Source organism: Monodelphis domestica, chromosome 2 (genome assembly GCF_027887165.1).
Source record: "Monodelphis domestica isolate mMonDom1 chromosome 2, mMonDom1.pri, whole genome shotgun sequence".
NCBI lineage: Eukaryota > Metazoa > Chordata > Mammalia > Didelphimorphia > Didelphidae > Monodelphis > Monodelphis domestica.
The window spans coordinates 324,746,987-324,891,165 of record NC_077228.1 but is presented as its reverse complement, the minus strand read 5'-3'; the positions used below and the strand labels follow the sequence as shown (position 1 = coordinate 324,891,165).

The 144,179-nt window shown below is 37.4% G+C and overlaps 1 protein-coding gene across 1 annotated transcript; it reads left to right on the top strand.

The window, feature by feature from the left end:
* Positions 1-43,067: 43,067 nt before the first annotated feature.
* Positions 43,068-96,846, top strand: SLC17A5 (solute carrier family 17 member 5). Its single transcript, XM_007484201.3, has 11 exons — positions 43,068-43,415; positions 47,614-47,810; positions 56,965-57,198; positions 59,148-59,235; positions 63,577-63,663; positions 67,224-67,342; positions 71,529-71,687; positions 77,082-77,214; positions 78,551-78,698; positions 89,913-90,003; positions 95,202-96,846. The coding sequence occupies exons 1-11, from the start codon at positions 43,322-43,324 to the stop codon at positions 95,337-95,339; spliced, it is 1,488 nt and encodes a 495-aa protein (XP_007484263.1). The 5' UTR covers positions 43,068-43,321; the 3' UTR covers positions 95,340-96,846.
* The last annotated feature ends 47,333 nt before the right edge of the window (positions 96,847-144,179 follow it).

The following is a 144,179-nucleotide window of genomic DNA, read 5'->3' as shown; positions in this document are numbered from 1 at the left end:
AATGACTTTAGACGCTGAGAAATCGCGCTACTTTTTTTTTTTTAAACCCTTACCTTCCGTCTTGGAGTCATTACTGTGTATTGGCAGAAGAGTGGTAAGGGCTAGGCAATGGGGGTCAAGTGACTTGCCCAGGGTCACACAGCCAGATTTTAACCTAGAACCTCCCGTCTCTAGGGCTGGCTCTCAATCCACTGAGCTACCCAGCTGCTCCCTGAAATCGCACTACTTTATAGCAAGATCTCGGAAAGAACGGGGACCCTGCTGCCTGCACATTGTACTAATATTAGTTACCTATCAGCAGCCCTTCGCCTATGAGGGGTGATGGATTTACCCCATTGCCTGGAGACCGGACGCAAACAGAGACCCAGAGAGAGCACCCAGGCACTGGCTCCAGAGAGGTTAAGAACGAGTCCTGGAGCGGATAACTCCTGGAGCAGATAAGGGAGTAAGTAACCCCAGCAAAGTAAAGCCTCAGCTCAAGCTGGAGGGAGACGACAGGAAGAAGAAGTAAATGTCTGCGAACCCCCTCCCCAGGTAGGACTTACCTCCCACCCCAGCGCTCAGGCTGCCTCCTGATGGATTAATATTTCTCAACATATAATTAAATATTGTTTTTGTGATTAATCACTATGTTTAAATTATGTTTAATTTGTAGCAATGAGAATACAGAATGCATATCAGGTATTTACATTCCAAATCATAACTGTAGCAAAATTACAGTTTTGAAGTAGCCACCAAAATAATTTTTTGGTTGGGGGTCACTGCAACATGAGGAACTGTTTTGTGGGGTCACGGCATTAGAAAGGTTGAGAACCACTGCCCTAGAATCATTCTCCAACTCAGAGTGGTAGATGACCATGGAATCACAGCTATCTTTTCTCTGAATGATTTTAAATCTGCTCTCTTAAATACAAGTTCTCTCATACTATACTGTATCAATTCTCAAATCTTTTGGTCTCAGGATTTTTTTTCCACTCTTAAAAATTGTTAATAGTTTTTCCCCACCAAAAAAGCTTTAGTTTATGTGTATTTAATCTACCAAAATTTATTATATTAGAAATTAAAATATCCTAGTATTATTATGACAACAGTTCTGACTCCACTAACCCACTGAAAGGACTCCAGGGACTTCTAAGGTTACTCAGACCACACTTCCAGAACTGCTACTTTGGTAGCTCTGTATGCCATCCCCACAAGTACTCCCTCTAGGCATGCAGATAGAAGCCTACTCATACCTTTGTGAATCTTAAAATTTCTCAGACTTGTGAATGTTAAAAAATTCTCCGACTCTACCTTAGAACATTTGGTTAAGACCATTCCCCATTTTAAACAATGAAGGTACTTGATCAGGAATGTGAGAACTCTAACATTACTCCACCCATACTTAAGCATACTTTAGGGGAAGATAAAGTTGTAAACACCTTACTGAACAATGGAAAGGGACCCAGCCCATACTTAAAGTAAAACTAAAACCCTTAAGCTAGTCTATTTTTAGATCTAATACAAAAGGGTGCTAAGTACCTATAAAGGTCAAATTAATCACTAAAAGGTCAGGCAACTTGCAAACTTGCAGGGGACAAGCTTAACAAAAGAGGTGTGAAGTTTTAGTCTACTCAGGTGTGAATTAAGAATGGTCAGTCCTGTGAAAACGTCTACTGTGATTGGTAGATGTGAAACTTAGGGGAGGTGACATAGGAGAAAATTCTCTTTAAAAGGAGGTCAGAAGGCCTCTGAAAAAGGTAGTTCAGCTTGCCAAAGCTGAATTGGAGGGCTCGGTGGCTGAACTTAGTTGAGCTGAGGAGCTGAACTGGTGGGTCTCTCTGAACACGAGATCTTGCTTGGGACAAAATCTTGTGGTGAGTGGATTAAAGACTGACTGGTCTCTCTTAAAGCTCAGGCCTAGGGCAATGGCCTAGGCCCCTTTTCTCATTATTTCCTCTTACTCTCTCTCTCCCTTTCATTAATTCCTTAATTTGTATTAATTAAAATCTCCATAAAACCCAGCTGACTTGGGTATTTCATATTTGGGAATTTTTCCCATGGCGACCACTTTATTTTTTATTTAACTCAAGACACTTGTCTGGAATCCATATTTTCGCAGTCATAGTTTGTGGCAACCACTCTTTTGTCTGTAACACCTTCCCATCCTGGGTAAAGCTTATCTTTATCTTCTTATAAATCATCCACAGGGCCTTCACCAAGATATCTTAATATTGGCATGGATACCAACAGGGCACCTGGCTGTCCATTGATTTTTGTTTTATCTCACCACATAACTGGCCCTCCTTCTTTTCCAGTCGTACATTAATTAATTAATTCTACAGCTTACTCATTCCCACCACACATTTCTTCATTGTCTTTTGAGTGACCTGTAACTTTAATTCTTTTTTTTAAAACCCTTACCTTCTGCCTTAGAACTATGTATTGGTGCTAGAACAAAACTATGTATTGGTTCTAAGGCAGAAGAGTGGTAAGGGCTAGGCAATGGGGGTTAAGTGGCTTGCCCAGGGTCACACAGCTAGGAAGTGTCTGAGGTCAGATTTGAACCCAGGACCACCCATCTGTAGGCCTGGTTCTCAATCCACTGAGCCACCCAGCTTCTCCCTGTAACTTTAATTCTTTAGAAAATATGATACTTTGTTCTTCACAGGCATATTAAGTCAGTGAACCTTCAAATTCACATTTAAGTCAGTGAACCTTCAAATACCACAATAAAATAAAAAGGAGGCTTATCTGTTGTGCCAGCCTTTTCATGTTGCCTTTCTTTCAATCCTCCTCACTGTAGCATAGTTCCTATTCTCTGCCTTTTTGGTAGCTTCCAGATGACGCAGATTTCCCCATGACTACACCATAAAAGCCAAATATCATTCACTTAAAAAAAGACACATTCATTCCTTACACCTTTGACTTTTTAATTGTTAAAGAAAAGGTATTTTACGAATAAATTTTTAGTGTGGAAGGGAAAAAAAATTATAAAACAGAAAAGGATAAATGTCCTAGTATTCTCAGAGTTCCTTGTCTTAGCTACTATGATGATATAGTAACTTTCTCAAGGTTACTTTAATTCTTCCTTATTGATAAATTACTTTAGTTCTTCCTTATTAGTAAGAGGTCCAAAGCATCTGTTCATCTCGTTATTTGTTCAACATTCTGAGAGATTAAACTGCCAACACTAAAACTCCCAAGGACATGTCAGATGCTCGAATTTTAGCAAAATGAGATTTCCAGCCAATGTCCAGGTTAGTTGCAGACTCCTACTACAAATGTAATTTATTGTACCAATTGAAGCCCCTGTACTCATCTTATAGAGGAGCCACATTCAGTCCTGTAACAACTTGCATTACTTTTAAACAAACAGGGTTCAGTCCTAGGATTTCTCACCAATCATAATCTCATTGGTTTATTGCTCCCATGCAGAAGAAGCTTCCACTGGAAACATAAGAATCTGGTTCATCTTTCTAAATAGCCTCCAGCCCTTTTTAAGACTCAAGATTCCAAAACAATGAAAGTAAAGTTTGTTAACATCGTAAAAAGAAGACTCGTATACAATTTGCAACCATTCCTATAACTGCCATCAAGTTCTTTCTGTCCCAGAGGTTCAGTCACAACACCCACAAATTCACAAGGCTAGCCCATGAAAACTCAGCAATTGTGAATGGAGTCAAGAGCTTTGATGAAAGGTAGCTTGTGGGTCTCTTGGATGATCTGCTTCCTTCCTTGCTCCAATATCTGTTTGTCTTGCCTCGCTCCCATGCCAAGTTCTCTTTGACTATCTTTAAGACAACCGTGATAGATAGGAGTAGGCCTTTGAAGTAGGTTACTAATCCAATCTCTATAGCCCAGCCAGGCATGTTCAATTTCATTCTTTTCCCCTGAGTTCTCCAGTGCACTTAAGGAGAACTGGGAAGTATCCAGGTTCTCTGGCATTGACTCTAGCCCCTATTAATGGGGCTCCTTCAATTGTAGAGGGTGATACCCTGTACCCCAGAAGCAGTTAGCCATTAACAGTAAGATTTGTTTGGTTTTTTTTATCCTTACCTTCTCTCTTAGAATCAATACTAAGTATCAGTTCCAAGGCAAAGAATAAGAAGTAGGCATTGGGGATTAAGTGACTTGCCCAGGGTGACACAGCTAAGAAGTGTCTGAGGACACATTTGAACCCAGGACATCCTATCTCTAGGTCTATCCATTGAGCCATCTATTTACCTGCCCCCAGATTTTATTTTACAAAAAGATATTTACTTCAGAGATATACTTCAGAGGTATAATTCTTTTTTTTTAAACCCTTACCTTCTGTCTTGGAGTCAATACTGTGTATTGGCTCCAAGGCAGAAGAGTGGTGAGGGCTAGGCAATGGGGGTTAAGTGACTTGCCCAGGGTCACACAGCTGGGAAGCCAAAAGAGAGGAAGGAAGGAAGGAAGGAAGGAAGGAAGGAAGGAAGGAAGGAAGGAAGGAAGGAAGGAAGGAAGGAAGGAAGGAAGGAAGGAAGGAAGGCAAAATCTCTGTTGGGTTTTTGTTTTGTTTTGTTTATTGAGCAAAAAGTAACCAGGTCAGTCTCACCGGGTCTAAAGACACCACTTGTTTAGCACCCTAGTAGTAGGGAACTCAGAAGCCTCCACGTCAGGTGATCTGGAAAAGACCAGGTTACATTAAAATGATAGGCTACACTTAATGCCTCCAGTTCCCCTCAGCTCCTTCTTCCATCACACTACTGAAATTGCTCTCTCAAAGAACATCAAGGTCTTCCTAATCAGACATTGGTCAGTCTGCATAGGGGTTGCACAGGGTTACACCTTGACTTTTCTGCAGCATTTGGCAAGCCTTCTTAATTTGACACTCCTTAATACCATTGGTTTCCACAATATTCCACTTCTATTCCCTTACTAACCTTTTCTTATCCATCTCCTTTGATGGTTCTTTTACCCATTTCCTTAAAAAGTAGTTATCCTCTAAGAATTCATAATCAATCCTCTTTTCTCTATATACTAGGGGTTATTAACCTGGGGTCCATGAACTTTTTTAAAATATTCTGATAACCATATTTCAATAGAATCAATTTCATTTTAATACTATGCATTTCATCTAATATATTTTTATTCTAAGAAAGGTCTAATCACTTCAACAGACTGAGAAAGATCCATGATGCAAAACATGTTAAAAATCTTGCTTTATACTCTTTCCCTATGTAATTTCATCTACTCCCACTTCTTCAACTGTCATTTTTATACACAGCACTCTCAAATCTATATTTCTGGCTCTTTTCTCTCCCCTAAGCCAAATAGCCACATTTCCATATGAACTCTCTACCAGTTCCTTAAACTCAATATGTATGGTACTTAATTACAATCTGCAATCGGGTCCAAAGAGTACTTCAAGCCTGCTGACCCTGGGAGACCTTTTCTCTTTCTATGGAACCTCCATCATGTTTACTTCAAGGCAAGCTATGGATCAGTTTCTTCCCTTGCTCAGCTGGACTATCTCCTGGTAGGGTGTAGAATCTCAGCTAATGGTGCCCTCCACTGCTAGTTTGTCAAGCAGGTCTCTCAGTTGCTGTACTGACTCCCCACTTGACCAGCTGCTGCTGTGACTGACTTTGCTTCCCTGTTGGACCTATAAAGACATTAATGGCTCTCCTGGCCTTATCTGGAAACTCTCCAGACAGGAGGGAATTGGAGCATGCTGTCCTTCTACTACCTGGAAGAACTTAGCAGTTCTTGATCTAATTGCATCCTGAAAAGGAATGCTCACTTGGGCCAGTGGAGGGATGTATGAGATCCTTTTGTATGTGAACTCAGTTCCACAACATTGTATCCAGAGCCATTGGATGTTCACCTCTTTGGTCAAACAAAAAACTCCTTGTCACCTTAGAGCACACCATCCCCAAGTGTTGGATTGCAACTAAAAGGAGAATATTACATATACTTTATTTAAAGTGCACAAGGAAAGTCAAATTAATTGGAGTCAAAAGAAGCATGCTCAGATATTCTCTAAAGACTGGGGCTTCTTTGGCCAGTCCTTCCTTCTCAGCCCCATCCCAATTATACTGTAATAGCCCCTTAACTTATTTCTTTGATTCTTATTCACTTTACCCACTGTTGCCAAATTAATCTTCCTAAACCATAATGTTGATTCTGCCTCTTATAATCAAGCCCCTTCACAGGCTTCCTATTGCCTAAAGAACAAAGTCCAAATTCCTTAAATTGGATTTCAAGTTCATTCACAATCTGGGCTTAACCTCCTTTCCAGCTTTAACTCACACTATTGCTTTTGATGTACACTATGCTAAGGCCAAATTTGATTTCTTGCTACTTTCCAGACATGTCTCACCTTTCTGCAACATTTCAGCTCCCTATTGAAATTCTCCTTTTTGGTCGAGGTCCAGGTTTCCATGAAGACTTGCCTGCTTTTCTCAGCAAGAAATAATCTATTTTATCTTATAATCATCATGTTACCTTATCTGAATCCCTCGTAGGTCACTTATCAGACATAGTCTTGTCAAATGACTAGTAGATTATAAGTCCCCAAATCAAGAACTGCACTTCCTTTATCCTTGGATCTACTTCAAAGCCTTATACATAATACAAGAAAATAAAATATCAGAGCTTGATAGGACCTTATAGGATAACTAGTCCAGTTAATCACATTTTACAGGGAAAAAAGCTGAAGCCCAAAGAAAGAAAGCAACTTGCCTACAGACTGTTTGTGATAGATCTGAAATTAGAATTCAGGTGTTCTGGCTTCCAGAATAACAAAAATTTTTGTGTCTCTCTAGAATATCCTTTATTTTTCTAAGTGTTTTGTATCTATGAATTCAAATATCGTGTGTTAAATTTATTTTTTATTTTTAATTTTTAAATATTTTTGATATTTTTTGTTTTTATATCATCAGGATTTGCAAATAGATCCTTATAACAAACCTGTGAAGTAGGTGTTATTTTTATCTTTACTGTGTGAATGTAGAATTGAGGCAAACAGGGTTAAGTGGCTTACTTGTGACTATATAGCTAATAAGTGTCTGAGACCAGAGTCAAAATCACACCTTCCTGACTCCAAGGCTAGTGTTCTAACACTATGCCACCTAGCTGTCTCAAAAGAAGAAGAAAAGTGTAGCATACCAGGCATGTTAGCATCTTGGAAGTATGATTGATGTATTGATATTGTATTCTGTATATTCATTTACCAGACACAAGATCAGATCAGTTAATGTTCATTGTATGGAAAGGGACAATCCAAGGGACTAGCACAAAGGACTAGCAAATTCCTGGACTGGGCGTGGGCAGCCAGTGTCCTGGCTCGGACTACATTCATTTACAAAGTGCGGATTGTATTAATCTCCTCCTCTTTGATTCCATCATTGTCAATTCTACCAATGTAAAAACCTATATCATGTCACATATTCATTAATCACCTCCCACTTGACATTCCTAAGGTCCCCAATAAAGGCTGGGAACATGTACGAGCCTGCTCTTGTCTTACACCTCTTGCTCTCACAGCCCTTGCTCTTGCTCTTTCTCCTTGCCCCTCTTAATCTTGCTATGGCCTATAATGGCCTCCTCATGTCTGATTTACACAGCACAGATGCCCCACACATCTCCCATTAATCTCTTGACCACCTGGTCCATGGAGGATGTCCCAGAGTTCTCAGCCCCACGCAGGTGCTCTTGTTTCTCATACTTATAATTTCTCCACTTATCTTCTTCCAGAGAGGTATCAACAAAGGAGCTCACAACTTCCCAGGTGTTTTAACTTGTGGTCTCTGAGTCTTTATTCCTGTGTCTCTAACTCTGTCTTATCTATCTTAAATCCGTATTCCTCTAGCCTTCAATTTCCTTCTGGGGTCACCCACATACACACACAGATAAATTATATAGGAACTGCAGGGTGGATCCTATAAAAAGTGAAAAAAAAATCTGGGATTGTTGTTGTTGTTAAGTTGTGTCTGACTCTTGGTGGCCCCATTTGGGGCTTTCTTGACATAGACACTGTAGTGGTTTGACATTTCCTTCTCCAGCTTGTTTTATAGATGAGGAAACTGAGGCAACTGAGGTTAAATGACTTGCCCAGAGTCATACACCTAGTAAGTGTCTAAGGTCAGATTTGAATTCAAGTTTTCCTGACTCTAGACTCAGCTCTCTATCCATTGAACCATCTAGCTGCCCCTAAAAATCTGGGATGTACTCTCCCCAAATGATAAAGAGTTAGGTTAGGAGGTAGATATAGGGCCCAAAGTTCAAATCGTAGTGACACACACATATAGGGAACATACAGCCAAGACAACTTATAACCAGGGAATTTGAATGACTCAAAGTTCTTCCCCCTCTAGAGAGGCCTCATAAAGTTCACTGTAAGGCAAAGAATTAGTGTTCGTGTTAGATCAATTTTTCCACTGCTCAATGGAAATGCAACTCTATTGGGTGGGCTGACCAAATGGTGAGCTGGGCTAACTAGGTTGCTTGGCTATTGGGCTGACTTCTTACAGTGCATAGTATCTCTGATGGATGGGTTAGTCTCTATATTGGTGATTCTCAAATCCATTTTTTCAGCCCTAAATTCTTTGTTGACCTCCAGTATCAAATTTCTAGTAGTCTGTTAGACATTTTAAACTGGATATCCCATATGCAAAAGTTAAATTTAATGGTTGGAGAATAATTTTAGGAAATTATGTGGTCACCAATATTTATTATATCTTGAGTCAGAAATTTATTTACAAATATATACAAATAGAGAAGAAATCATAAAAAAGAGAAATGTGAGGGGGTTAGAGGGGTTATCTGTCCTATATTAATCCAGGCAGAGATTAATTAGCTCTCAACCAAGAAGACTAGTAGTGAGTAACCACAAGGCCTCCTCCAAGATGAAAGCTAGTCTCTCCAGAAACTAGGAAAGGAGTCAGCCTTTCCCTCACAAAGCAGTCCAGGAGTCAGAGTCCACATTTAAGCCGAGCTCCAAGCCCATGATCCAAACCTCAATCTCCAGTGAAGCTCCTAAATAACCTAATCTTAAAGAATGAGTGGGTCAAAGAACAACTCATGGAAATAATAAATAACTTAATTAAAAAGAATAATAATAAAATAACATAATAAAGCTTGTTAGATGCAGCAAAAGCAATAATTAGGGGAAAATTTATATCCTTAAATGCTTACATAAATAAAATAGAAAAAGAGAAGATCAATGAATTTGGTATGCAATTAAAAGAAAACTATCAAAAGAATGAAGTAAAAAAACCCAATGAAACACCAAATTGGAAATCCTGAAAATTAAAAGTGAAGTTAATAAAATAAAATCTAAGAAAACCATTGAATTAAAAAATAGAATTGAATTGGCTTTATGAAAAAAAGATAAAGCATTTATTAATATGATTTTAAAAAAGAGGAGAAAACCAAATCACTAGTATCAAAACTGAAAAGAGGGAGTACATTATTAATGAAGATGAAATTAAAGCAACTATTAGGAGTTATTTTTCCCAATTATGCCCAATTATATGCCAATAAATTGAACACTTTAAGTGAAATGGAAGAATTCACAAAAATTTTGGATGCTCTAGTATTTGGTACATATATATTTAGGATTGATATTTAGGATTTTCCTCATTTAATTAAATCTATTCTAGCTTTAACTGTGCCTGAGATCATAATTTCTCCCCCTGCTTTTCTTACATCAGCTGCAGTTCAATAAACTCTATTCAAGCCCTTTATTTTTATTCTATATGTGTCTTATTTTTAAATATATTTCTTTTTTTTTAACCCTATGTAAACTATGTATTAAAGGCAGAAGAGTGGTAAAAGCAAAGCAATGGAGTTAAGTGACTTGCCCAGGGTCACACAACTAGGAAGTATCTGAGGTCAAATTTGAATCTAGGACCTCCCATCTCTAGGTCTGGCTCTTAATCCACTGAGCTACTCAGCTGCCCCCAAAAATATGTTTCTTATAAACAATATATTTTTAGGTTGTGGGTTTTGGTTCATTCCGCTACCCATTTCCATTTTATTGTGAGGTCATCCCATTCACATTCAAAGTTACTAATTGTTTATTTCCCTTCATACTATTTTCCTTCACTGTTTATCCTTCTCTCTCTCTTTTTATCCTATCTTACTTCAGAGGTCTAATTTCTTTCTGACCACTTCCTCCATAATCCAAACACCTTTCTAAGAGTCCCTCCCTTATTCTGTCCCCTTGCCCTCCTGTTTCCCTATGTTAAGAAGACATTTCTACCCAGGTGTTACTCTCTCAGAAACCTAGCTCCAATGACAATAAGGTTCCCCCAGTGATTGCTCTCTACCCTTTTCTCCCCTCTCCTGTAAAAGTTCTTCCATTCATGTCTTTTTAGTATGAGATAAATTTACTCCATTTCACCTCTAGCTACCCAATTTTATTTTTTAGGATCATGCCATCATAATCAAACTCAATCCCAAACCATCTATCTATGTATGCTTTAACTATCCTAATAATAATAACATTCTTAAAAGTTGCAAATATTTTTCCATATAAGAAGTAAACAGTTTAATTTTATTAAATCCTTTATGATTAGCCTTTCATGTTTACCTTCTTACTTCTCCTAATCCTTGTATTTATAAGTCAGATTTTCCTGTTCAGTTCTGGCTTCTTCCTCAAGAATGCCTGAAAGTCTTTTAATTTATTAAATATACATTTTACCTGGTAGAATTATACTCACCTTCACTAGGTAGGTTATTCTTGGTGGCAAACCCAGTTCCTTTCCTCTTTGGAATATCATATTTCACACCCTTTGGTCTTTTAAAGTAGAAGTTGCTAAATTTTGTATTATCCTGACTGTGGCTCCATGATATTTAAATTGTTTCTTTCTAGTCACTTATAACCATTTCTCAGTGACCTAGGAGCTCTGAAACTCAGTTATCATCTTCCAGAAGGCCCTCATCACCTTAAACCCTGTTGTCCTATTAGAATAGTCTGCTAGTCAGTCTGCCTGACACACAATTCTCTACTCAATCCAGTTCATCTTCAACTCAACTGTCAAAGTGATCTTCCTACAGATCTGACCATGTCATCCGCAACCCTCTTTCTCAGTTCATCTTTAGTGGCTCCATATCCCATCCAGGATCAAATATCTGTTTGGTATTTAAAGCCTTTCATAATCTATCTCTTCGCTCACCTCTCTAGTCTTCTTACTTTATACTCTACCCTGTACTCTGCAATCAAGTGACACTGGTCATCCTGAAATTATTCAGACCAAACCCTACTGCCACAGTTCCAGGCATTTTCACCAGCTGTCCCCCATGCATGAAAGGTTCTCCCTCCTCATCACCACCTAATAACTTTCCTGACTTCCTTCAAGAAACAGCTAGAGATTTATCATGTGTTTATTTGGGCTTAATGTTTGGGGTTTTGGTCTTATGATATTATTTGTTTACAAAACTGAATAATATAGAAATATGTTTTGCATGATAATACATGTATAACCCAGATTGAATTGCTTGTCAGCTCTTGGAGGGGGGAGGAAAAAAGAGAGGGAGATAATATGGATCATACAACTTTGTAAAACTTATGTGGATGTGATACCCAGTGGAATCACGCGTCGGCTATGGAGGGTGGGGGGGAAGGAAAAGAAAATGATCTTTGTCTTTAATGAATAATGCTTGGAAATGATCACATAAAATATTATAAAATTTTTAAAAAGCAAAAAAAACTTATGTGGAAATTTGTCATTAAAATAAAAACTTTTTTTTAAAAAAGGACTAGCTAGAATCCTATCTTCCACAGAAAGTCATTATGAATCCCTCTTAATTCTAATGACTTCTCTCTGTTGATTATTTCCAATTTATCTGTATTTAGCTTCTTTGAACATAACCTGTAAGATATTTTTAAAAATGGAAAGAATGAGAGTAAAGAATAAGCAAATGGAATGTTCTACTTCTCTTCGGCTGTTTAAAAAGAAACCTACAGTGGGAATTTCCAGGAATAAAAGTTTTAGAGTTTGAAAAGTTTTTTTTGAAAGAATAAAAGTCTTAGAGTTTGAAGCCCGGCATTAGCTTCTGATATAGTTAGAATGTATTGAGTCAGGCAATGCTTTGAGATTATGGAGCTATTTTAAGCCTGTGGTGTTTCTAGAAGCATAAATGAGGTCCAGAATGCTGAGTACTGCATTTTCTAATTTAGCAGAGTTAGATAAGAATTATACACCTACAACATAATAGGAGAGTAAGAGCTTTGACACTATGAATGGTTTTCTAAAAAGAAGGTTCATTCAAGGCCATCTTGACTTGGCAAGTTCTTTTTTAAATTTCAACCTCACACATTTATTTACAACCTATTTCCAGGAAAAAAAATTCCAATTATTTTTTCATACTTTAGCTGTAATATTTTAATCATGTATCTACAAGGCAGTTATGAAACTTTGAAAAGTTCTGTACCTAACTCACAAGGTATTGTGAAGAAAGTGTTTTGTAAGCTTTAAAGTGCTACATAACTTAATTATTATTGTTCTTGTTTTTCTATTTATTATTATTACATGAAAGCTCTCATGTTTTCTTTTCTTTTTTTTTTAAGCCCTTATCTTCCATCTTGGAATCTATACCGGGTATTGATTCCAAGACAAAAGAGTGGTAAGGGCTAGGCAATGGGGATTAAGTGACTTGTCCAGGGTCACACAGCTGGGAAGTATCTGAGGTCAGATTTTCTTCTCATGTTTTCAATGAAGTAAAAATAGAAGTGGTCCAGTGATCATTTATTACAATCCTTAATTATTATAATTGGTATGGAGTGGAAGTTCTTCTCATCAATATTTGATATGGTTCAGATAGAAATGGTCTGGGGCAGATTGCGATCCTATTACAATAGTATATTCTTTTATTTCTAATGCTTTGCAGACTGTTGTATAGATGTATAGAATGATGGCTTTTGGTAACTTAAGTTTGGGGATATAAGCTTATCTTCTGTAGACTCAATGCAAACATCAATGCAATAACTCCAGTAACAGCCAGTACAACAGAGATGATATGTGCCTCATCCTCTTCCCACATTTCATATGTTTGATTTCTCTTATTTTGAAAGTTTTGCATTATACCTAAAGTAGAGATGATGAATATTTCATTTGGTAACATCTATTATCACACTTTTAAATATTTATGGATCAATGTCATGTCTACATGATCATGGTTATCAGTTTTGTCTTTTAATGCTGTAGTTCCAATAGAAGGAAGAGGAGGAGAAGGAAGAGGAAGAGGATTCAGCATCAACATTGTCATTATCATCATCTCATCTTTTTCACTTGGATTCAGTTAGAAACAGTACTGAGACAAGTCTCTTTTCTACTATTATTGTAATTTTCCTCAACATAATGATATAGTCAACCAATAATCTTCCACATCCTTATCTTTTATGTCTCAATTTTTTACTTCCCGAGGTTCTATAGTAAAGTTCTTGATTGATACTGAGTTGTTCATTTTTTTCCTTGAATTACATTTTTTATTCCTTATATTACATTAACTTTCCAACTCTTACTTTCAGGTACTTATTAAGGTATTATTAAAGAATTAGAAACAAAGTAGATATTCAACAATTGAGGAATGACCAAATAAATTGTGGCACATGAATGTAATGGAATTTGCTATAACTTAAATAAATAATAATTATGAAGATTTTTGGAAGACATGTGAACTGATGCAAGAGAAAGTAAGGAAAACCAGGAAAAACATGGTTGGTAAAAAGAACAACAACAAAAAACTCTGAAGATATATATAGTGCAATTTCTGAAGAAGAGAAGAAAAATATATTTCCCTCCCTGTAGAAGTAGGGGATAATATTTGTGCAACATTGCATATACTTTCATACTTGGTTGATGTGTTGGCTGATAGTTTTCCTAAACTATTTTTTTTCATCTTTCCTCCTTTGTTATATGAGATATTTGTAGTAAAGAATGGATCGCTGGGGAGGGAAGGGGAAAAATGCTGAAAAATGTTAAAGGGAATTTTCTAACTCTGAGTCAGAAGTTTGAGACAGAAACATTGATCGTGATAGCAGGAAGAAATTAATTCAAAGTAGCCTAAAGGTTCTGATTAAGTTGGCTAAAGGGGATGTAGATTCTAAATGACCATCCTAGTGCAAACATCAACAACATGGAAATAGGTTCTGATCAAGGACACATGTAATACCCAGTGGAATTGTGTTGGCTACAGGAAGGGGTGGGGGGAGGGAAGGGAGGGAAAGAATATGATTCTTATAACCAAGGAATAATGTTCTAAATTGACTAAATAAAATTTTCAACAAAAAAAATTCAAAATTAAAGGAATACATTTCCTAAAAAAAAAGAAAAAAAGAACTTGGCCCCTGATGATAGATCTCTCCCTTTATGAAGAGAAAGTTTCCTTTCTGAATCCAATGCCAGATGTTTGAGGCTCTGCTTTCCTAAGAACTATAGTTTAGGCTCTGAAGATAAACTAAAAGTTTAGATAGTATATCCCAGTCCTCCTATAGGGAAGATGGTAGCACTTCTACTGGAGGCTACAGCTGAAACTCAGGAAAGAGGTAGGGAATAGCAATACCATAATTCGATGACAAGGTACAACCCTAGCAGAGAATAATATCACTATAGATCCTGGTAGTCTTGCAGATTCAGAGGTGTGTTTCTTCTCATATAGATGACCTGACCACTTCTGATACCTATGTACATAACTCTCCAAACATGTACTCCAATGCATGATCCTTATACATCTCCATTCTTAACTATTTGTGGTGTATTTACCCATGAATAAATTCTCCTCAAGTTTATTGGGGAAACATGTTACAACTACTTTTCTTAATAATGTTGTTTTATGGCAATTTGGAACTATGCCCAAAGAGCACTGAAAGACTGTCTGCCCTTTGATCCAGCCATAGCACTGCTGGGTTTGTACCCCAAAGAGATAATAAGGAAAAAGACTTGTACAAGAATATTCATAGCTGCACTCTTTGTGGTAGCCAAAAATTGGAAAATGAGGGGATGCCCTTCAATTGGAGAATGGCTGAACAAATTGTGGTATATGTTGGTGATGGAATACTATTGTGCTAAAAGGAATAACAAAGTGGAGGAATTCCATGGAGACTGGAACAACCTCCAGGAAATGATGCAGAGCGAAAGGAGCAGAACCAGGAGAACATTGTACACAGAGACTGATACACTGTGGTACAATCCAAGGTAATGGACTTCTCCATCAGTGGTAATGCAGTGATCCGGAACAACCTGGAGGGATCTATGAGAAAGAACACTATCCACATTCAGAGGAAGAATTGTGGGAATAGAAACACAGAAGAAAAACAACTCGTTGATCACCTGGGTTGATGGGGATATGACTGGGAATATAGACTCTAAAAGAACATGCTAGTGCAAATATCAATAATATGGAATTAGTTTTGATCAGTGACACATGTAAAACCCAGTGGAATTGTGCATCAGCTAAGGGAGGGAGGTGAGGGTAGGGGAAGAAAGAACAAGAATCTTGTAACCATGGAAAAATATTCTAAATTAATTAATTAAAATTTTCTAAAACATAAAAAATGTAAAATTAAATAAATAAATGAAAATAAATAAACATGCCTTTCCTGATCTTAAAATATGTAAATGAATGAATGAATGAATGAATATACACATCCACAACTTAATTCTCATTACCCACTTGACTCTTATGACTTTTAATTTTATATACTAAATCCCTGGTTTAGCTATGAACTTCCTCTTACAATCTGGTTTAATTGCAACCCAGGGACATCCTGTATAAAGTTAAATAGTCATGGAAATGAGTCATCGTCTTAAGATTAGAGCTAGAATAAGTCCTAGTTAAGACCCAATCCCAGTTCTCATTCTTCCTCTTATAATATTCTTTCCTCCTTCTGTTAAAAACTCTACTTTTGAAGGCAGCTGAGTAGCTCAGTGGATTAAGAGCCAAGCCTAGAGATGGGAGGTCCTAAGTTCAAATTTGGTCTCAGACAGTCTCAGACACTTCTCAGCTCTGTGACCCTGGGCAAGTCACTTGACCCCCATTGCCTAGCTCTTACCACTCTTCTGCCTTGGAACCAATGCACAGTATTGATTCCAAGATGGAAGGTAAGGGTTTAAAAAAAAAAAAGCTCTACTTTTATTTGCAAATTTAATGGTTAAAATATTTATTTTTTAAATGAACTTTGAATTGTTGAAACACTATTTTGCCTAATAGTAAAGTCCATTGAAGAATGTCATTATAATAACCTTAGCTGACCAGATGATAGAATCTGTGAAAATGTTTTCCTTTTTATAAATTGACAGTGGGAAGTTCTGTCATATCTTCAGAAGAATCCAGGGTACTACTCCCAGACTATAATACCTTTAGTTTACACACATCCCTGGGATGACATTTGTCTAGGACTTCAAAATTTTATTACTCTCACAATTTACTTTAGACTTAATTCTGATTTCTGAAATGAATTACATACCACTTTTTTAAAAGTTTCTTGTCTTTTACATATATGTATGTATGTATGTATATGCATATATCTACTTTTAGGCATATGGCCAATGGAGAATTTCTGTGGAGGAGTTACTTTCTGGTGTTTCTTGAGTAGTTTGGGGTTTTTTTCTTTTTTTTCTTTCGCAAGTCTGGACAAAAATAGAACTCATGTATTTATAAATCCATATCCAGTATGAATCATTGGATAGTCAGTCTTTTGGGCTTAGAGTTAGAAAGACTGGAGTTCAGTCTCCCTTCTGTGTGACCCTCAGACTTCTCTATTAAATAGTCAGAGACATTGCAATTCTGGTAACAGTGAAGAAATTACAGGTCTTTATTTTTTTTATCATGAGGATAAGCTTTTTGTGAATATTTCTGTGAATACATATGGAAAACAATAGACTACAAATTTTATCGGTGACAAACTGATATTTTTATGTTTTTTAAAAAGATCTTGGGGTGGGGAGAGAAAGGAGAAATAAGAGAATTAAGTCACTTCACCTCCCCAGGCCTAGTTTTCTTGTCTGAAAAAAATAGTTTGGATTAGATGGTCTCTAGAGTCCCTTCCATCTCCAAATCTACAATGTTATGGTGAGTGGTCTGCAGGTCTAATTTATAATCCTGAGATCAGTGATCCTGAATATGTCTGCTTTTCAATTGCACTAGTTGGAAAATAAACAAAAAGTAAAACTAGAACTCTAAGCAGCCAAAGAAACTAAGCACTGTTGTTCCATCAGCCAAGTTGCTATTTTTGAACATTAAGTAAATGTAAAAGATCTTGAACATGATGGCAGCAATCTAATTTTAATTTCCTATGGCCTCTCTTTGTAAAATGACTGCTCAAAACATAGAAAATTATCGTCAAGTTAATGGATTTACTTATAATAAAACTATTTCTTCTCCAGCCTCCTAAAGGAAAATTGGTTTCAAATACTCTATAATTGGGGAAAATGAGGAATTGTTAGCACCATCTTGTGGGCAACATGAAGAACTGTCAATGAGCAACCTCCATTTCCAAATAAAGACCTAATGAGAGAATCATGAATCCAGCTTCCAGCCACATGGTATGTAGTTGGCAATTTTTACACTAAAGTGAAATAACTCTGTGTTTCCAGAGGTAAATTAATTAGTACTTCTGAAAAATTAATTTATTGAGGTCAGATTCTAACCAATTAAAAAACTAGTTAAGAATTCAGGAAAAGAGATAATGAAAAAGAAATCTTCAGGGAAATAGTAAAGGCAGAATGTTATACACAATCAAATCTGATCAAGGAATCAAATTTCTTTTTACTTAACTATTTTTTCTTTGATATAAAGTAGAACTCAATTGGGAGAGGGTGGGTATATTTGTGTGTGGCAAGGAGTGGGTTAAATTAATTTATCCAAAAATGAAAGTGATATAAAAACTTAGTTTTGTAATTATGTTAATTATAATGTCTTTTTTAAAAACCCTTACCTTCTGTCTTGGAATCAATACTGTGTTTTGGTACCAAGGAAGAAGAGCAGTAAGGGCTATGCAATTGGGGTCAAGTGACTTGCCCAGGGTCACACATCTAGGAAGTATCTGAGACTAGATTTGAACCCAGGACCTCCCTCCATCTCTAGGCCTGGTTCTCAATCCACTGAGTTACCCAGCTGCCCCCATATAATAAGTCTTAAATAATTTATCATTAACCAATCTAGAACCAAGGAGAAAATGCACATTCTTCCTTTTACTAAAGAAATGAGGCAGAAAAGGGCTGAGTACAAGCCAGGACCTAGCTGAACTATCTCAACATTCCCCTCCAAACAACTTTAAAATAATACCTCAAGTCAAATTTTGGAGCCAACAAAAGGTCATACCTAAGACAAATTAGGAGGTCCACAGGACAAGTCCACAACAGCAAGCTAGCACAAGCCCAGAACTCATCAGGAGCACCAGTGGTAAACCTTGGAGGCAGCCTTAGCATCAGCAGGAGAGGCAGGAGGAGGAGGAGCTCTCAACTTAGAGACAGTTAGGTGGGGTTAGAGAGTTTCTTAGAAAGATATTACAGGGAGGGGGCAGCTGGGTAGCTCAGTGGATTGAGAGCCAGGCCTAGAGACGGGAGGTCCTAGGTTCAAATCTGGCCTCAGCCACTTCCTAGCTGTGTGACCCTGGGCAAGTCACTTGACCCCCATTGCCTAGCCCTTACCACTCTTCTGTTGACTCCAAGATGGAAGGTAAGGGTGAAAGAAAGAAAGAAAGAAAGAAAGAAAGAAAGAAAGAAAGAAAGAAAGAAAGAAAGAAAGAAAGAAAGAAAGAAAGAAAGAAAGAAAGAAAGAAAGAAAGAAAGAAAGAAAGAAAGAAAGAAAGAAAGAAAGAAAGAAAGAAAGAAAGAAAGAAAGAAAGAAAGAAAGAAAGAAAGAAAGATATTACAGGGATCTGCTGACACAGTAGACAGTGCCAGGCCTGGAGTCAAGAGGACTTGGGTTCGAATCAAAACCACTCTTCTGTCTGTGAAGACTGGATTTAGCTCTCCCCTGATTATAAAAATGAAGATACTTAGCTCTTCCTTTATTGTGAAGATAAAATTGTAATCTCCTGATTGTAACAATGAAGGTACTTAGCTCTTCCTTTATAATAAAGATAAAATTATAATCCCCAATATATTTTTAGAGTTTAATCTACAAAAAGGTGATAATTCAGTATTTTAAGTAGGTCTACCCATTTTAACTACAAAAAAGTGTTAAGTAACTACAAAAGGTGGACTAACCAAAAAAGGTGTTAAGTAACTACATAAGTAACCTAACCAAAGAAGGTGTGAACTAAAGAGTGGGCAGTTCTGGAAAAAAGTGTCTGCTGTGATTGGTAGACATAAAAATATAGGGGAGCTGACACAAGAGAAAAAGATCTTTAAGAGGACCAAAGGCCAGAAGAAGAGGCATTCAATATTTGATTCTAGTTTTGAGTTAGATGGATGCTCTGATTCAGAGGAGAGACTGGAAGACAGACACTCAGACTTCTTTCCATTTAGACTGTCACCGTTGGTGAGTAAAAGGCAGACTTAGTGACCCTGCTTTTCTCAGAGGTGTAAACCAAATTGGCTTGGAAATTCTAACTGATATCAGAAGTCAGAGTTTTCTCTATCTCCCTCATTCCTTAATATCTTCCTTCTATTGTAAATATTGTAAATAAACTACCATAAATTCCATTTACTTTAGTAATTCATTTTGGGATTTAGAAATTAAATCCCTGGTGACCACCATATATTCAGAGTTCAAGCACAATTAAAATTAACATGTCTTAAAATCAATATTCTAAGACAGAAGGTAAGGGTTTACAAAAAAAAACAAAAAAAAAAAAAGGAAAAGAGGTTACAGGGGACACTTTTCTGGCCATTGATGCAGCTAATGCTAATTGGCAATTCAATTACCCATATGCAATTTGGGGTCACAAATCTAGGGCAGACAGGAGAGCTATCACTTGCTGCTGCAGGAAAGTAGAACTGATCACAGTTCCAGGGCCAAGAGGAGCATTAGTACTTTTAACTGTCAGGGAGCAGGAACCCTTCCTGAATAAAAGCCAGAGTCCCAACCAGAAGAGCAGTGACCACATCTCTCCCAGGACACTCCACTTTGGAAGCACCGAAAACTGCAGAACCCAGAACTATCTCTGAAAACAACATCATGAAAAAGTCAGATGCTTGGGGCATACTTATATACCCTATGGTGAACAAAGCTTAACTTTAACATAAAATTCAAAGTGAAATAAAAGGCTGAAAAAAATGAACAAACAAAACAAAACAATGACGACGACAAAATTGACCATAAAAGGCTACTACAATGGCAGGAAACACCAAGACATCTTCTAAGAAGACAATGTTAAATAACTGCATGCAAAGCCTCCAAGAGAAATGATCATTGCACCCAAGGCCAGCAAGTATTCCTATAAGAGTGAAATAAAGAAATGAGATAGAAGAAAAAATAGGAAAAGAAATGAGTGATATAAAAAAATTATGAAAAGAGAATTAATCCTTCGAAAATGAGGCACAGAAAATTTCTAAAGAAACAAATTCCTTGGGGGCATCGAGGCAGCTCAGTGAATTAAGAGTTAGGCCTAGAGATGGAAAGTCCTAGGTTCAAATCTGACCTCAGATACTTCCTAACTGTGTGACCCTGGGCAAGTCACTTAATCCCCATTGCCTAGCCCTTACCAATGTTCTGTCTTAGAACCAAAACACAGTATTGATTCTAAGATGGAATGTAAGGGTTTAAAAAAACAAACTCCTTTAAAAGCAAAATAGACCAGATGGAAAAGGAGATGCAAAAATTCACTGAAAAAACAGAATTCCTCCCAAAGCAGAATAGGACAAATGAAAAAATTGTTTATACTCTCATATGGGAAGATGATATATGTACCTCATAAGAACTTTATCATTATTAGGGTAGTTAGAGTCTACAATTATGTTGAGATGATCTCCCCCCAAAAAAATGTAAAGATGAGAAAGAGGACTATATTAGGAGAAAGGGGAAGGGAGAGAGAGAATGAGGAAAATTTTGTCACAGAAAAAAGGCAAATAAAAAGAACAGTTAGAAATCAAATCCAACCACATGTTGTATAGGAGACACTTGAAGTAGAAAGATACAGTTAAAATAAGGGGCTGGAGCAGAATCCATCATGCTTCAGCCAAAGTAAAAAAAGATGAGTAGCAACCATGATCTCAAGCAAAGCAAAAGCAAAAATAGACCTAATTATGTGACAGAGGCTGGCACATAAGAAAAGTGCCAGGCTGAATAGTGTGGGGATCTGTTGACCTCAACAGGGGAGGGGTCCCAGGAAATCTGAAATGTTGAGAAGCCAAAAGATTCTGGCTGGGATTTCAGTTGGTCTCTCATTTTGGAGAAGCTGAAGAGAGAGGGCTGATTAAGACTTTCTCCTGAGGGTTACCCACCTTTTTCCTGCTATTGACTGGAATCCTTCCCCCAACATTTCCCAATTGAAAAGTCTACTGAAGAGGAACCTGAGCAATACATTTTGAATCTCCCGTCAGACTTTACCTAAGATCCTGTTGGCTTGGGTCTGAATTGTGGCCAAGGGGCTAAACCCAGGGTCAGTCAACCTGACTATCTCTCAGGGGGCTTAGGTTGCCAAAGCCTGAGTTTCCCCCAAACTCAAGGAAGGAGGGGGAAAGGGATTAGAGAAGGGACCCCTTTCCCCATTTTCCTTTCCCATTCTTTTCCCTGCCAGCCATTCCTTTGTATTACCCTTATTGAATTAATTGAGATTAAAGTGGTTATCCTTTCTCAAATTTGAATCAAGTGTGAGGGGAACAGCTTAAAGAGTGAGGGAAACATTTAGGCTTTAGTAGTGGGGGAGGACAAAGGGAAAGAAAGACAAGAGCAAATCTGGGAGAGCAGCCATAGCTGAGGAGGGAAGGCTGAAGGGGGAAAATCTCCAAACCCCTTTTCCTCTCTTTGAGCCAATCTTAAACATCAGCTGTCTCTCCTAGATCCTGTTTCTTTTACCACTTACAAAAATAGACCTAATTAAAAGAGATAATCAAGGAAACTACATTTTATTAAAAGGTACCATAGACAATGAAGTAATATCAAAAAATTTTATAGCAAGTTTCTATGATAAAGGCTTCATTCTCAAATATTTAGGGGACTGAATCAAATTTGTAAAAAATAAGAAACATTCCTCAATTAATAAATGATCAAAATATATGAATTGACAGTTTTCAGGAGAAAAAATCAAAGCCATATATAGTTATAAGAGAAAATGTTCTAAATCACTATTGATTAGAGAAAGACAAATTAAAAGCAACTGTGACTACCACCCCACACCTATCAGAAAAGGCAAATTCTGGAGGGGATGAGGGAAAATAGATATACTAATGAACTGTTGATAAAGTAGTGAACTGATCCCATCATTCTGGAGAACAATCCAGAACTATGTCCATTAATATTAAGGGAAAAGGACCTATGTGTACAAAAATATTTATTGCAGTTCTTTTCATAGTGGCAAAGAATTGGACATTAAAGAGATGCCCATCACTTGGAGAATAGTTGAACAATTTGTAGCATGACTGTGCTGTAAGAAATGTGGGTGGTTGGATAGTTTCAGAAGAGCTCCAGTGCAGGGGAGAGAAGGAAGGAGGGAAACAATTTGGATCATATAACTCTGGAAAATTTGTGGAGAAATTTGTTATTATATGTAATTGATTTTTTTTAATTAAATTTAAATAAATGTTTTAAAGGAAAGAAAAGCATGGCAAGATCTGTATGAATTAATCCAAAGTGAAGTGAGAACTGGGAGATCAATGCACAGGAAAAGCAATGTTGTAATGACCATGACCTATGAAAGACTTGATGACTATATAATTGATACAATGATTCAAGACAATTCTAAAGGACTTGATTTTAAAAAAATACACTCCACCTCCAGAGAACTGATGTGCTCTGAGTACAAACTGAAGTATAATTTTCTCGCTTTATTTTTTATGCTTGTTTTGCAATATATGTAATATGGATTTTTTTGCATGATTTCATATGTATAATTAATATCACATTGTTTGACTTCTCAGTGGATGGGGTGACTTAGAAAGGAGAGAGAAAATCTGGAATTGAAAAAATTAAAAAAGAAAAATGTATAAAACTAAATATTTTTAAATGTTTTAAATAAAGAAATAGGGGCTGTAGTCAAAGAATGTATCATATACTATCAGAAATCATTTACAATGGTGATGGAAAATTATTGTACTGAAAGTAATGATGAAATGGAGGAATTTCATGTGAACTGGAAAGACCTCCAGGAATTGATGCAGAACAAAAGGAGCAGAACCAAAAGAACATTGTACACAGAAAATGAAACATTGTGGCACTTTTCTACTAACAACAATGCAGTGATCTAGGACAATCCAGATGAATTTATGAGAAAGAATGCTATCCACATCCAGAGAAAGAACTGTGGGAGCAGAAACGCAAAAGAAAAACACATGATTGATCTCATGGTTTGAGGGGGATATGATTGAGGTTTTGACTTTAAAAAATCACTCTACTACAAATATGAATAACATGTAAATAGGTTTTGAACAATGAACCCAGTGAAACTGCTTGTCAACTCTGGGAGGTGTTAAATTTAAAATTAGTTTCGCTGCTAAAAGTATTATATTTTTAGAGATTTATTAAAGATTAAGAAATAAAGAAAATATAAAATAAGAAAGCATGTGGCTAGGAGGGCCAAAAGGCCCATTCAATTTTACTCACTACATCTTGGGAGATGCGTGTGCTTGGAAGCGGGAGCAGAAAGAGAAAGACTTCAGTAGGCTTTACAGCCAGTTTAAATAGAAATTTTGATCTCTCCCAGGTGGAGATCTCAGTGAGATTAGAGGGCATCTTGGGAACTAGAGCAAGGACTTCTGGGGATTGAAGTCCAGAGTTCAAATCTCCATTTTTACAGAGGCGGGGAAGGAAAGAGGAGGGGATGTAACCATGGAAAAATATTCTAAATTTAAAAAGAAAGAAATCATTCACAACCAGTCATTTACTAATTGATTTAATTTAACTGTTTTTCATTGTTAAAAGGGAAGGGGTAAAGCTGGGTGGCTCAGTGGATTGAGAGCCAGGCCTAGAGACAGGAGGTCCCAGGTTCAAATCTGGCCTCAGCCACTGCTTAGCTGTGTGACCCTGGGCAAGTCACTTGAGCCCCATTGCTTAGCCCTTACCACTCCTCTGCCTGGGGACCAATACACAGTATTGATTCAAAGATGGAAGGTAAGGGTTTAAAAAAAAAGTTGGGGGGGGAAACAAAGGGGTAAAAAAAAGAATCAGGAAATCTCATGATAGAAACATCAATAATTTTTTTTTCCATATTAGCCATTTCTAATCAATAAGTAAGCCTCTGCCTGTCCTTGTTAAAGCTATGCTCAATGGATAGAGCACTAGGACTGGAGTCAGAAAGATATAAATTCAAATATAGCTTCAGACCCTTATTATGTGACCCTGGCCAAGTAACTTAATTTTTGTCCATTTCAGTTTCCTTAACAGTAAAATGGAGATAATAATAGGAACTACCTCTCAGGGTTGTTAAGAAAATCATGAGAATCTTGCAAAGTGCGTATATATATGCTTATTCCTTTTCCCCTTACTAAGCAAAGGGTCAATATGTGCAAAAGACAAAATATGTTCTATATAATTAGAGAAACATTTGTCAAAATTTATGATTATATCATTTGCAAAATCAGGGTTTTCTGATAAAAATAATAGCACTTTACCTAACTTTGCTCCTTCGTACATAAGGTATGGCTATAATAACAGGAGCATCTCTGTTTATGGTGATAGCCCTTTTCAAATAAGTACTGTACTTCAAAGAAGCTACTTTTGAAGGCTATGGGGGCAGCTAGGCAGCACAGTGGATAGAGCACCAGGTCTGGAGTCAGGAAGACCTGGGTTCAAATGTAACCTCAGATACTTCCTAGTTGTGGGATCCTGAGCAAGACACTTAAGTCCCTTTGCCTAGTCCTTGCCTTTCTGTCCTAGAGTTGTTACTAAGATAGAAAGTAAGGGTTAAAAAAAAGAAGAAGAAGAAGAAGAAGCCTATGCCCATATTTCCACAATGCTGCCATTACTCAGAGCACCTTCAGAACTTCCTGGGAGTTCCTTTTGAATTACTAGTGCTAGAATAAAATTGGCATCATCACTTTAAATGTCAAATCTGAACCATTACTAATGTGGTTTTTAAATTATTTCTTCAGAAACCATTATCATTTTCTTTTCTTTTCCTTTTAGACATTATTTTATTTGGTCATTGTCAAACATTATTCATTGGAAAAAAAGGATCATTTTCTTTTCTTCCTCCCCCTTTTTCCCCTCCCCCCCACCAATATCATTTTCTATTCCTGGGAAATAGCATTTCTTGTTGTTGTTATTGTTGTTGTTGTTGCTCTAACTAAGAGTTAACTAGTCATTTTGGAAATTAAGCTAGAATTAACCTGTGGCCATGTTTTCATTATGCAAGTCTAACATTGACCAATCTAGTCCCCACTGCTTAAAAACCAAGTATTTACATTTCACCTCATCCTCAGAGTTCTCCAGAACCCTTAAGAGGATTTGGGGAAGTGGTTGCTATCTAGTCTCTCTGCAAAAGGCTCCAGCCCCCACTGACAGTGTTCAAGCCAGGGGTGGGTGTATCCTGTATCCCATCCTAAGAAGTTATGGGGCATTTTGCTTTCACAAAAGACAAGCAGTCTAGGTCTGCTTAAATGCAAAAGAACAATATGAACATTTCTATTAAGTAGTAGCAATCCATGAATTACTTGTCAACTCTGGGAAAGGGGAGGAAAGGAGGGAAGGGGATAACATGAATCATAAAACTTCGGAAAACTTATGTGTAAATTTGTTATTAAAGATAAAATAAAGATAAAACTTTTAAAAAATCAGATCAGAACTAATCTTATGACTCCTGTTGAAAAAATTAAATAGTAGCAATCTAGTGAGTCCAGATTTCCCATATTAAAACATAATACCAATAAGGGTACTTAGTGATATAGAATTAAGTATCTGTACTTATTCAGTACAATACTAAAAAAAGTATGAGTTGTAGATGGAGATAGAAAGTGAATTGGGAAGAAACATTTCCCCAGAAAAAAGTAAACTTAGAGGTCAAAGAAACAAAGCTATCTAGTTGTATAAATAGAGTCTCTCCAGCTGGCAAAGATAGGATGAGCCTTGCTGATTTCTATCTTGAAAGGCTTTTCTTTTTTTTTTAAGAGTTCCTGTCAGGATATCTAAGATTAACTACAGAGAAAACACATTTTCCACCTGAAATCCTGTTTCTATTACTTCTTTATTATTAATTTTTCTTTATTGTTATTATAATTTATTATAAAATTCTTTATTGTGGCTAAGTAGATTCCTGTAATGCCACTCTAAGAAAATATAAAAAACCCTATATGTGTATGTATGTCTTCCTTTGTTCATGGTGTTGTTATCTACCTGGCAACTTAACTTGGTACCAATTAAAAATTTTTAATCTTCTAGCTTTGACTCTTATTGTCTCCCAACTAAAAGGACCAAGGTAGGAGTAAGATCTTAGGACCTCTGATTTGAGGAATTCCCCATGGTATTTAATGATGGACAGATGGGGTTTTAGGTCTGTATCCCAAAGAGATCAAAGAAAATGGAAAAGACCCTATTTATACAAAAATATTTACAGCACCTCTTTTTGTGGTAGCAAAGAATTGGAAATTGAGGGGTTGCCTATCAACTGGGAAATGGCTGAACAAGTCTTTGTAGTTGATTATGCTGTAATACTATTTTGCTCTTAGAAATGATAAACAGGATGGTTTCAGAAAAACCTGGGAAGTCATATATGAACTGATGCAAAGTGAAGTAAATGAAACCAGGAAACCATTGTACACAAGAACAGTAGTAATATAGTAAGGATGACCAACTATGAAAGACTTAGCTATCCTAATACAATGCAATTCCAAAGGACCCATGATGAAAAATGCTGTCCACCTTCAGAGAGAGAACCAATGAACTCTGAGAGAAGATTGAAGTGTACTTTTTTTTCTTGGGGTTTTTTGTGTGTATGTGTTTTCTTTTGCAACATGGCTACTAGGAAAGTATTATTTGAATGGATTCATGATCAATTATATATAATCATATTATAATTATATATTATATGAAATACAACATAATCACTTTGAATGATTATAGGAATAGGAAAGAGGCAGTAGGGAAAGAGAATATTTAGACTTTAAATTTTTTAATGAAATTTTTAAACGTTTGATATATTTGGAAAATGCTTAAAGCAATTAATTAAAATTTCATTTTTTTAAATAGGGGACAGATGGGAACTCAGTGGATTGAGAGCTGGGCCTAGAGGTCCTGGGTTCAAATCTAATCTCAAATGCATCCTAGCTGTGTGACCCTGGGCAAGTCACTTAACCCCCATTGCCTAGCTCTTACTGTTCTTCAACCTTAAAACCAATAAGATGGAAAGCAAAGATCTAAAGAAAAATTAAAAAGTTTTTAATTATATCAATGGAACTTAGGTGATCTTTCCTTCTGTATTCCACAAACATCTTTTTAAAACTGCAATTTGATGAATTGGAGGAACACACCAGAATAAAAATTGACTCTGCACTTACAACCTAAAATAAAATTGCCAAGTTGATCAAGGATCTCAGTCTAGAGTATCTAAAATCTGAAAAATCCAAGGCAGAGAATCTCTCCAGGCCTATTTTATCCCATGCCAACAAGCCTGGTCCCTCCTTCCTGAAGGCCGGGTGGGTTGCATGTCACCTATCCCCCAGGATTCTCCAGGCTCCTCAGGAAAGCCTGGGGATGGGAAGGAGATTGAAGTTCTCTGCCCTTGACTCCAAACCCACTGATGGGGTTCCCTTCGTTGGGGGAAGGGGCTGTCCTTTGTGCCTCAGAATCATTTAACCAATAACAGTCCAATGGGCTTTTACAAAGAAATATTTACTTCAAAGGTATAATCCCAAAATAGACCCAGAGAGACCCAATGCTGTTCCCCACAGCCCACACCCCCCACTCTCTGGGCCAGGAAGGAGATGGGTTTAGAGTTCAGTTCGGTTTTTCCCAGGCTTCTCCAGGCCTCTCTGCCAGGCCTACCAGCCGCCAAAGGATGCCTGGAACCCAGGCTCAAGGTCACCGTGGCCCAAACTTTCCGGTCTGGTGAGTGCCTGAGGGGAGAACCACAAACAGGAGAGACCTGAGAGCCAATGTCAAAGCTTAAGGAGCCAAGGGAGGGAGAGGCTGGGAGTTCCCCCTCTGGTTCCGCCTGATGCCCCCCCTCTGCTGTGACACAGCAGGGACACGGCCACAATCAAGGCTCTTCCCGTTAATGTTAAGGGCCCAGAGAGCTCCACTACATAGCGGCTCCCAGGAGGTGATGGGGAAAAGCAGGATGCAGGGGGACTTCACGTTAGGAGATCTGGACATGCCCAGGGCAAATCTCTTAAAGAAATAATTCTAGGAACCGACCATGATTTTATCTAATGAAAATAAAAAGCCTGAGTTAGAATTCCAGGTGCCTGAAGCCAGGCTCAGTTAACCTTCTGAGGGATAAATGTAGCCCATGATAGTGTTTTTTATTACTTAAGGCACTGGGCCAGTCAGGAAGACCTGAGTTCAGATTTGATCTAAGACACTTCCTTGCCGTGTGATCCTGGACAAATCACTTCACCCTGTTTGCCTCAGGTTCCTCATCTGTAAAATGATCTTGAGAAGGAAACAGCAAACTACTCTGGTACCTTTGCCAAGAAAATCTCAAATGGGGTTGCCAAGAGTTGGACATGAATAAACAATATGATTCATCAAATTGCAGTTTTAAAAGATGTTTGTGGAATACAGAAGGAAAGATCGCCTAAGCAGAACTGTATTAGGGGCAGAAGCATTCTTTGAAAGAAAAAGTCCAAGAGAATCTTTTTTAATGAATCTCCCTCCTAGTAGTGAGAATATAACTGCAGTAAGAGTGTAGGAATGTTTATCCACTTAGCATAAGACTCCATTTCGGTTTTGTTTTGTTTTTTTTACTTTTTTTTAACTCATCTTCTGAGAATCAATACTGTGTATTGGTTTCAAGGCAGAAGAGCAGTAAGAGCAAGGCAATGGGGGTGACTAGGAAGTGTTTGAGTCCTTCCTTCTCTAGGCCACAAAGCTGCCCCCTTCCGTTCTGGATTAAACCTCCATTCTCTGGTTGTTGTTTTGATTTTCATTAAATAAGATAAGCACTTATGTTATAGGATAGAATAACAAAATGTGCATATGTGTTTGTAGACAAGCCTATGGGGAGATCAGGCAGCTTTAGAGAAATATTCAACTTGTGAGAATTGAACACTAGCCAGCACCCCTTGCCTTTTTCCTGGGCCCTAAAATCGACTTAAAAGTTTAAAAGGGGGCTGTTTTCTATTGAGTTTGAAAATATTGCCTTCTCTGATGGAATTAGACTGCAATACAACCTCCCCCTCCCACCCACAGCGCCCTAGGGAAGGGGGCCCTCCAGGCCTCAGAATGGTGGCTTGTCCCAGAGGGGCCCAGGTTTATATTTTTTACACGAATTGATGAACAAAGTTTGATTGTGGGTCCTGAGAAGTATTGTCTATCAGCGCTTAGGACCACTTAGCAAGTGGCACGCACAGTACATGGGCTCTTGGTGTGCACTACAGTTTACATTCCCTCAATGGCAGAGGGAGAGGACTATCCAGTCTGGGGTTTTAGGATCATAAAATTAGAACTGGAATGGATCTTGGAAACTATCCAGGCTAATCCCTTTATTGGACCCACCTGGAAACTGAAGCTGGGGAGGTTAAGTGACTTAGTAAATATCAGAATGGGGTGTATGGGGTGCTCAGGGAGGGATAATATCTCTGGTATGGAGAGCTTGTCGTGCCCTCCTAGGGCAGCTCTCCAGCCTCTGACCCCCACCTGACACCCAGCTCTCACTTGTGGCTCCCAGTAGCTGCTAGCATGTGACAGCAGCCACACCCCGGGCAATGGCTTCAACAAGCCAGCTAAACCTTGTGAGGGTAGCCATCGGGTCATTGTGGACCCCTGGTGAACCAGGGCTGTGCTCACCCAGCATGTGAAGACTACTTTGGCAGAACAGGCGGAAGAAACCAACAAGAAGGTTCAACGGCTGAGATGGCGACGCAGCAAGGCACTGTGGAGTGCTTAGGGCGTGATAGAGCACAAAAGACAACATGGCCATCCCATGCAGCTGAGGAAGTCTCCAGGTGTAACGACTTTTCGTGCCACTGGACCCAGGCTTCCAACACCGAGAGAGTGGGACTGTCTCTGTGCATCGGCTTTTCCACTTAAATCTTCAAGCACAGGTGTCTTTGTGCACTAAAACGCACAAAGACAATCGTCTTCCTCAGTTCGAGAGACAACCAACATAACATCAGAATGGGAGATTTGAATTCAGGCTCCCTGACTCTATAGCCTGATCTTTTCTATCACATTAAATATTATATATATATATATACGTATATATATATATATATGTATGTATATTTATTTATTTATTTATATATATATATATATATAATTGTTAACATATGTTAATAAGTGGGTTGTTGTTTTTGATAAATTACTTTTTCCTCCTCCTTTATAAATTTTTTGTTGCAAAGGAAGGCTCACTGGGTAGGGAAGAAAAGAGGAATATATTTGGAAACGAAGTAATTTTTTAAAAAACATTAATTTTTTAAGGAAGATAAATATATATTCAAATGTTAAAGGAAAGGGGAAAAGGCCAAAAAGGCCAGTACAAGTGTGCACTGATTTAAAAAAAGCTGATGTCCACACACAGAAGTTAGAATCCACAAACCTCTCTATACATGAGTTTTCTTCAAAACATAAAATATTCTATAATGATTCAATTCTCTGGAAATTGTATCTTAATTTTATAATTATTATTTATTAAATACCAAAAACCATATGAGAGAGAGAGAGAGAGAGAGAGAGGCAGTTCCTCAGCCTGGGTGGGAGCACAAGGCCTCAGGAGTCCACAGTTCCTGGAAAAAGCCCTGACTTCCTGCCCCCTCCATCACTTTATGCTCTTCACAATGGCTCTTTCCAGGGCCTCAGACCTCAATTAGGACTAGTGGGTCTTCTGGACAACAATATGCCAGTCCTTTCCTAGTCTAGGGGCTAGAGCCAGCTGATCTCATTATCTAAAAAAATTTAAAGGAGGTCTCCACCCTGCCTGTCTTTAGCAAAGACAAAAGATATTAGACACAGGAGGGAGGGACCCCACCCAGTTCTCAGTTTTAGCTTTAAAATCAAACTGAATGAAGTAGGGCAAAGGGGGCGAAATGACTTTTCTATAATACCCAAATTCAAACATTAATTTTCCACAATTCTTATGCAAATTTTGTCAAACAGATAGCTATCCTTTTGGCTTCCAACTTTCCTGGAATCTTTTAAGAATGATTCAACTAGGGGGCATCTGCGTAGCTCAGTGGATAGAGAGCCAGGCCTAGAGATGGGAAGTCCTAGGTTCAAATCTGACCTCAGACACTTCCCAGCTGTGTGACCTTGGACAAGTCACTTAACCCCCATTGCCTAGCCCTTACCACTGTTCTGCCTTGGAGCCAATACACAGCATTAGAAGGTAAGGATTAAAAAAAAAAAAGAATGATTCAACTAGGGGCAGCTAATGGCTCACTGGATAGAGAGCCAGACCTGGAGGTCCTGGGTTCAAATGTAGCCTCAGACACTTCCTACCTGTGTGATCCTGAGCAAGTTACTTAACCCCCACTGCCTAGCCTTTACTGCTCTTGTGCCTTGAAAACAATACACAGTACTCATTCCAAGACAGAAGGTAAGGGGTTTTCTTTAATTGTTCAAGTTATATATAATAGAAAATTGGAATGAGCAATCTTTAAGAATATCTTCAGCTCAAAAAATCTACGATTATGAACACAATTATTGCCAAATTTTCAATTAAAATATGAATTTCCAAGTACTTCAACCCCTTAGTACTCAATGATACCAGAATTCTAGTAATGTTTCATACTCTGCTTTAATTATTTAAAAAAGTACTTGAATCTGATGTATTTTTCATAAACCTGTAAAATATAATACTTCCAGAAGGACAACATTATCCATAAAGAATTTACCAACAGGGTCTGACTCAGAATCATCATGTCTTTACAAATTACCCAGAAGAACAGATATAGAGTTTAATCTTATAATCTGCCTGAGTCATCCAATTTTTTGTGGCATTGCATTTGCTTTTGCTCATTTCTAAAGGTCAGGATGTTTGTGTGCTTCTCAAGTGATTCATCCCTACTGAAATTTCACAGTACTTACAAATTTTGATTTCTTTAAAACCATCTGTAAATACAAAGGAAAAAAAATTGCTAAAAAGTTTCTTAAAGATGGCATTAATCTCACATTTATCTTTGCTGCTACATATAGAGTTTATATAACATGTAACAAAAAAAACTATTTGGGTCAATTAATAAATAAATAATGAAAATGATCTGGTTTAACTCATTGTACATAGAGCTTTCCAGGGATACTCAAAAGTTTTAAGAAACATTTCAAAGTATCAGAAACATCTATGATCTAAGAATCATATTGGTTCTGATGACCCTGGGGAGAAACAAGACATTTTATGAAAAGCTTTTAGTTCAGCACTTAAAAGAAAAAAACAACACTATCCTTGGGTATGTGGCAAGAATTCTCTCCTCATTAGCTTGTACAGCTCTAAAAATGCAAAGCAATATATACAAAGGAAATGTTAAAATTATTCTCAAATTAATATTTGAAAGAAAACTGCATTAATATTCCATGTAATTTATTGCTTGATTAAATTCGATTTTATTTATTGATGTGTTCTAGAATATTCAAAAGGAATGCTGACTTTAAAAAAGATATTAAAAAAATATTCAAATCATCAGTTCTGATCTTTCACTGAAACAATGCCAATTATCCTCTTTGATACAGAGAATGACAAATACCCTGCTTGACCAAAAGTATACATTAAAAATAACTTAGGTTAATGTTAAGAACAGCTTTTAGATCTTTTCTTTAGGCCATGCTTAGAAATTATTTCCTTCAAGATACATGTCTACTTGTAAATCAGTCACTCACTGAAGCAGAGGCTTCTTTTTTTGCCTACAAAGGCCTTTTCAAATGATGATGTGGTAAAGCAGAATCAACACTAGGGAATGATAAAAGGAGGAAGTTCATTCACAAATGTATATGCCCAAATTATTATTCAAGAAACAGAATTATTCAAGAAAAAAATTTTTTAGCCAGCTAGAAATAGGAATCTCATGCCAAGGGCTCCCAAATTTGCCATCAGATTGGGATGATACTGTGGCAACTCCAAAGCTGGCTTCTCAGCAATCCCTTTTTTGTATGGGCAAAAATCTCATGTATGTCAGAAAGTTTCCCTCCTTTTTAGGGGTTCCAGAACAGTGGTAAGGTATTATCTATTTTCTTTTATTTTAAATCTATGCTTTGGAGGTTTTGAGTTTAGTAATTAGTTGAAAGGAATAAGAATATAGAATTGGAATGTTTTCAGGTTTATTGAAGGTTGGCCAACAAGGGGAATGTGGAGAATCTTATCCATGATCACAGGTGCCCCATAAAGCTGTGAGGACCCAGGTATAAACTTGAAGTCATAACTGGAAAAAAGTGGAGAGATCTTTTCAGGGGTGAATGCACAGGAAATCAAGAATTTATAGAAGACCAGGCAATTAATATGGGCATAAGTATTCCAAGAGAAGACTTGGTTGTTTTACCAAATGTAAATAAAAGACTCTTTGATAGAGGTCCTTATAGCCTTTTCCATTGGGATTCCCAGAGGCAGTGATGGTGAATGTATGGCACAGGTGCCAAAGATGGCATGCAGAGGTCCCCCATCCCCCAGTTCATTACTACAAAGGTAGAGGGTCTCAGGCAGAGCTGCTGCCCCACCCTTCTCCACTGTACCTGAGGACATTTTTCACATCCCCACCCCTCTGCCCAGCAGTCCAATGGGAGCACACAACAGGTAAGATGGGTGACTCACAGGTGTCAGAGCTAGAGAGGAGCAGAGTGCTAGGGACACTCCCCTTCCCCTCTCTACACTCACAGAGTACATTCCTCACATCACCCATCCCTCTGCCCAGTGGCCCAATGGGAATGCTTTCTCCTTCCCCTGTATGGGGTAAGTGGGGTAGAGGGAATGAGGCATGCCCAGCACTTGATGGGGCTGTCTTTGGGATGGGGCACAGCACTCAGTCTCTAAAAGGTTCACCATCACTGTGGCCTAGGAATTCCTTGATAGGGAGAGGGGGAACTTTCAAGGCTAAGACTAAAACTTTTCCTTTCATCTCCTACATCACCTCTCTGCCTCAAACCAGTTTCTTTTAAGGATATTTAGCAGAATGCCATGCTTGCTCCAACCTTTCAAAGATATCAACCTGTGGTACCCCAAAGAGATAATTTAAAAGGGTTATACAAAAATATTTATAGCCCCATTTTTTGGGTTGTCAAAAAATTAAAAAATGAGGGAATGTCCCTCAATTGGGGAATGACTGAACAAATAATGGTATCTGATGGTGATGGAATACTATTGTACTAAAAGGAATGAAGAACTGGAGGAATTCCATGTGAACTGGAAAGACCTCCAAGAATTGATGCAGAGTGAAAGGAGCAGAACCAGGAGAACATTGTACACAGAGACTGATAAATTGTGACACAATTGAATGTAATAGGCTTTTCTACTAGCAGCAATGCAATGATCCAGGACAATCCAAAAGAACTTATGAGAAAGAACACTATGCACATCCAGAGAAGAACTATGGGGGTAGAAATGTAAAAGAAAAACAGATGATTTATCATGTTTATATGGGTACATGATTTGGGGTTTTGGTTTCAAACAATTGCTCTATTGCAAAAAATGAATAATATGGAAATAGGTATCAACTGATAACATTTGTATAACCCAGTGTAATTGTTTGTCAGCTCCAGGAAGGGGGGGGGGGGGGCAATAAAGGAAAGGGAAAGAAAATGTATCATGCAAACACAGAAAAATATTTTAAAATAAATAAATAATAAACTACCCATGGGGTAATCCAAACATGGATCTCATACAACATTTTTCCATTCAAAAGACTTATTGCACTTAGTCTAAGACCTGTAAATAAAATTGATAGAGTGAAATCTTGTCACTTAATAGGGGATGAACTGAGTAAATCAATTACCTCCCCTATGCTAACAAGGGAGAAAAGACCTTAATTATTAATTTAGCTATTAATTAATATGAATATGTGTATATATTTTCTGACAAGCAATATCCATTCACTTATATTTCCCAGAGGAAGGATGACATTTGCAGTTGTAAAATTCTAAGAAAATATATCCTTATACACACATATAAAAAGTCCTAAATTCCACAAACCAGATAGTATGAAACAGATCACAGCAGTTATAGTTTAATTGTAAACATTTTGAGGCCTGGGACCATATTATTTTTATTTTTGCATCATATCCCAACTCCATACAGTGGCTAATACACTTTCTTGCATGTAGTAAGTATTGAACAAATATTTCTTTAATTAATTTAGTTGATAATACTAGGAATTAACATCTAGAACAGTAATACATTTAGAAAAGCATATGCTTTAAATACTGTTTCTAAAAAATATCTTTTTCTCCTTTGGTTCCCCCTTTAATGGACTAATGTTTTTTTTTTTTTTTTAATTCCATAATAAATATGCATAGTCCAGGAAAATATATTCCCAAACTGGCCATGTCCAAAAAATGTGTCCCATTCTATATGTTAAGTTCTTCATCTTTCTAACAGGAATTAGGTGATATAATTCATTTCAGTGCTCTGCAGTCCTGATTATTGCAAGTTAAAATTCTAAAGTCTTTTTAAGTTCCTCTTTTTTATAATTTTGTCCTTGTATAAAATATTCTCCTAATTCTACTTGATTCACTCTTATCAGTTCATATAGGCCTGTGATGGTGAACCTTTGGCACACATGTCAAAGATAGCACGCAGAGACCACTCTGTGGGCATATGCAGGCCGCTGACTTGGCCAGCTGGGGGAGCTTGGCCCTGCCCCTGAATGCTTTGAGAATGGGGCATGGGACACAATGTGGGGGGAGGGGGAGTTGTGCATGGGCACAAAGTGAAGTGGGGTCATGGCAAGGGATCCCTAAAAAGTTCCAAAAGGTTTGTTATCATTGATATAGGCCTTACTACTTACCTCCAAAAATTGTGTCATTCTTTATGACACAATAATATTGCATCATACTCATAATGGAATTTGTTTAAACATTGCCCAATGAAGGGGTACTGCCTTTGTTTCCATTTTATAGATACCATGAAAAGATAGACTATAAATATTATTGTATATATTGGTCCTTTTCCTCTTCAGTTTGAGGGCAAAGGCCTAATAACATACACAAATAATAAGTATACAAAATTTAATAACTTTTGGGACATGGTTCAGAATGCCTGGATCAATTCATAAATCCATCAATAGTAACTCATATCCCCTTCAACATTTGACATTTTCCTGTTTTGTCTTCTTTGCTAATCTGATAACAGGTGTGAAGTAAAACCTCAGAGTTGCCTTAATTTTCACTTCTTTAACTTTTAGAGATTTGGAGCATTTTTTTAATATGTCTTGTCTAAGAGTAAGAATTTAAAGTTTAGGTTTTATGCCAAATATGGAAATTCTAAAGTAATATTGTGGTCACCAATTTAAAAAATTAACTCTTAAATCACAAGTCTGTCAGCCTCTCTTAACAATTTAGTTTAATATATAGTAAAAGAGAGAAAAGTAGGAAAGAAGTAGAGTCTTGCCTAGCTAGATACCCTATAATTTCTGTCCAAAGAAGTCCAGCTAACAATCTGGCAAGGGCTCTCAAGTCCCAATCTCCATGTGGAGTCATGGTAGTCTCTTAAGCCAGGAGTTCTGGTGGCATCTTCAGCAAGGATTCCACCAATGCAGCCTCCTCCAGGAAAGGAAGACCTCTCCAGAACCAATCGCTCAAGAAGCCAGGAAAGGAAGGCCAGTTACTCACCCAGCAAGCCCAGGCCGATGCAGGATCCAGGGAAAGAGTCTTCTTCAGTCCAGCTCACCAACACAGAGTATCCAAAGACTAACTCCAAAGGAGAAATTCAAAGACTTCCTATCTCTTCGACAGGAAGTTCAGGACTTTTTATAGTCTTTTTTCCATGTCACATCCTGTCCCTTCCCCACTTTACAGAAAGCAATCACACTCTTTCAATTTGCCTAGCACTGCCCAGAGGCAGGGCAGTGGACTCTGGAGTTGTGACCCACTTTAGCAAGTGACTTACAAACTCTCTTAGTGTCAAGTAAGAGTACTTTAAGTTTTTATTTGATTAGCTAAAAATAGACAAGGGGAGAGTTAATCCTATCTTCATATAAGAAAATATTAATGCTATAATCATCTTAGTTATGATTCTATAAGAAACAATTTTATTTAATTTAACATTAATCTAATGTCAATTTCCTTCAATTTGGTAGATTTCTGAAGATCATAAGTGATCACATCCTGCCTTGACAACCAGATAAGTTCTCATGTAGAAGCCAGGAAAGCCATTTCCAGAGAAGTTTAAGTGCTGCTGAATCCTTGTCCCATATCCTTACTATGTCAGGCAAAGTAAACTACCTTGTCTCATTTGTTCAATAATATTCAAGTTCCTCATTTTGTCCCAAAACAGAAACAGAACAAGGTACTGATGTTAAGCCAGAGAGTTCAAGGATTTTTTTTTTTAATACAACACATAGTCAAGATCCATAAAATGTCATTTGAATTTAACAATTGTCACCCAGGGCCCAAGACTGGCATTTATATAAGACTTTCTCGCTGGTGGAATTCTCTGAGCCTGCAGAGCAACAGAATTGGTGAGAACTTGGGAGAGTAGGGGTCCTTAGTCTTTTGGCTTCTAGCTTCAAGAGTGGATACATAGGGTCTCAGGATCTCTTCAGGGAGAGGTCACTGGATGTAGAGAAAAATTCTGGGAAGAAATTGTTATGTAAGGGAGCTGGCACCTTTGGGATGAGAAAGGGTCCCTCCTCCTCTTGGTTGTCACCCTCCATGGGAGAGCTCCTTCACCCTTTGTATTGGCTGGTGTCTTATAACCTCTACAGTGTCTCTGAATTTTCTTGGCTAGTGGATTGGATTTATTTGCTATTCGTTCTGTGTAATGTCTATGCATAATTGGCATTTGGAAGGAAAGGAGTCAAGCCTTCTGATAAAGCATAGAGTACTCCCTTCTCAAAAAGGGAAGATTCCAGGAATGCAGCTTGAGCCTAAAAATTACTTCCCTAGACTACATTTGGAGCTGGAAAGAGAACATTCTAGCCCAATATAGGCTCTCCGAGGAGAGCCTCAAGCTCCTGCTTCTATCCTGGCAGGAATCAGTTTCTCTTGAAGAAGGATGGGAGGATTTCCTCCTTGAAAACCACTTGTAGAAAAACCCAGGTGGACACACATACCCTACAAGGGCGATTTATATGCTCCACATAATTAACCATTAAAAGTATATCATTCAAGAATTTTTTAAAAACCCTTATCTTCAGTTTTAGTATCGGTTCTAAGACAGAATAGCAACAAAAGCTAGGCAATGGGGCTTAGGTGACTTGCCCAGGGTCATACAGCTAGGAAGTGTCTGAGGTCAAATCTGAACCCAGAACAGTCCAACTCCAGGCCTGACACTCTATCCACTGAGGCAACCAGGCTTCAGTTCCTCACTTGTAAAATGAGGGTGTGAGAATACATTATGGGACTCTAAATTCCCTCCTGGCTTGTTGGATGACTCTGTGATACATTGTGCTGAGGAAAAACCCAAGGGTCAGAAAAGTTAAAGGACCCGTCCACAGTCTAGGTTCTTCAGCAGAAGTTACAAGCAAGAGATAGTAAAAGTATTCAAAGAATGTCCTTTCTGAAAGCTGCTGGCAGCAGCTATTTCTTCATATAAGAAGAAAGTCAATGATTCCCATGACATGGAGAATTAGAGGAAATCGGGGTTTTGGTGATGCTTTTAAGAAATTAATATGCTGGGGCAGCTAGGCAGCAGAGGGGATAGAGTGTCAGGTTTGAGTTGGAAGGACCTGGGTTCCAATCTGATCCTAGCTGTGTGATCCTGGGCAGGTCACTTCACTGATTGCCTCGCCTTCACCATTCTTCTGCCCCAGAACTGATACTTATTGATTCTAAGACAGAAAGTAGGGGTTTAAAGAAATAAATTTAATTAAAAAAAAGACACACCCTTCTAATCTAGAATTCTTGGTAGCCTTAACCAAAAGATAGTGTCCCCTTCCAATCCTGCTTAGAAGAGGGTGGAGGTTCAGAAATGGCCTTAGATACTTCTTAGCTGTGTGACCCTGGGCAAGTCACTTAACCCCATTGCCTAGCCCTTTCTGCTCTTATGACTTGGAACTAATACAGGGTATTGATTCTAAGATAAAATAAAAATAAAAAATAAAAAAGGAAGATAGTCGGGTCAATAAGCAATAAGCTCAATATGAAAAGGAAATCTGAACATTAAAGATGAAACCACACCTATATATGCATACACACAAAAAGAGAATATGATCATGTAGAGGTACTTAAGACACTCACATGATCAGGTAACTTTCATGGCAATACTAGAAGGCTAGAAGGGAAAGATGCCTTCACCAAACAAGGGATAGAAGTGATCACAAAAGATAAAATGGATCATTTTGATTACATGGAATTCAAAGCTTTCCCATTATCACAATCAATACAACTAGGATAAGAGAAGAAGCTCTCAACTGAAGAAAAAGAAATTTACATCAAATATCTCCAAGGATCCAATATTCAAGATAAATAGGTAAGTAACAGAAATATTATATAAAAACAAGTCAGATAGATAAGGGGTTAAAGGATTAAAACAAATAGTTATCAAAAGAAGAATTGCAAAGTTTTCATAAACACATGAAAGACTACTACAAATCATTATATTGAAAAGGCAAAATGATCTTATAGGTTTAATTTCAAGCCCAGAAAATTTTCAGAGATAAAAAAAAATGGAAACAATCAACTTTAGAAGAGCTTCAAGAAGATAGGCATATGGGGGACAGCTGGATGGCAGCTCAGTGGCTCAGTGGATTGAGAGCCAGGCCTGGAGGTCCTATGTTCAAATCTGACCTCAGATATTTCCTAGCTGTGTGACCCTGGGCAAGTCACTTAACCCTAATTGCCTAGACTGCTCTTCTGCTTTGGAACCAATATACAGTATTGATTCTAAAACAGAATGTAAGAGTTTTTTTTTTTTTTTAAAGTTACCCAAAAGCCCATATTCTTGATCCAGAGAATCTACTCTAAAGTATATATTCTAATTCCATGTAAACTGGAATGACCGCCAAGAATTGATGCAGAGTGAAGGGAGCAGAACCAGGAGAATCTTATACACAGAGACTAATACACTGTGGTACAATCTAATAAAATGGACTTTTCTACTAGCAGCAATGCAATGATCCAGGACAATTCTGAGGGACTTATGAGAAAGAACACTATCCACATCCAGAGGAAGAACTGGGAGTAGAAACACAGAAGAAAAACAACTGCTTGATCGCATGGGTATATGATTGGGGATGTAGGCTCTAAACGATCACCCTAGTGCAAATATCAATAATATAGAAATAGGTCTTGATCAGTGACATATGTAGAACCCAGTGGAATTTCCAGTAGGCTATAGGAAGGGGGTGTGGAGAGGAGAGGGAAAGAACATGAATCTTGTAACCATGCTAAAATATTCTAATTAGATGTAATTTTCCATATTAAAACAATAATAAAGTATATATCCTAGAGAGGTTAAAGACAGAAGTAAAGACCCCATATATACCTAAATGTTCCTAACAGCACTACTTTTCCCTGTATGAAAGATTTGAAAAAAAGTAGATTGCCATTAATTGTAGAGTGGATAGATAAATCATGGTACACGAATGTAATAGAATGTTATTGAACAGTAAGAATCAATGAATGTGAAGAATTCAGAGATAGATGGAAAGATGTATATGAATTTCAGTTCTAAATCTGTTATCCCCAAATTTGAAACACTCCTGACTTGTCTGTACTTCTTAGCTTCAGATTTTCAAGTGTCAGTTAACATTCTACCTTCTGCAAAAAGTTTTTCCCAGTCTTTATTTTTTTAAACCCTTGACCTTCTTTGAATTTATGTTTAGGATTAACCCTAAGGCAGGAGATTGGTAAAGGCTAGGCAATTAGTGTTAAATGACTTGCCTGGGTCACACAACTAGGAATACACACACACACACACTTTTCTTAATCTTAGTGTATTTCCTCTGAGATTACTCCCAATTCATCCTGGATATAGCTTGTTTAAATACTGACTCTCTCATCAGATTATGAGCTCCTTGAGAGAAGGGGCTATTTTTTCCCCATTGTTTGCATTCCCAACCTTCATATAGTAACTATTTTAAAAATGCTAGTTGACCAAAGGGCACAAAAAGGTTAAGAACGCTTGTGTTAGCAACACTCCCACTAAGCCAAGCAGCCTATCTATAAAATGGAGATAATACTTACTAGTATTTCCCCTGTAGGATTATTGTGAAGAGAAAAAACTTTAGTTTTACTGTAAAGATTAAAGGTAGGATTATTAAGGGAAGAAACTTTGTAAAGCCTTTGGGAAACTTTAAAATATAAGTAAATGTCAGCTATTATCCTTCTATTTATGAGGTCTTTTGATTTCCTGTCCAAAACAACTAGAGTGGTTATAGATATACAAGAATATCTCACAAAATTAAGTTTGGAATACACTTTCAAGATCACAGAGCACTTTCCTCACAGCTCTCTCTACTTTTCCTCAAAATTTAGCTCAAGTGCCATTTCTCATGGAGGCTTTTCCTGGACTTCCCCAACCCTCCTCCAAATATCTGTTTTGAATCCACCTATTAAGGACCATGTTATCTCCTCAGGACAGACTGTAAAATGCATATCTTTGTATATCTACCATTTAGTTCAGGCCTGACACAGATTAGACACTTGCTAAAGAGTTGACTAACTTGTTGGAAGTTCCAACAAATGTTCCCTTTTCAAAGAGCAGAATGTAGTCCTGAGGTTAACTGGTGCTGGGAATTCAAAGGAAAGAAAGACAGTCCCTGCCCTCAGATCACTGACTTTCTTAATCAGTCAATAAACATTTATTTAGCATCTCCTACACAGCTCTGGTGTTAAGTTCCTGCTGAGCCCTTTTCAGGTCTGTGTCTCCCTTTCACCCAACTATCACCTGCTGCTCCCAGAAGCTGTAGCACACACAGCCATCACACCCCAGCAAAACCATCTGGGTAGATGGGCTAAAGGAGGTAGAAGGTTAACGACTGGCCTCAAACCCATGGGCAGAGAACAATTCATTCCAGTGGCCCTGAAGGCAGCAAACACAGGGGATGTGGAATGCCTAGAGCTTGGGCAGCCATGGAAGATTCCAAAATAATCCAATGCCACCCAGGCTATCTCCAGCTGTTCTGGCGTTTGTCTTGCCCCTGGACTTGGGATGACTCTGGAGGAGAGAATAAGGCTGACAACTTTGTGCAGCTCTGCCTCATTTAAAGCCACTTCATGTTCGAAATCACTGGGCTTCTTCCAGTCAAAGGAGGAAAAATAATAATAAATTAAGCACCACAGCTGGGTGCATCAGTGGATAGAGTACCTGGCCTGAAACTCAGGAAGTCTCATCTTCCCGAGTTCATATCTGGCCTCAGACACTAACTACTTGTGTGACTCTGGGCAAGTCACTTAACCCTGTTTGCCTCAGTTCCCTCATCTGTAAAATGAGGCAGAGAAGGAAACCACTCCTGTATCTTTGCAAAGAAAATCCCATACAGGATCACAAAAAGTTGGACCCAATTGAACTGAATGTGCAAGGCATTGTTAAGATTTTTTGATTGACAGAGAGGGATAAGATAAGGTCGCACCAGGAAAAGTCGGTAAGAAGTGTGTGAGCAGATGCCTCCAAAGAGCAAAAATCAGAGATAAATGAACCTGCTAGGAAGAAGCTTTTGCCCACACCTAAGATGGAAGCATGGTAGGGCGGAGTCCGCCTTCAGCCCTCCCTGAAGCCTTGCCCATACTTAAGATGGCGGACAAGGCGGGCCTCCACCTAGGTACTTTTCAAAGGATGTGCCCATTCCCAAGATGGCGGCCGAGGACAACGGAGGCTATTTGACCGCCGGGCTTTAGCCTGGGACTAGGCATCCCAGTAGGATTGGGAGGAGGAGCCGGCCTGGGAGGAGAGAGGCGGGGCGAGGTGGGACAAGAGCCGGGAGGCTGATGTGTCTGTTGGCTTCGAGGCACCGGCTCGCCCCATCTTCTTTCCGTCTAGTCTCCAACCCCAGGAGTGGTAGGAGCCCATCCCTTTCCTTCGGGAGCCGTCATGAGGTCCTCGGCAGGCTCTCTCACAGACAGTGAGTCCGAGGACGCGTTGCACAGCACCCCCTTACTGCAGAAGCCCCCTCCGGGCGGCCCAGGTGAGCGGGGCTGAGAGGTCAGGGGAGAGATCCCCCTGGAGCCCCCTCTTCTCCACCGGGATGTGACGGAGAAGGAAGGGCCGGGAAAAGGAAGGGACAAAGCGCGGTCGGGGGGACTGCCAAGTCCCTTGCCTCTAAAGGAGTCACACCCCCCTCCTTTCCCGAGGGCGCCTGCGGGGACTAGAGGGAGTGGGTCTGGAGCCGCCAGACTTGAACTTGGCTGCCCCCCTTCGTCCCCTACCCTCCTCCAGGTGCTGGGACAGGTGCTGTGCCCCGGAAAGCTGCGTGCTAGTGACCCAAGGTGGAAGCCCGGTCCCCTGGCTCTTAGGGAAGCCTCGTGACTCCGTACAGAGTCTGTTGTTGCTCTTCCTTTTCCTAACTGCAAAAGGATGACTGTGGTCAGCCAGCTGGGGTTTGTTGTTATTGTTTGCAGGGTAGAACATAGTAGTGCTACATTTGAGCACTTTTCAATTTGGAGGAGACATGTCTAAATGTACTACATACACATACATTTGGGCGTTTTTAGTTCTTTAAAATTTTTGGTAAATGTATTTTGAATGTTGCTGCATTGTGAATTTAAGTGTGAGCCACTCAATGATTTTCTGAAGATTTCATTCCTGTCCCTTAATAGCTGTGTGACCTTGGCCAAATCCCTTAATCTCAGCCTGCCTCAGTGTACCCAACTGTGTAGCACCTACCTCCCAGGTTTGTTGGGAGTATCAAAAGAAATAATAGTTGTAAAGGCTCTTCCCAGTGCCTGGTGCACATAAGATGTCATATAAGGCAGCTAGGTGGTGGGGTGGGTAGAGGCTCACTAACTGTGTGACCCTGGACAAGCCACTTAGCCTTGTGTGCCTCAGTTTCCTCATCTGTAAAATGAGATGGAGAAGGAAATGGCAAATTAGTTGGGTGACTTTGCCAAGAAAACTACCAATGGGGTCACCAAGAGTCAGATACCACTGAATAGCAATATTATCAGATACATCTATTGTTAAAGTAATCTCTAATTCAGTTAACTGCACAATACCTGTCACCTTAAGTCACTGTGACCTTAATCAAGTCACTGTGACCTCCCAAAGTAAAAGCCCAAAATAAAAGAGAAAAAGAATAGAAGAAAACCAAAGCCAAGAAGTAGAAAGCTGGAAAGGAAAGAGATACATGGTGACAAATAATAGTTGTTAGCTGTTTCTCTGGCAAAGATGCTAGAGTAGTTTGCCATTTTGTTCTGCATCTCATTTTATAGATGAGGAAACTCAGGCAAACCCGGGTAAATGACTTGCCCAGAGTCACACAGCTAGGAAATGACTGAGGTCAAATTTTAATTCAGGTCCTCCTGATTCCTGGGCCAGTCTTCTATCCTGTGCTCCACCTAGCTGCCCCAAGCAGAGTCTAGAGAACCACTATTACAGTGGCATTTGGTGGTACTTATGCCTTAAATTGCTTATCCCTTTGTTATCCAAACTAATATATATGAAGCTCTCTTGCCAGTGATACAGGACATCATGGTCACCAGAAGGTTTCATGTAATTCTTAAAAAAAATTTTAAACTCTTACCTTCAGTCTTGGAATCAATGCTATGTAATGCTTCTAAGGCAGAAGAGTGGTAAGGGCTTGGCAGTGAGGATTAAGTAACTTGCCAGGGTCACACAGCTAGGAAGTATCTGAGGCCAGGACCTGTGACTTCCCACCCTTAGGCCTGGCCCTCAGTGCACTGAGCCACCTGGCTGTCCCCAACATTCTTAACTTTTTATAGTAATATTCCTTCTCTCTAGAATTCTGCCATCTGCCCACCTGAATAATATGTAACACAAGGATCTAGAAAGTCAGCCAAAAGAAGGCCTTATGAGAAATCAAAATAAATACTGTTGTGTACTTGGAGAGGCCTTCACTCAGAATCTATTTACTTTTCAGATCAGAATTGGCATATGTCATTTGTGAATGCCAAACAAGATTTTGAAAATGATGTATCCCTGGAGGTGACTGGGAGGGAGACTTCCCTGAGCCTTCCCTGTTACTCATGATTTATTTGTTCAGCAAGCAAAGTGCCATTCCCTGTTCAGAGTGCTAGACTTATGGGAGGGAGAAAAACCAAGTTTATATTCTTCCAAGGGCTGAGAGTCTAGAAAGAAGAAAGACACCAGCACAAGTAACTGTGATTTTTAAAAAAAAAACTTTGTGATAAGCACAAAGAGTTGCAAAACAAAATATAGCATGAGGTCCTTAGATAGCAATCATCGAGGGATGGATGATACAAGAATGGCTCAGTGGAGGAGGTACCATTTGAATTGGTAGAAAATTAAGCACATGACAAAGCAGGCATCAATTTCAGAGAGAAAGAAGATAAGAGCAAAGGCACCAAGGCACGTGGGCCATTTGGAAATTAGAAAGCAGACCAGTTTGGCTGTGATGTAGAAGATAGCAAGATAAAATGAAAAAGATAGATTATGAGTGCCTGAAGAAAAATTTTGCCTTTACTTGATAGGCAGCAGGAAGTTAGGAAAGATTGTTGGGTGGGCACATCAAATTTATGGATAGGAAAGATTGTTCTGGCATCTATGTGGATAGATTGAGTTGGAGCAGATAAACAATAGGGAGTAACAATTTTTTTTTCACTGAATTTAGAACGTCTCATTTTCACTATTAAACTTGGTGAAACAAGTTGTCAATAAAAACTAACATGTTAGAATAAGAGAATGCTTCTTTAGTGTTGTCATGTGGATGTTGTCATGTCATGCTGTCATGTGAGCATGTCATGTGGAATGTGCAAGAAAGCAAAGAGGCACAAGTCAGGGAATTAATTGTAGTGAAGAATAGCGGTACCCCATTTCTCTAACTATAGAGGAGAAGAATGAGTTATGATACTGAGAAGTTTTGAGGAACAATACATTTTTTATGGATAAAAAATATTTAGCTCCATTAGAGACTTTCAGAATGAAACAGTAGCTCTTTAATTTTTAAAAAAGCAAGTAACCTTGCTGAATAGCCTTAAAGCAGAATAGCCATTGTCAGCCAAGTAATGGTGGGGAATATGAAAGTTCATGTATTAAAGCATAATTCAATTAAAAAAATTTATAATGTCTTTTAGTTGTCAAGAAAGTTAATTAAAAATTTTACCCATAATATTTTGCTTTTTATTAGAATTATCCATTTTCTTGTCTTTCCTCCCCTACTAATAACTTCTTTTTTGCCCCCAAAATCCTTACCTTCTGCCTTAGTATCATTTCTAAGACAGAAGAGCAGCAAAAGTTAGGAAATTGGGGCTAAGTGACTTGTCCACAATCATACTATGGGGGGGTGTCTGAATTCAGATTTGAACTCAGGTCCTCCCAACTCCAAGCCTGGCTATCCACCTAGCCATGTGTGTGTGCATGTGTATGTGAGACAAAATTACAATTTGTGTCATAAACAGGACTTTATTTTCCTACCTTGATGGCCACTTATACAGTTTTTTGCCACCCACAAAGAGAGCTACTGTAAATATTTTGGAACATATAGGTTCTTTTCCTTTTTTCCCTGATCTCCTTGGGAAACAGACCCAACAATGATATATTGCAAGGTCCAAGGGTATATATATAGTTTTATACCTCTCTAGACATAATTCCAAATTGCTCTCCAAAATGGTTGGATCAGTTCTAAGTTTCACCAATAGTAGATGCTTTCTAAAACATCTTCCAGCTCTAAATCATTGAATCTATCGAATCAGTTAAATAGAGAACCATATTGTATGTCTTGTCTTTGACATGTCCTGGCTGTATGAAATGTGTATAAAGGGTTATTGAACCTATCAGTGCCCCAACCAGCTCTCTGAAAACTAACATGTGCAGAACAATAGCCTGTCTGCATTGGTAGGAATTTCTTCTCTAGGAACTCCCAACACAGATGAAATCACAGGCCTAAAATATTTTTTTAATCACACTGCCATACAGTAGAAGTATATAAATATATTTCCTATAATAAAACAGAATTAAATATTAGATGTAAGAATATAATAAATATGGCTTATTTAAATATTACTATTATATATTATTTATAAATTTCTAAATGTCATGATAAATTGTCATGAAACTACAAGATGACTTGTCTTTTGTTGTTTGTATAAGAGAATTACACTTTATTTTAGAATTATTCCAGATGCATTAACTTTTGGTATTTTTAGGTGTTTTCTGCTTAATTGTATTTTTGCTCATGTTCGTTTCAGTTCCTGTATGCTGTTCCACACGTTACAACTTAGCAGTAATATCCTTTTTTGGCTTCTTCATCCTCTACGCCTTACGTGTGAATTTAAGTGTAGCATTAGTGGATATGGTAGATTCAAATAAAAGTATGGAAAGAAACACAACTTCTGAAGAGTGCCCAGAACATTCTGCTCCCATAGGAAACTTTCATAATGGAACGGTAGGTATTTTATCTCTTTAATTTTTTTAAATGCAAGTTAAGGGGGCAGCTAGGTGGCTCAGTGAATAGAGAGCCAAACCTCAAGATTAGAATTCTTGTCTTCAAATCTGGCCTCAGATACTTCCCAGCTGTGTGATCCTGGGCAAGTCACTTGACCCCCATTGCCTAGCTCTTACCACTCTTCTGCCTTGGAGCCAATACATAGTATTGACTCCAAGCTGGAAGGTAAGGGTTTAAAAAAAAACAAATGCAAGTAGCCTTGCTAAATAGCCTAAAGTAGAATAGTCATTGATAGTTGAGTAAGTGCAAATTTTAAGCAAAAGAACCAAATGGTTTGATTCCTTTTTTTAACCCAGAAGTCCCATTGTACCTTCAGAAACATCCTTCTGACTGGGCAGAATGGGTAGCAAGTCCAACTGTGCCAGTTTTGTTTTGATAGTATTTTGGACATGGACTAAAAATAACTTTTGGTTTTTGTTGTTGGTTTTTTGTTTTGTTTTGTTTTTATTATACACTGATCTGTTTGAGAAGCATTTCTATAGTTCCACTTTAGATATGTCCAAGGAGATAAATGTTGGCACATTACTAAAGGCATGTTATTTAATACTTGCTTTTTATTGTTGTCATGTTACTAATACATCTATTCTAGGAGATCTGGTATATTATCATATCAGCTTTCTGTTCTCTGTAATTGGTTTATGTACTATGACTTGTTTATGCCAGTGTTTTATTGGATTTTTTTGTCTTATTGCAAGGGTCAGGTCATTGCTTCAAGTAGAAAGAATTGATGCTCTTATTTTTATAATATTTGTTTACTTTTATCTATCTTTTGATTCTTGCAGGTGAGAGGGGGTTTTTAAGTGGAGGGTGACATGGTCAGACTTTCTGTAGGAAGGGAACTTGGACTGTTGTGTCGAGGGTGGCCTGAGGAGAGCTGAGTCCCAGAGGCCAACAGCAACTGTCACCACAGTGTAGGGGTAAGGAAGCGAGGGCTGCACCAGGTGCTGGCAGTGTTAGGTGAGAGAAGGGAGCTGTTCAAAAGACATGACAAGAGGAGTCCACAGGCCTCAGCCACAGACTGCGTGGGGAGATTGAGGGAGTGATCAGTCACAAACAACACTTATCTCATATGTTTTGAGTTTTGAGCCACAGAGGCACAAGGAGTGAGTTTGAGGGGGGAATAACGGTCCAGCTTGAGGCACGTTAAGTTTAAGATGTCTAAGGACACCCTTTGCAAGGAGTCTAATAAATATTTGAAGACAGGAGACTGAAAGTCAGCCAAGCAAGGCCCACCTTCAATGAGGAGGGGAGAAGCTTCTTTGCAAATGGCTTCCATTTTTTTCAGGGAACCATTGAGATAAAGTGATCATCTGAGAGGGAGTGCTGCATGGGAGCCTGAGGAAAGAGGAAAGATAGTTTTGCTCCCGGCCCAGCTGAGTTGTGTAACATAGACCTGTAGTGCACAGCAAGCTCAGGTGAAGTCCCCGGTTCTGGCACTAATCCAGGCCTGAGCCTTTGTAGAACAGGATCAGCCACAAAAGAGTGGGGCCAGTGATGTAAGGGAAGAAGACAGAACAGAACTGAATTGTTTAACAAGGAATCAATGGAGAAGGGAAAAAGGTAGAGACAGTGCAGATGTGATGAAGGGACTGGAGGTCATAGTGAGGGTGATGAATAGAGTTTGGAGTTGGAAAGCAGAAGAGGTGGAATGACAGAAGGTTGTGATCAGAGAAGAGAATATTGATCAGTAATTGTTGTGGATTAATTTGCACTTAAAAGGAAGAGAGGTCCCTGAACAGCCTTAGTAGAAGCAAAAGTCTGGAAGTAGCAATAAGAGGCAAGGAGTCCTCTAGGCAGGAGCTTTGAGGGAAAATGAGTCCAGGCTTGTGAAAGGAAAAGATTCAGGGGAAGGCTGTCCAATAGAATAGAATAGAATAGAATAGAATAGAATAGAATAGAATAGAATAGAATAGAATAGAATAGAATAGAATAGAGGAAAAAAAGGTTTCCCACAGTCGAATAGGTAGTATTAATCTAGTGAGATCACAAAACAATGGAATCAGTTCAGCAAACATCACATCTATTGTTTGCTGTGTACTTTTGGAAAAAAAGACAAAGCCAGCTCCATAATGGAAGACTACTCTTAGAGTAAGATAAGAAATATGTACAATAAAGAAATAAAATATATATTTATATATCAGTAAGAAATAGTTTTATAATAAACTATACTAGTATATTGTATATTTTATAATATATTTGCATATCATATAATTTATTGTGTTATATAATAGATTAATAACCTATTATAATTTCTAAAATAAAATATATATTACACTAAATAAATAAAATATATTTATACACATAAGAAATAATATGTAACTAAAATACCCAATGATATATAACAGCATCAGATAGGTGCAAAACAAAGTGCTGTATGAGGCCCAAGACATGGAAGGTCATTACTGAACAAAAGAATTAGGAAAGCTTTCATGGAGGAAATTTTAGCTGAGCTTTAAGGGATAGGTAAGAATAAAAAGGAAATGAAGAAAAGACATTAAGGGTGTAACAACAGAACCAAAGGCCTGGCATTGCAAAGTGCAAGATGTATTGATGACAGGGGAAATTTTTGTTGTCTGGAATGCACAGTATCTGGAAAAGAATCATATGAGATAAGACTGGAAAGGTAGAGTGGAACCCAATTTTGAAGGGCCATGAATGAATGTCAAGCATTTAAACTTTACTTGAGAGGTAATGGCCACTAGAGGGTTTTTCTTTTTTGTTTTTCTTTTCTTTTAGTTATTTTGTTTTTTAATCCCTTACCTTCTGCCTTAGAATTGATACCACATATCAGTTCCCAGGCAGAAGAATGGTAAAGAGCTAAACCAAGTTGGGGAACCTTTTCCCAGTTCAAGTGCCCAGAGGGCAAATTCAAACCGTCTGTGAGTCTCTGGATTACCTGAGAGAGTAGAGAAAGTGCTTGCTTTGGACCCAAGGGCAGAGGGGTGGGACATACAAAAAATGTCCTTTCCATAAAGATTAGAGTAGAGAGATGAGAGAATGAAAGTAGTCAGATTTATTAAGCAATCTCTGGAGTCTGGGTAAAGGGGAATGACTCTCTATTCTTATTAGAGTAATTGCAGTGGGAATGAGAGGAGGGGGCACAGAGGTGAGGAGGGTTATCACCATATCTCAGTTAGAGAGGATCTCAGAAGCCTTCTGGTGTGACCCTACCACATTCCTAACAGATTAGTGACATTAAATCTGCTTGAAAGCCTTCCATTAGGAGAGACTCCCTGCCTCCCTAGGCATCCCATTTCTCTTTTGAGTAACTCCTTTTTCCTTATGCTGAGTGGACATTCTAGTTTCTACTTAATTGTTTAAGTTCAAAAAGCATTTCTTAAAGTGCCCACTGTGTTGCTATAGGAACTGGGTAAAACAAAAAACCAATAATACCTTCTCTTTAGGAGCTTAATGTGGGGAGAGGATTTAATTATTTAGCTTACTTGTTTATTTGATTTATTTATTTAAAAATCACATATTAAGTACTACCTCATGCCAGGTACTGTGCTAGGTCCATACAAAGGTTCATACAAAGATGAAAGGGAAGCAGTCCATGTTTTCTGTGGGCATATATTTTTTTAGGTGATACCAAACACATATATAGGTATGTGCAGAATAAATACATGATACTTTAGAGAAGAACACCAACGATTGTGGTGTCCAGGACAGACTTCAAATAGGAAATGATGCTTGAGCTTAGCCTTAAAGGAAGGAAGAGAGTCTATGTGTTTGAAATGAAGAGAGAAAGCACCTTCCAGGCATGGAGAATGGAACCAAGTTAGTATAGAGATGAGATTTTAGATTTGGAGTCCAGCTCACTCCTTTTTACACATTAGGAAACGGAGACCCAGAGAAAGAGTGACTTACCTAAGATCCCAAGGAGAGTAAGTATCTGAGGTGGTATTTGGATGAATATTTTAACCAACTCCAAGTCTAGTATTTTGTCTATTATAGAGATACCATGCTGCTTCTCAAATTAAAAATAAACAACAACAAAACAGTAACCTCAGACTGAGGCCCAGAATGGCTTGCCTAGGGTCATACTCTAGTAAGTATGTTATAGTCAGGATCTGAGCCCAAGTTATTTCTGACTTCAAGTTCTGTGCCCTAACAGACTGAGTTGGGACAGCAAGGAGAGTTTGGCTAGATCATAGAGTGTATGGAGGAAGTTGAGCACTGTAAATCAAGAGAAGTGAATGGAGCCAAGTTATAACTTGTTTTAACACCAGAAGCCATACATAGGAAGTAACCAAAATTTATCGAGTAGGACAATGATATGATCAGACCTAGGTTTAAAGAAAATCACTTTGTGATTAGTGTGGAGGATAGATTATACTACCAAGACTTGTAAACCTCAAAATTTCTTAGACTTATAAATGTTGGAAATTTCACCATTGGGAAATTTCATACTTGAAAAATTTCCTATTGATAGTGGGTCTTGACTATTGGAATGTGAACCCCATTGGCATGGGAGGTTCCTTCTCCTACCTTCTTAAGATTACTTTAGGACAGAAACCTTTTGCTGAACAATGGAAAGGACTTTGACCTATGCTTAAGCATAGAACAGGAATTTCTTTGAGTCATGATTGATTTTAGAATTGATACAATGGAGATACTTGGAATCAATCTCCACCCTACTCAGTCCTAACAGGATTGAGTAAGGGCTGCAGCCTAGATCAAAATTTAATTATTCCAATCTCTACCCTACTCAGGTTAACAGGATTTAGAAAGGGCTGTAGCAAAGGATCAAAGATTTAATTATTTGAAAATATGACCTTCAACAGACATGTGCAAAAGCCAGAGACCTCTGGGCGGTCCTGGGTTTTTAAGCTAGAGCCTCCATTGGCACAGGGAAATTGATGGACAGGTGATTGGTAGATGTGAGGACTGAGGGGAGGCAACTTGGATGGTTTCCTTAAAGATAGGGGGTCTGAAGACTTGAGGTGGGGGTTGAGAAGTTGGTCGGTGTGGTTGGTGTGTGCTCTGAGAAGCTTGCTCTGAAGGAAGCTGAAAGTGGGGGCCTCTGAGACTGTTTCTCCATTTTGGTCACGTGAGTAATAGGGACTGATCTCTTTTCTTTGCCCCAGCTATCTAAGGGCTTGGGCCTTTTGGCCCAGCCTAAACAGAAGGGGTATTTAAGCCCTATTCCCTTCTCTCCCTTTTTCTCTCTCTCTATCTCTAATTCCTTTCTTCCTCCTATTGTAATTAAACTCCATAAAAGATTAACTGCTGACTTGAGTTTTCATTTAGGAATTACATAGCTGAATTCCTTGGCGACCTTAAATTAATATATATCAGTCTTTTAAAGTGATTTCCTTGTCACAGACTACAGAGACTACAAAATGGATCAACCAAAGATGGTAAAAACTAATCTATATTTTGCCAAAGAAGACCATGTGATACAACATTACTTCTTATGCCCCTTCCATTTTAAAAGATAGAACCTGGTATACAACAATGGAATTAGTTCCTGTGTCAAATCATCTTCTTTGAAATTATTTATCATAAGGTTCTAGTTGAGACCTAGATTTCTAGTTATAAGCATTAGAACCCAAATTGCTTATCAGTAACTTAATTTTTGTTACAAGGGAGGACTTTTATTTGGGGGATAGAGAAAGTGATGCAAAACAAAAAGGAAAGAAAGATTTTTTCAAATTCTCAGAGGAGACTAGAGAAAGATTCATTAGGACACATAAATAGCAGGATATGTTAATACTGTTATTGAAAATTTAATGTATGTAAGCATCTTCTGACTGGCTGGTCAAAGGAGCACATCAGTGGGATGTAGGAGCTCTGGTTCTGAGTAGATATGGGCCTACATCTACATTGTAGCTTGAACCCAGAATATATTTAAAATTCAGGGGTCCTGAGTGTGCATGTGTGTGTGTGCATGTTCGTTCATGTGTAGCTTTCCACTTGAAAACTACTTTTTGTCTCAATCTTAGAAAAGAAGAGGCATTATAGATAAGCAATTCTGTTTTCCCTCTGATATCTATAACATTATGCTGTCTGCTTCCAAGCAATAAGCATATTATTTTTCTTACTCAGTTTCTTCCACTGAGCATAATTTTATAAAATACCAAAAAATAAAAATAAATTTTAAAAATTTAATGTATATTAAAAGGAATAAGCTGGGGAGAATTTGGAGGTAAGGAAGACAAGTGATAGTGCTGCTAGGGAAAAAAAGAAAGAAAAAAGATTATTGAAGTCTTTTTTTAAAAAATACAAAAGAGAAAAGAAGGAAGTTGGAGTGAGACCAGACATAACTGTTAAGTTAATATGTTGATTTATTACATACTTTTTTAAAAGCAAACAGTTCGTAATAGAGATACCCAGTTTCTTACATGATTCTTTCTGTTCTTGGCTTTTGGAAATGTTTAGATTAATTATTGTTTTTCAAGTTCAGAAAATGATAATGATGATTATAGTAGCTAGCATTTATATAGCACTTTAGTTAATATACATTTTATTTGATCCTCACAACAAACCTTTGAGGTGTAGGGGTTTATTATTTATCATTTACAGATGCAGAAACCAAGGTGGGGAAAATTTAAGTGATTTGCTCAGGATTACACACTACTAAGTGTCTGAAGCAGGATTGGAATATAGATCTTTTGCTCTATGCTCTATGCCTCTAAGCTGCCCCACAATAACAAAAATTTAAATATTTAATTTAAAAAATGAAGCTTCAAAAATAAATAAAAGGAACAAGCACTACAGTAGTAGATGTGTGATTTCATATATAATCCCCACTTGCTGGCCTCCTTTAAAAGGTACCTGGTATTGTTCATAACTGTTGAGGATTATGAAGTCAAGCAAAGCAATTTAAAATCCTCTTTCACCTGACAGCCTTCTAAATACAGCTATCATTTGGCTTCCCTCCTTAATACCCCCTTCCCTTCCCAAATCTTCTCTTCCTCAGGCTAAACATACCCAATTCTTTCAGCTAATCCTCATATGACAGTTTTGATCCCTTCACAATCCTAGTTGCCTTTATTTGGCCATATTCTAAGTTATATAACTGCAAAATGTGGGGTTCAAGACTGTGAATTGCCAAAACTGTAAAGGTTTTGGCCAAACTGTAAAAGATAATTTTTAGTGTCTTGATTTATATTAAAAATAAGTGGTCACATGGGAAAATTCCCAAATATGAAAATACCCAAGTCAGCTGGGTTTTATGGAGATTTTAATTAATACAAATGACGGAATTAAGGGAAAAGAGAAAATAGTAGGAAGGGCCTAGGCCAAATGGCCTAGGACTGAGCCTTAAGGGAGAGTGAATCAGTCTTTATCACTCACCACAAGATTGTCCCAAGCAAGCTGAAATCCTCAACTGCTGAACTGAGTTCAGAGACTCTCCTATGACTCCTGACCTCCAATTCAGCTTCCAAACTGAACTAAAAAACAAACTGAACTGAATTCTCCTTTTAAAAAAATTTTCTCTTGTGTCACCTCCCCTAAATTTTCACATCTACCAATCACAGTAGACATTTTTTCCCAGAACTGCCCATTCTTAGTTCTCACCACTCTTTAGTTCTCTGGGTAGACTAAAACTTCACCTCTTTTGTTAAGCTTGCCTTTTATAAGTTGCTTGACCTTTCAGTGATTAATTTAACCTTTATAGGTACTTAGCACCCTTTTTAGGTACTTAGCACCCTTTTGTATTAGATCTAAAAATAGACCACCTAGCTTAGGGTTTTTGCTTCAGTATGAGTTGGGGACTTTTCATTGTTCAATAAGGAATTTGCAACTTTATCTTCCCCTAAGGCACTGTCTGAGCAGGGTGGAGTAATTTTAAAGTTCTTAATACATTCCTGACCAAGTACCTCCATTGTAGAAAATGGGGAGTAGCTTAATCAAATCTTCTGAAGTAGAGTCTGAGCAGTTTTTAAGATTCACAGTTATCAATATCCTTTCTAAAATTTGACATTCCAAAAGATAAGACTCTAAATGTCTGAGCAGATCAAAGTTCAGTAGGACTTCTCCTTTCCCTTATTTAGGATACTGTATTTATTTTTCCTAAGTTAGAATCAATAAGATTTTATAATTGCCTGGATATCACAAGTGGCAAAGACAAATCAGGGGGGAAAATCCAGATATCAAATTTAAAAAATTTAATGAACAGTGGGTCTGCCACATGTAGAAACAGGAAAGTAAGAAAGATCAAGTTTAGAAATAATGAGCTTTAGTTTAAGATATATGCTTTGATGTGTCATTTATTTTGACCCAGTTGACCTGTAGGAAATCAAGATTTGTCTGTCATCTTCATAGAGGTAATAACTGAAGTTGGGGGAGAGAATGATATTGCCAAAGGAGAGAGCATAAATGTTTCAAAATCTTTATGTTTGGCTTTAGAATGCAAAAATAGACTACAACTGTGCATAATAGTCCTGACTTCTATTTCTAGTTTCAATTTCAAGTCCAATTTCATAGGCAGATAACCACAGATAATCTACAAATTAAATGTAGGCAATATGCATAAAATCTAAAAACTGTAATTAAAATGTTGTTGATTTGTGTGTGTATATGTACTGAGATCAATAATAAATTCTCAAAAGTCTTAACATATCAACTGAGTTAATATAGACACTCGCACCAAAGCTATTTGACATTTTAAAATTATAAGTATTGAGTTCCTCCCAGAAAGCATATATAATCCTTGCCTAGAGTGAGTTTACAATATAATTCAGTTGATGCTTTATAGTATTTAATTTAAGGGTAATTAAAATATTTCTGCATTTGTTCTAAAGTAGAAAGGTATATAAATATAAAGAGAATGTTTAATATTCTGCAAAATTCTTTTGTTAACATAAGTTGTAAAACCCCTTCAGCTAATCAGTTTGTTTTCTTTCTCTAAGATGTTGCATTAAACTGCCATCTTTCCTGATGGCTTAGAGATTTTATCTCCTTCATAACAACACAATTCCTTCAGACTATATTTCTGGAGCTCATATGGTCATATTAGCATTCAAAAAGTTCTAGCTTCTTAACCATGTTACATAGGTTTAAATGGTGGACAAAGATGGTTCATTTTATAGTGAAAAATAAGTTCTCAAAGTCAGATACTAAAATAATTTTTATTGCTGTATTCTAGGGAAAGAAATACCATTGGGATGCTGAAACTCAGGGATGGATTCTTGGCTCTTTTTTTTATGGCTACATCATCACTCAGATTCCTGGTGGATATATTGCCAGTAAAGTGGGTGGAAAGCTGCTTTTGGGATTTGGAATACTTGGTACCTCATTATTCACATTACTGACCCCCATTGCTGCAGAATGGGGAGTGGGCTTTCTCATTGCAGTTCGAGCTTTAGAAGGACTAGGAGAGGTAAGTTATCTTTGCTTTGTTCCTCATCCTGTAACCTCTCAAGTTTCTTAAAGATTCCACAATTGAAAGGTTACTATCCTTTTAAAAGGTAAAATAGCCATTTATTGTAATATTTTTAGGATATAGCTTTTTTTTTTTTAAATCCTTACCTTCTGTCTTGGAATCAATACTATGTATTGATCCCCAGGCAGAAGAGTGGTAAGGGCTAGGCAATGGGGGTTAAGTGACTTGCCCAGGGTCACCCAGCTGGGAAGTGTCTGAGGCCAGATTTGAACCTGGGACCTCTCATCTCTAGGCCTGGCTCTCAATCCACTGAGCTACCTAGCTGCCCAGGATATAGCTTTTTGAAAAATATTATGATATATTTTTCTATTAGTACCAGAGATTTTTTTTACCAAGCTCTTCTGTACTGATGAATGGGGTTTGTATTTTGAAATTCTATTTTTACTATGAATATTGTATTAAATTAATATATATCAGTCTTTTAAAGTGATTTCCTTATCACAATATGAAGTTTTATATTATGTACCTCAAACTTTAAATAGGGACTTCAATCTTTTTGTGGGAGGTAGAATCATTATTTTTTTCAATTTTTATTTCAATTTTTATCAATTCTTCCTTTTCTTTTCCCACTTTTGTCTTTTTTCACTTAAATCGTTCATCTCTTTCATTTCTCTTCCATTTGCCTTATACATTCTGCAGTCTCCTCTTTTACACATTTTTGTGCCTTTGGGGAAATGGACCATGCTAGTTACAGATAATGATCTATTAAAGGGACTAGGCTGAAGTCAGGAAGACTTGAATTCAGATTCAGCCTCTGACATTTATGAGCTGTGTAACCCTTGGAAAAATCACTTAACCCTGTTTGCCTCAGTTTCCTAATCTGTAAAATGGACTGGAGAAAGAAATGGCACTCCACTGTCTTTGCTGAAAACTGAGCAGTGAGGTTATGGGGCTCTGTGTGTGTGTGTGTGTGTGTGTGTGTGTGTGTGTGTGTGTGTGTGAGAGAGAGAGAGAGAGAGAGAGAGAGAGAGAGAGAGAGAGAAGGGAATAATGATGGAGAAAGATAATTAACTGTGTTTTGAGTTTAAGGTGCTTAGAGGACATCCAGATCTAAATATCTAATAGGCAGTTAGTGATTTTAGGACTCAGTGATAGAGATTAGAGCTGAATATGTCAATATGGGAGTTATTGGTATATAGAGCTTAAATTTACCCCCTTTGTAACCATCACACATTGATTCTGATTCTGGGCTGCATAAGAAAAATCTAACCATTCCACTCAGTTGTATTAAAACTGAGGTTCTTTTTAAACTGGTCACTTTTTTATAAGAAAATACTCATAGTAACTCTTTAATACTTAATAATATCTAGCACTTAAATAGCACTTTAAGACTTGCAAAGTATTTTTTTACCCTTATAACAACCGTAGGATGGAGGTGCTTTTATTATTCCCATTGTACAGTTGAAGAAATTGAGGCACACAAATAAAATGACTTGCCCAGAGTTATACTCTATTAAGTGACTGCAGCTGGATTTGAACTCAGGTCTTCCTATCTCCAGGCCCAGCACTCTATCCACTGCATCACCTACCTGCCCTGACTTTGGTAAGTGGGTGATTATATAAGTATAGTATTATTTAAAACTTGGAACCTAATTTAGCCTAAATTTGTAGGGAAAAAAGAGGCAATGAAATGACATTGTTTTTCAAGCTACTGACATAGATTTAATGGCTAGATTGACAGAACTGCAATATGTGATAATTCCACTAACAATATAACAAATATCTCATGATATTGAACTCAAGGATGATGTAGTGAGAGTCTAATCTAATCATTATTTTGAGAATTTCTTGAGTAACAAGTTTTCTGTATTTGTGACTATTAATTATTACAGGGATACAAAAATAATTTCCTTATATTTCATGCAGTATTTCTTGTGATTTTCCAGGGTGTTACATTTCCTGCAATGCATGCTATGTGGTCTTCTTGGGCTCCTCCTCTTGAAAGAAGCAAACTTCTTAGTATTTCATATGCTGGTAAGATAATTAAACATCCTTTTTTATGAAGTATATCTAAACACACGTTTTTTGAGCATGTGAGAATTTACTATGTATAATTGTTCTTTGGGGTATTTAGGGAAAACTAGCACTTCTAGTGTGAGGGCTTACTAAATAAGCCTTTTTCAGAGCTGCTTTGGTGTCAGGCAGGTAAGAACAATATATTACAATATACACAAAGGTGGCTGAGGCAGGTGCTGTAGAACGCTTAGAGCTTGGTCAGATATCAGAGACACCAAGGTCATCCATTGCATTCTGGGACATCCCCTGCTGTCCTGACTTTTCTCTGGCCACTTCACTTAGATGACTCTGGAAGAGAGAGAATGAGGCTGATGACTTTGTGCAACTCTGACTCATTTAGGTACAACTCAAACGCAAGTCAGGACATCATCAGGGGGCAGCTGGGTGGCTCAGTGGATTAAGAGCCAGGCCTAGAGATGGGAGGTCCTAGGTTCAAATCTGGCCCCAGACACTTCCCAGCTGTGTGACTCTGGGCAAGTCACTTAACCCCCATTGCCTAGCCCTTACCACTCTTCTGCCTTGGAGCCAATACACAGTATTGACTCCAAGACGGAAGGTAAGGGTTATTAAAAAAAAAAAAAGATATCATCACCCTGATGTCATTGGTCTTCTTTGAAAATCATAGGATCAACAACAGCAGTAATTATTACAAAGAGTAATTATTACTCCCTCTACCCCTCAGCAAAAGGAAGGGAGGTAGGAAGAAGAGAAAATCAATGCCTGTCAGTTGGGGAGGGGAGGGAAAAGTGTGTCTAAAGCACATAGCATGGTTTTTATCCCCTGCTCACTTAAGGCATTTTTTTTCCTATATTTACATATTTAGGTGCTATTATAGCCTAAATTAGTGGTTCCCAATTTTTTTTTTGTCTCAAGACCCTTTCATACATGTTAAAAAAATTATGGAATATGTCTTGCATGATAACACATGTATAACTGTGAATCTTAAAATTTCTCAGACTTGTGAATGTTAAAAATTCTCAGACCCTACTTCATAAGATTTGGTTAAGACCATTCCCCATTTTAAACAATGAAGGGACTTAGTCAGGAATGTGAGAACTCTACTCCACCCATACTTAGGCATACTTTAGGGGAAGATAAAGTTGTAAACTCTTTACTGAACAATGAAAAAGTACTTAACTTATACTTATAGTGAAGCAAAAGCCTTAAGCTAAGTCTATTTTTAGAAAGGTGCTAAGTATCTATGAAGGTCAGGCAACTTGCAAACTAGCAAGTTACAAGCTTAACAAAAGAGGTGTGAGGTTTTAGTCTACTCAGGTGTGAATTACTCAAAAGTTTAGTCTACTCAGGTGTGAACTAAGAATGGTCTATCCTTTGGAAAACGTCTACTGTGATTGGTAGATGTGAGAACTTAGCGGAGATGACATAGGAGAGAATGCTCTTTAAAAGGAGGTCAGAAGCTGAGAGCAGGAGGCTCTCTGAAGAAACTCTCTCTGAGACCTCTCTCTGAAGAGGTTCAGCTTTCCAAAGCTGATAGAAGGGCTAGATGGCTGAACTTAGTTGAGCTGAGGAGCTGAACTGGTGGGTCTCTCTGAACACTAGAATCTTGTTTGGGACAAATCTTGTGGTGAGTGGATTAAAGATTGATTGATCTCTCTCTTAGGGCTTAAGCCTGGGCTGGCCTAGGCTGATCTGGCCCCTTTCTCATTATTTCCTCTTACTCTTTCTCTCCCTTTCATTAATTCCTCATTTGTATTAATTAAAATCTCTATAAAACCCAGCTGACTTGGGTATATTTAATATTTGGGAATTTCCCCTGGCGACCACTTATATTTTGATTTAACTCAAGACGCTGTCTTGAAACCATATTTCTGCAGTCACAGTTTAAGGTAAACACTCTTTTATCTGTCTCAGTTTATAACAAACACTATTTTAATTGTTACATAACCCAGTTCAAATTGTTTACCATCTCCAAGGAAGGGAGGGAGGAAGATATAGATCTATCAATATCCTATTAGTAGTTAAAACCAATAAATAAAATATTAATTCAATTTAAAATTTAAATAACATAATAAATCTATTACGTGATAACATAAATGACATTTTAATGAAATATTACTAAGTTGTCAAAAATTAGTGAGAACAACCTTATTTTGCTTATTTTTGCAAATATCTTTAAGATCTGGTTAAATAAAAGACAACAGGATTCTTATATCTGCCTCTGCATTCAGTCTTTTGGGATATGTTGTTTTTGGTTGAAGTATATGAAGAAAATCCAGCCTCGAACAGATACGTAACTAGAAAAGGAGAGTATTTTAATAGACAAATAATGTCAGTATTATTATGAAAATAGTTAACCTCACAGACTCCCTACAATACCCCTTAAAGGGTTCTTAGACTACACTTTAAGAATTGCTGCTATAGACATTTTAATTTACAGGTGGTAAATTACTATATACAAGGACACAATGCATATACATTAAAAATATGCCTAACTGACCCATAGTTCCTATTCTATTGATCACTCAAATCAGTCATTCTCAAAGGGTGGGCCATGGCACCCCTGCCCCAATTCAAATTCTAGGGAAGAAGGTATTGAGGATGATGATGAAGATGAAGGAGGAAGAGTGAGGAAGGAAAAGGAAATATGGAGGCAAAATAAGATATCAGGAACCATTTTTGATATCTAACAACATTAAGTGTGCTTTATTTCCTCATATTAAAGAATACTACATTGTGAGCAAAAGAAGTTAAGAGATCCATTGCTCTGACCATTGGAAATTCCTGCCATTCAGTACAGTTCTCATCTTTCAAGCCAAAATGGCTTTCTTTCTCTTTGGGATTCTTGTTTTTCATGTAATCAGTTTTGGAAAATAGAATAATTTTTAAATTGAGGTTTTGTTTACATATTTGTGTATATTTTATAAATCTATTTTCATGTATTTAGATATTTCCTTTTAGTGTTTTCATTTTTAGTTTCTGTGATTGCCAAGATAATTTAGGAGAGGGGGCAGCTGGGTAGCTCAGTGGATTGAGAACCAGGCCTAGAGATGGGAGGTCCTAGGTTCAAATCTGGCCCCAGACACTTCCTAGCTGTGTGACCCTGGGCAAGTCACTTGACCCCCATTGCCTAGCCCTTACCACTCTTCTGCCTTGGAGCCAATACACAGTATTGACTCCAAGATGGAAGGTAAAGGTTTAAAAAAAAAAGATAATTTAGGAGAAACATTTTGGAAGATCATGGAATGTTTCACAGAAGAGGTAGAACTGATTATGAAGGAAGATAAAGATTCTGAAAAGCAGAGAGGGTAGTCTTGGGAGTAGGATCACAGGCCTGTACTAGTTGGGGAACAGCTAGTAGTTAAGTTGGATTGAAACAGTGTGAGTGAAAAGTAGTGGTTTGGAAAAGGTAGATAAAACCTAGGGAGAGAATTTGGAATTCAAAAGATTTGGAGATAGAAAACTTTCCATTCTCTTAACTCTTTATAATATTTTCTGTATTAGAAGACTTTAATGCTATTTTTATAGTTAACTTATTTATCTACTTGTAAATTATTGTAGTATATAATATAAAATCAATTATCTCTAAACCTATTTTATGCCAAACCCTCCCTATCTAATTTTCTCCCGTAGTTTCTTTTTGAGTGAAGAATTTTTTCCCCAATACCTGGTATTCTTTGGCTATAGGCCAGACTGCTTTTTCATTGATCAGCTTTTCTGTTTTGTTTTGTTTTTAAAACCCTTGCCTTCTGTCTTAAAATCAATACTAAGGATCCAGTTCCAAGGTAGAAGAGCAGTAAGGTTTGGACAGTTGGGATTAAATGATTTGCCCAGGAATACATAGGTAGAGTATCTGAGGTCAGATTTGAACCCAGGATCTCCCATCTCCAAGCCTAGCTATCTATCCAATGAACTACCTTGCCACATAGGCTCTTAATAAGCACTTGCTAATTAATTGAATCCATTCCTCCAATAAATTTTGTCCTACTTTCTTTGCTTAAAATCACTTTCCTTGGAAGATCATATAAAATCAAAAATAGACGAAAACTCTTGTATCTTTCCTGTAATCTGTTAACCTTTTTCTCCAAGCGGATAAATTATCCCAACTGTGGTCATTTACTTATTAATTAATACTATGTATTGATTCCAAGGCAGATGAGTAGTAAAGGCTAAACAGTGAGGATTAGGTGATTTGCCCAGTCATAGGGCTAGGAAGTATCTGAATTCAGATTTGAACCCAGAACTTCCTATTTCCAAGCCTGACTCTCTACCCACTGAGCCACCTAGCTGCCCCCTGGTCATTTACTCTTAACATAACTATAATGACTTTTTCTTGTCTAGGAGCACAGCTTGGAACAGTCATCTCTCTTCCACTGTCTGGAATAATTTGCTTCTATATGGACTGGACTTACGTCTTTTACTGTTTTGGTAAGTTTATTCAAAACATAAATTTTTTCTGAAATTTTAATAGAGGACGAGTGACATAATGGGATAAGAAGGATTGCTTTGGAGTTAAAGCTCCTAAGTTCAAGTCCTGCCTCATGCATACAAATAATGGCTGTGTGACCATGGGCAAGTCATTTAATGTCTCAGTGCCTCAGGTAGCTCTAATACTAAAAATTAAAGACAAGTTGCAGACCTGTAGTGGTGGAAGAAGTTTTTACACCAAGAGTTCCCCATAGAGATAAATTAACAAATCTGAGCCTACTTACAGACGTGCACGTGCACACACACAGACACATACACACACACACATTTAAAATAGAATGTGTCAGAAACTTCTAATTTGGTAGAATTTAACAACTAAAATCGACATTTTAATCCATTTAGCAAAATATATACCTGCCAGAGCTAAAAACAACTCCCCAAAAATTCATAGGTAACTTGTTCTTGTTTTTGTAATATGTGTTGGAAATTATCTGGTAACAAGTTGTACCAGTTTTAAGGTAATGAATTGAAACTTAAAACCTTACACCAAACTTTTTAGTCTTCAACCATTAACAAATAATCTCATTATCAAAAATTATTATAACATTATTATAATATTAAATTATGAATTTGAATTTGAGTAATATGAATTACATTATTATTATTGCTATAGATGCTCAAAGTACTGCTATATAGTTCTCCCTGATATTTCTTTTTCATTTTTGTCTCAAAGTTGTTTTTTTAATTAACATTCTGGTGGCAAGATTAATGAAGTTGTACCACAAATAATTCTATTTTTAAGGCCTTAATATTCCTGTATATAAGGATAAAAACAGGAAATATGCTCACAATTAGACCTGAGTATTTATTAAGCACCTCCTCTCTACCAGGTGCTGTGCTAAGCACTGGGAGAAAGACTGAAAATGGTCCTTGCTATCAAGGAATGCATAGTCTGAAGGGGGATGCAACTGAAATGAATACAGCTATGTACAAATAAGCCGTATTTGGTATAAATTGGGTACAGTCCCAGAGGGAAGGCACTAAGATTACAGAGGATTAGGAAAGGCTTCTTACAGAAAATGAGACCTTTACTGAGACTGGAAAGAAACCAGGGAATCCAGGAGGACAAGGCAAGTGGGACAGATAGTGGATATGTCACAATTCTGGAGAGAAAGGTCTTGTGTGAGAAACTTCAAGGAGATCAGTGTCACTGGATCACAGAGAACCTGGAGGACAGTAAAGTATAAGAAGACTGGAGACATGAAGCAGGGCCAGATTCCATGAGGCTCTAAAAGCCAGACAGAGGATTTATGTTTGATCCTGGAATTAATAAGGAGTCACTAGCCTTTAACAAATAGAGAGTCGATAAGATCACACCTGCATTTTAGGAAGACCAATTTCATAGCTGAGTAGACATTGGACTGTGATAGAGAGAGAGAAACTCAAAACAGGGAGAATACCCAAGTGGGCTGTTGAGTAGTCCTGGCTGGAGTTAATGAGGGCCAGGACAAGGGTGATGCAGGGCACAGAAGAGACATTACAAAGGGCAAATTGACAGGCCTTGGTTAAAATTGGATTGGGCGAGAGGGCAGGGGGGTGGGCAGTGAGATGACACCTAGGTGACTGGGTGGATAGCAGCATCCTTAACAGTAATAGAAAAGTTAAGAATATGGGAGGATTTGGGAGGAGAAAGGTAAGTTCAGTTTTGAACATGTTGTGTTTAAGATGTCCATGTGATATCCAGTTGGAGATGGCCAGTAGGTAGTTGGAGATGAGACTAGAGGTCAGCAGAAAGGTCTGGATTGGAGAAGTAGATTCAGGAATCATTAGCATAGGAATGATCATTGAAACTGAGAAGGCTAATGGAGATCCCCAGGAGAACTGTATGGCTGGAGAAGAAAAAGGGCTCCCAGCACAGTCCTGAGAGACTCCCATGTTAGTATGCATGGTATGGATGAAGATCTTGAAAAGAAGACAAGAATAGCCAGAAAGGTAGGAGGGCATAGCACAGAGTGAGCAGTGCCACAAAAACTTTGGAGAGAAAATCAAGAAGAGACAACAGTGTCAGAATCTGCAGAGAAGTGTAGGAGGATGAGGATTGAGAAAAAGCCATGAAATTTGGCAAAGAAGAGATCATTAGTAACTTTGGAAAGAGGAACTTCATTCCACTGATAAAGTCAGAAGCCCAGGAGAATAAGAGGAAAGGAAGTGGAAGTAGCTTCTGCAGATGACCTTCTGGAGTTATTTAGCCACAAAAGGGAGGAGCAGAGGATGAATGGATCGAGTTTTGAGCATGAGACATGTGTAAGCAGTGGCGAAGCAGCAAAAAGACTGAAAATTCATGAAATAGTAAGGATAATAAAGGGCACAATCTAGTGGATCAGACAGACTGAAATGGAATCCCTTGTGCATAGAGAGAGCTGTACCATAGCAAGAAGCTCCTCCTCTTCCTTCACCTGAGGCAGTGATGAAGGAGGAGATAGTGACAGGAGCCACTAGAAAGCAATTTGGAGCTTTGCCCCAAAATAACTAAACCGTGCATACTCTTTGACCCAGCATTACCACTACAGGACCTATACCTGAAGAGATAGACAGACAGACAGACAGACACAGAAGATGATAGATAGATAGATAGATAGATAGATAGATAGATAGATAGATAGATAGATAGACAGACAGACAGACAGACAGACAGACAGACACACACACACACACACACAGATAAAGAGGTAGTTTGCTAGATGGACACAGATAGATAGAAATCAGATAGACTGATAAAATGAACATCCTAATATGGTAATGTATTCTTCGAGTATTATTTTTTAAACCTGACGTGAAGTCAGGAGCAGGGGAGAAGAGGGAACTCTGCGAAAGGCCTTATTTTTCTTTCAGAGAACTAAGGGTAAGAGCGTGGGAGGTTTGAGAAGGGGTAAAACAATTTGGAAAAGATGCTGTGGTGAGTGAAGTAGAGAATCGATTAGAGAGATATAAAAGAATCACCTTGCTGCAGTGACCCAGTTGAGATTATGTGACACAAAACTGTACTGGACCCAGTCAGCAGTTTCACAATTTTCTTCAGCTTTTTTCATCCAAAACCAACAAAATCCCAAAGCAATAGCCTGGAAATTTTTTCAGAAAATCATTTTAGCTGACAGCTCCTATCCATCTAAGTCATGTGCCTAGAAACTCCCTTTTCTATAACTGTTGTAGGAAATGATACGTTTCTAGAAATTAAGCCCATAAGGGACTTAAGGGAACTTCTATGAAATACCATCTATTCTGTCACCATGGACATGAATGAATGAAAAGGTGTTTTGTATTTATTGTGTGCCTTCTATGGTATGTAGCATTGGAAATGAAAATACAAAAATGAAATGGTTCCTGCCTTCTAGGAGCTTACATTCTAATAAGGTTTCATGTTGATAGTTTAAGTAACTTATGGTAACATTTTGTAAAATACCTTGGTTTTTTTTCATTACTTGAGTAAATCTTTTTTATATTTTTTTACTAAATGTCTCTATACATATTTACATATTTTTTACTTGCCTTTCAATTTTAAGGTGCTCTTGGAATAATTTGGTTCATTTTATGGATCTGGTTGGTTAGTGACAGACCAGAAACTCACAAGACAATCTCTGTTTTGGAAAAAGAATACATTCTTTGTTCTCTGAAAGATCAGGTATGGACTTTTACCACATTATTGCTTGATCACTCAAGAAGAAAGTAAGTTTTGTCGTTGGGTTCACAAATTTTTCATTTTAATATTTTTGTTAAAACCAGCCTGAGCAGGCAAAATAAAAGTTGCAAGTATGATTTTGTTGTGATATGCATTAAAGCAGCTGTCATTCAGCCAGAATCATACAAAATTATCTCATTAAATCAAATTTAAACCTTTGTAGTGATGAAAGTCACAGAGGATTTTTGAGTCAGTTGGATGAAATCCTGGAAGTTACCAAGTCCAATCTTTCTTCTTATAACTGAAGGAAATAAGGCCCTGAAAGGAGAAGCAATTGCCCAAGGTCATTTAGTTAGGAGGTGACAGAGCTCGGATGCCAGATCCAACATACTCCACTACACCAGGCGATGCTCCTGCAATCAAAAGGTTTACATTAGAAATATTCCTTTTCCCTCTACCATTATAAATGGGAAATAAACTATAGTATAACTAAAAAGAAGCTTATTGACTAAATCTAAATTCTTATTTTTTAAATTCTAACCTTAGATGATGTTCCAAAGTATTTATTTCATTTTATTTTATGTTGGTATAATTTATTTAAATCCTTACTTTTTATCCTAGAAATAACTCTAGGACAGAAGGGGAATGACTAGGCAACTGGGGTTAAATGACTTGCCCAGGGGTCACATAGCTAGGAAAGTCTGAGGCTAGATTTGAACCCCAGTCAGCCCAGCTACAGTCCTTGTGCTCAATCCACTGTGCCACCTAGCTGCCCCATATTGCTATAACTTAAATAAAAGGAGAACACAAAAGGAAATTATATATTCCATGGAGATTTTCTACTATCTTCTTCCTCCTAGGAAATGTTTTTAAAATCTTATTAATTTTGTAGCATTCATTTAACTTCATATTGTTAGACTAGAGCCAGAGAAGGCTTGGGGTGGGGGTGGGGGATGAAAGCGGGGGAGCTACCCTGATTAGGAGTATGAAAGTGATTAGAAAAATAATGCTTGTTTATTATAGGGTTTAAAATCTGTCTATAACAAAATTTACAAATGTGATGCATAAAATTCTTAGTATTATTTTGCTTTTTTTGTTTGTTTCTTTTTCTTGTCTTCATATAGAGGAATTATTTTTTACTGGTCAATCAATTAAAAACAATTCCTTTATACAAATATTTTATAGTAAAAATTTTGGAGAAATTCAAAACCAAAGGAAAACATCCCCTACTCCCTTCATTTTGTGGAGATGAGGGGGGGAAATGGAGAAAAGAAGTAGAAATAACAGGTGCTAAATTTTGAGGAAAATAAAAATTTGTGCAATATTTTAAAGTTTTCAGATTTTTTTTACAACAAATTTCCTGTGGTGTAGATATTGAAAGAATTTTTGTTCCATTCAATAGCTGAGGAAACTGAGATTCAGAAGGTTAAGTGACTTGTCCATAGAGACACAAATATTAAGTGTCAGAGACAGGATTTGAAATTAGATCTCTCTGATTCCAACTCCCAGCATTCTTTCCTCTCTATCACACTTTCTCCTTTTTTTTTTTAAAGTATACAGAAACTCTTTTTTTAATATTAAAATTTCCAAGTATCTCTCTCCCTCCTTCCCCTCCCTTCACCAAAGAAAGCATCATCTGACAAAAAATATATATATGTGTATATTTAAAACCATGTTTTACTTGTTTCTATTTATCAATTCTTTCTCTGGAGATGGACATATTTTCTCTTTATAATTTAAGTGAAGAAGACAAAAGCCTTCAACAGAATGAAACAAAGTTGTTATTTTAGGCATTCCATATATACTACTGTGTTAAAAAGACCAAAAAATGTTAATTTTTAGAAAAGCATCTGAGACAATACCTCAGCAAATAAATAAATGGACAAAGGATTTGAACAGATAGTTTTCAAAAGGAGAAATCCAGGCTATCAAAAAGCAGATGAGAGAATGCTCTAATAAGTAAAGAAATGTAAATTAAAACAATTCTGAGGTTCCACCATATACCCATCATTCTGGCAAAGATGACTAAAGATAGGACATGTTCTCTTTTGGAGGGGCTGTGGGAAAACAGCCATACTAATGAACTATGATGTAACTGTGAATTACTGGTCCAGCTACTAGAAAGCAATTTGGAGCTTTGCCCCAAAATAACTAAACCATGCATACTCTTTGACCCAGCATTACCACTACAGGACCTATACCTGAAGAGATAGACAGACAGACAGACACAGAAGATGATAGATAGATAGATAGATAGATAGATAGATAGATAGATAGATAGATAGATAGATAGATAGACAGACAGACAGACAGACAGACACAGATAAAGAGGTAGATTGCTAGATAGACACAGATAGATAGAAATCAGATAGACTGATAAAATGAACATCCCAATATGGTAATGTATTCTTCGAGTATTATTTTTTAAACCTTCATGAGTCTAAGTGAGGAGAATAATGAGAAAACTTGGAGAGACACGTTCTTATTGATGAACAGAGCTAAAGTTTATCTAGACGTATTACTAATTCCTGGTTTTATATAAAAGCTATTCCTCGCTTGCTACAGAAACCCACCTTTCAAAAAAGAAAAAAATGTTTTGTCAAAATCAGTTGACATAGAAATCACTTCATTTATACACGAGAAGATTACCTAAAGGAAAAATTTGGTCAAGATCTTGCAACATCAACATATTCATTTGGAATATCACTATCTTTAGCATTTGTAAATTCATATTTAGTTTGACAGTATTTGCAAGTAATGGGCTTTCTTCCCTTAGAATAACTTGCAGAATTAAAATGCTAGCAGATGTTATCAAGTTGGTCTCATCATTTTGCTGAGGATTTTACTAATTTGCATATAAGCATTAAGCTAAATAAACATTTATGAGTTAGTATTAGTTTTCACCTCAGGGTTGATCAGAACATTTCCCAAACTAGAAAACTCGTGTTCAATCCATAACAAGGGAGGGGTGAGGAGCTTTTCAGGTTTGGAAAAGTTATGAAACATTGGGTCAGTAACAATATGTTTTTTAAAAATGTTGATGTGGATAAAATATTGTTTATGTTTTGAATTTTAGATTACTTAAGAAAAAACATCTACTTTCCCCTTATAAAAGAAAAGAATTCTGGATTTAGAGTCAAGAAATCATGGGTTCAAATCCCATCATTGCTTCTTGTCACCTTTGTTATCTTGGGCAAGTTACTTAACCTTTGGGGACCTCAGTTTCCTCATCTGTAAAACAAAGAGGTTAAACTAGATGACTTCTAAGGCTCCTTCTAGATATGAATCTATGATCCTGTGAACTCAAGCTTAGGAGGAAAGAGGCCACAATTTCTTTCAAACTCCAAAACCTTCAAATTTGCATTTACTCTGAAATCCTTGAAAACAATTAGGGCAGTAAAATCCTTATTTATAACCTCAATAAGAATAAATGGCTGTTATTATTAATAACTACTCTACTTTCAGACCTTTTAAGGCAACTCAAAAATGTGAATTTGTAAAAATGACAGTAATACATCTTGCTACTATTTATCAATTCAGGTCAACTCAACAAACAGTCATAAAATAAACACTCTATGCAAAGTACTATGCTAGGTACTATTATTATTCAGGAATTATGATGATCTGATATTGTAGACAGTTTTATACCAAAACATTTCCTGATGTATATTTTATAGAACTCTTAATACAAGAATGAAGATCAGTAACATGTGAATATCATAAACATTATTTTTTTTAATTGTATATTCCAAAATTGTTCACTTTTTCTACTTAAAGAGCAAGAAGGATTGGGAGAGACTCCAAATTTTGTTTCTAGCTCCAAACCGTAGTCTCTGAGATTGGTAACAAAATCATTCATGTGTTCTATAGTTAAAGAAATTGGGATCACAAGTGACTTCTGGAATTTATAATGATGCTTTAGGGATGACATAGAGCCAAGATTTCTTCATGCTTTGTTTTTGTTCTAGATTCTCTGATTAAACATACTACAATTAGCAATTAATCATATTACAAAGATTTAAAATAGTTTATATTGTTTTTTAATTAATATATATCAATCCTCAATAAATTTCAGAATATAACAATATGGTGATGAGAATTACTTTCTACAGGTGTTCTAGATTTAGATCTTAGGCAAAGTTTCAGACATAAAAAATAAACATTTTCTTAATCTTACTTGTTTTTTTAGCTTACTGCACAGAAATCAGTACCATGGATATCCATGCTGAAATCACTACCACTTTGGTCTATTGTTGTTGCACATTTTTCTTACAACTGGACTTTCTATACTTTACTGACATTATTGCCTACATATATGAAAGAAATATTAAGATTTGATGCTCAAGAGGTAAGAAAAAATCATCTAGTTCATTTCTCATGTGTTTTTATAGATGTGTTTGTAAATACACAAAATATTACTTATATATTTCTCTGAAATTTTTCAGTATTGCAACTTTTGTTTTTTGGAGGGTTAGCTCATCTTTACTTTTTCCCTTCTCTGTGATCTTTCTACTTCTTAACTATTAAGCTTCCAAAAGGTATTTATTCTGTTATTTATAAGGCACTGTGAGGGGCATAAGGAACAAGATACTAGGGAAGACATGAAGAGCCTTTAGGAATTCTTTAAATCTTCCATCTTAGAATCAATACTGTGTTTTGCCAAGGCAGAAGAGTGAAGGGCTAGGCAATGAGGGTTAAGTGATTTGACCAGTGTCACTTAGCTAGGAAGGGTCTGAGACCAGATTTGAACCTAGGACCTCCCTTCTCTAGGTATGGCTCTCAATCCATTGAACCACCCAGCTACCCCACCTTTAGGAAAGTTATAACAGATCATAAGATCATAGAACTTAGAGCTTAAGGAGACCTTAAATATCTAGTCCAGTTTCCCAGTTTTACAAATGGGGAACTAAAATCCAAGACCAGAGAATATAGTTGGAGCTAAGATTTAAACCCAAGTCCTATGGTACCATATTCAGTATTCCTTCTATATGAATGCTGCCTGTCATTGGTATAGTTTTCTTTTTAATTATAAAGCATCTCCTTGGACTGCATAGCTTAATAATGGCAAATATATATGGAGCCAGTTTCAAATGTTTAGGGAGAACTTGATGCGTGATTTTACATTAAATTTGTAAATATTATAGAATGTTGTAAAAATTTTGTACATGTTGTAGAAAACATTTCCGTTTAAGCATGACTTAAACTGGCTAACCCCCAGGATCCTTTCCAATTCTCAGATTCTGTGAAAAACTGGAACTATGTCTGTTTGAAAAATGAGTCTACACTAGGCCACTGTTAGTGTTGAACTAGCATCATGCCACTATTGAATCACACCAGAACTGGAAAATCAGTCATCCTGATTTGTTACCCTTTATCTGCATAGCAAAGTAATGCAAAATGCATTTCTGTTGTGTGTGGACATCCAAATAAAATATGCAAGGGGGAAAATATTTCACCCAAGGAAAAGGGCAATGTCAGTTTTTTGTTTTTTTTGATGCTTTGGTTTTTTTGAACTACTTTTTTTCTTCTCTTTTATTCTATTATAAAAGGTTTCTCTGTGGCATTAAAGAGGAAGGGATTTATTGGGAAATGTAAGTGATATAAAAAAAATTCAATAAAAATATTTTTTAAATATCTAAATATTTCCCTGATCTGCCAGCCTAGAAGGAGTAAGGACAGATCCTGGACTTGTGATTTCTTTAGTATCAGGAACTAATGGTAAAGAATTTTACTTGGTAACCTTTCAAAAAAGAAACCAAAATTAGTTATGAATGACCTGTCTTCAACAGAGCCATCTTTCTGTTCACCACTTTCTTTCCTAGATATTCACCAACAATTCCTTTGATACCAGGTTCTTATTAGTTTATCTTCCAGTGACTCATTGTGGTCTAGAGGTGAACCTGGGTTCCAGAAGGCTGTGCTAGTGGTGTATGTGCTCTGATAGGTTTGAGAATAGTCTTAGAAACAGAATGAGTCTATTTTCTTTACTAAATACAAAAAGATATATCATCAGTGGATGAGATAGTTGGGAATGAATTTTACCTGGTGATGGGCATCCACAAAATAAAGAAAAATGTAGTATGTATTACCGGAGAAACTGAATTATATCAATCTTAATATTTTTGTTATTGAGGAAACCAGGAGATAAAGGGAAGTTGCAGCTAAATAGGAAGTTGGCACACAGATACTTGTTGAAGAGACAAAAAGGAGTTGGAGAAATGGGTTTTATGGTACTCATAATGGCAAGCAAAAAAAAATCACTTGTTCATCACATTGTAGTAGACATTAACTTGCAAAAAAAAATCACCAGAGAAATGATTGCTTTTTATGACATTAGTTGCTGAGAATGAAACTATAAAAAAGCTATTTAAAACTTAATAAGCCTGAGGCAGTTAGGTAGCACAGTGGATAGAGCACTTGGCCTGGAGTTAAAAGGACCTGGGTTCAAATGTGGTCTCAGACATTTCCTAACTGTATGTCCCGGGGCCAGTCACTTAACCCTGATCGCCTAGCCTTGTAACTCTTTCGTCTTCAAATTGTTGAGTCAGAAGGTTTATGGGTTTTTAAAAAAGAGAGAACTTAATAAGCCCCCCAGTTCAAATCAACATACACCATAATACTTGGTAACTTCATTGTAAATATATGAAAAGGGAGAATAGGAAGAAATATATGGGAAAACATGGTTCAGGAAATAGGAATGAGAGATCCCAAAGACATAGATTATACTGAAACTATACATCTTATGCCATAATGATTTTATTCAAGAAAAGAATTGCTCTATGCTAGACATGAGCAGTACCAAAAGTGGAAAGGAAAAAGGACTGAACCTCTGATTTAATTAGTATAGGGAACTTCCAGATGAAGAAACTCCCTCTTCTAGTACAGGTTGGCTCTTTCTGTGTAATCTGGTCTTAGAGAGTTGCCTGAATCACTGAGAGGTTACGTGACTTGACTAGAGTTATAAAGCTAGTATATGGCTAAGACTACACTTGAACTCGGGTCTTCTTGGCTTTATAGCCAGATCCCTATATACTATACCATTTCATCACACTCTCTCTCTCTCTCTCTCTCTCTCTCTCTCTCTCTCTGTGTATATATATATATATATATATATTTTTTTTTTTTAACCCTTGCCTTCTGTCTTAGTATGAATTCTAAAGTATGAGCTAGCAACTGGGTTTAAGGGACTTAGCCAGGATCTCACAGCTAGGAAGTACATGAAGCAAGATTTGAAACAAGAGCCTGGTCATCATCAAAACAATATAGTACTAGCCAAGAGATAGAAGGATGATCAATGGAATAGACTAGGCGCTCAGCAAGATAGTGTACAATAAACCCAAAGGGCCCAGCTTTTGGGATAAGAATTCGCTATTTGGTAAAAACTTCTGGGAAAATTGGGAAACAGTATAGGAAAAATTAGGTTTAGAAACAAGAGCCTGGCACTTTATCTACTGTGCTACTTAGCTGCCCCAAAATAAATTATATTTTAACAAATGAATGGAAACTTGTTCATTAATATGGAAATTATCCCTGATTTGGCTGTTTGTTAGTATTTAGAGCTTCAACTTGTCCGACTTCAAGGTGATTTTATAAAAGAAAGAAGAAAAATAATGAGAAAAATATGTGATGCACAACTGAAAAAAAAAACAATCCTAGACCATTTAAACATAATTAGTGATCAAAATGGGAAATGGATAGGAGAACAAAGTTTACACTTGTTATAATAAATTTATATAGTAATTAACCAGTGTAATTAATTACCACCACAAAGAGACTGAAAGAGTAGAGAAAAAGCTTCCTTAGTCGGCAGACAGCTGACTTAGTTGCCAGATGGATAGAGATGACTGCCAAAGGTAACACCGGGTTAGAATATAAACTTATTTGAAAAATCTTATGAAGAAGAATGATGGATCAAGAGCAATGTTATTTGAAAAATCAAAGAAGAAATGGAGATAAAAATCCATTTTGAAGAAAATTTGGCAACACTCCTTTAATACCAAGGGCTTTCAAGAATGGAAGTGGAAGGACAATGAATAGAAGAAAGTTTGAAAAGAAATACCAAAGTACAGAAAAAAACCCAAGTCTTTGCTAATGCATAAAAGAGAGGGGTGGTAGCAGGGCTGAGAAAGCATCAATAACCACCCACCTATTTCCTACTCTCATATTTATTCACAATCTATATGAATCATCTGTACATGAAATGAGACTGTCCTTGATGAGGATATTAGTTAGAAATAAGCAGGTTTCCATAAGTAATAGTCAACAGTGGAGTCAATCTTGACCATTTCACAGTTGACTGAAAGATGTAGAGTATAAGATGCTACTGTGCCTCCTAGTTTGTTGAATATGAAAAATCCTTTGCTTCAGTAGAGCAAAATACCACCTTATAGCTTCTTTTCACTGAAGTGTCTTCCATCCAAAGATTAAAAAGATCCCTTGAAAGATAAAACAGAAATGACCCTGCTCAACAACCCCTTTAATTATGATACAGAAAAAGGTACAAAAGAGGGAACTATATGTTCACCAAAAGTATTGCCATTGTGGCAGAAGAGAGCCAGCACAGAGTCCCTGTTGAAGAATATCTTGTGATGGTGAGGTCTTTCAGATGTTTCTGTTTGCAGATGACATCATTCTTTTATTACATCAAAGCCTTCTGGGAGCGATCCCCAAAAAATGTACTTGGCCTGATAATATACACAGAAAAGACCACTGAATGAAGAATCTTCATTACCCAGATTATAATGTGCATTTTGTGGACAGTGAATTGGTCCCAGAGTTGAGCGGAAGGATAGCAACTGGCAGAATTGCCTTAGGGAAACTGCAAGGTTCCTTTGAAACTATGCTTCCCATGGAAACAAAGATTCATTTTTTAATATCCAGACCCTACCAATGCTGCCCTATGGCAACAATGAAATTTATAACCACCTCTGAAGAATTAAATATGAGCATCACTGAAGACAACAGAAGAGCACATGATGGATGGGAGCAAGACGTAACATGTATCCAGTGAGGAACTTCAAAGAAGACTAGTAAAAGATGTCATCATGGAATTGCATGTTAGAGAAAACAGGCTAGTTCCATCATGAGGATGATGTATGACAGGTTGCCAGAATACCCCAATGTCACCCTCTCAGTGTCAGGAGAAAGTGAGAAAAGAATCCATCACATTGGGTGAATCCTCTGTAGCAAGCTTAAGGGAAGATATGGATAAGAGTAGCACAGAAGGGGCATGCATGGGTGAGGTCGCAATCTAGCTGTATGACCCTAGGCAAGTCACTTTACCTCAGTTGCCTAGTTCTTACTGCTCTTCTTCTGCCTATACTATACCTATACCTATATATATGCCTATACCAATACTCGGTATCAATTCTAAGATAGAAAGTAAGTTGGGGGTTTTTTTATGTAATAGATAATATTTTTTAAACTGCTACATCCTAAAAAGAGCTATTAAATATTGACTATGTGGTATGACAAGGGAGAGCACTGAACAAGGGGAATAATTTCTTACTCTTACCCCAGTTCATATTCCACTGAAGCTGTTTCATGTCTAGCCCAATTTAGGGCTACTTTTGAAAGGCCTGGTGTCTTAAACAAAATCAAAGGATTTTCCTACTAACAAAAACCTCTTCCAATTTTGTACCTCTACAAAAAATAAACTATGGGTTTATATATTTAGCCATGTCTAATTGTACTTTTTAAAAATTGCTATCAACATTATGTTTGTCTTTGGTTTGTTTTTCAGAATGGACTTTTATCTGCACTACCTTATTTTGGATGTTGGGTTTGTATGCTCTTATCTGGTCAAGCAGCTGACTACTTAAGAGTAACATGGAATTTTTCGACTGTATGGGTCCGTAGAGTATTTAGCTTAATAGGTAGGTGTAAAGTGATTGATTGATTTTTTTTTTAAGGTTGAACAACATACATTAAAGCAAAAATGACAGGTTTTGTTAGTCATTTATTTCATTTCCATGTAAAATGTTTTTGTGTACATTTTATAAAATGATATCTTTTTGTTTCCCCCAAAAAATATATTTTTTACTAGTCTAGTAAATTACTCTAACAATTTTAACATTATCCTCTAGGTTTTATAAACAAGGTCCAGCTTTTGATTTATGTTTACCTTACATTATATTTTGTCTTGCGTTTGGGAGACAAAAATGCTTATAAAATGGTAACAATTTCCAACAACATGGAAAAGAGTTTGGACCAAGGACACATGTGATACCCAGAGGAATCACGCATCACCATTGGGAGGGGTGGGGAGGGAGAAAAAGAAAATGATCTTTGTTTCTAATGAATAATGTTTGAAAATGACCAAATAAAATAATGTTTAAAAGGAAAAGAAAATGGTAACAATTTATTATAGATATAAGCCCCCTACCAGGGAGGAAAAAAACTATAAAAACTTTGCTCATACAATAATCCAGGACAGTTCTGAAGGACTTTATGACAAAGAATGCTTTCCACCTCCAGAGAAAGAATTGTTGGAGTCAGAATGCAGATTTTTCACTTTAGTTTAATTGTGTTTTTATTTTGGTGTTTTGGTTTTATATGATTATTCTCTTACAACAATGACCAACATAGAAATAAACTTTGCATGATAATACATTTATAACCTAAATCAAATTGCTTACCATTTCTGGGTGTGGGGAAAGAAGGGATCAAAAGAGCAATTTGGATCTTATAATTTTGGAAACTGTGTGTTGAAAATTGTTGTTGCATGTAATTGGGAAAATTTTTTAAATACATATATGTATACTTTTTAAATTTGCTCAAACAGAATTTACTGCATGTCACTAATATGATTTGTCCTTCAGTCCCAGTTTTCATAAATGTCAGTGTCTTAGACCATTCAGGACTGAGTTTTCTCAGTTGTCTTTCTGAAAATCTATACTGTAACTTTTACCCATTCGTGTATCTATCCTGTTAGCAAGCTTTTATCAGTTTTAAGTAAATATTTTAAAGGATCGTAGGTTTGTGTTCACCACCAAAAGTTTTGCCAACAAATAATGACTGGGTTCAGCAGCTTTACAGAAATCTCTATAGGTGGGCAAATGCCTTGGATCTTTAGTAGACTGTAGTGTAATAGAGTGCTTGTGCACTAGGTGGCAGTACCTCCATGCTTCTGAATAACATGCTGTCACGCTACTGAAGGCAGTGCTTTCATAATATTTTTGCTTTCTCTTTCTTGTAAAAATTTCATTCCAGGAATGATTGGGCCAGCAGTATTCTTAGTGGCAGCTGGATTCATTGGCTGTGATTATTATTTGGCAATTGCCTTCTTAACTATATCCACAACATTAGGAGGTTTCTGCACTTCTGGGTTCAGCATCAACCATCTAGATATTGCACCTTCGTAAGTACTAATGTGAAAGAATAACTGAATTTCTTAAATAATTTGGGGTTGATTTATATGGAAATGGCTTGAAGTATGAAATGGTTTAAATTTTAAACTGGAGATTGCTGCCCTGGGTGGTGCCAGACTAATTGGGGACCTGGGATTTGTTCCTGGGGAGTCATGTAAGAGAGCTAGTGGTTGTAGTAAGGATTTATAAGATAAGACCCAGCAAGAAGCTGGGGGGCCATTTGTTGTTTTCTGAGGCTGAGATTCGGATACAGACACTGAATTGTTAGGCTCTGGAATATTAGGCTAGGAAATCCTTCACTCCTTTCTATATTTCTCTCTTATTTTCTTTTTCTTACTAATAAATCTAGCTATTAACAGTGTGACTTAAGGGTTAATTACAATTTTGGTGACCACCCATTCTAACCATTACAAAACCAAAGTTTGCTTTTGTCTGCATTCAGACTCCATTGGTTCTTTCTCTGGAAGCAGATGGCATTTTTTGTCATATGAGTCCTTTGAGATTATTTTGGATTGTTATATTGCTGTGAATAACTAAGTTATTCACAGTTGTTCATTGTATGGTATTCTTATCACTGTGTACAATGTTCCCCTTGTTGTGTTTACCTCACTCTACTTCAGGTTGTGTAAGTCTTTCTGGTTTTTTCTGACCTCCTGCTCTTCACTTCTTATAGCACAATAGTATTATATTATGATTTTGGACTATAATTTATTTGGCCATTCCCCAATTGATGGGTAATTCCTCATTCTCCAATTCTTTGTTCCCACAAAAAGAGATGCTTTAAATAGTTTTGTACATATAAGTCTTTCCCCATTTTGTTCTTTATCTCTTTGGGATACAAATGTACTAATGGAATTGCTAGGTTAAAGGGTATGTACTGTTTTATAGCCCTTCGGGCATAGGTCCAAATTACTCCCCTGAATGATTGAATCAGTTCACAACTCCCCCAACAATGCATTAGTATCTCAATTTACCCACATTTCCTCCAAGTTTTTTGTCATTTTTCTTTTCTGTCATAATAGCCAATCTGATGGGTATAAAGTGGTATATTCATTTAATTTTCATTTCTCTAATTAACAGTGATTTCGAGCATTTTTTGCATGACTACAGAGAACTGTACTTACTTTGTCTGAAAACTGCTCATATGCTTTGACTATCCAAGATTTGACTTTTAAACAAAATTAGAAGTTTTGTTGAATTCATTGTTTCCAACCCACTATTTTTGCTTTAAAAAAAGGATATAAATCCCATGTCATATTATATTTAAAAATATAAGAATTGAAATAATCAACCCTCATTCTTTGTATGGGCATCTAGGTAACATGGTAGACAGAGTGCCAGGCCTGGAGTCAAGAAGAGCTAAAACTGCCTCAAATCCAGCCTTAGGTACATACTAGCTGTGTGACTCTGGGCACATCACTTCACCCTGTTTGTCTCAGTTTCCTCATTTGTAAAAAGAATTGGAAGGGGCAGCTAGGTAGCTCAGTGGATTGAGAGTCAGGCCCAGAGATGGGAGGTCCTGGGTTCAAATCTGGCCTCAGATACTAACTATGTGACCCTGGGCAAGTCACTTACTCTTCTGCCTTGGAACCAATATTGGTTCCAAGACAGAAGGTGAGGGTTTAAAAAAAATTGAAGAAGGAAATGTCAAACCACTTCAGTATCTTTGCCAAGAAAACTCCAAATAGGATAATGAAGGGTCAGACAACTGAATAAGGACTAGGTTTTTTATAAACTGAGAATTATATTGATTGCAACAAACAGATGTTCCTAAAATTTGTATTATCTCTTATCTGGCAAGATAACCATGTTTTCACATAAGTGAAATTCAGTGTTGTGGAAAGATCGATGGATTTGACATCAAAGGAGACCTGAATTTAAATCCTGGTCAATGCCTTACTGCTTATATGATCCTGAGCAAGTCACTAGTTTTATGGGCTTCAGTTTTCTCATCTGTGAAATGAAACTAATGGATTTGATGAACCTGGTCCCTTTCAGCCTAAAGCTCTAACCCAAAAATTCTTGGAAGTCTTTTGTTTTAGTCATAGAATTAAATGTGAAATGCTTACAATGTAAGCTTCTTGAGAGCAGAGACTGCTTCATTCTTTTGTGTTTGTATTCATAATACCTAGGATAGTGCCTGGCACAGAGTGGGCACTCAATAAAATCTTGTAAAATTGAATCCAGTATTTCCCAGTCTATTTTACAATTTGGGGAGGAAAACAAAAACAAAAAAAGAAGCTATGCCTTCACAATATAATCCCTATAAAGTAAGGAAAAATTTATTGAAAGTAAGCCTTTCTCATAATAATAGAATTTCTGAGAATACGGATTTCAAGAATATCAGCTTTTCTTGGCCTGGGAATATATTTAAAGAGATTTAGTAGGAAGGCTGTTTAAGCAGTAAAGGAGTTCAAGAAAAAAATTTTGTTCAAAGAAACAATTTAAGAGCATAAGAAGAATCTATGCTTGTTAGGCCAAAGATGAAAAGGGTAGGAAAAGCATACTTGACTGAACAAAAGAGCAGCATAATGACCTGAAAAGCAAATGTGAATTCTACTGAGTAAAAACTAGGCTAGTTTTTAAAAAAAAATGCAAGGAGATTGCTAGTAAATAAGGGACAAAAATCTGTAAGAAGCAAGAATTGAAAAGCAATTCACAAAAGGTGGGGGCATGAAAAGAAATATTCAAAGTGAAAAGAAGATTTTTTTTAAGTCCTTTATGTCAGTAAAAGAATACTTTTAACTGAAGGCAATAATTGTAATAGTATGTTTTTCTTGTCTTGTAAAAAAAAAGTCAGTGTCAACCTAAGATCTCACTGTTAAACAAGGAAAAAATCAGAGATAGAAAGTTTGGCCCTGCGCTAATAAATGAAAGTATTTTGTTTAAGCACATCTGATAAATGCATAAAATTTTTCAATAAATTAGTGGCCAAGACTATGAATAGGTAGTTTGTCAGCCCACTTATCAATATCAGCCAGCATCTATGAAGCACTGACAAGTGCCAGGCACAGGTGCTAAATGCTAGGGATATAAAGAAAGGCAAAAACCTTTGCTTGCCCTGAGGGAGCTTACACTCTAATAAGTGAAGACCATTTACAAATTACTAGGTACTGACAAGATAATAGACAGACAGTAGGTATAAGGTCATCGGAGAAAAATCTCTAGGAGTTAAGGAGGCTAAGGATGCAATCTCTCAACAATTATATGAGAAAGAATGCTCCAAATCAAAAGAGAATTGCACATTAAAACACTGAGATTTTACCTCACACTAATCAGATTAGCAAAAATAACAAGACAGGCAATGTTTGAGAGACCAATGGGAAGATAGGTATACAAATAATGATACAGTTGTCAATTGTTCTAACCCTTGTAGAAAACAATTTGGAATCATACCCAAAAAGTCACTGAGCTATTTCTAACTTTTGGCCCAGTAGTAGCACTCTGAGAAAGACATAGACAAAAATAGAGGCACTTTTTTGTAGTAGGAAAGAACTAGAAGGAAAGTAGATACCCACCAATTGAGGAATGACTGAATAAATCCTGAATTAATAATTCAATGAAATATTATTGCTCCATAAGACTATGAATATGAAAAATTCAGAGACAGTTTAGGAGACTTGTATGGAGAGAGAAGTAGAACTAGAAAAATAATGTACACAGGAACCACAATAATCATTGGCAAATAAATGAATATCTCTACTTGTGGATATTGTGGTGTCTTAGAAGAGAGTCCACCTTTTTAAAAAACTGAAATAAACAGCTCAGGATCTAAGATATAAGGCACATATCACTAACAAAAATAAGAAAAAAAATTTGATAGGAAAATGCTATTTATGTTAATGATAAAATATATTTGGACATTAACCTCCTACCACAGAGAAATAGAAAAAAACATTTCCCTCTAGGATCAGAGGACTTGGATTAAAGGAACTAATTTATTGTACCTAATTGCTTCTAAGGGCCCTTCTGGCTCTGAGTCTGTGATCCTGCCAATAGATACACACACACACACAACACAACATAGAGATGGGCAACTAGGTGGAGATTGGAGGTCCTGGGTTCAAATCTAGCCTCAAACACTTCCTAACTGTGTAGCGCCTCCCCCCCCCCAATTGTCTAACCCTTACCACTCTTCTGCCTTGAAACTGATAGTATCAATTCTAAGACAGAAGGTAAGAGTTAAAAAAAAAAGATAGGCAAGCGTAAAATAATTATAATAGAGTTGATGGGTAGAATTAAATATTTAGAGAGATTGCTAATGTTCATGGTTAGGTGACTCCACTAAAGTAAAGATGGTAATATATCTCACATAGTTTTAATACAATACCAGCTGAAATATAGATAGTTTCACATAATTAGAGAGAAAAAAATGTATGTAGAAGAACAAAATGAAAGGATGAAGGGGGATTTTTATTGTTATGTGTGTTTTAATTTAAAGCTTTAATTATCAAAATTATTTGGTATTGGGTATAAAAATGGAAATTAGATCACTAGAACAAAAAATAGTCCAGAATCAGAAGCAAGGATAAGTCTAAGATATTAAAATATTAGAAAAGAAATTCATTATTTTAATATAAAGTACTAGGAAATTTCATAACAGTATGGTAGAGAACGTGTGATAAGATACATATCTCATACCATTGCCTTACAGAAATGACTGTGGATCAGTAATCTAAGTATTTAAAAATGCTTTCTATGATCCAGCAACACATGCCTTCTTTGCTCTTCTTCCCACACACTATAAATCCTTTTTTTACATCCCATCTTAGATTCAACACTGTGTATTGGTTCCAAGGCAGAAGAGCAGTAAGGGCTAGGCAATGGGAAATGTGTGAGGCCATATTTGAACCAAGGACCTCTTGTCTCTAGGCCTCAATCCACTAAGTCACCTAGCTGTCCCCCACACTACAACTCTTAACTCTTATGTCCTTGTACTTGCTGTCCCTCTTTGCTTCCTTGATTTCTTTCAAAACTGAGCTTAGATATTCTGGCCTTATTTGTATTGTCCTCCCCTGTCTTAGTGCCTTCCCCCAAAGAACACCTTCCATTTGTACTATATAGATCTTCTAGATACACAATTATTTGTTATGTTCCCTCCCTGTTTACAAAACGTGAACTTTTTGAGAGCAGAGCCCATTCCTTATGCCTTTGTATTCCCTATTCCCAGAAGCACAAAGCCTAACACATAGTAAGCTTTGAGTAAACATTTATTATTGCTGCTCCTGCTACTGAATTTCAGGATCTTAATATTAGGGAAAGAAGGCTTCAGCTTCTCCACCTACATATGGTTAGCTCCATTCTCTGACAAGCAGTATACTTTCTTTTCACTCTGGAAGAAGCAAAATTGATAGCATTTTCGGCTACAAAAATTATGTATAGCAAACATACTCTGTATTCATCATGGGCAGAATTGTACAAATCAAACATTATAGAAATACACCTCTGCAGTCACCATTTTATTGGCTCCAAAACAGATAGATTTCAATGTTTTGTCTTGTGGAGGTAACACGAGTTTCTCAAAGGAGAATATAGGCAAGCTCTGGCGGGGCCTACTAGATTGGAAGAACTTTGATTATGGGCCTGGGGATGGCTCTGTTGTGTCTCTTATCCAAAGTCTTACCCAGCAAAATGCATAAAGGCCCATCACTGGGGCTGGTCCCCAAAGGAATCTTTTTTGGCTATAGTAAATCTTGAATAGAACAGTAAGGTGGTACAGTGGATACACTAGTGGACCAGAGTCAGGAGGACCTAAATGTAAATGTGACCCCAGACACATATATTAGCTGTGTGACCCTGGGCAAATCACTTAATCTTTGTTTGCCTCGGTTTCCTCATCTATAAAATGAGCTGGAGAAGTAAATGTCCAACCACTCCTGTATCTTTGCCAAGAAAACCCCAAATGGGGTTATGAAGAATCAAACATGACTAAACGCCAGCAACTCATGAATCCTGTCTACTAGGGCTTGCGATGGTTAAAACCAGTGTTGGTGAAGGGGAATACCTCATCAGTGAAGACCTGTCTTTTGAAGCATTAAAGTATAGTTCCCTTATAGTTATAATTGTGATTTTATTAAATTTAGAATAAAAACTGTAGTTTCTCTGAATAGAAAGAGGCCAAAAAAGACACTTCAACATTTTTTTATCACATAATAAAGCAATAATCCCACAAAAGTCCCCCTAATCCATTTTCTCCCACAGCAGTACATCATGCTTTCATTGCACTTCTAGGCCAACCAAAATATAAATACTTGAATGAGCTTCTGGGTGCTGACATTGAGAATTTCACAGCATACAATTACACTCAGTAACAGGCTCTTGGAACTTCTGGCAGCATTGCAGTCAGTGTCCACCTATTGCCAAGATGTTAACTGTTTAAAAAAAAAAATCTGTGCTGCCAGCTTGGTTTATTTAAAACATACTAAAACTAGAGTGCCAAAAGAATCTGTGCCCCATAGTTTCATTATCACACCTTAGGTGTTGAACATAGAATACTGTAAGATTGTCAAATGTTAACACCTAGATCCAATCCAACCATTTTGCTAGATGTTTCCTCCCCACACCTCTTCAAGCTAAGTAAACTGGTTTGGTTTGTTTTAAAACTTGTGAAAATAATTCAAATTATTTAGGTTAGAGAAGAAAATTCTGAACAGAGAACATGAAAGGAAATAAAACTTAAAATATTAAATGAGGTACTGTTCTGGACAAGTATGAGACAAGAAAGGATAGAACTACCTTGCATGAAAATACTTATAGTTGAACTATTGAGACAACTTCCCCAAACTTAAAAGTTTTCAGTTCAACTTTACTAAATTATAAGTTCCATGGGAAGAGAAACAGTGAACTATATTCTTTTTATTATTTTTGTTTTAATAACAAATTTCTACATGAGTTTTACGAAGCTATATAATCCAAACTGTCTCTCTTCCTTCTCTTCCTCCTCCTGGAGCTGGCAAGCAATTCAATCTGGGTTATACATGTATTATCATGCAAAATATATCTCCATATTATTCATTTTTATAAGGGAATAATCTTATAAAACCAAAACCCCAAAAAAAAATACCCAAATAAACAAATGATTACTCATTTGCTTTCATCTGCATTCCTACTCCAATAGTTTTTTCTCTGGAGATAGATAGCATTCTTTTTCCTAAGTCCTCAGAATTGTTCTGAATCATCGTATTACTGTTAGTAGCAAAGTCTAGCACACTTAATCATTCCACAGTATTGCTGTTACCGTGTATAATGTTGTCCTGGTTCTGCTCATTTCACTCTGCATCAGTTCACATAAGTCTTTCCAGCTCTCTCTGAAATCATCCTTGGACTATATATTTTTTAACAAATTTTTGTTGCTTCCTTAACACTGCCAGAATTTCCCCTCTTCCCTACCCCCTACCTCAAGACATCCTATCTAACAAGGATTAAAAAAAAAATTAGGGAAAGACCAGAAAATCAATCAATATATTGTAATGGTCTGAAAATAAATACAATGTTCCATATAGAAGGACCTCCTCCCACCTCTACCAAGGAGAGGGGAGGCATTTTTTACCTCTTTGGGCCACAATTGCTTGTTGTTGGTAACATTATAATGCTTCTAATAATTTTGTAATAATCACTTTCAGTTGTTTTAGGTGGCTGTTCTTTTCTATTTACATTGTTTCAATCATTCTCTATGTTGTTTTCTTTACTCTGCTTATTTAATTCTTGCATTAGTTCATGTGAGTCCTCCCATGCTTCTCTGTATGTCATTTCTTATAGCAAAATAATAATCTATTCTGTAGATGTACTATTGCCTTTATGATTCCCCAATTAATGGGGAATTAATTAATCTTATTAATTAATGAATATCTACTTCTCTTTCCAGTTCTCTTCTCTCTAGGTTTTTGTCAAACTATTCTATTCTAGTTTTCCTACCAATCTCCATAGATTCAATTATCATCTCTAAGTTGATGATTCTCAGACCTACTTATCCGCCCTAACCATGTTCTGACCTCTATTTAGACTCACTATCCAGCTGCCTATTAGACATTCCTAACTGTCTCATGGACATCTTAACCTCAGTAGATGCAGAACTGAACTCATTATCTTTCTATTATAAAGTTTACTAAAACTTCCTAACACTATCTAAGGTACAGTCATCCTTCCATACTCAAAACCAAGGTATCACTGCCAACTCCTCACTTCATTACTCCCCCATTTCCAATCTGTGCCAAGTCCTATAGGGTTTTACCTTTGTAACATCTCTTTATATAGTCCTTCTTTCCTCTGACAGTGCCAGCACCCTGGGGCAAGCCTTCATCATCTCACCAAGGGACAGTAACAATAGTCCCGAACCTCCTTACTGCTCCTTACAAGGGATGTTATATTTCTAGACTTGCAATTTTTTTTAATCCTTACCTTCCATCTTAGAATAAATAGTGTGTATTGGTTCCGAGGACAGAAGAGCAATAGGGCTAGGCAATGGGGCTTAAGTGACTTGCCCAGAGTCACACAGCTAGGCAGTGTCTAAGGCCAATTCGAACCCAGAACATCCCAACTCTAGACCGGGCTCTCAATCCATTGAGCCACCCAGCTGCCTGACTCTTGCATTTTGCCTGGCTATTTCCCCATACCTGGAATTCTCTCCCTTCTCATCCCTACCTCCTGGCTACCATAGCTTTCTGGAGTCCTGGCTAAAATCCCCTTCTATAGGAATCCTTTCCCCAAACTCCTGAAATCTAGTACTTTCCCTCTGTTGATTATCTCTAATTTGCCTGTTAAGCACCTTGTTTGTTCATAATTGTTTGAGTATTATCTCCCTCACATAATAAAGGGCATAATTAGAGCATTATATCACATTAGGACAGGGACTCCATTTTCTCATTCACCAGCCTTTAATATAGTGCCTGGCACATGGTAGTTACTTAATGAATGTTTCTTGACTGGCTGATGGACTACATGATGCCACATTGGATCAGCCAAAAAAAAAATAGCCTTAAAATTATAAAAGAAAAATAGTTTTTAAAACAGAGATATCTATCCTTACTGGTCCTAAATCTAAGAAATTACATTTTTTTTAAACTTTAATTATGATGCATACCTACCTGTCTTTGGTGGAAGAGGACAAAAAATTAAGCATACTATTATCAGGACATCACACTTAAAAGATAGTCATTTTATACATTATGAACAGATCAGTTAACAAAGAAATGAAGTGACAAGGAATAGAAAGAAAACCAGGATAATATGATGATATTGGTAAAATATTCATTCACAGGGAATTTACTTATTTGTTCATTTCTGTACTTTTAAGGCACCATTTTTGTCAGTCAGTTGTGTCCAACTCTACAAGATTCTGTGGCTATATCCTTAGGGTTTTCTTGGTAAAGATACTGAAGTAGTTTGCCATTTTATAGATGAGGAACTGAGATAAATAGGAGTTAAGTGAAATGCCCAGGATCCTATAGCTGGTAAATATCTGAGCCAGGATTTGAACTCAAATCTTCCTGGCTCCAGGCCTAGTACTCTATCTACTATACTACCTAGGTACCTCTATATCTTACTTCACCTTGCTTCTTACTAAACATAGTTTTCAAGAATAAGATATTCTGCATGTATAACCCAGCTTGAATTGCTTGTCAGCTCTAGGAAGGGGAAAGAAAGAAGGGAGGGAGACTATAGATCATATTTCTTTGGAAAACTTATGTGGAAATTTGTTATTAAAATAAAAAAAATTAATAAAATAAATTTATCTGGTGCCTTAAAAAAAAGGTATTCTCCTCCCCAAGTCAAAAAAGTCACACCAAGGAAAAAAATAATATGATTTGTTTGCCTACTCCTACTGAGGATTTTTTTTTCCTTTCTTTCCCTTTCAGCAACATAATACCTCTCAATTTCCTTGTGAATTCCTAAATAGTCTACTTATAAGTAATATCTATCAAAATAGTAGTACAAGGGGCAGCTGGGTAGCTCAGCAAATTGAGAGCCAGGCCCAGATATGGGAGGTCCCAGGTTCAAATGTGACCTCAGATACTTGCTAGCCGTGTGACCCCGGGCAAATCACTTAACCCTTGTTGCCTAGCCCTTACCACTCTTCTGTCTAAAAAAAACATTATCATCAATGCATTATGGCTGGTAAGAAAATTTGTTGTACTATTTTTTGGGTTTGTTTGGTTTTTTTAAACCCTTACCTTCAGTTTTAGAATTTTTTGTACAAAATTGATTCTAAAACTGATGGTAAGGGTTTACTAAAAAAAAAAAACAAATAATAGTACAACAAATTTTTCTTACTAACCATAATGCATTGATGCTAATGTGTTGGGACTTTTTTAATCCTTGCCTTCCATCTTAGAATCAATACTGTGTTCTAGTTCCAAGGCAGAAGGATGGTATGGCTAGGAAATAGGGGTTAAGTGACTTGCCCAGGGTCACACAGCTGGGAAGTATCTGAGGTCAGATTTGAACCTAGGACCTTCCATCTCTGGGCCTGGCTCTCAATCCACTGAGTCACCTAGCTGCCCTTGTGTGTTTTTTTAAAAACATTTTAATTCTTCTTAGATCTACTCAAATTGCTCAAATATTGAATCTGTGATTTCAGCAATGTAGATGGTCTCTCCAACTCCATCAAAAATAAAAATAAAATCTTCCATAGCCTATCTAGTGATATTTGCAGCACCGTGGTTCTTTCTCTCCCCCAAAAGACAAGCGTTTTCCTTCCTAATTTGTTAATAGAACTATTTGGCCAGACATGTAGTTAATATACCTTACAGAGATAGGATATGAACCTGACTCTAAACCTAGCACTCTATCCACTTTGAGTCTTCTTTTAAATGTATCAATTTAAAGCATAGTTTTTGGCTGTTTTGGTGAATTTATTCATCTTTTCTATTCTTCATTACAAGATGGCTCTCTTGGAGAAGGGGAAAGGAAGGGGAATATAGTTGGTAAATATGAGGGATATTTTAAAAGTTATGTCAATCAATTATTTTAATACTATTGACTATCAAAATAGAAATGAATGCTTCGCTTAAATATCTGACCATACTTCCTACAAACATGTTTTGTTCCAAACTATCTCATCCAATGATATATATATACATATATATATCATGTTCAAGATTTGATAAGATTACAGTTCCTACTAGAATAGCTATAACCAAAAAAGAAAAACGATATTTAAAATGTTGTCATCAACTAATAAACTGCTGTGGGAAATGTTTATGCAGGTATGCTGGCATCCTTCTAGGCATCACAAATTCATTTGCTACTATTCCAGGAATGATTGGACCAGTCATTGCAAAAAGTCTAACACCTAATGTAAGTAAATACTTTATTAGATAAAAGAATACAAGTAGTTTAAAATTAAATCCATTTTGTTACAATATATTTTGGCTCTATTCTTATTCTATATCATTACTTATGAAATTCATTTTTATTGTACGTTAATAGTTTAATTGCTTTTTCTATAAGTAGTGGGTTATACAAAGACTTTATGCCTGAAAGCTCCCATGTAGTTATGTTTGTATGACATTTGTGATATATGAATGATTTGTCTAAGTCAGCATTCAACCAGCATTTATCAGACACCTTCAAGATGAAGGGTACAATGCAAGATCCCTGCTTAAGGGACCCAGTAGTCTAATGAGGGATATGAAACATGTACATATAACTATGAAATCCATAAGTTCATTAGAGAATTGCAAAACAGAATTTGCCACCGTGTCCTAAAGGAGAGGTCATTAACTACCAGGAGAATCCAGAAGAGCTTCATGAAGAGGGTAGTATTTGAATTCAGCTTTAAAGTATGATTAGGAATTCAGCAGGTGAAGAGTTAAGAAGAAGGGCATTCCAGAGATAGGAAGGAGCATGAGCAAAGGCAGAAACAGTCATTAAGTTTTATTGATTTGTTTTTATGTTATAAACATTTATAGGTTATCCCTACTCTGTAAGCGGTCTTTTGTGACAAAGTAAAACTACTAATATAGTGACCTCATCTGAAAATTCATTCAATATTCCACATTTGTAGCACATATTCTTCAATATTTTTTTTGACTAACAAATCTATTTTTTCTTCAACTCCCTCATTTTATAGATGAGCTGAGGTTAATTAACCTGTACCAGGTCACACCAGTGGTAAACTAAATAAAATTCAATAAGCTAACATTTGAACCTCAGTCTTCTGATTCCAGTCTTTTGTTCTTTCAGTAGCTTTATTGTTGAGATAAATGTTTGACACCCATCTGGCCTAATTAATGTAATTTAAAAGACGCTTCACCCCTTATACTTTATCAGATAAGAGCACCTCTTTGGGTTGCAGAATCAATTAATCAAATGTATAAAACATGTGTGAACAATGCTAGTGATATGTATGAAATCCCTAGGCCCACTCCCAACCCCCTTACTGTTTTGGGTTATAGGTATAAGGATCAGATTCCTCAAAGTTTAACCCTGGAAGTAGTTGCTAGGATGCTTTTTTCTTCAAGAACCTTCCAAGCCCAGAAGTGTGACTAATTCTTTTAACCAGTACCAATACATTTCATTGTCTAATTTCATTCAGTGGTCTAAGTACCTTGTTTCTGGCATCTGTTTTTTACTTTTGATTGATTTTATAGTGGTGTTTAAAGATTGTTCACATCTAGTTTATATATTTGGTTGATTCTGTCACTCTGAGGTATGCTCACCTCATAAAGATATCAGGAGTAGAGTATCTTGGCCATTACATTAATTAAAAGTGGAGAATGTGAATCACCTCTCTTATACTTATATGGTGCATTTTCTTTTTGTTTAAGTGGTCCCTGTAAGAAAATTAAATAAGAACATATATGTACATTGGAAATGAATTTTTCAATTGTCTTTTAAAATACAATGTGTAATTTTCATACACAAGATCTAACCATGGCTAATGCTCCTGCATTTCCCTTTTCTATTTTCATTTCTTTATCTGCCATTTGAGAGAAATGTTTTTTAATTTATTTAAGAACTTCCAAGTCAAGATATAGCCTTGCATAACAAATGTTACCCTCTCTTCATATGTATGAAGATAAGAACTTAATTAAACCACTTTCATTTTTACTTTTATTTGTTATTGACAGTGTAAACTCTGTAGCATTCCCCTCCCCCTCACAATCTCAACACCCATCACTTTACGATTGGGTCCCCAAAAGTCAATAACTACTGCTACTTCCTACTCTCCTCATGGTTTTAGAGGAGAACCCTGAGGGACTGAGTTCTAATTCTGTTGCTTACAACTTCTGTAAATTTTAAAAATTAATATCCAATACTCCAAATATTATGTTTATAAGATTTATTAATAATAAAACTTGAAGCAGAGGAAAATAAAAGGCTAGAGAAACAGAGAGAGCTCACCAGCCTCACATGTGAAAAAGAGAGTGAGGAAGGCATTACCCACAGTTTAAAAACCATAATGTAAAGGACACATGTAAACAAAAAGGGAAAAGGATTCTGGGAGATGAATTCCAAAGGATACAATATTTCCACTTATATACTTCCCAGCCAGAGTGTTTCCCCCGGTATCAATTAACCAGTTGATATCAATTAGTTTTTACAGAATATTTGCTGAGAAGATATGGCAAAGGATAGAAATTACAAAAAAATATTCTGCCAGTCAGAGAGGCCCACTTTTCTCCTCTGGGGTAACAAGGAGTTTTCTGATTGGGTTTGGAGCCAGGACTGATGCTATGTCTCAAACTGTCCTCTGAATCCATCACTTCTTTATCCTGAGTTGAGCAGCATCTTTCATCCCGAATCAGAGTTCCTAAGCCTTTCACACTTGTCTTTACAGTATTTTTGTTACTGTGTAGATTGTTCCTGTTCTGCTCTCTTCACTCTGGATCAATTTATACAAGTTTTCCTAGTTTCTCTGGAATAGTCCCCTTCATCTTATACAGCACAATAGAGATCCATTACCGTCATATACCATAACTTCAACCATTTCCCAATCGATGGGCACCCCCTCAATTTCCAATTCTTTGCCACCCCAAAAAGAGCAGCAATAAATAGTTTTGCATGTCTATTCTCATGATATTTATATGTGCATCTTTTTCAAAAATCATCTTTCTTTTGCATAAGTCTGGCACTACCTTGCTCAAAAACTTAGAGTGGTTTCCTATTACATATAAAATAAAAGGTAAACTCCTTAGCTTGGTATTTAAGGCCTTCCATAATCTGACTCTCATTCAGACTTTTCCCCCTTCATAGACTCTTATTATGTTCAGGCAAACAAGACTGCTCTTGTTCATCAAGTTCATTGTGCTCTTTTCCATAGCTACCCATTGACAAAGACCAATCCCCTATACCTGGAATATGCACCCTCCTACCTCTGCCTGGTGAAATCATTTTCTTCCTTCCAAGGTCATTAAGCCCTTATGAAACCTTCACTACTTCCCACCTACCCATCGCTGAGAATTTTTCCTCAGATTTCTTACAGTAAACTATCTGGAACCCTTCATTATCCTCATCACATTGCTTATTTCTTTGTGGGCCTTATCCCTCTCACTAGATTATAGCCTCTTTGGAGGCAGGGACTGTGTTGTTTCTCATCTTTGTATTACTATTACTTAGCATGTTATGTTGAGCAGAGTAACATTTACTAAATGTTTTTGTTGAATCTTAGTTGAAATCCAAATTGTGTTTGGAATAGTTATTTTGTTACAAAACAAAACACTTTAAAATCAGTAGTAGAATTTTCATCTTCAAAACTAGGAGCTGTGTAGGAATTACAGTACAATTGATGAATTGACTAGCTTGTGAACCACCCATTGCCTCAAAGTAACACTGAAGTATTATTTTGTGCTGTAGGTTAAACAGAGCAGCTTTGTCTCAGGAATTCTGAGAAGCTGCCTAAAACATATTATTCTGGAATAATAAGTAATCATTGATTTATCCCCTTTTCTTCTAGTACCATGGCACCACACCTGCCTGATTACTCACAACACATTTACGATGAACTTCTAAGATTTCTTTTATGACAAAATACATTCATTTCAGACATTTAAATAGTGTCTCTTTCTCCCTTCTACTGTTCACATTTTTCTATTTAAGCTCACTCTGATTGCCATATTTCTTGCCCGCTCTCTTTTCTACTTATTCTCCCCATTGCTTATTCAGTTCTGGCTGAAGTTAAATTATTAAATTCTGAGGGAGAAGTTATTCAAACTGAAAAATTACCCAAAAATCTAGGAGGTTTGAGGCCACTAAGCTTTAAAAAAAGAGAGATTTGTATTGATATCTTTTGGTTTTGGTTTTTTTTTATCACTTAGATTTCTCTCTTCATCCCTCTTCTACCCACCCCCACAGAAAGCCATTCCTAAAACAAAGAATTTTTTTTAAGAGAAAGAAGAAAATTCAACAAAGCCAATCAACACATCCAAAAAGTCTGATGTTATATATAATGTTCCATATCCCCTGGACCTCATCTTCTACAAAGAAGTGGGAAGAGGTGCTTTCTCATATCTCTTCTCTGAAGCCAAGCTTACATTTTATAATTTTACAACATTCAGTTTTTGTGGTGGTTGTTCTTCCCATTTACATTGTTGTCATTGTTGACACACAACTAAGGCAGAGAAAGCTAATTTAGTGAAGCAAAATTCCCATATGCTCCTGGGATGCTGTCTGGTAGAAGTCCCAAACTCATAAGCCACACCATCATTTGCTTGAAACCAAGTTCCCTGAGTGTCACTCCTTTCTGCATTGTCCTATCTCTGAAAGGACATAGACCATCTCTTCAGTGTTCTGTGGCCTTCTTGATGGAGTTACCTTATACACATTAATCTTTCCTGTCTAGTAGCATTTGCTGAATTAAAGCTGCCTAATGCTACTGCCCATCTCTGGCAAGCCACTCCTAACTTGGCACCAGTTAAACTCTCAGTGGATTGTTGTCTGCTCACACTTGCAACTTCACTTTATCCGTAGACTTTGGGCTTCTGAGTGACTGTACTTCAAAGCCAAGAACTACCACTTGTGGATGGGTCAAGGAGTTTTGCTGTGGTTTGGTCCTCTGTGGGAAATATAACTAGTTTCTGGTGACCATTACTCTCTGGGTATGGAACTATTCCTAAGCATTCCCAGCTGGCATCTCTATGCAGGACAGAAGGCTCATTGAGATCTGAAAAAGCCAATACTGTCGAACGTGTTAGGACTTTAAGAAAGTCTTTGAAAGCTTATTCACTTGCTTCCACTCTCCTCCCACCAGCCATAGTATCTCCCTCCACAAGTCCTCCAAAGCCTGAATTCTCTTCCTCTCCTAAACTCACCAGGACTTAACTGTTTGAAGCACCTCACCTCTTCTTTGGCTCAGCCAATCTGGACATTTCCTTAGAACTCAATCAGAAGGGGTTCATGTCTCAGATAGAGAGCAGATGGGTAAAATGTCATCATTTAATGTCTTATGATTACTCGCCACTGGCTTCCCTCTGCCCTTACACTCACTAGCAATACCTGATTTGGGATATGTAATTAATACCATTGTTTTGAATTTCTTTTTTTTTCCTTTACAGAACACAGTAGCAGAATGGCAGGTGGTGTTCTATATTGCTGCTGGTATTGATGTATTTGGAGCACTTTTCTTCTCTGCTTTCTCCAGGGGTGAAGTACAGGACTGGGCTCTGAATAATTATCACAGGCATCTAAACTAAGGGGGAAAAAACATGGAGAAAGCCAATCTTTTCATTCATTTTTATCATCATGTAACCGAAAGTGCCTTTGACATTCAAATGCTTAAAAATTCCACCAAAAAATATACTTACATACTTTTAAGACTTAAAATTATGAAATCTCACTACTTGATTTTTGTGGAATTTAATATCTTTAATCATTTATGATGAGCAGAGCTATGCTAGAACTTGTCATTTAGGTTCATATACACAGCTCTAAAAGAATTATGCATAGTAATTCAGAACTAACATACCAACTAAAAGTCAAAAACCTTAAAATAGTAGTGCTATTTATTTATATTTAGGAGAATGAGCCGAAGTGAACTCTGTAGCTTTCCATAAGCTGAATGGAGATTCTCAGGAATTGATAAAGATTTGTTCTCATCAAAGCTTCTCTCATAAGTTAGTTCTCATTAGTTCAAGCCCAGATTTGGGTAAGTCACATAACCTTTCTGAGCCTCAGTTTCCTCATCTGTAAAGATACCAATACTTGCACTTCCTACCTCACAGAGTTATTGTGAGGATAGCACAATATGTTCTATAAATCAGCTACTTTTAATCTACTCTCCCTCATACTCAGGTCTGACAGTTTACAATTTCCATGGTGCCGGTAGCAACCATAGAATCTGACCTTGTAATTGGTCTAGTTCAATCCAAAATGTATCAAGTCGGCTGTGTGTAAAGCCCTGAGATAACTCTTGGAGAGACAATCAAGGAAGGTCGCTGCCTTCATGGAGTTTGCTGTTGGCCAGGTAGCATCTTCATTTTCACCAACAGACCATTTTTCCTCTGGCTCCTGGGACAGGGAGTCCACCTATTGCCACACAGACCAAGAGTGCCCAGTAATTGCTCAGTGCTATCACCTTGGCAATGTAAGGGTGTCCGTATATGACTAATGACGCTGCACTTTCAGGGCAGCCAAAGCTGGGAGACATCTCCACCTCTAAGTATATTTGAGGTAACCTCCACCCACCTTATTTGGTGAGCTGAGCTCCAAGTGGTCATATAGAGTCTACAACACAGATTTAGACTCCAGGTCATTCCTAAATCATCCCATAAACCATGCTTGGGACCAGCTGTCCATGCCCTTCTGGTTCCAAATATAGGTACCTGCTTCTTGATCTATTCTCACAGCCATAGAACCCATCCTCATTCCTCTGCCAGTCCTAGCTTGAGCCTCTGTTTGCAATTCAAGGTGAAAGTGGTTTTTCAAGGCCCAAATCATCTGGGAAGAGGGTTTACAATGGAATTTTCACCAAATTTTCTGCCAGTGATTTCAAAGCATGCTTTAAAAAACCTTTATTTGATTTAAGCCTTAGCTGAATCCTATTTACTTGTCTAAGATAACTTTTTTTGTTACTTGTTGGGTGCAATTTTATGTAATTTATTTCCCAGACTATATTCAGTCCAACATTTATTGTAAATAGTTTTAATTTGTCATGTTGGTATTACTTTTTAATAAATCATTAAAATTATGATTAAATGTGAATTTTGTTTTCTTGCTGTTTCTATAAGGATTTGTACTTTCTCAGCTATCACTAAGAACTAAAATGTTTTCTATTTTCAAAATGAATACCATATACATTTTTAAAAGGAATGACATAAAAGAACCTTTTTACTTTTAAGAGTTATCTTGAATTTTAAAACCAAGCAAGACTTAGAGTCACAAAATATAAAATAAATAATTTTGACTACATCAAATTAAAAAGTTTTTGTACAAACAAAACCAATGTAACTAAAATCAGAAGGGAAGCAACAAATTGGGAAACAGTCTTCATAACAAAAACCTCTGATAAAGGTTTAATTACTCAAATTTACAAAGAGGTAAATCAATTATACAAAAAATCAAGCCATTCTCCAATTGATAAATGGGCAAGGGACATGAATAGGCAGTTTTCAGTTAAAGAAATCAAAACTATTAATAAGCATATGAAAAAAGTGTTCTATATCTATGATAATCAGAGAGATGCAAAACAAAACAACTCTGAGGTATCACCTCACACTAGCGGATTGGCTAACATGACAGCAAAGGAAAGTAATAAATGTTGGAGGGGATGTGGCAAAGTTGGGACATTAATTCATTGCTGGTGGAGTTGTGAATTGATCCAGCCATTCTGGAGGACAATTTGGAACTATGCCCAGAGGGTGATAAAAGACCAGCTGCCCTTTGATCCAGCCATAGCACTGCTGGGTTTGTACCCCAAAGAGATAATAAGGAATAAGACTTGTACAAGAATATTCATAGCTGCACTCTTTGTGGTGGCCAAAAATTGGAAAATGAGAGGATGCCCTTCAATTGGGGAATGGCTGAACAAATTGTGGTATATGTTGGTGATGGAATACTATTGTGCTCAAAGGAATAATAAAGTGGAGGAATTCCGTGCAGACTGGAACAACCTCCAGGAATTGATGTAGAGTGAGAGGAGCAAAACCAGGAGAACATTGTACACAGAGATTTGTGGTACAATCTAATGTAATGGACTTCTCCATTAGTGTCAATGCAGTGATCCTGAACAATCTGCAGGGATCTATGGGAAAAAACACTATCCACAAGCAGAGGACAAACTGTGGAAGTAAAAACACCGAGGAAAGGCAACTGCTTGACTACAGGGGTTGAGGGGATATGATTGAGGAGAGATGCTAAATGAGCACCTTAATGAAAATACCAACAACATGGAAATGGGTTCGAATCAAAGACACATGTGATACCCAATGGAATCAAGCATCGGCTATGGGAGGGCAGGTGGGGGGGGGGAGAAAAGAAAATGATCTTTTTTTCCAATGAATAATATTTGAAAATGACCAAATAAAATAATGTTTAAAAGGAAAAATAAATTTAAAAAATAAAAATTATCTTGATAATACAGTATAACTCAGATTGAACTGCTTGCCAGTTCTGGGAGTGGGGAAGGAAAAAGGAAGGGAGACAATATGGATCATATTACTTCGGAAAACTTAGGTGGGAAATTTGTTTAGAAAATTTTCTTTAAGTTTTTGTATCAAAAAAACAAGAAGCACATTATTTTTTACTGGGCTATAGCTTCTTTTAAGACTAAGATAGTGGGGGCAGCTGGGTAGTCAGTGGATTGAGAGCCAGGCCTAGAGACAGGAGGTCCTGGGTTCAAATCTGGCCTCAGACACTTCCCAGCTGTGTGACCCTGGGTAAGTCACTTAACCCCCATTGCCTAGCCCTTACCACAATACACAGTATTGATTCCAAGACAGAAGGTGGGAGTTTAAAAAAAGACTAAGATAGATCTTGACTTCATCAGTGAGGGTATTCCTTCCAGGGAAGCAAATCCCTACCCATCTGTACCTCCCGATCCTGTCCATTCACTTCAAACCCTTGATACTGTGTCCTTGGGTACATTGAGTGCCTTCCTCTAGTTCTTGTGGCAGGGCAGATACCAATGAAGCACATAAGCTGCCTGTCAGGTAACCTCTTCATTCTTGGTATGTGATTATGCCCAACATTTTTCTGATCACATTGATCATGGGGCCTTTCATGCCACTTCTTTCATGGTCTCCATTGTTGGTGTGTTATAATCTTCCCACTTCAAACGATGGACATTTTATTTGGGTCAATTAGAGGACCTATTGGATTGGTCAAGCCAAGAAGTGATGAAGGCCTCAACTCTAAATGAGAAAATATAAGTATTTAGCCCAATGCCTGGAATATAGTAGTCAGTTGATAAATGCTTATTTCCTCTCCTCCCTGAACTAGGGTAATGGCTGTGTAAGTTAAAAAGTACTGTATGAGAAAGTACTATATGGAGAAAGAAACAATATCCGTCGACCAATTATGGACATATTGAGATGAATAAGGAGTTATGGATGACCCTGTAGTTATGAAGCTAGGGGACTGGAAGAATGACGATGCCTTTGGCAGTAATAGGAAAGTTTGGGAACGGGTTATGGTGCACTCTAGGACTGTGGAACAAAGGTTTTCTATCAACGAAGCTGCTGGTTATGGCTAATACAAGGATCACAACCTCATTATAAAAGATCCTTTAATCAAGAGGACAATCCATCTTAATAAAAGAATTTCTTTTTTTCTCTCTCTGTTATAGATATGTTCTGATTGAATTCCAAGGCTACAAATCAGTTGCATAAATATTTGAAGCATATTAACTGATACGTAGGGATAGCTTGTTGTTTGGAGTCTCAATCCAGTGGCTTAGGCTCAGTATTGAAATAAAATGACAATTGAGGATCATAAAACACTTAACAAAAGAAGTTTGCTTAACCATAGAATAGAAAGAATATTCAAAAAAGATACAGTGTTGATCGAGTTAGATACAAATCCCTTCAAACTGTGCATTTGCCTGGTCCAAAGGATGTCTTGACTCATGTCGACAGGTTCAAGCCATAAACCCCCCTATAACCAATTAAATCTTGAGAACAGTTTGGTTGCCTTTTTTTTGGAGGAGGGGAATAAACTAGTCTATGTGGCAAGGACCTTCCAGTCTTCTTAGAAGTAATTGTACTTCCTATCATACCTGTTAATGGATAAGAATAAAGAGAAAGCTATTTCTCTATACTACTGATATCGTTTGCTTTTTGTGTTGATTTTTTGACTACCAAAAATTTAAAGGTTTTCTATAAACAAAAAAATGCTAACTAGACGTGGTACCAGACCTCATACCAAATGATTTCCTTTTTTTTTTTTAAGTTTACCAACAGTTTAATCTTCCAAAGGCTAACCAATTCTTCTCATGTTTTGTTTACATCATCAATTTCCTTGGAAAGCCCAGTTTCTTATGATATCACAGATGGGATACTGAACTTGTAATCAGTAAGATTTGGATTCAAATTCTAAATCAGTTCTTACTAGTCCTTTGACCCAAGATAATCACTTGACCACTCTTTTGGTTTCCCCATCTGTAAAATGTGAGCTTGGATTTTTGCCTCTAGGGTCTCATGAATCTCTAAAACCTTTGATGCAATGATTACCCATACTTTAAGTACTTGGATACACACTTTTTTTTTTTGGGGGGGGGGGTCCACTCTGTAATGGGAACTTCTGGTAAACTGCTCAGGGCACAGAGAAATTAAGTGATTTGTCCAGGGTCACCTATCTCAGGTACAGAACTTAAACCCAAGTGTTGTGGCTATGAGGTCAGGCTAGATAATTAGTTCTAATCTAATGAGAGCAAAAAATATAAAATTCTGTAAACCAATTTGGAATGATGCTTTAAAAAAGTCCTACTACTAGTCATATACTCCAACAAGGAAAAAGAAAAGATAAGTCACACTCACCCCCAAATATTTGTACTTTTTTGTGGGAGCAAAGATCAAGAAATAAAGCTGATGCCTTTTAATTGGAGAATAGCCAAACAAATCATGGTGCATGAATATAATGGAATATTATTGTAACAAGAAACAATGAATAAGAATTCAAAAAATTATCAGAAGATTTATATGAACTGATGAAGAGTGAAAGTAGTACCAAGAAAATAATGTACAAAAGGACCATAAAAATTGCCAATAGATGGTCAAAAGATATGAACAGGCAAGTTCTCAGATGAAGAAATTAAAACTGTTTTAGTCATATGAAAAAATGCTCCAAAATGCTATTAGAGAAATGCAAATTAAAACAACTCTAAGATACCATCTCACACCTATCAGCCTGGCTAATATGACAGAAAAATAAAATGATAAATATTGGATGGGGTATGAGTAAGTTGGGACACTAATGCACTGTGTTGGAGCTGTAAAGTGATATAACCATTCTGGAGACCAATTTAGAACCATGCCCAAAGGGCCATCCAACAAGCTATCCTTTGACCCAGTAATACCACTATTTAATCCTTATCCTAGAGATCAAAGATAGGGGAAAAGAACCTACTGGTACCAAAATATTTATAGTTGCTCTTTTTATGGTGGCAAAGAATCAGAAACTGAAAGGATATCCATCAACTGAGGAATGGCTGAAAGGGTTGTGGTATATGATTGTAAAGGAATCCTTTTGTGCCATAAGAAATGACAAACAGTTGCATGACAATATATGTATAACCCAGATTGTCTACTCCAGGAGCCCGGAGGGAACAGAGGGAGACAACATGAATCATTTAACTTTGGGAAACTTATGTAGAAATTTGTTATTAAAACAAAGATAATTTTTTTTAAAGACAACAAACAGGATGATCATAAAAAAAAATGTGGAAAGACTTATATGAAGTGATGGAAAATGAAGTGAGCAGAACCAGGAGATACTGTACACAGAAGCAGCAATAATGTGCAATGATCAACTATGAACAACTATTATCATCAATGCAAGAAGCAACTCCAAGGAAAAAGTCTCTCCACTACCATAGAAGGAATTGAATGCAGATTGAAGCATACCATTTTTCATTTTATTTCCTTCACAAGTTTTCTTCTTAGATAAGCAATATATGTTTTCTTTTACAACACTATAAACATGGAATTGCATGATATTGCATGATAGACTATGTGTTGTAATACTTGCTGTCCTGGGAAGGGGAAAAAGGAGGGAGGCAGAGAACATGGAGCTCAAAATGTCAGAAAACAATTATTTAAAATTCTATCTGTGTAGTTGGGGAAAATATAATTTTTAAAAAAGAAATTATCAATGGAAAGGGGAAAAAATGAAGCTGTTTTACAACTGTAAAGACCAAGCCTTGTCCCAGGGAAATGATTTTTTTTTAAGTACTCTACCCCTCCTTTGCTGAGGTAGGGGATGTGTACAGGTAGAACATTTCATCTATAGTCAGGCTTAATTGAGATGTTTAGTTTTGCTGTCTCACTTCTTTTTTTTCTTTTTTATTTTGTTTCTCTTTTAAGAATCAGAAACTTGAAGATATTTGAAATTAATTTTTCATATATTCATTCAACAACTATGTGACAAAGACAAAAACAAAATAATCCTTGCCTTCAAGGACTTTACATTTGATTGAAGGTGGGAAAAAATACATATATATACAGATAAGTAAATGAAAATTTTATACAGAGCAATTTGAGGAAGGGAAAGGCATTAGAAACTTGGAGGATGGGATAGGAAGGCCCCTGTAGGAAGAGACCTCGGAGGTAAGCCTCTGAAAATAAGGATTCTAGGAGATGGAGATGAGGAATGGGAGCATTCCAGGAGAGCCAATATATGCAAAAGCACAGCTGTGGAAGATGGAATACCGTATATGGAGAATCAGTTCGGCTATGACATAGTGAAAGGCAAGAAAGGAGTGTTGTAAGGTAAGCCTGGACAGCCAAAGTGTGTAAGCCTTTCAATGCCAAATAGAATGTTATCTGTATTTGCTTCTATATGTAAGAGTGGTTTTCCCTAATGGAATGTAAGCAAAAGGCAAGATGGTGCCACTGGGGTTCTTGAGCAGGGGAGTGACCTAGTTATATCACTTGGAGGTTAATGTCGATGAATTGAAAAGTGAGGGCCTGGAAAAGAGGAGACCAATTAGGAAGTCATTACAATGGTCACAGAGAGGAGGTAGAAGGGAAATGGGAGGGAAGGAATCTAGGATGACTTCCAGGTGGGGAACCCAGAGGCTTGAGGGATTCTAGTATCCTCTACTCTACATAAAGAGAAGTTTGCTAAGGATTATATTATACACTCTGCTCAATGACAGTGGCACTCTGTTCAAAATAGAGTTTCTCAGAATAGTAATATTTTGATGCAGTATTTGAAATAAGTGGGGAAATGGCCTCTTGGGTTCTCTTCAGCCACATCATTCTAAGCAGAATTGTGGGAGAATGCTGGTCCCTCACAGAAACAGGCAGAGAGTAAGTAACCATCTTGTTTCAGTGAAGGGCAAAAACATATAGAATTGCAAATTATGCTGGGTTGTCAATTTTTCTTTCCCTTAGAAACCAATGGATCCTTTTTAGCTGCTTTTAGCTTCTAGAGAAAATTCAAGCAAACAGCCAATTATTACAGAACTGTGAGTAATAAAAGTGATTCTTGCAGAGAAGGAATCATGGAAAATATGTTCTAGCAAAAAGCTTTACAAGGAGGGGGGAAAGTGTATGTAAACAGGCACACCGAACAGGAAAACAAAGCTCAGCATCCGGGTCTTCAACCCTTGTTCTGCAAGAAGCAATTAGGAAGAAAACTGGTATTTTTCCAGACTCTTGTTTACTTTCACTTTATCTCTGTTGGGGGAGGAGACAAATGAAAAGGAAGGTTAGATTTCCTGAGGCTGTTGAACAGGAGTCCAGCAGGGTGATCCGATTGGAAGCCATTGTCAAATCATGTGTGTGTCCCCTCACATCTCTCCTCAGATGAGCAGCACAAGAGCCAAGCAAGCCAGGTGCCCCCATGCAGGATTATGGTTGATGATTCTGGTGAACTAGATAGACTGTGTCACCTCATCAGCACCAAAATCCACACACCCTGGAGGGAGATTCACACATGACATTTCTTACAAAATACCACAGATGGATTGCAGGGAAATTAATGTTATTACCCATTGTTTTTGTTCTAATAACTTGCACTCCATAAAGTAAACACTTTTTAGCTTTAGATGTGGATGGATAGAGAGACAGAAAGAGAGAGAAATGATAGTCAGTTAGGGACAGATAAAGATAGATCTGACAGGCAGATAGAGATAGATGATAGGCAGATAGAGACAGACAGATAGACAGATTAGATAGGTAGATAGGTAGATAGATAGATAGATAGATAGATAGATAGATAGATAGATAGATAGATAGATAGATAGATGGATAGATAGATAGATAGATAGATAGATAGATAGATAGATAGATAGATAGATAGATAGATAGATAGATTAGACAGACAACTAGATAAAAAGACAGACAGAGAGACAGATAGATAGATAGATAGATAGATAGATAGATAGATAGATAGATAGATAGATAGATAGATAGATAGATAGATAGATAGATGGGTGGGTGGATGGATGGATGATAGTCAGAGACAGACAGAGATGGAGAGATGTATAGATAAGGATATTAGATAGACAGACAGACAGACAGACAGACAGACAGACAGACAGACAGATAGATAGATAGATAGATAGATAGATAGATAGATAGATAGATAGATAGATAGCTGGATGGGTGGATGGGTGGATGGGTGGGTGGATGATAGTCAGAGGCAGACAGAAATGGAGAGATGGATAGATAAAGATATTAGATAGACAGACAGACAGATAGATAGATAGATAGATAGATAGATAGATAGATAGATAGATAGATAGATAGACAGACCAGTAACTAGATAGATAAGGAGAGATAGATTAGATAGGCAGATAGATAAAGATAGATTAGACAGATAAATAGATTAGATAGACAGATATAGATAGATGATAGAGACAGATTTGATAGATTAAATAGACATATAGACAGACAAAAAGATAGATAGACAGACTGAAAGACAGACTTAAAGACAGACAGACAGACAGATAGATAGATAGATAGATAGATAGATAGATAGATAGATAGATAGATAGATAGATAGATAGATAGATAGATAGATAGATATGTACACACAGAGAGATGGGGAGCAGTGAATAGAGCAGTCGGCCTGGAGTTAGGAAGACTCATCCTGAGTTCAAGACATATCCTAGCTATGTGACCCTGGGCAAGTCATTTAATGATGATTCTTTCAGTTTCCAGGTGTGTAAAATGAGCTGGAAAGGAAATGAAAAACCACTCCAATATCTTTACCAAGAAAACCCCAAGTGGGGTCACAAGGAGTCAGACACCACTGAAACAAATGAAATGACAACAGCAAAAGTGAGAGGAAATCAGTTGTTTTTTCAGATGCGAGTCCTCTGTCTACAAGGATGATTTCGCAGAATTGCCATCAATAGCCTGTGTTTTTCCAATAAGGGTGGTGAGTTTGTACTGAGCTAACCAAGTTGACTATCAGTTTTGGAGAGATCTTGCTGGGATGAAGGATAGAGTCTAAAGAGAGATGAGCCTGAGAGAAGCTAGCTGGCCTGTGTGACCTTGGAGCCCAACTCTTTCCTTCAGTTGAGTTAATGGGCCCAAAGTGTGTAATAATTAGTAAAAGAGTTCTTTCGTGGTATTGTTCCTTAAGACAGAAAACAATTGCCCCTACTGCACAAAAGTATGAAATGAGAAAAACATAAAAAGTTTTGTAAATAATCTTTCTGGTACTTTTTTTCTATTTACCAAGGTAAGTCATGTGATTATGCATGAAGAGCAGCATACCTCTAAGGTATTGCAATTGAGAACCAGGCTGTGGAAGTAATTTTTGTTCCTCAAATGTCCATCCAATTGCATATGGACAATCTACATCCACGTGATTTTTCCCAAATGGATATTATTCATTTCATTTAGGAGGTTCTTCAGTATTCTGGGACTTGAGGCAATTGGCACAATGTCATCCACAAATAAAAGTAGCTAGGTTACTTCATCTTGAATAAACAAACCACTTATTTTTTTGGTTTTATTTTTTTCTTTTTATTTAGAATATTTTTCCATGGTAACATGATTCATGATCCTCTTCCCCCCGCTTTCTCCTCCCCCTCCCAAAGCCAACAAGCAGCTCCACTGGATTATTCATGTATCCTTGTTCAAAACCTATTTCCATGTTATTCATATTTGCAGTGGAGTGATTCTTTAACATCAAAACCCTAATCACATCCCTATCACACTAAGTGGTTGATCATATATATATATATATATATATATATATATATATATATAAATTATATTGAATTAGTCAATTCAAAACATTATTCCTTGGTTATAAGAATCATATTCTTTCCCTCCCTCCCCTACTCCCACTCCTTCCTGTAGCCAACATGCAATTCCACTGGGTTTTACATGTGTCCTTGATCAGAACCTATTTCCATGTTGTTGATGTTTGCAGTAAGATGTCAATCAAATTTTTAACAAAACACTCATTAAGCACTTCCTATGTATGCTGTGGTACAATGGATAGAGTGATTGGTCTGAAGTCAGGAAGGCTCATCTTCCAGAGTTCAACTTTGGTCTCAGATACTTCCTAACTGGATGACCCTAGGCAAGTCACTTAACCCTCTTTGCCTCAGTTTCCTTATCCATAAAATGAGCTGGAGAAGAAAATGGAAAACCACTATGGTATCTCTACCAAGAAAAGCACAAATAGGGTCAGAAAAACAGAGTCATTTAAGGCTGAATAACAACAAAAAACAAATACTCCCTAAACACTGGGATTACAAAGAGAGAGTAGCACAGTCCCTGCTCTCAAGAAGGTCACTTTCTAATAAAGAAATAATCCATATGGAAGGTTTCGGCCACAAATCAGATGGAAAGGTCTCCCAGTCTCCCAATAAGCACCCAATAATGCCTTTTCTCTGCTGTTGTTTCCAGTGGTAAGTCTTTTTTTTTTAACATTATTTTATTTGGTCATTTCCAGACATTATTCCTCCCCCCCCCCCCCCCCACCACCTTTCCCATAGCCGATGTGCGATTCCGCTGGATATCACATGTGTTCTTGACTCGAACCCATTTCCATGTTGTTGGTATTTGCATTAGAGTGTTCATTTAGAGTCTCTCCTCAGTCACATCCCCTCCACCCCTGTAGTCAAGCAGTTGCTTTTCATCGGTGTTTTTACTCCCACAGTTTATCCTCTGCTTGTGGATAATGTTTTTTCTCCTAGATCCCTGCAGATTGTTCAGGGACATTACACCACCACTAATGGAGAAGTCCATTACATTCGATTATACCACAGTGTATTAGTCTCTGTGTACAATGTTCTCCTGGTTCTGCTCCTCTCGCTCTGCATCACTTCCTGGAGGTCGTTCCAGTCTCCATGGAATTCCTCCACTTTATTATTCCTTTTAGCACAATAGTATTCCATCACCCACATATACCATAATTTGTTCAGCCATTCCCCAATTGGAGGGCATCCCCTCCTTTTCTAATTTTTTTGGCACCACAAATAGCGCAGCTATGAATATTCTTGGTCTTTTTCCTTATTATCTCTTTGGGGTACAAACCCAGCAGTGCTATGGCTGGATCAAAGGTCAGTCTTCCCAGTGGTAAGTTTTATCAGTCTCCATGGTGAACCTGACACTGATGGAAGCATCCATTCAAAGCCTCCTTGGTTTTCAGAGTCCTGAGCTGTCTTCTCCAGGACTTCGGGAAGATAGTTTTCCAAGGCAGCAGATCGGGGCACCTGACCCCTTTCAGAGTTTCCTGTCCAGACCATCTAGAATAAGATTGGGAGCTGGGGGGACTGGGGGCAGCTGGGAGGGGACAGGGTTGCCCCTAGGGCTCCTGTATTTACCACCATCGGCCAGCAGGAGTTCCTGATGGTGAGGAAGAAGGTGGATTCCCTTCTCTACCAAGATTTGTCCCTTCAGTGAGGGCTGAGGAACTGGACCTGATTGGAAGCATGTTTGGTAGCCTGGGGGAATAGCTTTTCCCAAGGCTCTTGGGTTTCAGCATCCTGGGCCCTTTCCATCGGGGTCAATCTGTCATTCAACAAAAATTTATTAAATTCTGAATGGGGTGGTATAGAAAGAAAGGCAAAGGTCTCTGGGAGTTCAGTCTGATAGGGGGAACAAACAACATGTAAAAAACAACATACAAACTAGATATAGATGAATTATTTGGCAATATTCTCAAAAAATAAGTACAATGAGATTGTGTGTTCTTGACAAATCAGTCGACTGTGTAAGTATAAAAATGTGGTCTGCTGCAGAATATCATCTGTGAAATACTTCCTGTTTCCTCTCAAAACTCCATCAAGGATGTATGTGTGCATTGTTCTCATTAAGCTTTTTTCAGAGATGGGGAAGTGGGCCTATTTGGAAACAATTACACATATTTTCTTTGATTACCTTTTTTAAAAATAATAACTATCATTTTTTGCCAGGAATTCACTATCTTGTCTTACTTCAGATATCTTGAGAATTGCCTGCTAAAAGTGCCCTCAAAATTGTCTTCAACAGAATAGAGAAATATCCCAGCTCTGTAGATACTTGCTTTGCTGCACAGTTGCTTCTCTATCTCATTTTCTTTTGTGTTATTTCTACTTTACCAAAATAGCCTCTAAAAAAAAGTTCAGTGTATGGAGGGGCTGTGGACAGATATGTACACTGATGCAATTTATAAGAAAAGATCATTAAAAGGAAGCTAAACTTTAAATTACTGAGAATAATGGCCACAGGAACACATAATGAAACAAACGGCTTTCTATTTGGCAGAAAGGCCAGGAATTCTAAGAACAGAATATTGCATTCATTGTGGGATGTAGTCATTGTATTGATTGGTTTTGCTTTAAACATCTTTTTTATGAGACAAGTCCGGTAGGGGGAAAAGGAAAGAGTATAGTCAGAAATGACTTATGTACAAACAAAAGACATAAATAAAATAGATTTTTTTTTTATTAAGTCTTCACTGATTTGAGTCACTCTGATAATGTCAAGGGAAATGGGGAGGAACAAAGGGAAGCTGATGAAATATAAAGTGAGCTTTGCATATTAGAATGGGGTGGAGGGGTATCATAGTTAACTGAAGAAACTTACATCAGAATCATATTTTAGGAAGGCATGAGTTAGAATTAAATAGCTATATTTCTTCTGTATTAGGCTAGGAGGTTTCTGGGTGGAGCTTCAATCCCCAAGAGCTTAGAAAACACAAAGAGTTTGAAGTGACTGAAACTCAGTGCTGCTGAGCTGGGGCAAACTCCTGGAACAAAGGGAAGCTTGGGGTCTGGCCCTCCCTCTCCCCCAAACCCAGTTGGTTGCTACAGCCGTTGCATTGCTATGATGGAATCTGGCAAGAAAACATTTATCCTTTTCACATCAAATTTTGCATATTTGATCCAGAAACACAGCACAAACTATTAAGACTACAATATAAAAACTCTGATTAATGAGAAAACTCCTCATCGCTGTGTTTGACAAAGAATCTTGTCACCAGAATGGTATAGATTAAAAAGATGAAAAAGTTTCACATCCAAATTTAGCATCACCCGAAGCTGAGAGGAAACCTTAATTTGATTTAACTATGGAGAAGTCCCCCACTTTTTGACTGTCTCCAGAAAGCTATTTGGAAAGAAAAGCCCAGCCTCTTGAATCAACAGGCCAGATCCCATTCCCCCTTGCCCTCAGTGGGCCAGTGAAAAAAAAAAGGTCAAACATTGTGGAATTGCTCCAAGCTTCCTGTTGCATGGGTTTGACTGTGCAAGTTACAGATGCAAGCTTTCCTCTTATATTTGACAAAGATCAAATAACTTGGAATAGAAACTGACCAATGGATTAGTGGTTAGGAGAATGTACAGACAATAATATGAAAGAAAAGAGTTGCATGATTCATGCTGTTTATTCAGCTTTATATATCATGTCAGAATAAAGGGTCAATATTTTAACTAGTCTTTATTAGTTCAGTTCCTGGCATGGGAGGACTGTGGATTCTATAGGAACTGGAATAATCACAGTTTAGAAACACCATAGCATTTATTTCCTACTTCTTACTCCCCCTTCAAAAAAAGCTCAACATTTCTCTCTCTCTCTCTCTCTCTCTCTCTCTCTCTCTCTCTCTCTCTCTCTCTCTCTCTCTCTCTCTCTCTCTCTCTTTCTCTCTCTCTCTCTGTCTCTCTGTGTGTGTCTCTCTCTTTCTGTCTCTCTGTCTCTCTCTGTGTGTCTCTCTGTCTCTCTCTCTTTTTCTCTTGCATTCTCATATGCACACACATCCACTCATCTGTACATGTAGGAAAAATCTAGTACCGCTGAATTCAGTTCATCATTGAAATTCTAGCGTATATAAATATCCTTAAAACTGAAACATACAAAAACAGCCTACTATGTTTTTTAAAACACAAATCAAATATTTGGTGTGTTTTTGTCAACAAAGAATGGGTAGAAACGTAGAAAAGGGGAAAATGTTTTTGTCTTCTGAATTGTAGAAGAACAAAGTTGTCCCTAGGATACCACAGGAAGCATTTAATAAGAGTTCACGGGGCAGGGGGTAGAGCTAGGTGATTCGGTGGATAGAAAGCAAGGTCTGGAGACAAGAGGTCCTGGTTTGAAATCTGGCCTCAGACACTTCCTAGCTGTAATACTCCACAATTGTATACCCCTAACTGCTCTTCTGCCTTAGAATCAATATTCTAAGATGGAAGGTAAGGGGGTTTTGTTTTGTTTTGTTTTTTTATAACCCTTATCTTCCACCTTAGAATCAATACTATGTATTGGTTCCAAGGCAGAAGAGCTGTAAGGGCTAGGCAATGGGGGTTAAGTGATTTGCCCAGGGTCACATGGCTATGAAGCATCTGAAGTCTGCTTTGAACCTAGAACTCCCATCTCTAAGCCTGGCTCTCAACCCACTGAGCTACCCAGCTGCCCTCTTCCTTTTTTTTTTTATTAAGAATTAACCATTTAACAAACACCAGGTAAAACACTAGGGATACATGAAAAAGCAAAATCCTCTAGGGAGGCTTACATTCTAATTAGGCTGAGGCAATGTGATATAGTGGAGAAAGTGTCAGATTTGGAGTCAAAGCACCTGGGATTGAGTCTAGGCTCCCCTATTTGCTGCCTATGTGAGCCTGGATAAATCTCTTCACTCCTCTGGGTCTCAGGTTCCTGATCAGTAAAATGAGAGGACAGGCTTGATGGCCTTGATGGTTCCTTCCAAAGCTGAATCCATGAGCCAATGGCTTTAGGCTGATGCTTAATCCCTTCATCCATCTCCACCTCTGGGCTGATGTCTGAGCATCCCGTCAGGACAGGAAGTGGCTCTGGGCAGCGGGTACCACTTCCCACATTTGCTTATACTTACATATCATGTTAAGGCCTGTGAGCACTTTATATGCATCATTTCCTCCCATCCTCCCAATAACTCTATGAGGTTTTGGCTATGGACATTATTATTCTCATGTGGGGGAGGGCATTTTTTTTTTGTCTGAAACTGATTTTTGCCCATGAAAGCAAGTCTCTGAAGGGGAAATTCTCCAGTGAGGCAGATTAGCAAGTCATCAATAACATAGACTTAGTGTGTTGACTAAGGTCAGAGAACTGACTTGACCAGGTACCTCCAGACTCTGAGCCAGGATCTAAGCTTGTTATTTAGATGATGACTATGAACCCCACCAATACAATCACTATGACAAAATTAGTATTTTTTCCACTACCCCGCCTTTACCTCCTTCCCAACATTCCCCACAAATCCTTTGATTTTTCATGATTTATTTATCTCCTTCAGGATAGCCCTCACATGCTCTAATAATTGGAAGGGGGAAGGTGATTGTAGTAAACAAAGGAAAAATATATTGGGGCTTTGAAAATAAGTCCCCACTGGCAGAATGTTTCCAAATCTAGTCTATATGAACTTCTGAGAACCCAGGAACTGTCTGTATGTGAAAGGATAGAAGATCCTTCCTTTCATCTTAGAAATACATCTCCTTGACCTTTTTTTAGTGTCATGGTATTCCCAAAGGACTTTAAAAGAATTCCTGCCATTTTATCCAGTTATACCACTGCTGGCTTTATACCCCAAAGAGATCATAAGGAAAAATACTTGTACAAAAATATTTTAGTGTCATGGATCTTTTTGGCAGTCTGATAAAACCTATGGACCTGTTCTTGGAATAATTGCACATACGTTCTTAGACAGGGTGACTGGGTTGGTTGATTTTGGTTTTCTTTGTTACAAAGTAAGAGTTCAATAATAAGAGGAGAGTATATTATTAAGAAATGGCTGTGATATTTTTAAAACCCTAAAGGAATTAATAATAATTTTTTTTAAAACCCTTACCTTCCAGCTTAGAATAAATATTGTATTTTGGTTTCAAGGCATAAAATGTTACAGATAAAAGAGTTGGTGCCATAAACTGTGACTGTGAAAATATGGTTTCAAGACTTTGAATTCTCAAAAGCATAAAGATAATTTTTTGTGTCTTGATTTTATATTAAAAATAAAGTGGTTGCCATGGGAAAAATTCCCAAATATGAAATACCCAAGTCAGCTGGGTTTTATGGAGATTTTAATTAATACAAATTAAGGAATTAATGAAAGGGAGAGAGAATAAGAGAAATATAGTATGAAAGGCCTTGGCCAACAAGGCCTAGGCCGAGAGATCAGTCAGTCTCTAATATGTGAAAGACAGCATAAAGTAGTGGCCTTCAAAGCTGGAAGAAATGGGTTCAAGAACCATCTCCCTTATATGATGTCACTGTGATCCTGGACAAGTCACTTAACCTTTCAGAATTCTCAAAGACTCTTTAAGTTGTACCTGTACTGGTAGGAGTTTCCATATCTGGAAACTTCTTAGATACCATGAACAGGTCCAGTCCCAATTTGAACCCAAGACTTCTGGTCTCTAGGCCTAGCTCTCAAGCCACTGAGCCACCTAGCTGCCCCTGATAACAATGATTTTTAAAATTTTTTAAAATTTTAAAAGCACCCATTGTGGACTTCTCTACTAGTGTAAGAAGGGATACTATCCACATCCAGAGAAAGAACTGTGGGAGTAGAAACACAGAAGAAAAACAACTGCTTGATCACATGGGTCGATGGGATACATAGACTCTAAACAATCACCCTCATGCAAATATCAATAATATGGAAATAGATCTTGATCAATGACACATGTAAAACCCAGTGGAATTTCTCATTGGATACAGGAGTGTGGTGGGAGGAGGGTAGGGATAGAACATGAATTATGTAACCATAGAAAAATATTCTAAATTAATTAATTAAAGATTTCCAAAAATCTATAACAAATTAATCAATTAATTTTAAGAAATTTTAAAAACTTAATAAAATAAATAAATAAAAGCACCCATTGTAATAAAAGGGGAAAATAAGATTCTTGTGGGGGGAAAAAACCCAGATCTTGCCAAAAATGTAATTAATAGTTTATGCCACAGCAAACAAGGTCATTGACTTGGAATGTGGGCCTAGGCTCTATATTCATCAGTATACCCAGTTCTGTCTGCACCCAGAGGCAACCTGTCCCTGAATATGAATGAATATTCATTCCAGCAACAACTGCTGACCAACTGCCACCAACAGTCAGGCACAGGAGCCCCGGGGTTGGCAGCTCCTCCCAGATCCGGGATCCTATTTCCAGCCCAGCCTGTACTGCCATCATCAGGGGAAGCAGCTCCTAGGGAGAAGGGCCAGCCATCCCCCACAAATGTCACACTGGGGCGAGCCAGCCTGAGCAGCTGAGCAACTGAAACAGCAGGGGGTGGGGGGAGCCCTGAGGGAGAGGCGGAAGCTGCAGCTGCCAGCAAGTCAAACCGCCCATCACCATCACCTCGACTTCCATATCCCCTCTGATGGGATGGAGGCAGTGCAGAGCTCTAAACCCAAGAGGCTCGGAATGCACTGCTTCCAAACCCTCGGCCATTATCCAGAGACATGCAGCCTGGACACCGCTCCTGCAGGGCTACAGCCACAGCTGCTAAAGACCTAGAAAATCAAGTTCCTGCCACCAAAATCCTCATCACTCTCGTAGCATTATAAACCCGTGTCATTTGGTCTGTGGAAATGATTTTCTTTTTTTTTTAACCCTTACTTTTTGTCTTAGAATTGATTCTAAGGCAGAAGAGCTATAAGGGCAAAGCAGTTGGGCTTCAGTGACTTGCCCAGTTACACATCCAGGAAATGTCTGAGGTCAAATTTGAACCCAGATCCTCCAGACTCCAGTCCTATGCAACCTAGCTGGCCCAGAAATTACTTTAGAGGTATTAACATTTGTTTGCTGCTGTATTCTAAGGACCTTGGTAACTTTCTATCTGACCCATAACTAAAACCTTCCTTATGTATTGTCTCCCCATTAGAATGAGAGCTCCTGGGGAGTAGGGGTTGTGTTACTTTTCTATTTGTACCCCTAGGACTTAAGTGCAGCATTCTATACTTAGTGGATGCCTGATAAATATTTCATTCTTTCATTCATATTGGGCAATTCTCTTCCCTCTCTCCTGCTCTCTCTCTCTCTCTGGTCCCTATCATTTAAAGTTATACTGCTGACTGACAACTAGTCATATCCAAGCATATTTCCAAAATAATGTGCAAGAAGGAAACTAAAGACTGATTTTAAATGCCCACCACCAAAAAACTGGAAAGTGAGGGGATGCCCTTCAATTGGGGAATGGCTGAACAAATTGTGGTATATGTTGGTGATGGAATACTATTGTGCTAAAAGGAATAATGAACTGGAGGAATTCCATGAAGACTGGAACAACCTCCAGGAAGTGATGCAGAGTGAGAGGAGCAGAACCAGGAGAACATTGTACACAGAGACTGATACACTGTGGTACAATGGAAGGTAATGGACTTCTCCATTAGTGGCAATGCAGTGATCCAGGACAATTCTGAGAGACTTATGAGGAAGAACACTATCCACATCCAGAGAAAGAACTGTGGGAGTAGAAACATAGAATAAAAACAACTGCTTGATCACATGGTTCAATGGGGATATGACTGGGGATGTAGAGTGTAAGCCATAACCCTAATGCAAATATCAATAATATGGAAATGGGTCTTGATCAGGGACACATGTAAAACCCAGTGGAATTGCAAGTCGGCTATGGGAGGGGGTGGAGAGAGGGGAGGGAAATAATATGAATCTTGTAACCATGGGGAAATATTCTAAAATAAATAATTAAATAAAATTTTTAAAATTAACAAAAAATTAAAAAAATAAAATAAAATACCCACCACGAAATGATCCAGCTGTTCTAGAGAATAATTTGGAACTATGACCAAATGGTTTATAAAACTGTGCATATCCTTTGACTCAACAATACCACTATTAGTTCTGTCTTATCCCAAAGAGAACAAAGAAAAAAGAAAAGGAGCTCTATGTACAAAATATTTATAGCTCCTCTTTTTGTGTTGGCCAAGAGTTGGAAATTGAGGGGATGTCCATCATTTGTGAGTGACCCGAACAATTTATGGTAGATGATGGTCATAGAATACAATTATACTGCAAGAAATGACAAAGGGGATGGTTTCAGAAAGACCTATGTATCAAGACCTTTAGGAACTGATGAGATCACTGTGCATAGGAATAGTAATGGCATAATGATAATCAACTGTGAAAGACTGAGCTACTCAGATCAATACAATGATCCCAGACAATTTCAAAGGACTTGTGATGAAAAACCCTATCTACCACTGGATGGAGGCCTGGGTGCAGATGCAATCTTTTTCTTTATTTTTCTTTATTTCTCCTGTGGGGTTTGGAGGGTTTGTTTTTTGTTTGTTTGTTTTTTGTTTTTTGGCAACAGGAGTAATGTGAAAATATGTTTTACATGACTTCACAAGTATAATAGAATTCATATTTCTTGCTGTTTCAATAGATATGGGGGGAAGGAGAGGGAGGAAGAGAATTTAGAACTGAAAATAAATTTTTTTAAATTAAAATTAAAAAACACTCACTGTTCTTTGTGAGGCTATGTGACCCTGGAAAAGTCATTTACCTTCTCAGGGGTCTAAGCAACACCAAGACCAAAATCTAGAGAAAAGGTGCTGACCTCAATGATAGAGGGAGTTTCCTAATCTAGAAGTTCCTTATACTGATAAAAACAGAGATCCCGTTCCTCTTTCTGTCCCTACCACTGTACTTTGTAGCCAAACAATTTCACAACCTTGCATTCCACACCAGTGTAGAAAATAGTGACATTCAACACTTGGCTGAGCAGCTTAGACTGTAGCAGAGAAATGAGTGCCTGCCCAGAAATTATTTGGAATATCCACTGCCCAAGCCCTAGATGGGGCAGTTCCATTTACTCTAAGGCAAAGAGCCAGAGAATCCTTTAAAAATAACTTGGAAGGAATAATAAAGTGGAGAAGTTCCATGGAGACTGGAACAACCTCCAGGAAGTGATGCAGAGCGAGAGGAGCAGAACCAGGAGAACATTGTACACAGAGACTAATACACTGTGGTATAATCGAACGTAATGGACTTCTCCATTAGTGGCGGTGTAATGTCCCTGAACAACATGCAGGGATCCAGGAGAAAAAAACACCATTCATAAGCAAAGGATAAACTATGGGAGTGGAAACCCCGAGGAAAAGCAACTGCCTGAATACAGAGGTTGAGGGGACATGACAGAGGATAGACTCTAAATGAACACTCTAATGCAAATACTATCAACAAAGCAATGGGTTCAAATCAAGAAAACATCTAATGCCCAGTGGACTTACGCGTCAACTATGGGGGGTGGAGGGGGAGGAAAAGAAAATGATCTATGTCTTTAACGAATAATGCTTGGAAATGATCAAATAAAATATATTTTAAAAAAAAGAAAAAAAAAGAAAACCCCAAATGGGGTCAAAAAAAAATAACTTGGAAGCTAAAATTACAAAGTATTCTGTAGAAATGAATGGCGATGGGTATGGAGCCCTTTCTAAAGTACTTTCAATTATTATGTCCTTTTGTCCTCAGAAGTGGCTGTAATTTTTTTTTTAAACCCTTACCTTCCATCTTGGAATCAATACTGTGTATTGGTTCCAAGGCAGAAGAGTGTAAGGACTAGGCAGTGGGGGTCAAGTGACCTGCCCAGGGTTACCCAGCTAGAAAGTGTCTGAACCCAAGACTTGCAATCTCTAGATCTGCCTACTTCCCCATGTCATCTCTTTTTGCCTCAATTTCTTCATCTGTAAAATGGAGATAGGAAAAGCACTTACCTCCCAGGATTGTTGTGAGGATCAAGTGTGATAATAATTATAGAGTTCTTAATACAGAGCCTGGCACACAGTAAGGGGTCTATTCAGGTTGGCTAATATTATTAAATGTACTTGATGTGTGGACGTTCTTTGGGCACCTCGATCACAGCATTCTTCCCTGAAGTAAGGAAGCAAGCAAGACACTTATTAAATATTTTGTGCCAAGTTTTATGCTGGGGCTACAAATACAAGCAAAAAAGAAAAAGAATCTGTCCTCAAGAACAAAACAACAGATTAAAGGGGAGATAAGACACTACTGGGTAGCTCAGTGGATTGATTGAGAGCCAGGCATAGAGATGGGAGGTCCTGGGTTCAAATATGACCTCAGACACTACCTAGCTGTGTGACCCTGAGCAAGTCACTTAACCCCCACTGCCTAGCCCTTCCCACTCTTCTGCCTTGGAACTGTATAAATAGAGATTTTGAACCCTAGACTTCAATCTCCAGATGTCCTTGATATTTCCCAGAATTCCCTATAATCTCTCCTGAGTCTCCACATTGGCCAGATCAAAATTGGCATTTAACTGGCAGTAAGGCCTCCCACGCTCTTTTCCTTTGCAATGATGTAGCAAGTATAGTGGTAAACTAAGCACGGGGATTTTAAATGGGCTAATCAGCCATTGGCAACGTGGTTTTTATTTTTGTATCCTCTTGATTTCTAATGATTTTTAATAAACCTTATAAAATATAATATGTTTATTACTAGAGATATAATTTAATATTTACAGAACCAATACACAGTATTGACTCCAAGATGGAAGGTAAGGGTTTTTTTATTTAAAATAATAATAATAAAATAAAGGGGAGATAAAAAGAAGGAAAGGGCAAGGTTAGGCTCTGGGGGCTTGGGAGTCATGTTCAGGAGCTTCGGAAGCCTGGCTAACCAGCCTCAATGTGAAAGCTGGAGGAAGAAACTCAGGCAAGGGAGAAAGGGGCTGGCCAGGCAGAAGGTCAGGCCAAACCACAGGTTCCCAACACAGGCAAAAAAAGGTTCAAATTCTGTCTGGCATTGAAGACCTTCCAACAATGGACCCTCCTGCACTTTTCCATTTATTCTTTATCAAATAAGATATTCTAATCTATCAAAGGTCTATGATCTCATCAAAGTGAATACTCCTTCTCTGGAATACATATCACAATGGATCCAAATCAATTCATCCTACATGTTTCTCATCCTTATGTTTCTGAATTAGCCTGGAGAGGATAATCCTCTCACTCCCTATTTTCTGCAGTAAATGTGGTTTCAAGGATCCTCTCTTTGAAGATCATTCTGAGAACTCTTCTATCTGCCCCTCCTGAGTTCTTTCTCCTGAGTTCCAATCCCACCAGCTATTGGAGATTTTGAACAGGATATCCCAAAGGTATATCAAACTCAACACATCGAAAACAGAATTCATTCTTTCTCTACAAATCCTTCCCTCTTCCAGTCTTCTCTAATATTATAAACACTAGCACTATTCTCCCAGTCACCCAAATTCTCAACCTCATGCCATATAGCCAATGAGTTGAAAATTCTTGTTAAACGATCACTCTAGTGCAAATATTAATAATATGGAAATAGATCTTGATCAATGTAAAACCCAGTGGAATAGCACATGGGCTACAGGAGGGTGTTTGAAGGAGGGGAGGGAAAGAACATGAATATTGTAACCATGGGAAAATATTCTAAATTAATCAATTAAATAAAGTTTTTCAAATTTAAAAAAAAAGAGAAGAAAAATCTTGTTAGATCGACCTCTATAACATCTCATGCATCAATCCATTTCTCATTATTGATATAGCTACTACCCTCGTTCAGAACTTCATGGCAATGATGCTGGAGTCCTTCCATCCATTTTCAATATCAATAACTTACATAAGTAGGTCAGACAATATCGTTTTCTCATTTTTATTACTTCTGGTATTGTACTCATTTCGATCTTAGGTCTAACAAGTCAGTGAATCTAACTATATTTGGACAGATTATTAAGGAATGATTCCTACATTATGAATGAGTTGTTTCCTATCTATTACAATATAAATCAATTACTTTTTTTTATGTGTTATTTGGTACTCAGTATTTCCAGGACTTTCTCAGAAAAAAAGGCTAAGTGGAGATAGCTCAAGGAACTGAGAGTCAGGAATCTGAGAATGCAGGGACATCCTAGGTTCAAATCTGGTCTAAGACATTTCCTAGCTGTGTGACCCTGGACAAGTCACTTAACCTCAATTGCCTAGCCCTTATCACTCTTCTGCCTTGGAACCAATGCAAAGAATTAATTCTAAGAAGTAATAGAAGGGTTTAAAAAAAAGATGCAGATATACTTTGGAGATATTGAGGGTTCAGTTTCAGATTACCACAATAAAGTAAATATTACAATAAAGTGAGTCATATGAATTTTTTTTGTTTCCCAGTGCACATAAAAGTTATGTTTACACTATAATATAAAGTGTGTGATAGTATTATATTAAAAAAACTGTACACAAATTAAAAAATTTCTGTACAAACAAAACCAATGTAACTAAAATTAGAAGGGAGGCAACAAATTGGGAAACAATCTTCATAACAAAAACCTCTGACAAAGGTCTAATTACTCAAATTTATAAAAAGTTAAACCAGTTGTACAAAAAATCAAGCCATTCTCCAATTGAAAAAAGGGCAAGGGACATGAATAGGCAGTTTTCAGTTAAAGAAACCAAAACTATTAATAAGCACATGAAAAAATGTTTTAAATCTCTTATAATCAGAGAGATGTAAATCAAAACAACTCTGAGGTACCACCTCACACCTAGCAGATTGGCTAACATGACAGCTATGCAAAGTAATGAATGCTGGAGGGGATGTGGCAAAGTGGGAACACTAATTCATTGCTGGTGGAGCTGTGAATTGATCCAACCATTCTGGAGGACAATTTGGAACTATGCCCAAAGGGCACTAAAAAACTGTCTGCCCTTTGATCCAGTCATAGCACTGCTGGGTTTGTACCCCAAAGAGATAATAAGGAAAAAGACTTGTACAAGAATATTCATAGCAGCACTCTTTGTGGTGGCAAAAAATTGGAAAATGAGGAGATGCCCCTCAATTGGAGAATGGCTGAACAAACTATGGTATATGTTGGTGATGGAATACTATTGTGCTCAAAGGAATAATAAAGTGGAGGAATTCCATGGAGACTGGAACAACCTCCAGGAAGTGATGCAGAGCAAGAGGAGCAGAACCAGGAAAACATTGTACACAGAGACTGACACACTGTAGTACAATTGAAAGTAATGGACTTCTCCACTAATGGCTTTACAATGTCCCTGAACAATCTGCAGCGATCTATGAGAAAAAAAAAAACTATCCTCAAGCAGAGGACAAACTGTGGGAGTAAAAACACCAAGGAAAAGCAACTGTTTGACTATAGGAGTGGAGGGGATATGATTGAGGAGAGATGCTAAATGAGCACCCTAATGCAAATACCAACAATAAGGAAATGGGTTCAGAGCAAGGACACATGTGATACCCAGTGGAATTGCACATTGGCTAGGGGAGGGGTGGCAGGAGGGGGGAGGAAAAGAAAATGATCTATATTTCCAATGAATAATGTATGAAAATGACCAAATAAAATAATGTTTAAAAAAAACTGTACATGATTCATGTAACTATGGAAAAATATTCTAAATTAATTAATTAAATTTCTTTTTTAAATGCAAAACCCAGTGGAATTGCTCATTGGCTACCAGAGAGGGGTGAGAGGAAGGGAGGGAAAGAACATGATTCATTTAACTATAGAAAAATGTTACAAATTAATTAAATAAACTTAAGAAAAAACAATGTAAATATTGTCAACCTAAAAAATACCTCATAACTAGTAGTTATATTAGAATATGTCTTTAACAATCACAGCCACCACAAAGAGCCACCACTCTGAAATGACCAGTGTTTGGGGAAATCCACCAATAATGGAAATTTCCACTGAATTTAAGAACTTGGGATCATATAAGAAATTTAGGGAATACAAGAAAGGAAGGACAACTGATTCATGATGTAAAAGGCTCAGGAAAGAGAATGTGGACAGAAGCTAGGATACCAGGGGAAAGTCTCAGATACAAAAGAAGAAACTAAGAGAACAAAAATTGTATTTAAGATTAGACTGTATCAGCTAAGCCTGTCTAGGGTACATCTGAGAAGTGCTTAAGAATTAATTACTTTCTTACAAATTCAGTTTTTTTTTAAACTTTTATCTTAGCATTGATATGGTGTTTTGGTTCCAAGACAGAAGAGCCTTGAGAGCTAGGTAATGGAGGATAAGTGACTTTTCCAGGGTCACAGGGTTAGAAAGAATCAACCTTGAACCCAGAACTTTGCCTCTCTAGGCCTGGCTCTCAATCCACTAAGCCACCTAGCTGCCTCTCAAATTGTTCTTTTTTTTTTTAATTTTAATTAATTAATTTAGAATATTTTTCCATGTTTACAAGATTCATGTTCTTTCCCTACCCTCCCCCAACCCCCTCCCATAGCCGACTTGCAATTCCAATGGGTTTTACATGTGTCATTGATCAAGTCCCATTTCCATACCATTAATATTTGCACTAGGATGTTCATTTAGAGTCTACATCCCCAATCATATCCCCATCGACCCATGTGATCAAGCAATTGTTTTTCTTCTGCTTTTCTACTCCCACAGTTCTTCTGGTTGTGGATAGTGTTCTTTCTCATGTTCCTCTGGATTGTTCAGGATCATTTCATTGCTGCTAGTAGAGAAGTCTGTTACATTTGATTGTGTCATAGTGTATCAGTCTCTGTGTACAATGTTCTCCTGGTTCTGCTCCTCTCTGCAACAATTCCTGGAGGTTGTTCCAGTTCACATGGAATTCCTCCAGCACAATAGTATTCCATCACCAACATATACCACAATTGGTTCAGCCATTCCCCAATTGAAGGGCATCTCCTCATTTTCCAATTTTTTGCCACCACAAAGAGCTCAGCTATGAATATTTCCTCAAATTGTTCTTTAGGGCAGCGGTACAGCATCTAGGAGCTAGGTGAAAACCATTCATAATGGATTCAGCCTATTCAGTCTGGGGCATCAGTCTGGAGATTTCTTGAAGATGGGTCATCATACATGTAAAACCCAGTGGAATTACATGTGGGTTATGGGAGGGGATTTGGGGGAGGGGAGGGAAAGAATACGAATCTTGTAACCATGGAAAAATATTCTAAATTAATTAATTAAATAAAATTTTCCAAATTGAAAAATACATAAAATGAAAATAATAGTAGCAAAGTAAAAAAAAAAAGATGGGTAATCAGGGACAAGGGTCAAAGTGGGGGTTACAGAAAACAAGATTGTCAGGACTTTCATGAAAAATACTTTATTGCTAAAAAATGCTAGCCATAAGGAGTCTTCAGGGTGTGGTGAGCATTTTGCTGGTGAGAGCCTGGCTTCCATATTCCATTTATTTTGTGGGCAAACTAGAGTCATCTGTCATTTTCTTCTCCAGCTTAATTTACAGATGAGGAAACTGAGGCAAATAGGGTAAAGTGACTTGCCCAGGGTCACACAGCTAGGAAGTGTCTGAGGCCAGATTTGACTTCTGGAAGATGAGGCTTCCTGACTTCAGGTTGGGTACTCTATCCACTGAGCCACCTAATTGCTCTGATACTTATTTTAATTAAAATTCACAGAATTCATTGGATCATAAACTTAGAGCTGGGAGAGAAAGCCAAGGCCTTAAGAGATTAGGTGACTGACTAGTGAGGCTCAAATGAAATAAGTTAATCACTTCATAAAGCCTAAAACATAGCATAAATGTCCCTGATGAAAATTATTATTTTATAATTATTTTAAATTCCACATTCTCTCCTTCCTCCCCCACTTCTCCCACTCTTTGATAAGACAAGAAATACAATATCCATTATATATCTACAGTCATGCAACACACATTTCTGCATTAGCCATGTTTTATGGACAATATAAAAATATAAATAACAATATGTAACATTAATTATTTAATAAGATAGAATATAATACCTAAAATAAAATAAAATGGAAAAATATATTTCAAGATGCACTGAGGTCATCTGGTGTATGTATATAGCATTTTATGCCATAACTCCTCAGGAGCTGGGTGGATCATTGTAGCAGTCAGTTATAAAGTCTTTCCGAGATCATTTTACTTTCAATATTGTGGGGAAAGGCTTACATTAAAGTTTTTTGTTTGTTTTTTTTTAACTGAAGATATCACAGATTTTCTGTCAGACATTACAATACAATATCAGGCCTTAATACAAAATAAATAAATAAAATAAGAAACTTAGTACAGGATAAGGATTTCTTAAAAAAAAAAACTGATCTTAGTCTCAGCAATCTACATATCAAAGCTAACAGGCCTGGGGCAACAAAAGCTCTAGTGGCAGTATTTTACAAGCTTTAAAGTTCTTTTTTACAGGCATTTGTAATCTGTCTCTCCCATTGCCCCTCATTGGACAAAACAAAAACTAAATAAAACTCCTGTCATCAATATGAATAATTATTCCCACACTGGCCTTACTTATTATATCTGTATATCTCTTTGCATTTCGAGTTCATGATCTCTCTGGCAAGAGGTGAGTGACCCAGTTTATCTTCATTCTTTTGGTTTTATGGCTTGTCATCGCATTGATCAGAGTTCAAAACTCTTCCAGAGTTGTTAAGTACATTCACTTAGAACCAAAAGTCAGAATACAATAAAAATCAGCTCATCTTTATCTGAACACAACCTCCATTAAAAAATATAGACAGAAAATAAGCAAGCCTTAAATCCATTCTTACTTAATTCAATTAAATGTTTATTCAACTGAATTTGTTATTGTAAGCAATGTTTAACCAGCTTAATAAAATATCAAACACTTTAGATATACCCGTTTATCTAATCTTCAGAATGGTCACAAGTGACTTACTTCATAACTCTGTTATGAAATTCAGCATAATAAAATAGCATTTTCTGTAACTAGGTGCTTAGTTGAGAAAGAAAGGAGGAAGGGAAGAAGGAAAATAAAATGTGATATAGAAGACTTGACTTCCACTCCAGTCTCAGACACAAATGAGCTATATATTACCCAGGGCAGGTCATTTAACCTGTTGTCTGCCTCAGTTACCTCATCTGTAAAATGGTGATGATAATAATAGCACCTTACCTACGACAGTTGTGAGGATCAAATGAACGAATATTTGTGAAGCAAACTTTGGAGTGCTGTGTAGATACTATAATTATTGTGGCTTTTCTCTGCTGCACAGACAGTAAGAAATCAAATACTCTTTAGATAGAGCCACTAAATAGTTCTAGAAACCATAGCAAACTTCTGTAAGTGGGCCCTCTTTCATTTTTCCCATATTCCTTGAAAAGGGAAGAGTTACAAAAGTTATTTTTTGCCTAGAGAATACTTCAAAGATGTTTGTGTTATCAAAATTGAGACGCCTGCCTGCTTCAGCATTAATTATAACAAGATTTATGAGATGATTTTGGCACGTATTTATCAACTGCAAGCCTTTGTCCAGCTTAATTTTTTTTTAAAGGATAGCTCACCAGGACACTTTGTAAAAATTAACTAATCTTCAGAGTAAGGTCTATTTAAAGATGTAACTTGAACATTATTGCCTAGCTGGCTACATCACAACATTTCATCCTTTTAATTATTCAATTTTTCAATTTAATAACTACTTGTTAAGTGCTTATGATGTTCCAGGTACTGGGCTAAGCCTGAGGATACCAAGATGAAAAAAAACAACACAATTCCTGTCTTCAAGGCTAACAGTCTGATGGTTAAGATCTTAATAAAACTTAATCAATACTATATGTTTTCTCCTCTTTTTTCTTTCTTTCCTTCTTTCCCTCCTTCCTTTCCTTCTCAGCTTCCTTCCTACCATTTTTCTTCCTCACTTTCCTTTTCTCTCTTTCTTCTTTTATTTTTTTCCTCTTAAAATCATGCATTAAATACCATTCATAATGCAGGGACTAAGGGTTACTTTCCCTTTGTTCACTGGAAAAGGAATTCTGCTTCTGATGACTAGTTTGGGCCCTCTGTTACTGATTACAATTGCCAATTGGAAGAAAGCACTTTTCTTTTTCTTTTTTCTTTTTTATTAAATTTTATTGTTTTTCTTTTTCTTTTATTTTTTCTTTATTATTTTTATTAATATTTTTTAGCATTCATGTAAAGAATTTTTTGAGTTCCAAGTTCTCACTCTGCCTCCAGCCTCTCTGCCACTCATTGAGAAAGCAAGTCATATATTAAGTACGCATGTGAAATCATGCAAAACCTATTTCCATATTAGCCACATTAGTTCCAAAAAAGAGAGAAAATGTATACTTCAATTTTCACTCAGAGTTTTTCAGCTGTCCCTCTGAAGGTGGATAGCATTTAAGATTTCCTTTCTAATAGAATAGTTTCCTTCTGTTATCCCCAGTCCCCAAAGAAATATCTGAGCTTTGAATTCAAAATTATTTTGAATTGTACTCATACTCTCTCTCCACTCACTGAATCACCACCCTTTCAGACCACTTGGGATTTGGCACATGTTTTATATATATATATATATACATACATATATATATATATATATATATATATTGCAGTTTACTTAAAATTGAGCATTTTGATATCCAGAAAATACATCAACTTGCTGCAAGCAACACTCCCTATGGCCTCTGACCTGAGCAAACCGCCTTACCTTCTCCCAGTCCTCCTTTTTGAGTCTAGCTCTGGTGATACAACAATCTGTCCCTCAAAGGATGAGGAAAGAGGATGTACAGGTGCTATTCAACCTATGGTTTCCTGGGAGATCAGCAATGGGCCTTTGCTTCCAACACAGATGGGATTAAGTCTAGCCAGGATTTATTTAGAGGTGCATTGACCAAGTCAACCCTAGGAACTCCCATCTAGACAGTGTCTGATACCTCCATAATCAGTCATCTGCATCTCAAGGGGCAAAATTAAAGCTTTAATGTTTCATACTTGTCTGGATTGGATACAGAACAGAATGGAATGGAATCCTCAAAAACCACTGCTTCTGTGGTGTCTTCCTGCCTAGTTCTTACCTTAGACTCTCATTTGGGTCCCTTCTGCCTAGTCCCAATGACTCGGTCTCACAAGGGTTGGTATGTGCTGGGGAAAATGACCTTGTCCATCTGCACATGCCCCTGACATGAACAATTAAGGCTCTTTAAGAAAAATAGAGTGGATTATTTTGTAATGGGGTGGGTTAGCCCTCCCTATGGATGTTGCAACAGAGGCTATCTACAAAGAATATCATTGCAGAGATTCATATGTAACCTAGGAACAATTCATCCATAGGATGGGTGGTTTGATCTAGATTAAATCTGGCATCCATTCTAACTCTAAAATTCTATGATTCTAGTAAAAAGATGACTAGATGAATGTGATGGACTTCTCTACTAGCAGCAATGCAATGATCCAGGACAAATTTGAGGGACATTTCCAAGAAAGAACACAATCCACATCCAGAGAAATAACTGTGGGAGTCAAAACACAGAAGAAAAACAATTGCTTGATCACATGGTTCAATGGGGATATGGTTGTAGATAAAGACTCTAAACAATCACCCTAGTGCAAATATCAATAATATAGAAATAGGTCTTGATCAATGACACATGTAAAAATCCAGTTGGCTGGGGAGGGGGGGAAGGGAAGGGAAAGAACATGAATCATGTAACCATGGAAAAATATTCCAAATTAATTAAATAAATAAATAAACTTAATTTTAAAAAAGATGATTAGACTGGGAGCGAAAGGACTTGTGTTTTAATTTATCAGCTTATACTTAGTCAGGTAGCTTCTCCAATTCTCAATTTACTCATCTGCAAAATGGGAATAATGTTTTCCTGAGCTACCTCACAGAATTGTTGGAAAGATAAAATGAGATAGGTGGCTCAGTGGACTGAGAATCAGACCTAGACATACGGAGTTCTGGGTTCAAATTTGGTTTCACACACTTCCTATTTGTGTTCCTCTGGCCAAGTCACTTAACCTCCATTGCCTAGCCTACCACTCTCCTGCCTTGGATCCATCCCATACGTAGTATTGACTAGAAGACAGAAAGTAAGGATTAAAAAAAAAAAGATGAAATAAGATAATGTATGTGAAAGTGTTTTGTTGACTATAAATTACAATAGAAATAAAGGAATTATTCAGAAGAAAATGTGATTTATCATTTGTTTATATGGCTATGTGATTTAGGATTCTGGTTTTAAAGGATTGCTCTTTTACAAAATGAACATTATGGAAATGGGTTTGAGTGATTAAAAAAAAAAATATATATATATATATATCAGTGAAATTTCTTGTCAATTCCAGGAGGAGGGAGGGAGGGAATGAGGGGAGGGAGAAAATATGAATCATGGAATCATGGAAATTTTTAAAAAATAAATAAAATTTTAAAAAGAATAAAGGGATTATTAATAACTTTGAACATCTTATTGTGGACTTTGTGCCCTTTATCACTCAATAAAAAGTATACATTGAGATTGTCGTGCATTCTTGTCTCGCTACAAAAAGTGCTTTCTTTTATCATAAATTTAAGTCACCACAGAACCACTAAAGTGGTTATAAAAGAACCCATCTTTAATCAGGAGAAGGAAGACAATGCTCTTGTGGCCAACACACAGAGGGAGTCATATGAACACACACACACACACACACACACACACACACACACACACACAACACACAGAGTCAACCATCTCTGAGCCTCAGGGAGCAATGTCTCCAGGAAAAACAGCAGGAATGGGAATTTCTGACCAACTAAACTTGGGTTCTATGTATACCATAGGGAATATAACCAAAGAGAAACAACTCATTGGTTACAAAGGGTTGGAAAAGAGATTGTAACCTGAGACTAGGGTATGGGGGAGCTGCCTAAACCCAATAAGAGAAAGGAAGAAAATTAAAGGTTACTAAAGATTTGGGGGCAGTTGGGTAGCTCAGTGGATTGAGAGTCAGGCTTAGAGATGGGAGGTCCTAGATTCAAATTTTACCTCAGACACTTCCCAAAGGTATGACCCTGGACAAGTCACTTAACCCCCATTGCCTATCCCTTACCACTCTTCTGCCTTGGAACCAATACCCAGTATTGATTCCAAGACAGAAGGTAAGGGTTTTATATTAAAAAAAAAAAAAAAAGATTTGCCTGCTTCCAACCCTCCTCCCTAGGTGCTCAATGGTGCCTATTGTTCAGTCTGGAAGGGGTTAGTGGGGGTTTGGGAGTGGGGGAGGCAGGGTTCTAGAAGGCAAGTTCCCAAGGGACTAGAGTAAATTTGGGATTTCATAAAACAAGGTTGTCATGTTCTACTTTAAAGTATAAGTAGACTATATAATCTATCTCTGCCTCAAAGAGGAGAGAGTTTGGAACTCAAATTTAAAAAAAAAACATATTAAAATTATTTTCATATGTAACTGGGAAAAATATCTGTAACACATTTTAAAATAAAATAGGAGCAGCTAGGGTAGCACTGTAGATAGAGGGGCGGTCCTGGAGAGGAGAGGTCTTGGGTTCAAATTTGATTTCAGATACTTTCCTAGTGGTGTGACCCTAGGCAAGTCATTTAATTCCCATTGCCTAACTTTCACCAATCTTCTGCCTTAGAATAGATATTTAGTATTGATTCTAAGACAGAGAACAAAGGGTGAAAAATAAAATATAGGTAGGAAAGAGTTTAAGTATAAATTAGGTCAGGATCTTTCAATGGTAAGTTATTGACCCTTTCTATATAATTTCAAAATTTCAAAGATTCAAAAAAAAAATCTCTTTTTTGTTATATAATGGAAGAGGAATAACAGAATTATTAGTAGAGTGGGGCACTGTAAAATTAACAGAACACTGGACTTTAGTCAGGAAACACTTTGATTCAGATCCTGGTTCCAGTTCTTACACAACCCGATGACAACATAAGCAAAACATTTGATCTTTCTCAATGTTTCTCCTGTAAAATGGGTATAATAAATAAGCTTCAGTTTCCTCATCTCAAAAAATGGAAAATCACCATCATTCCATTCAACAGGCATCTCTGAAATACCTATGACATATCCTGGGTCGTAAAGATAAGCAAAACATTTCTTTGTCCAAAAGAAACTTCAGCCCTCCTAGGACGACTACAATGCTTCCACGAGCTGAAGTTTCTATAGCACTGTGCTAGGGCTCGACAATTCTTATCTCATTTGATCTTCACAACAACCACAACAACCCTGACTCCAGATTTCTATCTGCTGCCTCACTCTCACATAATTCATTTATATATATATATATTTTGCATCAAAAGTAAAGACAAGATAACTTGAGGAGAAAATAGTGGCACAGAGCCGAGACTGAGAGGAAAAAGCTAGGTAGTCTCTCATGATGCTCAAATTATCTTCGGAACAACGTTATTGTGAAAAAAACATGCTTTATGGACTTTATAGACAGCACAGAGGACAGAATACTGTTCTTGGAGACAAGGAAATCTGACTTCACATCCAGCTTCAGACCCCTACTAGCTGTGTGACCTTAGGCGAGTCATTTAAGCTCTATTTGCCTTCATTTCTTCATTTACAAAATGGGTATAATAATAGCACCTATCTCTCCTGATTGTTGTGAAGATCAAATGAGACAATAATTGTAAAATGCTTATTAGCACAATGAAAATGCCTGGCACTCGGTAGGGGCCACAAAAATGCTTGAACCCACATCTTCCTAGCTCTGAGATTTAACTAATTCTAAACCTGATCTGCTTAGTCCACTGAGTGCCCTTCTGGAAAAGATCTTGTTAATTCCTTTTGGGGAGATTCTAGAGGCAGACCATTCCTAAACTAGAACTCTGGGATAAAGCAGGGGTGTGCTGGAGCCAGCTAGAGATCCCTTTGTTCTATTTCCAGGGGGGGCATTTGCCTCTTTGGAAACCAACAAACAAATTAGGGCTTGATTTATTATTTTGTTGATTGTCTAAACTTGAGAAAGTGATGGTAAAAATGTTAATAATGCAGATTAAATTTAAAAGTGTCTCCTGGGTACTTTTTTCCTCTGTTGATCCTATTGTTAAACATTAACCAACACACCACAGTTAGGGGCACAAAGAGCCACGAGTTTGAGAAAAGCCTGATTCCCTCTAATTGGGGGTGAGGCTTCCTTCCATTTCAGTCCAGAACCAGGGCCCTTTATTGAGAAGAGGGTTCCCTTTCCTCCCTTTCAAGTCTTGCAAGCATCATTTTGATTTGATTTTATCTTTAATTAGTCCTCCATCACAGTATTGTGGTAGCAGGCTTAGAATGCAGTTTGGTTTGTGAATTTACTGGTTTTCCTGGATACCTACAGACTCAGTGGCTGATCAAGCACTCTGATTTCAAGAAAAGAAAGTATGCTTTTAATGAGGTTGTACAAAAGTGGCAAGTAACGTCTTTTGTGAGGTTGTGTGTGTCAACATGGAATTTAGAAACTCCCAAACTTATAGCCCAGTGAGATTTGATAACCCCTAGTTTGGTTAGTTCCAAGGTGAAAGCCTCAAGTTTGGCCTTGTCACAAGAGTTTCTCCCTGAGGGAAAGTCCAACTTCAGGAGTCGCAGACTAACAATAGACCTTAGAGTAGTTGAAGGGGGGTGGGGGTGGGGGGGATGGCTAATCTCATCAGGTGTTAAGTATCTCTTTGGTCCCTTTGGTTTCTCCTCTTAGTCCAAAGTCCTTTACCAAGGTAGCCCAGTCCTAGGCTGGGTCTTTCCCTTTTGTGTTCATTATAATTGTAAATCAGCCTCTCACTGTTATTCCTGTCTGAGACTCCTCATTTTTCTTTGTTGCCATTTTTTTTCTATTGAAAATTTGTATTTAATTAGTTAATTTGGAATATTTTTCCATGGTTACATGATTCGTGTTCTTTCCTTCCCTTACCTTCACCCCTCTCCCATAGCCAATAAACAATTCCTCTGGGCTTTACATGTGTCATTGATCAAGACCTATTTCCATATTATTAATGTTTGTATTAGGGTGATCATTTAGAGTCTACATCCCCAATCATATCCCCATTGACCCTTGTGATCAAGCAGTTGTTTTTCTGCTGTGTTTCTACTCCCACAGTTCTTTCTCTGGATGTGGATACATTCTTTCTCCTAAGTCCCTCAGAATTGTCCTGGATCACTGCATTGCTGCTAGTAGAGAAGTCTGTTACATTCTATTGTACCACAGTGTATCTATCAGTCTGTGTGTATAATGTTCTCTTGGTTCTGCCCCTTTCACTGCATCAATTCCTGGAGGTCGTTCCAGTTCACATGGAATTCCTCCAGTTCATTATTCCTTTGGGCACAATAGTATTCCAGTAAAGCCAATCCACTATCCCTCTCATCCTCAGTCCCCATGTTTCCCTAGAACAGTGGTTCTCAACCTTTCTAATGATGTGACCCCGAAATACAGTTCCTCATGTTGCAGTGACCCCAAACCAAAAAATTATTTTGGTGGCTACTTCAAAATTGTAATTTTGCTACAGTTATGATTCAGAATGTAAATACCTGATATGCATCATGTATTCTCATTGCTACAAATTGAGAGGTTGAGAACTGCTGCCCTAGAAAGATATTTAGGTTTCCCATTTTAATGGTTCTTTGGAGTTTTTCATCCAAGTGCTGAGACTCCCAAGGGTCCATGACAAGAGCAAGCCCAGAGTTGGGGGGTGGGGGAGATGACTCTGAAAGAGTTTGAGGCACACAGCTCTGAGTGGAAGGCCTATTAATGCACGCACCCCTTTTCCCTAATTAAAAAGTGGTTTTTCTGACTATTTTAATAGTTTTGTGTTTTTTCCATTTTAACATGTGTCCCAATTTTTGGTACAGGAAACACGGTCGATGTAGGCACAGGAAACAGAGACATAAGTATATTTGCCTGTGGCCTGTGTTTAGCTTCACATATGGAAATAGACTCTTCTATTTCAAGGCACTTCTCAAGTGAAAATGTTAGCATTAGTCCATGATTCTATTTATTACCCCATAGTCTAGCACAGTACTTGTATGAATTTTAGATTTACTCCACCCTGCTTAGTCTTTAGAATTCTAGCAACTAGGAATGTATACACCCCCACTTAAGAATTAAGTATGGGAGGGGGCAGCTGGGTAGCTCAGTGGATTGAGAACCAGGCCTAGAGATGGGAGGTCCTAGGTTCAAATCTGGCCTTAGCCACTTCCTAGCTGTGTGACCCTGGGCAAGTCACTTGACCCCCATTGCCTAGCCCTTACCACTCTTCTGCCTTGGAGCCAATACACAGTATTGACTCCAAGACGGAAGGTAAGGGTTTAAAAAAAAAAAAGAATTAAGTATGGGAGAGGAAGGTCTATGACCTGAGTGTGCTAGTAAATGACAAATCAGAACACAATTGACTGACCCTCTAGGCTGTCCAAGCCAAGTTTAAGCCACCATTAGAACATGTGAAACACAGGAAGTGATATAAAGAACTGTCTTTATATTTCGCATCACTTCCTGTGAGAAGGACTTTTGCAGGCTTGGCAGTGGAACTTGGCTTAGAGGAGCTAGAGTGTGAAACCTCAGACTGCTTCCCTTAGAACTTCATGTGGTCAGTGCAAGGTTTAATCCCCTTTCCCTGGCTTTCTGAAGGCACCAGCCTCCAAGGATCGATCTCTCTCTCTCTCTCTCTCTCTCTCTCTCTTCCCCTCCCCCCTCATTCTTGATTTCTTCCTTCTATTGTAAATAAACCACAATAAAATTTCATTCTGACTTCAATATTTCATTGGGATTTAGAATTTAAATCCCTAGCGACCACTAAAAAAATATATTCAGTCTCAACCCTAAAATTTACCCTTAGCACTTGTCTATAGTAGAAATTTACAAAATTAAATGGAACAATTGATTTGAATTGAGATGATATCTTTCCTTTTTGGGGTACATCTCACCAACCTAGTATTATATACCTAACCCCTCCACTAACTCCAACTGCCTCGTTAACCTGGAAAAACACAGAACCATTAAAGTAGTCAGCAAAAGTCTAGTCTTTAATCAGAAAAGAGATAATGTTGTCAACAACTGGGTTTTCTACAAATTTCAGTTTTTTGCACCTGCCCCCTGAGAACTCACCCTGAAGGAAGTACCAAACAAACCTGTTCTGGAATGAACAATAGACCCTGAAGTGTTTGGTGACCCCAGTTTGGGTGGGACTGGTAAATATAGTCACATGTTGAGTACCTTTATTTATCTTAGTAGCTTCTCCCATTGTATTAAAGTCCTTTCTCAGGAAACCCAGCTGTTGGTTTGACCCTTTCCTTTTGTATTTATTGTAGTTTAAGGCTCCCTGATACACCAGCGGCTTTGCAGCCTGCTTGCAGCTTGTCTATGCATGTTTGCTGTACCAAGTTCTGCAGAGGGTATAAAAGACCCCCAAGTTCTGTCACTCTTTAGAGAATCATCTCCAGCTGAGCATTCTCCCAGAGATAGTTTCCAGAGTCCCAGAGCCCTTGACTCTGTAGTTTTTAGGCATTTGACTTCTGTGTGGAGGCCAAAATTGAACATTATCTCTTTCCTGCTTAAAGATAAGGGTTTTGCTGACTACTTTAGTAGTTCTGTGTTATTTCCAAGTTAATAGTGTTCAATATTCAACTGCCACACTGAGTCAAGCTCCTAAAAACCGCCCAGAGCCAAGGGCTCTGGGACTCTGGGAAGAGCATCGCTGTAAGAATCACCATGTGAGATGATTCTCCAAAGAATAATAGAACATAGGATACACCTTTTGGGAAACTCAGGAGAGGGAAATATGATTCACTGACTTTACCATGGCTACAAGGAAATGAGACATCCAAGACAATTATCAGGGAAAGGCTGATGCTTTACAATGGATATAAAAGGAAAGGGTCCAGCCAAGGGAAAGGATTTTGATCCATCAGGAGAAACTACTAAGACAAAAAGGGAACTTAACATTTGACTATCTACTAGTCCATCTAAACTGGGATTCATTAAGTACTTTAAGGCCTATTGTTCAGTCTGAAACAGGTCAGTCCTTAGGCTAGTTCAGGGGACAAGGCAAACTTGGGGTTCCCAAAAACCCGTTTGACAGCCTCCTTTTCAGGATTATTTTCTACAGAAGAGAAACAATCTAAATCAAGAAGAAAAATTAAGGAAGAAGTTGAGAAGTATAACATTGGTAGGGTTTTTGTTTGTTTTTTTTAAACCCTTACCTTCTGTCTTAGAATCAATATCTTTTTTTTTTCCCCTAAAACTCTTACCTTCCATCTTGGAATTAATACTAAGTATCCGTTCTAAGGCATAAGAGTGGTAAGGACTAGGCAATTGGGGTTAAGAGACTTGCCCAGGGTCACACAGGTAGCGAGTTTCTGAGGTCAATTTTGAACCTGGGACCTCCTAGACCTCCTGTCTCTAGGCCTGGCTCTCAATCCACTGTGCCACCTAACTGCCCATTTAATAATTGTTTTGGAATGTAGCAAGGTAAAGATGTCAGTGTTTTGCATTCTACCTTCTGAATGTTTATGGTGCTCTTAACAATGGCAAAAACAGAAAGATCTTGTTTAATCTCTCCAAAAAACCCTGAGAGGTAGACAAATTGACCATTATTATGTATATAGTTCAGATGACAAAATCTTAGTGATGTCAGGGACCTCAGGGAATCACCTAATCAGCATCTGAACAAAAATATTATCCACAATGTTGCCAACAAGAATTACACTTGAATTAAATGAGGCCCAGAAAAGTTAAATAACCAACCAGATCAAATTTACAAGTGTCTATAAAACTAGGAACTTAGATGACAGTTTGTCCAGACATTCTAAAATCACTTTCATATCTAAAAATAAGCGCTCATTTTTCTTTTCTTTCTTTTTTTTTTTTGCTGTGTTATGAAAGAAATTTATTGCTTTCACTAGAGAAAAATTCATGGAGGAAATAAAGTAAAGAATGACATGCTTCAATCTACATTCCGACTCCATCAGTTCTTTCTATAGTGGTGGATAGCCTTTTTTTTAATAGTGAGTCACCTGAAGTTGGATCTTTGAATTGCTGATAATAGTTATAATTCACAGTTGATCATCAGACATTATTGTTGTTACTATGTACAACTTTCCGTGGTTCTGCTTGTTTCATTTCTCATCTCTTCATATATCTTTCTAAGATCTTTTGTGATTATCTTGTTCACCATTTTTTATGGCCCAGTAATATTCTATTACAATTATATGCCACAACTTATCCAGTCATTCCCCATCTGATAGACTTTCCTTCAGTTTTCAATTTCTTTGCCACCACAAAAGGAACTGTTATATATGCTTTTGTACAAGTAGGCTCTTTTCATCTATCTGTGATATTTTTTGGATACAGACCTGGCAGTAGTACCGCTAGCAAAGGATAGTCACAGTTTATGGCCCCTTGGTCTTGTTTCCAAATTCTTCTCTAGAATGTTTTTTTTTTTAATTTTAAACCCTTACCTTCCATCTTGGAGTCAATACTGTGTATTGGCTCCAAGGCAGAAGAGTGGTAAGGGCTAGGCAATGGGGGTCAAGTGACTTGCCCAGGGACACACAGCTAGGAAGTGTCTGAGGCCAGATTTGAACCTAGGACCTCCTGTCTCTAGGGCTAGCTCTCAATCCACTGAGCTACCCAGCTGCCCCCTAGAATGGTTTTATCAGTTCATAACTCCACCAGGATATTAGTGTCCTAATTTTTTCATATTTCTAATACTTGTCACTTTCCTTTTAAGCACTCATTTTTCTTAGCAAAATTTAATTCTCCTCCTGAAGAGAACTCAGGTAGAAGGATACATGCTATAGTTCCTGTGTACAATCTTCCTGGTTGAAGCAGAATCACTTAAGGGAAGCCAATTCCTTGAAGCATTCATGGTGATCCAGCCATGCTATGATGCTACTACCCTCAGGTGGCTAATTTTTAACTCTCCCTCTGGGGGTATAGACAATTACAACTTAAATGGAAATTTAAAAAAAATTAAGAGTCCCTAAAGTAATTAGGGAAATTATGAAGGCAAGCCAGCCTAATGAACTAACAGGTAGAACAGTGAACTTGAAATTCTTGGGGCCTCTTGTTTATCTTGCCCTTGGACTGAAACAGATTTCACCCTTCTCCCAAGTACTTGCCACTGTTTTACTCCTTCACAGAAGAAGGTAGTATTTTTTTTTAACTCTTACCTTCCATCTTGGAATCAATATTATGTATTGGTTCCAAGGCAGAAGAGGTAGGCAATGGAGGTTAAGTGACTTGCCCAGAGTCACACAACTAGGAAATGTCTGAGGCCAGATTTGAACCTAGGACCTCCTGTCTCTCTAGGCCTGGCTCTCAATCCACTGACCTACCCAGCTGTCCCCAAGAAGGTAGTATTTTTAAAGAATATTGAAAAAATGTGTAGAAGGCTATAGGTCCTTCTAAAACACAAGACTACCTTAAGTCATCAGAAGAATCTGCAGGTAACACATTATCTTTTCATTTTATTGTAGTGTATTATACTGAGTGGAGAGGATAGTCTCCTTTTAATGTTTTGTTTTTTTGTTTGTTTTTTTTTTTATTTCCCTGAGGCCTCTTACTAGTCAAAAGACTGAAACTGTTAGGAAAGCTACTGTCAGGAAAATCATCTGACAGGAACTCATAAGAAATTATTACCTAAGACTTTTTCTAAAAAATCTTTGAAATACTTCATATAAGGGCAGTAAGATTGGTAGAAGTAGTGGGTCAGCTGAAATCTCTAACTCTATTATAGATGGGAAATGAAGGCCCAGAAAAGTTGTGACTTGGAAAAGTTGGAAACAAATTGTTTGCTCGGGGCTTGGGGAATGTGGTATATAAATATAAAGGAATAATAACTGGCTATTGAATAAGAAGAATTCAGAGAAACATTGGAAGACTTGTGTGAGGTGATACAGAGGAAAGAAAGCAGAGCAAAATAATGTACACACTGACTAAAAATAAATAACATTAGCACAGTGGCAACAAAATTCTGCTCAAATATGTCAGTATTGGCACCTGGGGCAACTAGGTGGCACAGTGAATAGAGTGCCAGGCCTGAAGATGGGAAGACTCATCTTCCTGAGTTTAAGTCTGGTCTCAGACTGTTACTAGCTGTGTGACCCCAGGCAAGTCACTTAACCCTGTTTGCCTCAGTTTCTTCATTTGTAAAATGAGCTGGAGATGGCAATGGCAAACCAATACAGGATCTTTGCCAACAAAACCCCAAATCAGGTCATGAAGAGTCAGATATGACTGAAAAACAAATGAATTGAATGTGACTTTCTTTATACTAAAAAATCAAAAGGAAACCTTCTTTTACTTATTGACAGAGCATCTAGATGCTTTCAAAGTCAGATAACGGGGTTGGTGGTAAGAGAGGATAAGGGAACAAAACTAAGAGAAATTGAGAAAACAGTGGGAAAAATTAAAAGCACAGAAATATAGAATTAGATTATATAGATCAGCTTCTTCAGCACAGATGTGGGGTGAGAATGATTGATTAGCGTTGTTCAAGCACTGTTTGCCCTTTCTTCATCCTACCACTGACTATGCAGGTTTCCCAGTATAAATGATCAAATTGCTGGAAATGGTCTGAACTTTCCTTTTATTTTTTTTATTTGTTTGTTTTGGGTTTGTTTGTTTTTTTTGCCCTCCCTGAGTTCCCAGTCAGAGATTGGATCTATCTTTGGCATTCTTGGGATACCTCCATTCCATCCCTCCCCACCCAAAATGCCTTCTAATTGCATTTGTAATAAATAACCCCAAAAGGAGCAGAGCTTCCAATTAACATGTGGCTCATAATTTTTCTCCATCCCAATCTCTACTCTTATAATAGAGGACTTGAATTTACTCTTTCAAACACTGATCTCCTTGATGTTCCTTGCACAAGACACCATCTCCAGATCCTGGAGATTTTCACTGACTGCTCCACAAGCCTAGAACCCTCTCTTTCCTCATCTCTGCCACCTCCCTAGTTTTCTTCAAGTCCCAGCTAAAATCCCATCTTCTACAAGAAGCTTTTCCCAGTCCCCTTAATGCTAGCGCCTTCTCTTCCTTACATTTTTTTAAAGGATATTTTATTTTCTCAATTACACGCAATAACAATTTTCCATATGTTTTCCAAAATGATAAAATTCAGATTGTCACCCTCCCTTCTTTGTCTCCCCTCTCTCAGAAATGGTGAGCAATTTGATCTGGATTATACATATCTTAGATATCTCTAATTTATCCTGTGTATATCTTGTTTGAACATTGTTTTCTTCTTTCCTCCTCCATTAAACTGTTAGCTCCTTGAACACTCTTTTGTCTTTCCTCATATCCCCAGCACTTAGCACAGTGTTAAGAACATAGCAGGTATCTAATAGATGCTTTGTTGACTCATTGACTGAATGACTCCCTGCCCTAGTCTTATCTTCCACCCAACTATAAAATTGATCTTCTTAAAGTTCCTGTTGCCTCCTACTCAATAAACTCCAGTGGTTTCCTATCACCTATTTAATGTAAAAATCAGTTATTTGACATCCAAAGCCCTTCAAAACTTGGCCCCCATCTATTTTTCTAGTCTTCTGTGTAGATTAGCTGTTCCTAGAACAAATCACTACATTTTTTGACTCCAAACATTTTCACTGACTGTCCCCCATATCCTGAATTCTCTTCCTCCTCATCTGAGTCTCTTGCCCTCCCTGGCTTCCTTGCCTTCTCAGATAAAACACCACCTTCTACAAGAATCCTTTCCTGGGGGGGTAAGTAGGTGGCTCGGTAGATTGAGAGTCAAACCTGGGTTCAAATTTGACCTCGGACACTTCCCAGCTGTGTGACCCTGGGCAAGTCACTTAACCCCCATTGCCTACCCCTTATCACTCTTCTCTCTTGGAACCAATATATAGTATTGCTTCTAAGAAGAAAAAGCAACAGTTTAAAAAAAAAAGGGCTTTCCTGATTCTCCTTAATAGATTAGATTTCTATAGATTAACTATTGATATCATTAGCACTGATGGGGGAAGCACTGATGGGGGAGAATGATTAACCTTCCCTCCCTTAATTATCCCGTTTACCCTGTATATATTTGTTTGTATAAAACCTAATATCTAGTGATCTGCCCAAAGTCAAGCAGATATTAAATCCACAGCAAATTCCCAAACTGAGCCCAGATCTTCTGACGCCACATAGCCTGGTCCTTCCCAAACCAGAGCTCCGTTCACACAAAAGATGTGAGGTGGGAAGGGGGGTGGGGGGGATACATTTGTGTCTGAAGTCTTTTTGTCTGCTCTATTCTGGTCTTTTATGAATTATATTCCTTTGAATTTCTCATTTGCATTTCCAGCCAGGAATTTCTTCCTTCCTCTTACCCTCCCCCTCCCCCATTGTAAGTGCTGGTTTTGTCCAAAACTAAGTAGTTGTAGGGACTTTTAGCAGCCGCCAGAGAAGGGCCCCAAAAGGTGTGAGTTTTACTGTTTGTTTATTGCAAATTGAGCTAGATCAGCCTTGTATTTTATTCATAATTCTTCCATTATTTCTAAGCCTGTGAGCACAAGAGAGAAAACACATCCACAGGGATGGGGAGAGGGGGAGAAATATTTAAAGGCTAACTAGGCTGAGAACCTCTTTTTTAATTTTTTTTCCCCTAATTGTTTACCCCAGTAGTCACAAGTTTGGTTTCCTACTGAGAGGAAACTAGAATTGAGGGTTAGAAAGGCCCTTTCTTTTAATGGGTATTGTTAGGCAGAACTTCACCACTCCATCTGTATTCAGGTCTCAAAAGCTCATTTACATCAGCCTGCTTCTAGCTTATTCTGGGTGCCATCCATATAAGGCATCTATCAGGTTACAAAATGGAAAACAGATTGGAGGTGCCCAGTTTGGTGGGATGCCATATAATTGGCTTTTTCTTAAAGAAAGTTAACGAATTTATACCAATACCTTTTTGTGATTGAATTAGGTCCTGATTGATTTCTTTTACAAGTTCAGCAACAATCTTCCCATTTGGAATCTTTACCTTCTGCTAGGAAGTAACTGCTAGCTTATTGAACTGAGGTGTGAGGCCATACCAAGCATTGATTAAGAGTGTATTAGTTGAAAGGTTTCAGTGAAATTGAAAGAGAATAAGAAGGCCTTCAAATTATTCATTTAAATTACTTCCTCTAAATCAATTAACCTCTTTTTTTTAAGGAACTGTAAAGGAAAGCTCTGCATTCTTTAAATAAATAATTAACCTTTAATTTCTATTTAAGTCCCAAAGTAGGACTTGAAAACCTAACTAAGGGGATTAAGTGAGACAGGAAAGGGGGAGTTACTCCATTTTTAAACTTGTACTATCCGAATATCTATTTTTGTAAGCTTTGCTTCTTGGTATAGAATTCCTTTGGATGCTTAAAAACTTAAAACTTTTTTTTTTAACCATGGTATAAAAACTTTATTTTATCATCTCTTCGAGGATAAGTTTTTAAAGTTTATAAAACATACTGAATGAATTCCTTAGGGTGCCCAGGGTACAAAGGGACCTCCCATCCCTCCACCCTGGTAAAAGCCCAGCTACCTTTCCTCTTTTTGGTGCTCCTGAAATGTGAAAAGACATGATTACAAACAAATTTGGACAACTTGTGGTACCTCGGAAAACGATCAACTTTGTAATTGGGGTAACAATTATTTGGCTACCTATGAATTTTAAAGATAAGTTTAAGAACTTTTAAACTATTGGGGATAAAAATAAAATTAAAACTTTCAGATATATTTACACTTTGAACTTTAAAGATGTTAAAGAATTTATAAACTGCTGAGGTTAAAAATAGAACTAAAACTTACACTTGTATTTAAAATTGAACCCTTCCCTCCAAAAAAGTTTTTTTCTTTTCATTACTATTTAGGAATCTATTTGGAGCTAAATACCAAAAGCTTCCTCCATATTTTATTTCCACCAGCAAAAGCGTAAGTCTAGCATACTTCTATAATAAGTACAGGATCTTATTTTTGATTGAGTATAGGAAATGGTAAAGAGTCTATGAAAGCACTCTTTAGATGAGAGATCAGGTACTTTAATGTTTGAAGAGCTATAATTTTGTCAGAGAGGGTGGCACAATAATAGATAAAGTACTGGGTCTGGAGTCAGGAAGACCTAAGTTCAGATGTGACCTCAGAATTTGTTGTGTGACTCTGGGCAAGTCACGTACCTCTGTTTGCCTCAGTTTCCTCATTTGTAAAATCAGCTGGAAAAGGAAATGATAAACCACTCCAGTATCTTTGCCAAGAAATCCTAAATAGAAGTCACAAAAAGTCAGACATGACTGAAAACAACAGAACAAAAAAAAACCCTCTCTCATGAGTAGTGCATCTTTTGAGTTTTTGTGATTAAAATAATTTATTTCCAGATAACTAAACTTCTAAAATGAGAAGCCTCCCTTCAGTTCTAGCTAGGTAAGGCACTAGCCACATAGCAGAAAAGGCCTAACAGAATCTGTTCCATCCAGACTCTAAAGTTAACACAATTAAAGCCTGGTATAGGATTTAATAATAATAGCTAGTATTTATATAGTGTCTTAGGATTTTCAAGGTGCTTTACAAATATCTTAATTTATTTTCAAAACAACCCTGAGATGTAGGTGCTATTACTATCACCATTTTACAGATAAGGAAACTGAAGTAGACAGGTTAAATGATTTACCCAGGGTAAATATCTGAGGCAGGATTTAATTCAGTGCTTTTAGACTCCATATCTAATTCTCTCTTTTTCTGTCTCTCTGTCTCTGCCTGTCTGTCTGTCTTGCTCTAGCTCTTGCTTTCTCTTCAGAGATACCTAGATGTATCTGGAATGTGATTTGTGGAAATAATGCTAGATATAAAATTGGGGGACTTAATCTTGACTTTGCTGTGTCTTAAACTCAGCTCAAATTCTACCTTGTAAACAAGACAATTCCTTCCCTTTCCTCTTAAATTATGTTTATTTATCTACAGATACTGTAAAATCAGACACAGATTCTGCAGAATCACAATGCCAGAGTTAACCTCTCTGAGCCTGAATTTCTTCATCTGCAAAATCGGGATAGTAAGATCCCTGTATATAATTAAACATAAATTTGTTTCAAACTAGATATATTTTATCTCTCTTGAAACTTCCAACAGAAATGGGGTGGTGTTCTGGCATTTCTGACTCTGTGATCCCATTTTGAGGTTTTTCTTGGCAAAGACACCAGAGTGATTTGGCATTTCCTTCTCTAACTCGTTTTACAGATTAGGAAATTGAGGTAAACAGGGTGAAGTGACTTGCCCAGAGTCCCACATCTACTAAAGGCAAATTTGGACTCCGAATGATGAGTCCTCCTGATACCAGGTCCTGCCTGATACTTTGTCAACTTGAAATCTGGAGACCCCAATTCTGCCCCGGGCTCCAGAGAATTCACCAGAGGGAAGTCCCAGACTTAGCCATTTCAGACTGAACAATTAGACCTTAAGGTATTTGATGGTTCCAGTTGGGTGGGACTAGTAGATGTGAATCAAGTGTTAAGTACCCTTTTGTCCTAGTAGTTTCTCCCATAGTATTAAAATCCTCTTCCAGAGTAGAAAGGCAAAAGAAAAACATGTGATTGATCACATGATTCATTGGAGATATGATGGGGATGTTGACTTTAAATGATCACTCTATTGCAAATATCAATGATAAGGAAATAGGTCTTAATCAAGGACACATGTAAAACGCAGTGGAACTGCTCATTAACTATGGGAGGGGTTGGGAGGAGGGGAGGGAAAGAATATAAATCATGAAACCATGGAAAATTATTCTAAATTAATTGATTAAATAAATGAAATTAAAAAGAAAAAAAAAGTCCTCTCCCAGGTAGCCCAACCCTTTTGTATCCACTGTAAAGCATCAGTCTCTCCCTGATTAATCTGCCTGGGACTTCTCACTTCCTTGAGGCCGTGGTAATGCCAATCAATCATACTTTCCGGTCCTGAGTACCCCAAATGGTACACAGGGTCCCCAAATTCTATTGTTCTTTGGAGGCATTCTCCCAGGGATAAATCCCCAGAGCTCCCGGGCATTGACACTGAGCAGTTTATGGCCCTTGGCTCTGGGATAGGCAGATTACTGGACCTATCTCTTTCCAGATTAAAGACTTGGTTTTTTTTCCTGACAACTTTAGCAGTTCTGTGTTATTTCCAAGTTAACATGCTCTATCTGCTTCTTCCCCCTCGGTGCCCAAACAGCCCCAGGATTTAGCTGCTGATGTTACTGTCTTTTTACCAAGGAGGAAATTCAGGCTCAGAGTTCAGTGACTTGGTCAGGGTCACAGGGAGTAGTAGGGGTTGGAGTTGGATTTTTAAATAGCTGACTCGAGATTCAGACCCTTCCCTACCACAACAACAGACTGCCTCAGTAATAATAGCATCTACCTCTTGGGTAGTTCTAATATGAGCTTTACCAACCTTAAAGCACTATGGAAATGTGAGCTTTTGTGAAGATTCCACTCCCATTTCTGTCACTATTCTTATTTCTCTCAAATCAAATCATTCCTTAGTGATTCCAGTTACTCTTTTTTTCTCAGCTACCTAATATATCTGCTTAGCATATTTGTGAACTGATTGAAAATTTTCTATAATCAATGTACAGCTGCCTGGATTTGTTATTCAGACATTGGAATGTATAAACTTGGGTCAGTCTCTTCTCCTTCCTCGGTCTCTTTTTTCTCTTCCCTTATAATGAGAATAGTAATATCTTTCAGATTTATACTGCTTTAAGGTTCAAAAAGTCTTTTACTCACAGTAAACTTGTACTATGTATTATCTAATTAATATTATTCCCATTTTGGAGGCAGCTAGATAGTGCAGTGGATAGGACACCAGACCCCAAGGCGGGAGGACCTGGGCTTGTCCACTGCCCCAAGTAGACTTATTTGTAATAGGTTTGGTTTTTCTTGCTTTCTCAATTGTTGAAAAAGAGGAAAAGAAGAGGGCAATAATTTAGAATTGAAAATAAAATGAAATTGAATAAAAGATAATAATCACTAGTATTCATAAATTTCTTTTACAAATATTATCTCATTCATCCTTACCACAATCTTGGGAAGTAGAGAATAAGTGACTTGCCAAGGTTACACAGCTGATAAGTGTCTGAGGCAGGCTTTGAACTCAGTTATTCCTGCCTCCAATTCTAGATTTCTACCTCCTACTTACTTTCCTTCTATCAGTCAAACAAGGCTGTTGTAGAGAGTCAAAGGAAAAAAAAATTTGGATGGTTCCATATAATTTCTATAT

Bases quoted from the DNA above. Each gene is read 5' to 3' on its own strand.
- SLC17A5 (XM_007484201.3), top strand. From the start codon at position 43,322: ATGAGGTCCTCGGCAGGCTCTCTCACAGACAGTGAGTCCGAGGACGCG. The intron at 43,416-47,613 runs GTGAGCGGGGCT...TGTTCGTTTCAG, and splicing joins GCCCCCTCCGGGCGGCCCAG to TTCCTGTATGCTGTTCCACA. The intron at 47,811-56,964 runs GTAGGTATTTTA...GCTGTATTCTAG, and splicing joins GAAACTTTCATAATGGAACG to GGAAAGAAATACCATTGGGA.